This window comes from Aquarana catesbeiana, linkage group LG11, assembly GCF_042186555.1.
Source record: "Aquarana catesbeiana isolate 2022-GZ linkage group LG11, ASM4218655v1, whole genome shotgun sequence".
NCBI classification, from domain to species: domain Eukaryota; kingdom Metazoa; phylum Chordata; class Amphibia; order Anura; family Ranidae; genus Aquarana; species Aquarana catesbeiana.
The window spans coordinates 261647733-261791911 of NC_133334.1; the positions used below are offsets into that span (position 1 = coordinate 261647733).

Below are 144179 nucleotides of genomic sequence, written 5' to 3' on the forward strand. Positions count from 1 at the left end.
CGCAAAAACGTCTCTGGCAGCGAAAGGATTAATACCGCTTTAACTAATGTTATGAAAAACAATCTGTCCATTTTGTTCAACAGTTGTTTAGGACTTTCTACATACCTCCCAACTTTTTGAGATGGGAATGAGGGACACCTATCAGCAAAAGTATGCAGGCATTGGACTTACCCCATGGCCACACCCCCTTAAAGGGCTAAGACAAAAACATAGAAACAAAGAAAAAGGGTGCTTCAATCAGCCCAGGGTGCTCTTTTCTCTTGACAAATAACTTACCTGCATGTTGCAGCCCTTACATAGTGGTATGTTGAGGATCTTTTTGATGCGGCATTATAGTACTAGGGACAGCTGAAAAAGAACGATTAAAATTTAATATAAAAGCAGTTTAGAAAAGTATTTAGCAGAGGAGAGAAAAAAAAAATATTTTTTTTTTAAATATATACATATAGGTATACATATATATGTATATTCTCATTCCTCCCTGGTACCTTGGCTGGGCTCCATAGCATAGGGTCAAAAAGGATAAAGGAGCTGGAGAGGACACCACATAGATGTTTCCCCTAAGGCAACTGCTCCTCTACTGACAGTAAGCTCTCCTATATACCAGAGAGCGGTCTGGGAGTCCCAAGATGGCCGCCGTCGGCTTCACGGCTCTACTGCGCATGCGCCGTGACGTCACGCCGAGGCCCCGCCCCCCCCCCCCGGGAAGCAGAGCCGAACGGCGCGCGCGAAGCGCTGCACACTCAGAGGAGAAATACACAGGCACATGAGGTATGCTGTGGAGGTAAGCAAAAAACCTCATAGCGTTTGTAAAAGTTACAAGCATTTAAGCATTTAGGGCTCTAGTATGCCAAGCAAGGGAATATATAGGAGAAAAACTGGCTCCTGTTAACCCACCAAATCCCAAAAAGATCCACAGAAAAACGGGCTCCCATACTTATCTGGCGCCTTTAGCAGCCCAAGCAATGGGACTCCATACTGCAGGAGAGCATGAACCTGCAATGGTCACACCATAAAGGGGTGAGGTAGGGCTGAGCGCTTGATCCTGTAGGAACGAGGACAGAGAAAAGAATGACGGTGGGGAGGAACAATTTTTTTATTTATAGAGTTAAAGTGGTCCTGTGGGTTGGTCGGGGGCGGAGCAACCAACCATTGGTATGCTGCCATGGAGGCGCCAGGAAAGCTAATTTTATATACATCTATATAGATCAGACCAAAATGAGGGACAAATGAGGAGGAATAAGGGACATTCCTCCAAATCAGGGACAGTCCCTCCAAATCAGGGACAGTTGGGAGCTATGCTTTCTATAAATGCTGTAAAATTCTAATCTCACTTCCTGGTAGTCATAGGAATTCCGGGGTGTCCTGTGCCCCGTGCACAGAGTGACTTAGTATGATATATTATCTGATGAGAGGTCCACTTGAAGAAGAACTGGTGTGTTGCCACCCTAGGATGGTACACTCTTACTTGAGTTGTCTCTGTTGTCAGATACCACAGAATGTATTGTCCATTGAATCTCTGGCATGAGACATGGAAAGACAGAGCTGTGGATTAGCACCAGAAGGGGTGGGGCTTAGCCCTGACTTGGGGAGAAGTCAAAGCCATGTGTGTAGCCTGGCCAACAGCAACAAGGAGCTACACAGACACTCAGGGATTGTCACTGAAACAAGTGATGCATACTAGCTCATTATGCCTTTGTCTTACAGGTTTCGTCATTTTTTTTTTCTTCGGGTTTACAACCTCTTTAATTCCTCTGACAATCAGCTCCATCTAGTGTCCAAAATGCGATCTAGCTTTCTGAAATACCTCAGTGAGAAAATATACAGCATTTTGGCCACTAGATGTAGCTGACAATCATAGGAGTTCATCTCTTACAGAAATTACGCCCAAAATTATGCAGCCTGCATGAATATATGTGACCTTCGTCCAATCAATGTTTTATAAACAGCCCTCCTAGTATTACATTTTTACTATTAAGACTTAAAGTGATTGTAAATTCTGTTTTTTTTTTCAATAAAAATAACAAACATGTGGCCCGGCCCTGCACCCTCTCTCTCCTGATTGGCTGACTGACTTTGATTGACAGCAGCAGGAGCCAATGGCGCTGTTCCTGTGTCTCAGCCAATCAGGAGGGAGAGTCTTGGGTGGCTGAGACGCTCGTAGACATCGCTGGACAGAGATGGGGCTCTGGTAAGTGTTAGGGGGTGCTGGGGCAGCAGCTGCACACAGAAGGCTTTTCCTAATGCATAAATAAAATGCATTAAGATAAAAAACATTCTGACTTTACTACTCCTTTAAGGTGATGTTTTTTTTAAAAGAACAAACATGTCATACTTACCGGCTGTCAGGGCTGGGCTCAGCCCTTCCTTCTCTGAGCTGGCTGCTCAGCTGTCGGCTAATTGCCAGTTCCTATCTCTCCACAGTGACTCACCTGTTGATGATATCCTGCTCGTCAGTCCTGCCTACTTAAGTCGTCCAATCCAGATGATCTCTGCCTTCGCCTTGGTCACACCCCAAGAAACGCTCTCCTGTGTTCCTGTTAAAAACTTGCTTGGCTGACATTCCTTCTGGCTCCTGCTTGCTGTTCTACTACACTCATCTCTGGCTCCCTGACGTTTTGGCTTGTCTGACTATCCGTTCCGGTTCCTGAACACTGGCTATGTTTTGACTACGTTTACTCTGTTTACCTTTTTATTATTATTATTAAACAAGTGAGATTTAACTGCACTTCTGTCTCAGTCTGATTCATGGTTTCTGACACCGGCTCTGTGCAATGGTTTTGCGCATAGAAGCCCCAATCCTCCTCTTCTCGGGTCCCCCCTGCCGGTGCTCCTGCCCCCCCCCCTTGCCGAGTGCCTCCAGAGCAAGCTGTTTGCTCCGGGGGACACTCATGTGTGCTCATTCCTGAGCTGCCTCGATGAGATGGACAAGGTGGGTATTAAATCACACCTGTGATTGGAGTTGGGCCAACCAATTTCCCAGTCCCCACTTTGTGTTTGCTACCTGGGGATGCTTATGCCTTTTTCCTCTCTTTTTTATACCCCTATGACATGGTTTCTCCATAGATATGCTTGGATTTGGATTCCATTGTCTCCTGAAGTGAACATTGCTTGATGAAACACATTGGGATATAGTCTAGCATTCATGTATTTTTTCTTCTGCATAATGTTGTCTCTATGTGGGAATATACACCAAAATTGATATGTCTTTTCAATTTTAAGATATATGTATCAAAATAAGAGATAATACATAAAGGCAGCGCTAAAAAAACACACAATACCGTTTTTTCAAGTGTGCAATAATAAAAGTAGTGCAAATCAACATAAAAAGTCCAAATAAGCTGCACTCATGTCCTGTATACCAGCACCGTAGTCAATATGGAAAGTTCAAACTGTGTTTAATTTCCCCGCTGGGATGGGAAGCTGTCACCGACGCCTCCACAAGTGAAAGAACGGCAGGGAGTAAATCCCTCTCTGAATCTTACCAGAAAACACTGGATTAAAAGCGTGAACACCAGATCTTTGATTGGACAATCTCTCCCCAGATCTCGTTGCAGCCGGGAGGGCAGATCAGACGCTAGTAAGCTCATTCAAAAACAAAACAAAAGAACTTCATAGCGTAATCCCGTTTTTAAACTGTTTATTATGTTCAAACTCCCCCCTTTTAGGAATTGCACTTACAATCAATAAAATTCATACAAGTGTGTCATTAATCATGTCAGTATACCAGTGGGGAGCCTGCGAGTGTCTCCTACCGCACTCTGCTCTGCTTTCTAGCGATGCCGGTGTCCGAATGGCGTGCTGACTTCAATGTTGGTCTTCGTATGGCCCCACCCTGATGCGTTTTGTCATCCCGACATCTTAGATGAAGTTACAACTGTATATTGAGCTTTATCCACACAGTCAGCTCTTAAATCATTGCCAATATTTTTGATGTGTTGTCATCCAACCCAACCACGATGAATATGTTCCCAATATTTAATGAACTCTTGTAATGATCAACACAGTGTTTTTATATCATATTTGTTTATGAGGCCCTTGATCAATAAATTTTGCTCTCAACACTACTGTTTTGTATCATGTAATAATGCCTATTATGTCCATATATGTATTATTGATATGTTTATGTTATTACTTAAAGTGACACTAAAGGTTCGATTTTGATTTTTTAAAAATAAAAAACTTGTCATACTTACCTCCACTGTGCAGCTTGTTTTGCACAGAGTGGCCCCGAATGGCGTTTTCTGGGGTCCCCCGGTGGCTCTCCTAGGTCCTCCCTGTCTCAGATAACCCCCCATGATAAGCGCTCTCCCAGGGGGTTACCTTGTGGGCGCGCTCCCGAGTCCTGCATTAGGCATCCATAGCCAACTAGTGCAGGACTCGGCCCCACCCCCCCGGAGCCTGCATCATTGGATTTGATTGACAGTAGCGCAAGCCAATGGCTGCGCTGCTTTCAATCTATCCAATGAAGAGCCGAGAAGCCTGGGCAACGATCGAGCGCGGGATCGAGCGCAGGACTTTCGAGGGCTCAGGTAAGTAAACGGGGGGCTGGGGGGCCGGTAATCATCAGATGTTTTTTCACCTTATTACATAGGATGCATTAAGGTGAAAAAGCATTAACCTTTACAACCCCTTTAATACTGACTGGATACTGTGCACCTCATTTAAAGTCCCAACTCCTTTTTAATAAAACGCCCGCATATACAGCTGTGGCCAAAAGTTTTGAGAATGACACAAATAATAATTTTCACAAAGTCTGCTGCTTCCGTGTTTTTAGATCTTTTTGTCAGATGTTAATATGGTATACTGAAGTATAATTACAAGCATTTTTATAAGTGTCAAAGGCTATTATTGACAATTACATTACATGTATTATTATATTTATGCAGAGTCAATATTTGCAGGGTTAACCCTTCTTTTTTAAGACCTCTACAATTCTCCCTGGCATGCTGTCAATCAACTTCTGGGACACATCCTGACTGTTGGCCGCCCATTCTTGCATAATCAATGCTTGGGAGTTTGTCAGAATTTGTGGGGTGTTTTTCTGAGGATTGACCACAAGTAGTCAATGGGATTAAGGTCTGGGGAATTTCCTGGCCATGGACCCAAAATTTCGACGTTTTTCTCCCCAAGACACTTATGCCGCGTACACACGAGCGGACTTGCGAACGGGCTAAACTCTGTCGGTATTTCTGATGGACAGATTTAGAACATGTTCTATATCTGAGTCCATCAGAAATGCCGACAGAAAAAGTCTGATGGGGCATACACACGGTCAGAATGTCCGACCAAAAGCTCCCATTGGACTTTTTCTGTTGGAAAGTCCGGCCGTGTGTACGTGACATTAGTTATCACTTTTGCCTTATGGCAAGGTGCTCCACCATGCTGGAAAAGGCATTGTTCCTCACCAAACTGTTCATGGATGGTTGGGAGAAGTTGCTCTCGGAGGATGTTTTTGTATCATTCTTTATTCATGGTGGTGTTCTTAGGAAAAACTGTGAATGAGCCCCCCACTCCCTTGGCTGAGAAGCCACCCCATACATGAATGTCTCAGGATGCTTTATTTTTGGCATGACACAGGGCTGATGGTAGTGGTAGCGCTCACCTTTTCTTCAATTGAAAAGGAGATTCATCAGAGAAAATGACTTTACCCCAGTCCTCAGCATTGCAATCCCTGTACCTTTTGCAGAATATCAGTCTGTCCCTGATGTGTTCCTGGAGAGAAGTGGATTCTTTGCTGCCCTTCTTGACACCAGACCATCCTCCAAAAGTCTTCTCCTCCCTGTGTGTGCTGATGTCCTCACACCTGCCTGCCACCATTCCTAAACAAGCTCTGCAGTGGTGGTGCCACCGATCCCGCAGCTGAACCAACTGTAGGAGACGGTCCTGGTACTTTCTGGACTTTCTGGGGCGCCCTGCAGCCTTCTTCACAAATGCAGTGGAAATGTTTTTTTTTTTTTTTATGGGATTAAGTTCAATTCAATGGGACTTTGTAATTAATTGCAATTCATCTGATCCCTCTTCATAACAGCAGACTTTGTGAAAATTAATATTTGTGTCATTCTCAAAACTTTTGGCCACGGCTGTACTCATCTATGGGTAAACAGTTTACTGTGCTGAGAGCGCGATCAGGAGCTCTCAGTCATGTGACCACTGCTGACTCCCAGCATTTCAATCCACCTAAAGGGCCGGGAGACTGAGGCCGAAAGGGGTTAAAGTGTTACTAAACCCACAATAGTAAAATCAGTCTGTATATGCAGTAAAGCATGCTTGTTATACTTACCGTGGAACCTAAGGAGTTAGTCCTCCGCATTGTGTAAAAAGGCTGTTTGATCCTGTCTTCTCTGATCCCCCCCTTCTTCCACTGTCCTCAGTCCATCTTCTGATAAGACAGAGTCTTTGGCATCACTCTGCACATGCTCAGTTTGGTGTGTATTGCTAGAGGGTTTTTTTTTTTCTTAGGAGGGTGCTTGTGATCAAGACAGGGCCAATCAGCACTGTCCAGACAGAGGGTCAGGGGTCCTGCAGCCTCATAGGACAGTCAGAGTAGAATGAAAGCTCCTCTTACAAGCTTTAACCAGACACTGATAGAAGTCACAAGACTGCTATATACCGCTGATGAGAAAAGGTATTTAGCAGTTTATATTTACTAAAATGATTGCATTTCCATGTGCTGTGTACTGTGAGAGACCAGATATAGTGAATGCAGGGTCCGGGGTTTAGTAACACTTTAAGGATAATCCCATCCAGCAATAAACACAGAGGATCTAATCCTTCCGCACTCCATCCAAAGTTCAATAAGAACAGCTTTAGATAAACAGTAACAGCTAATATTACCTTACTTTGGCCCTTTTAAAGTGGAAATTCAGTCATTTTTACAACTTTCCATCTATTAAATCTTCTGCCCTTGTTGTTTTAACTTTGGATAGTAAAACTTTTTTTTCTGCCAGTAAATATCTTATACAGCCCACTTCATGTTTCTTGTCTGATAAAAAGCCTAGGCTTATGACATCATGCACAGCTCTCTCACTCACTCTTGTGAGAGTTTGCCAGGAAGGGGGGGTTATACATAAGAGGGCCAATGAGAGCTGCAGAGCTGGAGGTGTGCTTCTGTGTTTCTGTGTAGATCCAAGAAGTGAACAGGCAGCAGCTTCAGCTGCCCACAGTTAAAATGGCTGCAGCCAGACTCAGTGGAGGGAGATTTCTGCAGCATATTTGGCAAGTACAGAATCACAGTATATCTAAAATAATATGCAAAGTGGTCGGAGGGAAGCTTCAGAATGGCAAAGATGTTTTTATTTCAAATTATGTGAGCAGACTGCAGTTCCTCTTTAAGGCCAGGACAGGTTCTCTTGAAACAAAGTAACACGCAGAGAGAGCTGAAGATTTCACAGTCTCATAGAAGTCTAAAACAATCTTTAATAAAGAGCAGAGTTTTTTAAACAAGCCATGACACCATATATTTGGGTTTGCAATACATAAAAATATTAACAGTATTTTACTAGAGGGCTTCCACACGATTCTGTAATTAAGTGACCCTGTCTCTAACTCAAAAAACTAAAAACTAAAACCAACAACCCAATACCACCCTGTGAAATATTATGGGTAATTCTCACTTTTGGGGGGGATCTGAATCTTTTCTCTCCTGAAGAGCTCTGGGCGCCGCTACTCACCGACACCTCCTGGCTTGTCAGATAGAGCGCCCCCTGGATGCTGTGGTTCCTTCCACCAATCACTAGGGGTCAGTGGGAGAAACCACAGCATCCAGCGGGTGACTTGCTTTTCGACCCACCTGAAAGTGCTGGATAGTGGCAACCAGTACCGGGGCGAGAATGTGGAGCGGCACCACCTCCTACACGGCTAACGCATTATGATGTACTTAGGATGTATAGCTCCTTTCTCCAGCTGCCCACGATTGGCATGGGGTCTTCATGCCAACCGATTGCTTGGTTATGGCGGCTGAGGCAGAAATTGGGCGTGTTGGAGCCAACCATAACACCTGCTGGTTGCCAGCCACTGATCTGGAGCATGCATGGGGAGCACAGCTCTCCACCAACACCCCTCCCCCATCCCCATGTGACGGTGCTTTTCCTGTAGTGGCCGCCCCTCCTGCCCACCCCTTGTCCTGGCCCTGATAACAACATCCAGACTTCTTCAAGAGAAGATTGAGCCCTGGTTCACACTGATGCGATGCGGGTAACACACAAGATTTGCTGCATCACACTGCATAGCAATTGCACAGCATCCATGCGATCTGCTGCTGGTGTCAATGTTAGAGTAATGACACACCGAAACAGATTGCAAAACGCAGTGCGATTGCCAGAATTGTGAACACCCATGCAACACGATTTAGGTGCACAAAAAAAAGGGACCTGCATTGGTGCATATGTGATGCCATTTGAGCCATACAAATTGTATGGCTCAAATCGCACCGCACAGATATGGCATGTGATGTGCGCAGGAATGTGGTGCGATTCCTGTGCAAATCAAGTGCAATGTCCTGCAAGCACTAGTGTGAACTCAGGCTGAACATACCACCTGCCAGAAAAGCGAGTATAAATCTTCTGTTAAGTTAAAAACTGTTTTTTTTGCTAGAAAATTACTTAGAACCCCCAAACATTATATATTTTTTTTCTAACACCCTATAGAATAAAGTGGCGGTCGTTGCAATACTTTCTGTCGCACCATATTTGCGCAGCGGTCTTACAAGCGCACTTTTTTTGGAGAAAAATACACTTTTTTGCATTAAAAAATAAAATAACAGTTAAGTTGTCCCGATTTTTTTTTTTCATATTGTGAAAGATAATGTTACGCTGAGTAAATTGATACCCAACATGTCACGCTTCAAAATTACGCCCGCTCGTGGAATGGTAACAAACTTTTACCCTTAAAAATCTCCGTAGGCGACGTTTAAAAAATTCTACAGGTTGCATGTTTTGAGTTACAGAGGAGGTCTAGGGCTTGAATTATCGCTCTCGCTCTAACGATCGCGGTGATACCTCACATGTGTGGTTTGAAGACCATTTGCATATGCGGGCACTACTCACGTATGCGTTCGCTTCTGCATGCGAGCTCGGCTGGACGGGGGGGTGCGTTAAAAAAAAAAAAAAATCTTATTTATTTTACTTTTTATTTTTACACTGTTCTTTTTTTTAAAAAAATGTGTCACTTTTATTCCTATTACAAGGAATGTAAACATCCCTTGTAATAGAAAAAAAAGCATGACAGGACCTCTTAAATATGAGATCTGGGGTCAAAAAGACCTCAGATCTCATATTTACACTAAAATGCAATAAAAAAATAAAATAAAAAAATGCTGTCATTTGAAAAAAAAATAAATAAATAAATGTCCCTTTAGGAGCTATGGGCGGAGGTGACGTTTTGACGTTGCTTCCGCCCTGCAATGATATGAAGATGGGTGGGGGCCATCTTCCCCTCACTCATCTCCATACCTAACAGGGAGAAGGATCCGATCACCACCGCCGCTGCCGGCGGCTCCGGTTAGGGGTGGAGGGCACCAGAGAGCGGCGGGAGGGGGGGCCCCTCTCCGGCCGCCGCTAAAAGTGATCTTGCGGCGAATCCGCCACTGAGACCACTTTTGTCTGAAACTGGACCGTTCACTGAAGAAGAGGATACCGGGATTATGGTAGCTAGCTGGTGCCATAACAACGATATCCTCTTCAAAGTGCCGACATATATCATCGTGAGCCGGTCCGGAAGTGGTTAAATTATATCAATAGCCAATAACAAAAAATGTTATATATTGCAGGGTGTCAGTCCTTAACCACTAAGCTACCGCCCACCGTCATGTGACGGCGGGACGAGGCAGCTCTTGTTCTGGGCGGATGTCATAAGACGTGATCGCCCTCCCGAGCCACTAGGGGGCGCGCGCGTGCCCGCTGCGTCGCTCAGGACCCGGTGCGCGTGCCCGGCGGCCGCGATGTCCGCCGGGCACCCGCGATTGCCGGGTAACAGAGCAGGACCGTGGATCTGTGTATATAAACACAGATCCACTTCCTATCAGAGAGGAGAGGAGACCGATGGTGCGTCCCTTGTACATAGGGACACCGATCGGTCACCTTCCCCAGTCAGTCCCCTCCCCCCACAGTTAGAATCACCTCCCTACGACACACATTAACCCCTCGATCGCCCCCTAGTGTTAACCCCTTCCCTGCCAGTCACATTTACACAGTAATCAGTGCATTTTTATAGCACGGATCGCTGTATAAATGTGAATGGTCCCAAAAATGTGTCAAAAGTGTCCGATATGTCCGTCGCAATATCGCAGTCACAATAAAAATCGCAGATCGCCACCATTACTAGTAAAAAATAAATAAATAAATAAAAATGCTATAAATCTATCCCCTATTTTGTAGACGCTATAACTTTTGCGCAAACCAATCAATATACGCTTATTGCAATTTTTTTTTACCAAAAATATGAAGGAAGAATACATATCGGCCTAAACTGAGGAAAAATTTGTTTAAGAAAAAAAAAATTGGATATTTATTATAGCAAAAAGTAAAAAATATTGTGTTTTTTCAAAATTGTCCCTATTCTTTTGTTTATAGCGCAATAAATAAAAACCACAGATGTGATCAAATACCACCAAAAGAAAGCTCTATTTGTGGGAAAAAAATGATAAAAATTTCATTAGGGTACAGTGTTGTATGACCGCGCAATTGTCATTCAAAGTGCGACAGTGCTAAAAACTGAAAAATGGCCTGGGCAGGAAGGGGGTGAAAGTGCCCGGTATTGATGGCCGCATTGCCGACCGCCCAAAGTATATATACATTATATATATATATATCATTACTTTGACGTTTAATACCAACTAGCTGCCATAATCCTAGTATAATTTTTTTTCTGTGGGCGATTCGGCATCTGCTAAAAGTGATCCCGGTGGCGAATTCACCATAGAATCACTTTTAGAGGCAGCGGGAGGTGCCTCCCTCTCACCGATCTCCGGTCGTTTCCACGTTTACTGGAAACGATCCGATCCATTTGCTAGTTGGCAGAAAGTCGAGTGAGGGCAAGATGCCCCCCCCACTCAGCTCTATGCCCTTGGAGGACCAGAGTGACCTACGATGTCACTTCCATTTTTTTTTTATTTTTTATGTCAGCGTCAAAAAAGTTTTTTTTTATTCTTTTGCTTTTAAAGGTAAATAAGAGATCTGAGGTCTTTTTGACCCCAGATCTCACAATAAAAAGGACCTGTTATGCTTATTTCTATTACAAGGGATGCTTAAAATTCCTTGTAATAGGAATAAAAGTGAAAAAAAATTGAATAAATAAAAGGGACAGTGTAAAAATGAAAAATAAAAAGTAAAATAAATAAGAAAAAAAAAGTAAAGCGCCCCATCCCTCCCTGCTTTCGTGCAGAAGCGAACAGATACGAAAGTCGCGCCCCCGCATGTAAATGATGTTCAAACCACACATGTAAAGTAGAGCTGCACGATTAATCATTAACAATCATTATTTTTTCCCCCTTGCGGTCTTGACAAAGCATTTTCCCGTTTCTTTCTATGCAGATAATTCTCTGCTGAAGCTGACAGCTGTCAAAAAAAAACAGGCAGTCTGCCAAGTATCACAGCATTCCTCAGCAGCGAAACTATCTATAAACATTGTAACGTTTTGTCCTTCAGATCAAAGGAATGAACTTCGGTGTGTAAATGAGGGAAGTTTAATCACTTAAAGACTAAACCTTTTTCTGACATTTGTTGGTTTCAAGTTATAAATAATTATTTTTTGCCAGAAGATGACTTAGAACCCCCAAGCATTTTATATATATATATATATATTTTTTTTTTTTTTTTTTTAGCAGAGACCATAGAGAATAAAATGGTGGTTGCTGCAATATTTTATGTCACACTGTATTTGTGCAGCGGTATTTCAAATGTGATTTTTTTGGGGGAAAAAAATACACTTTAATGAAAAAGAAAAAAAATAAACAGTAAAGTTAGTCACTTTTTTGTATAATTTGAAAGATGATGTTACGCTGCGAGAATCGTGATCTTTATTCTAAGCTAAAAAATCATGATTCTCATTTTGGGCAGAATCATGCAGCTCTACTGTGAAGTCTAGCAATAATTCTAGTGCTAGACCTCCTCTGTAACGCTAAACAGGTAACCTGTAGAAATTTTTAAAGTGTTGCCTATGGAGATTTTTAAGTACCGTAGTTTGTTGCCGTTCCACGAGCGTGCGCAAGTTTAAAGTTAGGTATCCATTTATTCGGCGTAACATCATCTTTCACATTATACAAAAAAAATTGGGCTAACTTTAGTGGGTTGTTTTTTTAATTCATTAAAGTGTATTTTTTCCAAAAAAATTGCATTTGAAAGACGGCCGCGCAAATACTGTGTGACATAAAATATTTCAAGGACCGCCATTTTATTCTCTAGGGTCTCTGCTAAAAAAAATATATTTAATGTTTGGGGGTTCTAAGTAAAAATAAAAATGGAATCTTGTGAACAAAAAGTTCCAGAAGACCGCTGCGCAAATACTGCGTGACATAAAATATTGCAACGATCGCCATTTTATTCTATAGTGCAGTGAGGGAGAACCTTGGCACCCCAGATGTTTTGGAACTACATTTCCCATGATGCTCAGGCACTCGGCAGTGTAGTTGAACATCATGGGAAATGTAGCATCAAAACATCTGGGGTGCCAAGGTTCGCCATCGCTGCTATAGGGTCTCTGCTAAATTATTTATATATATATATATATATATATATATATATATATATATATATATATATATATATATATAATGTTTAGGGGTTCAAAGTATTTTTCTAACAAAAATCTAAACTTGTAAACAAAAAGTTCTGGAAAAGGCCTGGTCGGCAAGTGGTTAAGTCCAAGTACATTTTCTGCAAGTAAAGAAAAATACCAGTTGATCCTGCCAGAAATCCAGTGTCCTTGTCACTTTCTGTGCACTGAACTGAAATCTCAGACAATTTTATCAGCCTTCCCAGTGACCTTCTGTGAACAACAAATCAACCCCCTTCCTATGTAATGGAGGTGAGAAGAGGTTTGTAGTCCAACTCTAGGATGACAACGCTAATTCTCCACAGATACAGTACACTGAATGAGCATTGTCACCCTATTACAGAAAGTATGTAACTGGCAGGATCACCCAGTGAAAAAAAAGGAAAAAAAAAAACTAAAAAAGAAAACTAATGCTGCCATCACATCTATGGATTGGTAATCTGCAATATATGGCATATATGTTTATTCTTTAAATTATGCTTTAACTTTTTAAAGCTGAACTCTGGGCACAAAAACTATTTAAATATATCTTCCCCAATACAAACAAAGGGTATAAATAGACTTTGCATGCACCAAATGCCCAGATATTACCTTGTAAAAGTGGCAGAGACATCGTCACTGTGCTGTACATAGCCTGTGCAGAGAGTGGAGCTGTGGGAGGGTCACAGTAGCTCCGCCCACTACAGGCTGCCTGCAAATAACTACAGGAGGGGGCGGAGACAAGACCAGTCCCTCTGCACAAGGACAGAGAGCAGCAGTGAGCGGTCTGTTTTTACAGGAAGTCTCACACTGGATTACTGCACAGATCTGGTAGAAATACACAAAGCACACCGAGATTCAAGAAGAATACGCATGATGAATGGATTTAGACAATATTTGCTTATCTCAGAGTTCAGCTTTAAGTCTGCGACAGAGTCACTCTAATGCCCCATATAGTTTTAAATCAAGAAAATTACTCTGATGATACATTAAAACAATTGTAACATACAAAGAAGTCACCGTTCTGAAACAAAGTATCTTGCTCTATGGAATCTGCAGTTTGCTACCACGCAAGACTCCAAACAGACACATTTTTTAACAGGTTCCTGGCAGGATGGGAATATAGGAGCTTACACTACACACCATGGAGCTAAAGCAAGCAGATGCATATTAGGCATACTGAGACTTCACTGGCTGCATGCTTGATCCATGTCAATGACTCATCAAGTAAGGATGGAAGGGTAAGGATGACATGGCCTTCAAAAAACAAAAAAGCTCTCCCCTATTTATGTTGAGACATTGAAGCTGGCCATACATGTTGGGATCTGGTTGTTTAAAACTGTCAGAGCCCAATGTGATCTTCTCTTCACCAATCAAGTGCTTTAAGCTGAATCCCAGGTATGTATAGTCTTACACAGTTACTGTGTTCCAACTTGGACCTATGTACTGTAACTATGTATATGACACACATGTGGGATCCCTGTGGAAGCTGGAAATCAATGTATTAGGTACAACTACTACACCGCTACCAGGGGCGCACGGGTGCCACTGCCCCCCATCCATGCATCCAGCCCCTTTCAGGACCCCGGCGCAGAGATTCCAATGCGGAGGGGCTGTTTTTTTGAAGCACTAATAAGCTTCCATATAGGGTGGGTTCGGGTCGCAGATAGTGCACTCCGAGCCCACCCAGGTGTGTTGCAACAGCGAATGAACATTCGCTGTTGTAACACTGATCCTCCTCCCAGCCAATCATGAAGCAGGTTTTGACACCGGTCACCTGATTGGCTGAAAGGACAGGCGATCCTATTGGATGCCTAGGATGAGGAGGGGAGGAGCTGGAAGCCGCCATGGAGGAAAGGATATGGAGTCGCTGCACTACGCTGCCTGCCACCCGCCGCCGCCGCCAATGGGGTAAGTGCCGGACCGACCGGAAAACAGTGGGGAGGTGGGTGCCGCTCGGTTGTTTGCCACCCCCCCAAAAAAAACACCAGCTGCAACTGACCGCTACTACAGTGATCTCGGTTCCACATCCTGTGCTGAGCAGCTGCTCTGCTGCATTGGGAACACAGGAGGTCGGCCATTTAGAGGATGCTTTGCATTTTCTTAATGAATGCAAAGCATTCTCTGATTGGATGAGGTGGGGATGGTGATGTCACCACCCTGTTTCTCCACCTTATCCAATCAGAGAACACTTTGCATTCATTAGGAAAAGCATGCAACACATTCTCTAAACGGCACCTGTGCCGAGTGTCCAACCTCCTGTGTTCACAATGCAACCGGGCAGCAGCTTGGCATGGGATCCAGAAGCTAGTGAAGATCAGTGTAGTAGCAGTGTAGTAGCGGTGTCTATACAGTGATTTTCAGCTTCTAGAGGGATCCCACAGGCATGGTGCTCCTTTTTTGGGGGGGCAGCAAACAAACCCCCCCCACCAGGTCCGCATTTACCCCATCCAGGTCGCAGCTTCCCCAGCTTCTCCTCCCGGCTAATCTGGTCTTAAGATCCGCCTCCTGTACTGATTGGCTGGGAAGAGAAGCCGGAAGAAAATTTTGAATATTGATTCGCTAATGTCACAAATGGGTGGGTTGGGGGTGCAGTGCTCTGCACCCTGAGCTTAACCTTTCTGAAGCCAATTAGCGCCTCAGGCTCTAATCAGGCTCTAATCAAAAACCGAATAGAAATCTATGAGTCCAGCTCCCCGCATGGAGATTAGGGGCGGGGCATGGAGATTAGGGGGGCGCCGGCCATGCGCCTCCTATGGACCCACCGCTGCTGCCCACAGGTATTGTTACATTGCTCCAAGCTACAGCAATATAACTAAGTAATAATATCCATACCTGCAATTCTTGTTTAATTGCTGTGTCGGAGGGGAATCTCACTATTTCTGCCCGCTGTCATCTTTTATCTAATATTCTCTCATTTATTAGTGGGACTATATTATATTATATCTAAAGACAAATGCATTATCTTTAGATGGAAGGACCTACGTCCCATTTGGGAGATCTTATACACACAATAGGACATATTAGTAAATCTCTTCAAAACAAAAGCAAAAAAAGTTTGGGGTTTAGACACACCCTAAGCACAGACTGGCACAGAGCATGGTCAATATTATCCGATACCCTGTGGGAAGGAAGACAGTTGGCTGATACCTGTCTCTACTTCAATTACCCCAGAGCAGCCAGCCGGAAGCAAACTGTCCTCAATAGATATCCAGACAGACACCTCCAAGGTTCTTCTATGCAGAAAATTACTCCATCTACTTTATGTGTACACTTCTGCCCCATCCTGGCAATTTTGGCTTCTAGGCACTGCAGGGTTCAGGGTACTGTAGGGTTCTAGGTTCTGTAGGATCCTGGGCACTGTAGGGTCTTAGATACTGTAGGATTCAAAGTACTCTGTGAGCCTAGGTGCTGTAGAGTCCTAGGCACTGTAGGGACCTAGGTACAGTAATGTAAGATCCTAGGTACTGTAGGGGGCCTAGATACTGTAGGCTTCTGGGTACTGTAGTGTCTTAAGTACTGTAAAGTCCTAGGGTCTGTGTATTGTAGAGTCCTACGTACTGTAGGGTCCTAGGTACTGTAGAATACTGGGTATTACAGGGTCTGAGGTATGTTGTAATATGTTCGCCGATTTATGTGGGATATTATATTATTATATATATGTACACATACAGTACAATGTTGACCTAGCAGAAACTCCCTCCCAGGGTACTAGTATATCAAAGGGGACTTGTTGATGTTAATATGCAAGAATACAGATTAGGAATGTAGGCATTCCAGGACTCAAAAGGGTGTTCAGGTGGTATCTGTTAATCTAATTACACATATCTAAGGGGACTTGTTGATGTTGATATGCGGGAGTGCAGATTGGGGCGGTTTATGACTGCCGCTGTTCACGGCTAGGGGTCATTGTCGGTCTGAAAGACTCAAGCATATCAAAGGCCTAAATGGAAACGGCCAATCAAATTGCTCAGCCATTCAGTGTCTAGTGAATATAACATGGCGTTCAGTCTATAGTGTAGTCCTGTCTGTGTGTGACTATGAAGGCGCAGACCTAGAAAAAATGGGACTCTGAGTTATATACTCTGTTGGATTTTTGTCATCTGTGGACTTTGGACCTTGTTCTGTGTTGGAAGTCAATAAAGTGCATCTCTCTGGAAGAATTGGGTTGCTGCGGAAGAGTACTTACATCATCCTTATAATAACTACTAATTAATTATCTACCCACGATACTACTATACATTATGTCACTAAAAGGTACTGTAGGGTTATAGGCACTGTAGAGTCAAAGGAACTCTAGGGTCTCAGCTACTGTAGGGTCCTGGGTAATGTAGGGTCCTGGGTACTGTAGGGTCCTAGGTTCTGTAGGTTTCCAGGTACTCTAGGGTCCTGGGTATTGTAGAACTAGGTACTGTAGGGTCCTAGGTATTTTAGAGTCCTAGGCACTGTAGGGTCCTAGGTACTGTAGGGTTATAGGTACTGTAGAGTCATAGGATCTGTATTGTCTCAGCTACTGTAGGTTCCTGGGTACTGTAGGGTCCTAGGTACTGTAGGGACCTGGGTAATGTAGGGTCCTAGGTACTGTAGGGTCCTGGATATTACAGGGTCCTAGGCACTGTAGGGTCCTGAGTATTGCATGGTCCTAGGTACTGTAGGTTTATAGGTACTGTAGAGTCATAGGAACTGTAGGATCTCAGCTACTGTAGGGAACTAGGTAATGTAGGGCCCTAGGTACTGTATGGTCCTGGATATTGTATATTCCTATGTACTGTAGGGTCCTGGGTATTGTAGAGTTCTAGGTACTGTATGGTCCTGTGTATTGTAGGGTCCTAGGTACTGTAGGTTCCTGAGTATTACATGGTCCTAGGTACTGTTGGATTATAAGTCCTCTAGAGTCAAAGGAACTGTAGGGTCTCAGCTAGTGTAGGGTCCTGGGTAATGTAGGGTCCTAGGGATTGTAGAGCCCTAGGTTCAGTTGGGTCCTAGATACTGTAGGGTTTTGCTTACTGTAGGGTTCTAGGTAATGCAGAGTGCTGGGTACTGTAGCTTGCTCAGGACAGGGTATAAGGCCAGTTTAGGAATTTTTTAATTTTCACAGGCTTGCTTTAAATTTCCGATTTTTCTTGATTTTTACTATTGAATTGTGAATTAGTTCCACATCTTTAAGGATTTTACCATCAACCCTTCCTAAACCTAAGCTATAATTGTTACTCCTTTATGCACGACTGATGTCTCTTTGTTCTTTGGAAAGTACCTGGAATAAAAACACATTGTCCTTTGCTTTGGTGTAAATGCAGAAAGTAAATGTTTACTGATGACAAAAGGTAAAAAAATGTCCCTAGGGGTGTTTATGAAGTGGCAGTCAGGTGACTCCACTACTGCCTTTCTAAATAAATGTAATGTTTCCACTTAGAAATAGATGAGCAGCCACCCGCTTTCATTGAAACTACTTGGCAGTAGTAAATTTGGCTGCTGATATAAGCAAGCTGCACCACTGATTCTAAGGCAGAAGTAAGCTTTGTCAGTGGAGGTGAACATTTTGCCATAGTCTACAAATATGCACAACCTCATACCTCCTTCTGTTTTGTCCTCCAGCAATATCAGGTCCAGGGGCCTGTCATTAATGCATCCCCCACCACTGCCATCTACTCTGTCAATTCATTCAGGTCCCACGACGATCATCTTCAGCCACTGATGATGTAACTTTTGCGCATGTGCACAGGTGTTACATCATCCCTGGCACCTGGCCCATTCCTAGCACTATAACGTGCATACGCTGTACAGTGTACACACATACATACCAAAAAAATTGCTAAGAGGAAGGAGATTTTTGACAGAAAAGACGTTCATGTCCCTTCTGCCAAAAATTTCTACCTCGGAGCAGTTTATGAACACAGAGGGAGAATGTCAGTTTTTTTACAAGTTGGTCTAATTCATTTTACAGAGAAGAGGAAAATGCACTTTATGGCCAACAGTTTGTAGTCACCTGACCATCACACCTTTACTATATGGCCAAAGGTATGTGGAACTCCCTTCAAATTATGGTGTTCAGATGCCTCCATTGCAGGGTACTCTTAATACTATAGCATACAAAGACATTGTAGACCGTTGTGCTCTTCCAAACAGTTTGGAAAATACCCTCTTCTGTTCCAGCATGACTGTGCTCCTGTGTTCAAAACCAGCTCCATAAAGACGCGGTGTGACCAGTTTATAGTGTGGGGGAACTCAAGTGTCATGACCTCCACCATACTGAACACCTATGGGATGAATGGGAACATTGATTGTGAGCCAGGCCTTCTCATCTGACATCAGTACCTGACCTCACAAAATGGGCACAAATTTCCATAGACACCCTCCAAAATCTTGTGAAAAGCCTTACCAGAAGAGTGGAGGATGATAATGCTGAGAAGTGGGATGGGGAAACTCCACAATAATGCCCATGGTTTTGGAATGAGATGTCCAACAAGCTCATATAAGTGTGACGGTGAGGTGTCCACAAATTCGGGCCATGCAGTGTATCAATGTAGCAATAATCCTCTAATATAATGAAGCCAGCTAAGCAGTAACATCCATTGCAGATGCCTGATGAAGGAGCATGCATGCTTCCCCCGAACGCGAGCTTTGCCACGCCCCCTGTCGTTCACGGCTGACGCACCTACTGCTTGCTGAGCTGATCCTCCCCAGCCTTCAAGTCTCGGATACCACTGGAGCGGCCGGGACTGCAGATCATCCCCACCCAGCTGGATGCAAGGGATTAATATATACACATACCTGTTAAATCTACTCAAATGTGAGGTGAACTGTATTTAATTAAACATGCTGGTTTAACCCTATGCTACATCCGATTGGCGCTGCTCTCTTTTCCTTGACTTCCACTGCATACAGAGTCATCTTCTTCTCTAATAGCTGGCTGCCAAACTGATACCAGTCAGAACCTTTTCCAAAGATCTGGCTCTAGTAGCACATGGATCCATTGCTCCACATGACCATTGTTGAACTATTGGACTTTTAACCCCATTTTAACCAAATATCCTGGTCTTGCATCACCAGCTGTGGACCCAGCCTTCCATATACACCCTATCCTTACATGTTCATCAATGTCAGCTTTGGGCAAGTATCACAGAGATTTTCTTAGAGACAAGCCAATAACTTCCCCACCTTCTGTCCTAGTGGAGCTATCTGCCCATCTAACCATACCAAAGGACTAAAAATAATACAATAATAATGTAAACAAAGAAAACAGAAAGTAAAGAAATCCTAAATAAAATGAGAAAAAAAAACCAGAAGAAAATTAAGGCAAACCTTCCAAAATCCAGTAAATTATAGGCAATGCCAGATGTGTGATTTCCAAGTGGAGTGGCAACTTTTAAAATAAAACAGTTGCAAATTACGGTGTTCAGTGCAATCAATGCCGCCATCACAGAGTCAGATAAGCATGCCGGTGGATTTTGCGCCACATTACATGCTATGCTTTCTTAGGCCGGGGTAAACTCCATGGTCCTATTAAACAGCCGGCCATAACCTTTGTTGGCAGAATCTTGTAGGAAAAGCAAAACTGGCACAGGACTCTAAATTCCGGGTAGGAAATGAGGACAATAAATCCAGAAGACTAACTGGTTGTAGGGACTGCAAGAACATGACAAGTAGATGGTGTGAAGATGAAGAAAGGAAAGCCACAATCTTTCAATCCTTACATTTATATTAACATTCGCTGCCACAGAAAGGTTCCTTTTCTTAAACAGCAGCCTTTCTCAACCAGGGTTTCACCAGAATTTGTTACAGGTTCCATGAGCAATGATCTCCTGCCTGATGGTGCTTGACCACCAATGTAAAAGGACTCTACATTTTTTGCTGTTTGCATTTCTTTACTAATGCCGCATACACACGGTCGGACTTTTCGACCGGACTTGTCTGACGGACGCCGACGGACCAAATCCGGCTGACAATCCAATCGTGTGTGGGCTTCACCGGACCTTCAGCGGACTTTTCCAGTCGCAAATCTGACAGACTTTAGATTTGGAACATGCTTCAAACTCCACCAGACCCAGAAATCCGCTCGTCTGTATGCTAGACCGACGGACAAAAACCGACGCTAGGGCAGCTATTGGCTACTGGCTATCAACTTCCTTATTTTAGTCCGGTGTACGTCATCACGCACGAATCCGTCAGACTTTGATGTGATCGTGTGTAGGCATGTCCGGTCATTATAAAGTCTGTTGAAAGTCCGCCAAAAGTCAGTCGAAAGTCTGTCGAAAGTCTGTCGGACGGGCTGTCGGACTTTTGTAGCTGAAAAGTCCGACCGTGTGTATGCGGCATAAGCGTACAAAGTACTGCGCTACAAATTATTTTACAAACATCAAAATATGAAAAGTGAAAAAAGTGTATAGTCCCTATAAATGTAAATGAATAGTCCTTAATAAAGAGGCATAATGTGATATTCTTCTTGCCACAAATTGCGGGTGAAACACATCAAACTCCCTTCACCATAGAGGTTGACCACCGACATACGGATAAGATGTGTGCTTACCATATAGCCAGGACCCCCTAATTAAAGGCAGGTCTGGCAAGCTTTGGGGAATTCCCCTTTAAATCGACATTCTCGTGTGCAGCCTTGAAGCAGGGGTGGGTAGAGCCTTAAGATAACCTCCACTGGACAGCCAGAACTCCCATAAAGGTAAATGCAAGTAAAAAATGCCAAATAGTGTAAAACCTTTTAAAACCGCAAATGTATTCAATAATAAGAAATACACTCACATAGATACATTGAGGTTGTGCATATCTCCAAACAACATCCAGCAGGAAAACAATGGCGTCTTTCGTCACTTTCAGTGAGACGGGATGACGTGAACATGCCGCTCCTCCCTTCCTGTTTCGTCACAACAGGACTTCTTCTGGGGCACCTATACCTACCCCTGCTTCAAGGCTGCACACCAGAATGTGAATTTAAAATGGGAATTCCCCCAAAGCTTGCCTTAATTAGGGATTCCTGGCTATACGGTAAGCGCACATCTTGTACATATGCCGGTGGTCGGCCTCTATGGCGAAGGGAGTTTGATGTGTTTCACCTGCGATTTGTGGCAAGAAGAATATTATATTATGCCTAAGGACTATTCATTCGCACTTGGGACTATACACTTTTTTCACTTTTCATATTTTGAGGTTTGTAAAATGATTTGTAGCGCAGCACTTTGTATACTTACATATTTTTTGTTACCAATATCTCACTTATGTGTTTGCAGCTTAGACACTATATTAGTTGACACTATGCGCAGTATTTTTCCCTTTTTTTCCCCCCTTCTTTTTGCATTTCTTTACCGACCAATTTCATTATTAATTTCATTTCTTGATTACTGTAAATAATTTTATTTTATATGGAAGGAGAGTGTTAAAAATATGATCTGCTATGACTGCCAAATAGGCTAAATATTCCATATTCCTTTTTTTTTTGTTTACAATTTTTATGTACAATTTACTGACCATGACATTTACCAGGGGTTCCCTAAAAATAATTTTTAAAATCCCTCCATGGTAACAAAGACTGAGAAAGGCTGGGTAAAAGGGTAATCCAATTTACTTACGTAACTACTGCATTTTTTTAGCTTGAACAGCGATGTACCCTGATGAAGAGAGTGCAAGACTCCCAAAACGTTTTGGGTTCCGGTGCTTCATTTAGGTGTGGAGACAAAAGGAACAAGAGAAGCGCCTCTAAGTGTAGACTGTTACATAACCTAAGGTTATGAAAAAACTGCACAGGATTAAACACCTCAAAGGTACAATCATAGATCAAAATGGCTAAGAGATAGTTGAAGGTTTAGGAGAACAGTAATATAAAAAATTAAATCTGTCCATACACCAGGGCTAGCTTTTCTGAGGAGCAGAAGCTGACTCTGAAGATGTGGAGACAAAAGGAACAAGAGAAGCGCCTCTGAGTGTAGACTTACATGGTTAAATAAATTCACAGGTAGAACAACTCACATGATATAAGAAACTATAAGACTTAGCGATTACGAAATCCTCATTGAAAGTTGCCACTGCACAGTTGATGGAGTTGGCGGAAAGTCAATGCTCACCTGCTGGGGTGCACAAACTTGAGAAAGAAGAGCACTTGCTGGTCCAGGTAGGCTCAGAAACTCATCGAATCTTCTCCCCAGTCGACGGTTCCACGGAGCGTTCCAGCCCTCGACTCCAGTGACAGGCGGTCCCGGACAGCTTCCTTGTCCACGCCAGTGGCTGGGCATTGGCTTTCCTCCAACTCTATCCACCGTGCAGTGGTGACTTTCAATGGGGGTTTCATAATCGATGAGCCTTTAAAGTAGAACTATAGGCAAAACGATTTTTTTTTTTTCATTTTGGATAGAGTAAGAGAGTGTTATAACCCCTGTCAGATTTTTTTTCGCCACCTGTGTCCGGTTGCAGAGATTTCCCTTCACTTCCTGTCCCATAGCCAAACAGGAAGTGAGAGGAAATCCATGCAGATTAGGAGAATTATTTGGGGACCCCCAGGTCATCAGAACTAGGGTCCCCTTCGGAAGATATCCCCACTATTATTTTTCTGGGGACAGCCCAAAATGTGGGTTTTTCTTTTACTTTCAATGATAATGGTAAACAGGACAAGCAGAGAGGGCAAATCTCCTTAATAGGGGCACAGACAGCAATAAAAAATGTCAGATGTTCTAATCCCTCTCCACTCTTTCCAAAACTAACAAGAAAAGTTTTGCCTTTAGTTATACTTTAAAGGGTAAGTTCACCTTTATAGAAAATTTGTAAGGTGAACTTACACTACATAGGTGGCATTCTAAATGGCCGGCGCCATCACATGGACCGCCTAGCCCGTCCTGTCAGGGCTGGAGAAGAGGAGAGAAAGCCGTGGGGATTTCAAATCCCTGGACCGGTTAAACAGCGACCTGATGTGTCACAGTGGATGATCGTGGGACTCCAGGTCAGCGGGACCGGGGGGGGATGGGGAGGGGGTCCAGTGTAAGTTCACCTTCTACTTGTGAATTTATCATTCAGGCCAATTCTGACAATTCACTCCTACATTGCTAGAAAATTACTTAGAAGTTACAACCACCAAACATTATATATATATATTTTTTAGCAGAGGCCCAATAGAATAAAATGGTGGGTGTTGCAATTTTTTATGTCACACGGTATTTGCACAGCGGTTTTACAAATGCAATTTTTATTAAAAAAAAAAAAAAACCCTTTCACGAATTGAAAAAAACAAAACACCATTTTATTTCTACAATGTGAAAGATGATGTTACACCGAGTAAATAGATACCTAACATGTCACGCTTTAAAATTGCATCTGCCCGTGGAATGGCGGCAAACTACGTTGCTTAAAATTCTCCATAGGTGACGCTTTAAACACCCTTACAGGTTACCAGTTTAGAGTTGCACAGGCGGTCTGGTCCTAGAATTATTGCTCTCACTCTGACGTTTGCCATAATACCTCACGTGTGTGGTGCGATCACCGTTTACATGCGTGCGGAAGTAACGTATGTGTTCGCATTTGCGTGTAAGCATGTTTTTTTTTTTGGGGGGGGGGATTAACTATATTGCTCTCACAAGGGATGAATAACATCCCTTGTGACAGCATGGGCCATAGCAGGTCCTCTTTATGGAGAGATCTGGGGTCTATTAGACCCCAAATCTCTCCTCTAACCTCCCATGCAGCTGATCAGACACAGATCGGTCTGATCGGCTGCTTTCCTGGCCACTGGTGGCCAGGTAAACAAAGAGGCAGAACCAGAAGTGACAAACTACTCGTTGCTCACATTTTCCGGGTTACAGAAACAGGGGAACAATGTCAGTTCCTCTCTCTCTGTTCAGGGCAGCAATCGTCACCGGGCGCATCGCTCCTGGGCACAGCGATGGGATGGTAGAGCCCAGGAACGGCAGTGGCCACTGCGGGAGGGGGGTGTGACCCCCTTCTGCCACCTGCAGAAGTGATCAAGTAATTAATCACTTCTGCCTTACAGCGAAACGCCGGCTGAAAAGATACATACCGGGATGATGCCTGTAGGTTCAGGTAGCATCCCGGTATAACCACTGAAACCCGAGGACGTCCTACGGGCAGCAAGTGGTTAAAGAGTAACTCCACTTTTGTTGAAAAAAAAAACCCATTCCCCTCTGGGTGATATATGTACATTGCAAGGATTTTAACAAACTTTGTTGCAGATTGCTACCTTTTGTTGTTCTGAAGAAATCCCTGTGTGTTTGTCTGTGTCCATGTGGTAAGTAAATCTAATGAGGGTGGTTTCATAATTATCAACTGCGGGGCTCTAATGAGGACAATTGCTGGGCCTGCATCCCTTTAGATGTGATTTCCTATTGGGAGTATCCAACAAAAATGAAATTTTTATTGCAGGGGATGCCTGAAATCTAATTTGTATCTTAGTGTAGACTTGTGGGAAAATCAGTGAGCCAATCCCACAAGCAGGAAATTACATATCTGGGGGGGGGGGGGGTGTTCTGAACACATTCTTTGTACAGAACACCTCCAGGTAGCCATATTGCATTTTATAGAAAATTACAGAACTGCAGATTGAAAATGAAAGGCAATTTTTAATAACATTCAATTACAATATGACTTGCAATTGTATACGCTATATTATTATTTTTTTTATTTGCTGTTTTTTTCCTCCCACAAAACTGGAGTTACCCTTTAACTGTGTAACCATCTACACTTCGAGGCACTTCTCTTGTTCCTTTTATCTCCATAACTTCAGAGTCAGCTTTCTGCACCTGAGGAAAGCTAGCCCTGGTGTATGGACTGACTGTAACACTTATATTACGGTTCTCCTGAACCTTGGACTATCTCTTAGCCATTTTGACCTATTGATTGTACCTTTGAGGTGTTTAATCCTGTGTGCCTATTGTCTTGTTTTTTTCGTAACCTTAGGCCACACAAGTCTTCAGCATTATTAATGGTCATTTGGAGACTGTGGGAGCTCCACTGTTCATAAGGTTGAGCACACGTGGTCCTTCTTTCTTTATCTTCACAATACTTATTTCTTTTTATGTGACAGGGCCATAGATCTCTCAGAATGATTGAAGCCAAACAACGCAGTGAAAGTTCCTATCTTATATTGCCCTGTATTAGTTCCTAATCTACAGATAATTGCCCTAGTAAGGGGTAAAAAGAGCCTCGGCACTGAGGAATCAGTGACATCACCGGCGCCAAAAAGAAAAAAAAAAAACAAGGAGGCAACGGCCAACTTCTCCAGTGGACAAAATGACAAAATGACTGTCTACATGACTGCCACACACATGGAATGGTCAGTCTTTGTAATGGGTTCATCGTCCTCGCTAGCCTCCCCTCACCATCCTCTATCGGAGTGCCTTTTCATCTTGCTTTTTTTATTCCTGTCGTCGCCTCTGTTTTTCATCACGCAAACGCAAGCAGAGACGCCGGCCACGGTCTTGGGAAGGTCGGGCCCTTTCACCCATTTTTTCCTGTCCTTGTCGTAGACCTGAACCATTCTGGAGAATGTGGTGTTCTCCCAGCTGTAGCCACCCAGGATGTAAATTTTGCCATCCAGGACCGCCACTCCGGATTCGCTGTTAGGCTGAAGAAGGGGAGCGATGCGCACCCACTGGTCACACTGGGGACTGTAGCACTCCACGCTGTGGATGTCAAAGCGCTCCATGGAGTTCTGGTTGTCATCGCTTCCCCCTATGGCATATATGCATTCGTCCAGAGTGCACATGCTGTGCCAGCCCCGGGCGGTGATCATGGGTCTCCGCTCCTCCCAGACGTCTGCCCGGGGATCATAACACAGCAGGTTCTTCCTGTAGGGGCCAATCTGGTAGTCGTGTCCTCCGGATATGTAGATGAAGTCTTTGTGGACGGTGCCTGCATGGCCGTACGTGAATCTGAAATATGAAAGAGACATGGCAACATTGTAACAAACTCCATATATTAGACCTTTTCCTGTTTATTGCCCATGGCAGAACCTACTGCCACTCCCTGTTTATTGCCCATAGTCAGACATCTGCTTGCCCACAGTTCCCGCCAGTTGACAGCCGGTATTTGACCCTCCCCTTCCTGACCACGACCAGCAGTTGGAGGTAGACAGAAGTCATCAGCAGAAGGACCCAAAAGGTCTTATTAGGACACCAGTGGGAAGGATGTTACTTTTGAACTTCTAGATCTGTAAAATGAGGAAGGGTAAGAAACTCTCTCAGACGATAAAAACTTGACAGAACTGTTAACTCTTCCCAAGTCTCTTCAAAACTCAAAGAATATGTTACCCAACATTTCCTATTCCTGATATGTGCCTGTTGTACCATGTAGTTGTCTTAAAAAGTATCCTGTTCTCTCTCTATTGCTTTCTCTGTATGAAATTCCTGGAGTGTCTTAAACACTCACAAACAGTATGGCTATTCTTTGGATCTTTTGAGGAGCCTCAGCCCCTGTGTCCGCCCCCCAGACCTTTTCTGACACATTTGGTTTTCTGCCATACTGTTTGTAAGTGTTGTAAAAAGTGTTTGTAAAAAGGATATTTCTGTATGTATAATAAAGTGACATGGATCTTTTTATATTTAGCAGCATATGATACTTTGTAATGTCGTTCTGAGGAAGCTACACAAACGCGTTGACCAGCAGATAAAATACACATACCTCCATCTTTTGAAATTGGAGCATATATATAGTAGTAGGAGGTGTATGTATAGTGGTCCCAGTTGGAATCCATGTATCATATTGCAGTAATATTGTTTTTAATGAACTATTTACGCATGTGCGTGATTTATATATATCTGTATAATAAAGATTAGATATTTTTTTTATGAATTGGACTCTGTCTCGTGTGGGTGCCAGTAAAGTACATTAGCAGCAGGGTAGTTAGCCTTGTAAAGGGAGGAAACGCTGGGGGTCGACTGGATTCCTAAATATGAGAGGGACGTCGGCTGCCACTGAAATGGGTATTGAGACTGAATACTCTGTAGTATCGGGATTGGTAGATTGATGTTCATTGCTTCTGATTTGTCATGGTTAACTATGAAGCCAGAAACTCTCCCAAAGCGGTCCAGAAGGGAAAGCAAGTTTGGCAGAGTAGTGTGGGGTGAAGTGATGAACAACAAATCATCAGCGAATAGAGCACACTTATGGCTCCTCCCCCCACTCTCTATCCCCAAAATGTCTGGGTTCTGCCGTATCGCTATTGCGAGAGTTTCGATGGTTATGACGCACAATATAGGAGATAGTGGGCATCCCTGTCGAGTGCCCGACGAGATGGGTATCGGATCCGATTTGTGTCCCCTAAGAACTATCTGAGCTGTGGGTGAGCTATATAATGAGTGCAGCGAGGCCAAGAACTTGGGACTGAATTTCCACCTCGACAGCACCCGGAAAAGGAAAGACCAGGAGAGGGAGTCAAAGGCTCTACGGATGTCAAGGGACAGCAGCATCCCAGACATTCGCTCCGCCATCCAAAGAGGAATGTAGTATGGAAATAAGGTTAATTGCTCTGCGTACCTGGTCGGCAGCCTGTCTGTGCGGCAGAAAACTTACCTGGTCAGAGTGTATATAGCTAGCTAAAATGACAACAGCCCATTCCCCAGAATTTTTGTAAATAGTTTCAAATCAGTATTAATTAAGGAAGTTGGGCGGTAGTTAGCCACGTCGTGGTCTTTGTGGGGCTTAGGAATTAGGGTAATGAATGCTCTATTAGAGTCCATGTCTATTGGGTCGCCCTTTTGGATGGCTTTAAAGAATAACGCTAAGGACGGGGCCATGGGTAGCGGTTTTTAATGGTAATCTTGTTTAACTCCCTGTAATCTACACAGGGTCTAAGAGTAAGGTCCTTCTTTTCAACAAAGAAGATTCGTGCTCCTGCAGGGGAAGAGGATGGATGGATAAATCCTTTTTCCAGATTTTCATCTATGTAAAGACGTAAAGCCTTCGGTTCTTTTTCAGATAATGGAAAAATCTGACCAAATGGAATTTCTGCCCCTGGAAGCAGTTCTATAGGGCAATCATAGGTTCGATGGGGTGGCAACACATCGGCTTTCTTCCTATTGAACGTGTCCAGGAAGTCATGATAGCTGGTAGCTACATACTGACTGCTGTCTGAAACTGGCTGCACAGTCAGGCAACTGGGAGCGTCCATGGGTTCAGAACAAAACAGTGTTGCTGGCAGTAAACTGAAGAGAACATGATCTCCCATTTAGACCAGTCAACCTTGGGATTATGGGCCCGCAACCAGGGAATACCCAGTATCACCGGAAACATGGGGAATTAGAGGACATCAAAACACAAGAACTCTTGATGTCCAGAGTCAGTAATTGTTAGAATTGGTTCAGTCTCTTGAGTGATTGGCCCAGACTCGGGAATGGTGCCATCTGCCAGGTGAATGGTAAGACTCAGTCTCTTAGGTCTCAGTGGAATCTGTAATTTCTTGGCTAATGTGAGATCCAGAAAACTGCAGGCACCTGATTTAGCTATGGCTCGGAACTTGACTTTCCCTTCCGCCACCTGCAACAAGATAGGCAGAATGATATGAGCAGGAGAGGATCCAGCGACAGAGGCATATGTGACACGAGAGGACAGGAACTTACTGGGTCTCACAAGGCAGTTTCAAAGAAAATGTCCAGTACCCGCCACAGTACAGTCAAAGGTTGGCTTGCTGGCGTTGCATCCTTTCTTCAGGGGTCAGAGTAGACCGCATCAGGCCTATCTGCATGGGTTCTCCCTTAGAAGATGCTGTAGTGGAGATGGGTGTAGCCATGGTTACTGGAGGTGCTCTGGGCATTACCCAAGTGGGTCTATGAGATTGAGTCAGTTTAGACCGCCTCTCCCGTAATCAGCGGTCAAGCTGTATGGCCAGCTGTATAAGACGTTCAAGGGTGGCAGGAGTTTCCACACGGGCGAGTTAATCTTTGAGTGCCTCGGATAAACCAAGCCGGAACTGGTACTTGAGTGCAGCTTCATTCCAGCCAGTATCTGCTGACCATTTGCGGAACTCGACCGTATACTCTCCATGGGCCAGCGCCCTTGTTGAAGTGTGTGCAGGGCTGCCTCAGCCATAGCCATTTGCTGGGGGTCATCATAAAGCTGTGATATGGCTTCAAAGAAGGCTGTGACTGAGTCAAGGCCCGCGTTCTTTTGCTCCATAAAATGATGGGCCCAAGATTGTGTTTCATCTGTAAGCAAGGAGATAATGAAACCGACTAACGATTTCAAGGGAGAAAGTCCGTGGTTGCAGAGCCATGTATAACTGACATGCGTTTTTGAAAGCTCTGAATTTTTTTCGGTCCCCGGAGAAACGTTCTGGTATGGGAACCCTTGGTTCGGGTGGAGGCATCACTACTGTGGGTGTGACAGTGGTGCATTCAGAGACAGCGGAAGCTGGAGCAGAGGCCTCATGTACTGGGTTCTCGTCAGCAGGAGAGTACGTAGAGGGTATGCTCAGCAGACGACCTTCCAGCTGAAAATAACCTTCTTTTAGGTTATTTACGGCTTGTGTGAGGGCTGCGACTTGTTGGCACAACAACGGCGCCTCGTTCTAAGGTAAGTATTTTATAATGAGCTAGTACACTAGCTCATTATGTCTTTTCCCTTACAGGTGTAGAAAAAAATAAAGTCAGCGGGTTTACTACCACTTTAAGTGCAAATGTCAGTGTAGCACCCTGGAGTTTAGGCAGGGTTGTTCCAAAATGTACTTGCCAGGAATAGTCATCTTGGGTAATTGTTAGAGATCAATTGATTTCTCCCTAAGTCTGGCTTTGTTGCACTTTTCTCTTCTACCACTAGGTGGCCGGGTACCTGGTGGTACTAGGTATAGGGTAGAAGGGCATGCAAGGTCAGATTATGGGTATGTGGGGTGTCTCAGCCAATGGGCAGGGGTTTTCTTGGATCCCTTGGCCTGCTGGGAGAGCCTATATATTCAGGGGGAGTCAGGTGATCTATGTTCTGTGCCACCTGGATGGCTGTCTGGGTGGACGTGTGTTGTATTGCCTGGGCTGCTAGGCCGGAGTTTGGGCCTATCCTGGGCACATCTGACTGTTTGGCTGTCTGAGATCCTATCCAGAAGCAAGAGAGCAGCGCAGGATTGAGATTGTGGCTTGCAGTCCAACCAGAAGTGATGGTTCTGCCGGCCAGAGAACCTGTCGTGGTCGAAGGTAGTGGGGAAGCTGTCACCCCTAAGGGAAAAACCACCTTGTTACTGGGGACCACAGTGAGTAGCTGAAGCAAGTACTGGAGCAGTATTCTCACCAACCAGGGATGGTGGAGAATTGGGAAACTTCAGCCAGCGGAGGTGACGCTTGCAGAGCAGCCTTGTGTGTCAAGCCAGGGACCGAGTAGGCCAGTGGGGTGAAGCTTGAGAAGTATCTGGAGTGCCAAGCTAAGGACCCCGCAGAGAAGCAGGGGTGACACTTGAGGAAGATACCACGTGAAGATTGGAGGAGCTCGAGGGATTCAGTGGCAGTGAATCATCTAGACTAGTGAGAGAGACTGGGAGCTCAGTGGGCTAAAGAGCTACAAGAAGTAATTGTAGTGGAAGTGAAAGAACTGTTACACTGTTAGGAACTGTTAAATACTGTTGCCATAGGAGACAGCATTCCTACACATGCAGATGTGGCATCTTGCTGGATGCCTTTCCCTGCATGGCTGTCCCCCTATTGAAGTCTCGGAGTCTGCCAATTAATCTTGTAACCAGGGTGTCCTGGCCCTAACCCACTTTCAGAAAGTTCTGTTAAGAGAAATAAAATCTCTTTTGCATTGAAGAAGTGTCTGGCGCCCAAAGACTTTAACTACCTTGCACCCACTATGCCTCACAAGCCACCATATTCAGAAGGATGTCAGCTATATCTGGCCCTGGAGGTTCTTATTAGATCGAAGGAGGCCTGGGACCTTGCTACATCAGTATTTAGGCTACAAACAAGTACAATATGCAATTAGCAATGTGATTTAAGGTAGATATTAACGCAAAAAACATATTTCTTATCTTATTTTATTTTCGATATAGTGAGTAAGTAGCTCAGGGACAGAACTCAGGAGAGCAAGAAATTAGAATGGGTGGCGCACACACATAAAATTGACTCTCACAGTGACACTGACAGCAGTTTGCAGCAGCACAGGTCACAGACATGTTCCCCCCGGAGTCACAGTGACAGTCTCTCTCCACACCAGGTGGTCCCTTCAGTCCACTCCAGTCCAAACAGCACTGACAGTCCCGCTCCCGGCTTGTCTTGCTCCCGTCCCGTAGACCCGCACACAAGGCTCCGGCCGCTCGGCTCAGCTCACTTGCACCATAACATCACATGACACATTCAGGCACCGCCGGTGCCACCTGAACGCACTGCAGCAGACACTTGGATGGTCTTGGCCAGCTCTGGAACTGTGCAGTTCCAAGCCGAGAGTCACAGCCATATTTTTTACTGCCAACTTTCTCCTGTCACTGGCATTTACTGGCAGGAGAAAAGTGCCCGGTTTTTACTGGCTGGCAGTAAAAATGCTGACGTTTGGCAACGCTGGTGCTGATTACTGAATGCACTGGGTTTAATGTTGGTACTTAGATTGCACCATAATAGCAGTGTAACAGGGAAAAGGCTCCATCCCCATGATGCCCCTTGGGCCTGATTAGGTATCACAAGTCCAGGGCTCTAGGCTTGTGATAGCATCTTGCTTCCTGGTTCCCTACCCTGCCTTGCCTCGCTGTTCCTGCCCTCCTTGCCTGGTTATTGAATTGTCCTGTCACTGAACCCTGCCTGGAATACGGACTACTCTTACAGACTGCTGTCTGCCTCTGATCTCAAACTGTTCCTGGATTCTGCTCTTCTGCTGCCTGCTCTGACTTCGGGCTGTTTTTGGATTACGCTGTGCCATTGCCTGCCTCTGACCTCAGACTGTTCCTGGATTATGCTTCTCTGTTTACCCTAAGGCAGTGGTCTCTAAACTGCGACCCTTTGCTTGCCTTTATCTGGCCCTCGGGCCCCATTACTCCCATTGGTACCAGCAATGGGGCACTATCCCTCCCAGTGACACCAACCATGGGGAACTATTCCTCCCAAAGACACCAACGGTGGGGCACTATACCTCCAATACCAATGACAGGGCACTATTCCCACTCCTACTGACCAGAGGTGCTATGTCTTTTCTCACTGTGCAGAAAGTCAGAAGCATTGTTTACTCCCACTGACGCTGGGCATTTAATACTTTTGGGGCACCACAGTCCGGCCCCCATAAATGCCTGAAGGACAAAAATCTGGCCCTTTGTTTAGAAAGTTTGGAGACCTCTGCCCTAAGGGAATGGGGGCTGCTAAAGGGGTTCAAACTTACAATCAAAAGCTGACCTTAGCAGTTGGGCAAGCGTTACAGGCCAGATATGGTCTTTGTATATTAGAAAGCAGGCAGAGATAGTCCACCAGGACTACACCTATACAAACTGATTCAGTGCACCCCAACCCCACTACCATTTTATAATCATTGACTAGGCCCTTTGCAAGCATCAACTGTGGTTCACCTGGGGAGCTCCGACACGTAGGTCCAGGCATCCATTCGAGGGCAGTAGATTTCCACCGAAGACATGGCCCCGTTTTCATTCCTCCCACCCACCGCGACCAGCTTATCACTCATCGAGGCCAGGTAGAAGTCCACTCGAGGTTGGTTCATGGCAGCCACCTAACAGCATGAGACCAATAAAATGTGTTACTTTAGATCAGCGTAAGCAATTGATTCATCTGCAAATTCTTGATTTTTTTTTTACATTAGTCAAATGGTTTGGATGTCTTTACCATCGTGGGGGGTCTGCAAGGAACATTTTTCCTTTTTTTTTTTTTTTTTTTTTTTAATTCTCCGCATTTATTTGTTGTGTGTACACATTCCATGGATTTCAGCTGACTCATGGCTGACATTGGAGACTCAGACCTCCCCAGATTTATTTGCTCAGGATGAGTCACTTTCAGTGCCATGACCCGGGCTGTGACATATATTGCAGATAGACACTATGCTGAAAAGAAAACTCCAAACTAAACTCCTAAACTCGCCTGACGCTAATACCAAGACAATGCTTTAAAGCTAATAGATTTATACGTTAATGCACACAGTCTTCTGACAACACCCCCCCCCCCCACAGCTCCTTTTATACGGGAGACCTATAGACTCTGTGTCACTGCCCCGCCCCCACCTGCTTTTTTGGCCTTTCTCCTCACCACTGTGAGCTCTTCCTGTAAGCCCCTCTCCCCCACCCGCCATCAGCTTACAGAGCAGCCAGTCCCACTGCAAGCCTGATTTGCACTTGAATTAAAAGGATTTTATGACCATCAGTAGACTACAGAAGTAATCTAAAGCTGTTAAAGGCCAACTCCATCCAAAATGTTTTCCTTTACTTTTGTTTGAAGGTGGAGAGGGAAGGAGTTTTTATTGTAGTCTGTTTTCCTATTGCTGATAATCACTGCTGTACAGCAGAAATATCCAAACTTTCTGGAACTATGTGTGTCCCCGTTGGAGAGCTTTCTTGTGACCTTCTGTCCTGAGAGTCCCAGCACACAGGAACATCTACTCTACCTGCAGCAACTACATCAACTATAAGTTCATTGTTGGCACCTAGGAGGTCCATCAGACTGATGGAGGAGGAGGTCAGCTCTCATACACAGAAATGAAAGGCAGGGAGAGAGGGGGAGAGACTCTGAGCACACAGCAGGGTGATGGAGGCACAGCCAAAGCTCAGTTGGCTGTAATTCTCCTGTGGATCACAGGAGTGCAGTTCGTTCTGCATTTCTGTGACCCGTTTTTTAGCAGACAGGGGGCTGAAGTCCGCTGTCTGCTGAGGTTACAGAGCCAGTCCAGGCTCGGGCACGATCATGACAATGGAGTCGGGATCCGCCCACATACCTGGACCGGCACATGGCTCAGGCTCTCAGCAAGCCACTAAGAGCCTAAGCCAGTTCTTTAATATGTTAATTTCCTATGATCATCAGCTCCATCTAGTGGCAATAATATACATAATTTACTAGATTACTTAAAACAGAAGTCCAGCCTGAGCTCGTTTGGCTGTACTTCTCCCATGGATCACAGGAGTGCAATTCATTTTGCACTCATGTGACCCGTTTTCAGCAGAGAGCGAACTGAAGTCCGCTCTCTGCTGATGTCACCAATGTCAGTCCAGGCACTGCGTCATCCATGTAGTCTGGACTGACACCCACGAACCGCTGAGAGCCTGAGACGGCCACTTCACCCCTCTGCACAGCTCAACGCTCCAATGAGCGAGGAGGGAGAAGAGCTGAGAGCTATGACTGACAGTCTACAGCTCTCTGCTCACGAAGCCCTGAAAACCCAGTGATCCTCGGTGTTTGATCGCTCGGTTCTCAGTGCAGAGGCGCCGGGCGACATAAATGGGGAAAAAGTATGGTAGGTAAGTATGAATGGGGAAAAAAAAATCCTTTACTTCTCTTTTAAGTCAGGAAAGTATCACATTATGGCTATCAAATGGAGCTGATGGCCATAGAAAATCAATATACTAACTAAATACAGTCATAATTAGTTATGTCTGGGTGAATGCTTGTGACTGTTGTGCAATGATTTTTTTTTTAAAAGAGACTCTTAAGTATACTGTGCTTGTGTTGAAATTATAATTTCCTAATAGTTTTTCTCTGAGAAAAAAAAAATTTGCTAGGGACCAGTCTGCTGCCTTCCTAAAACCTGTGATGGAGATATTGGATATCATATTATGGAATTCAATATCTCCATCACAAACCTTGCTGCCCAAAACATGGCCTATCTTGCCAGAAAACCCCCTATCTTTGGTCACCACCAACAAAATCATCTCACCTGGATCCATTGACCACAGCGAGGATCAAATCTGTAGAGAATGTTGGAGGCTGCGTCACCGCCATCATCGATTGAGAAGCTCCCACCAGCGACATAGATGAAGTCACCCAGGGCCGTGACACAATGGTGGCTCCTTCTTGCCGGCAGTCGAGTCTCTGAGAGCCACTGTTCCTTCTGAAGGTCAAGGCTGTAAACATCATCGCTGAGCTCGAGGCAGTGTTCAGAGACTTCCCCACCTATGAAGAGCAGCCTTTCTGTTCCACTACGAAGAGAGCTGCGGATGTTCTGGAGGAGCGGCTGGGCAGCCACATTGGAATGGTAATAGATGGCTTCATCCACCAGGCCCTCGCAGCTGGCGTTTTTTGGCAGGAGCGATGACATGGCAGGTTTCACCCGTTGCACAAGGTCACTCTTGGAGATGAGTGAGAATCGGATGTTCTGCAGGATCTGATAGGCTTGGCCCTCTCGATCGGGGTTGTGGGTCAGCCACTGAAGAGCGGACTGTAGAAGTTCATGTTCGCTGACGTGCTGAACCCGGTTGCTTGCAAGGTACTGGCACAGCTTCTGGACACTGACGTTCTGCAAGTAGTCATTGGTGAAAGCCATACTGCTGTAATTGTTCAAGATGAAAGAGTCGATGTAAGACCCAAGCCGATCCAGACTGTAAATGGAGGCCATCTCCTGTAGATAGAGGTAATTGTCCTCGCTGACCTCGCTCTCCAGATATTCGCAGCAGAAATCCACCACTTTCCAGACTTGAAGGAGATGGGCCGTCTCAAGAATGTAGTCAATGTTGCCGCCATCTAAAGTCAAGTCGCTGCTGTACAGGAAGTCGACGACAGCTTTGAGGCCAATGTAGGAGGCCCCGACCAGCTCCACCTCGGTCTGGTGGGCTTCCTTCATGCCAATGATGAACATGGAGTTGAAGTAGTCGCTACATGCGGACAGAACATTTCTGTGGGCTGGGACTCTTTGGTCGTCGGCCACCAGGATGACATCACAGAACAGTCCCTTTTGCCTTTGCTCATCCAGGCTGTGAAGGATTTTGCTGGAGTTGTCAGGCCACTGATACAACTGGAGGAAGAAAAGTCACCATTAGATTGTAAGCACCTTGATGGGTAGGGACTGATGTGAATGTATAATATACTGTATATGTGAAGCGCTGTGTAAATTGACAGCGCTATATAATTACCTATAATAAACAATTAAATAAATCAGTATTATAATATAACAAAAATGGAAACTGAAGTGCCACGTTGCTGTTAAAAGGTCAGGATATGACTTTATTTCAATAAAAGTCAGGGGGACAATCCAAGAAATAGCCAACGCATTTTGGAGGTCCAAAAATGACCCTTCATCAGGGATAGAAGAAAATTAAGGACATCTCTATATCCATACAATATCCATATCATCATGCTATAGGGTTCGTAGGGGGTTCTTTACGGTAAGAGCAGTAAGAATACAGATTTCTTTCCACAAGCTGTGGTTTCAGCAGGGAGCATAGATAATTTCAAAAACCTATTAGATAGGCACCTAAACAACCACAGCATACAGAGATATACAATGTAATAGTGACATAAAAGCTCACACAAACAGGTTGGACTTGATGACCTTGTGTTTTTTTTCAACTTTACCAACTATGTAACTATGTGTAACTGAAAATTGTCTGTACTGGCAACCACTTTTCCCCTTTCATCTTCTACCCTGCACTGGCACATTGAATGGGATATTGTTGCTGGGGCTGATCTGCATGGTTTTCCTTCCTCAACAACACAATATTATTAAAAGAAACCCTTCCTTTTTCATTACATGGGGAAACACAGAGGGGCGCCAGACTAAGTGCAGTATTATTAGAAATCAAATTGATTAAAAACAAGTCAAATGGCAACTCACATCTTAGCTGATAAAAAAGTGCATGTAGGCAGAGGCGGCTGGTGCTCAAAATTTTTTGGGGGGCACAAACAAACTGAAAAATTCAACTGTTAGTAATGCAGGACTGTAAATAGCAATTTATCAGGTGATTATGTATCATTACTGCTAGAATAAACTGTGTCCATCAAATGCAGCCTCACTGTGCCCATCAAATGCAGCCTCACTGTGCCCACCAATTGCAGCGTCACTGTGCCCTTCACAGTAGGACAATCACATCCACATTTCAAGTAAAATAAAATAAAACCACTATAATGTGTCCTCATCAGCATTCCCCTTTACATCAGGTGTCCCCATCAGAGGCCCCCTATTCATCAGGTGTCCTCATCAGAGTCCCCATATACATCAGGCGTACCCCCTTTTCATCAGGTATCCCCATTATCAGAGTCCTCGTTTACATCAGGCATCCTCATCAGAGTCCCCGTTCATCAGAGTCCCCCTTAAAATCAGGTATCCCCATCATAAGAGTCCTCCTTTACATCAGGCATCCCCATCAGAGTCCTGCTTTACATCAGGTATCCCCATCAGAGCCCTCCTTTACATCAGGCGTCCCCATCATCAGAGTCCTCCTTTACATCAGGCGTCCCCATCATCAGAGTCCTCCTTTACATCAGGCATCCCCATCATCAGAGTCCTCCTTTACATCAGGCGTCCCCATCATCAGAGTCCTCCTTTACATCAGGCATCCCCATCATCAGAGTCCTCCTTTACATCAGGCATCCCCATCATCAGAGCCCTCCTTTACATCAGGCGTCCCCATCATCAGAGCCCTCCTTTACATCAGGCATCCCCATCATCAGAGTCCTCCTTTACATCAGGCATCCCCATCATCAGAGCCCTCCTTTACATCAGGCATCCCCATCATCAGAGCCCTCCTTTACATCAGGCGTCCCCATCAGGGCATTCATTCATTTCATTGGCCAGAATATTAATTTATTCTGGCCATTGAAATTAACGCTCTTAAATGTTTTACGCACCTAGTATTGACACATGATTACACGTGTTTAGCAATGGCAGGCATTTTTTAGTAGTAAAACGCTCCTATTAGAACGTGCTGGCTCTTGTTTTTTTTTTTTCTGCCTTCAAATGACACAATATTAACCCCCAGAACTGGTGTCAATGGAAGCAATAATAACCCCCAGCACTGGTGTCAATGGATGCAATAATAACCCCCAGTACTGGTGTCGGTGGATGCAGTAATAACCTCCAGCACTGGTTTTCGGTGGATGCAGTAAAAAACCCCAGTACTGGTGTCAGTGGATGCAATAATAACCCCCAGCACTGGTGTCGGTGGAGGCAGTAATAACCCCCAGTACTGGTGTCAGTGGACACAGTAATAGCCCCAGGCACTGGTGTCAGTGGAAGCAGTAATAACCCCCTGAACTGGTTTTCGGTGGATGCAGTAATAACCCCCAGCACTGGTTTTGGTGGAAGCAGTAATAACCCCCAGCACTGGTGTCAGTGGACACAGCAATAACCCCCAGCACTGGTGTTGGTGGACGCAATAATAACACCTAGCACTGGTGTCGGTGGATGCAGTAATAACCCCCGACACTAGTTTCAGTGGACGCAGTAATAACCCCCAACACTGGTGTTGGTGGACGCAGTAATAACTCCCAGCACTGGTGTTGGTGGATGCAGTAATAACTCCCAACACTGGTTTCGGTGGACGCAGTAATAACCCCCAGCACTGGTGTCGATTGACGCAATAATAACACCCAGCATTGGTGACAGTAGATACAATAATAACCTGAAAAATGTAAGGGCTCGTTCACACGTGAGCGAGGGGAGTGGTAAAACCCTGCGGTCAAGCTGCATTCTTACTTCCCTCAACCTCTCCCTCCTTTTGCTGCAGAGGGAGTGACTGGGGGAATACACATGCTGCAGCCACTGCAAGAAATATATCCCCCTTGTTAGCACAGTCTGGCCACACCGAGCATTTTGCCCATCCACGCTGAGCCTTATTACTGAAGGGTGTGTGTTGGTATGGGCTGGTGTCCAATGATGTACATAGGTAGGTGCTTGCAGTGTAGCATGGCGCCCCCTTGTTGCAGGTCTACATTGGGCCCAACTTCTAATCTTGCAGACAGGCCCACTCTATTCTGAAAACCCCCCTGATATACACACACATAAATATGAATCCTGACTCTGGTCAGTCCAGCACTGCCACACACCAATCAGATTTTTACCACTTTCTTTATGGATAAGACAAGTTGACTTTAAGGACTCCAATATCACACAAACCGCTTATACCGTACCTTTGATGATTCACTGATCTTGTGAGGCCGCGATAACCGGCTTTGCCTGGATCCTTCCATGGTCGGTTCTATGACACCCTTTACCAAAAAGAGACAAAACCATATAAAAAAATATTTACAGAAGCTCTTTTCATCTACAGTGCCTTAAAAAAGTATTCATACCCCTTGAAATTTTCCACATATTGTCATATAACAACCAAAAACGTAAATGTATTTTATTGGGATTTTATATGATAGACCAACACAAAGTGGCACATAATTGTGAAGTGGAAGGAAAATGATAAATGGTTTTCAAATTATTTTACAAATAAATATGTGAAAAGTGTGTTGTACATTTGTATTCAGCCCCCCGGAGTCAATACTTTGTAGAACCCCCTTTTTCTGCAATTACAGCTGCAAGTCTTTTTGGGGATGTCTCTACCAGCTTTGCACATCTAGAGAGGGACATTTTTGCCCGTTCTTCTTTGCAAAATATCTCAAGCTCTGTCAGATTGGATGGAGAGCGTCTGTGAACAGCAATTTTCAAGGCTTGCCACAGATTCTCAATTGCATTTTGGTCTGGACTTTGACTGGACCATTCTAACACATGAATATGATTTGATCTAAACCATTCTATTGTAGCTCTGGCTGTATGTTTCAGGTCGTTGTCCTGCTGGAAGGTGAACCTCCGCCCCAGTCTCAAGTCTTTTGCAGACTCTAAACAGGTTTTCTAAGATTGTCCTGTATTTGGTTGCATCCATCTTCCCATCAACTCTGACCAGCTTCCCTGTCCCTGCTGAAGAAAAGCATCCCCACACAATGATGCTGCCACCACCATGTTTCACAGTGGGGATGGTGTGTTCAGGGTGATGTGCAGTGTTAGTTTTCCACCACACATAGCGTTTTGCTTTTAGGCCAAAAAGTTCAATTTTGCTCTCATCTGACCAGAACACCTTCTTCCACATGTTTGCTGTGTCCCCTACATGGCCTGTCATCAGTAGCGGCCGGTGGAATTTTTTTTTTTGGGGGGGGGCGGCAAACAGTATGCCACCCCCCCCCCTGAAGTCACACTGAAATGCGGCTTTGAAATCGTGCGGGTTCAGATGAAGTCGCACGATTTCAAAGCCGCGTTCAGTGTGAACGGGGGCTAAATGCATTGAGATGCTGCCACGTGATTGGCTGATTAGCAATTTGTGTTAACAAGCAGGTATACCTAATAAAGTGGTCGGTGAGTGGATATCATGCTATCATGCTATCATACCTCCCAACATTTTGAAATGAGAATGAGGGACACCTACTAGCAAACGTATGTAGGCACAGGACACGCCCCCTGCCACACCCCCTTAAAGGCGAATTAACAAAAAAAAAGGTTAATTAAATTCACAAATGCTTTTTTTTACCACTACCATTCCTTTTTTATTGGCTTATAAAGTTTACAAATGCAGCAATTTAGAATTTGGATGAATGATTTACATACCTCCCAACTTTTTGAGATGGGAATGAGGGACACCTATCACCAAAACTATGCAGGCATAGGACACACCCCTGGCCACTCCTCCTTAAAGGAGAATTGTACAAAAAAACAAGATTGGTTAACCGCTTCCCGACGATATACGTCGGCAGAATGGCACGGGTGGGCAAAAGGGCGTACAGGTACTTCCCCTTTAAGAAGTGGTGCTGCCCTCCACGTTCTCTGTGACTGCGGGTCCCGCGGACTCGATGTCTGCCGGGTGCCCGCAATCGTGTCACAGAGAGGTAGAACGGGAGATGCCTTTGCACACAAGGCATTTCTCTGTTCTGCTTTGTGACATGACAGAGATCACTGCTTGCTGTCATCGGGAGCGGTGATCGCTGTCATGTGAGTGGTAGCCCATCCCCCCACAGTTAGAATCACTCCCTAGGACACACTTAACCCCTTCATCGCCCCCTAGTGGTTAACCTCTTCCCTGCTAGTGTCATTTACACAGTAATCAGTGCATTTTTATAGCACTGATCACTGTATAAATGACAATGGTGCCAAAATAGTGTCAAAAGTGTCCGATGTGTCCGCCATAGTGTCGCAGTCACGATAAAAATCGCAGATAGCCGCCATTATTAATAAGAAAAAGTAATAATAATAACGCCATAAAACTATCCCCTATTTTGTAGACGCTATAAATCTTGCGCAAACCAATCAATATACACTTATTGCAATTTTTTTTTACCAAAAATATGTAGAAGAATACATACCGGCCTAAACTGAGGAAAGGAAAATATTTTTTTTTATAGATTTTGGGGGGATATTTAATATAGCAAAAAGTAAAAAATATTGCTTTTTTTTTTCAAAATTGTTGCACTTTTTTGTTTATAGCACAAAAAATAAAAACCGCAGAGGTGATCAAATACCACCAAAAGAAAGCTCTATTTGTGGGGAAGAAAGGACCTCAATTTTGTTTGGGTACAAAGTCCCACGACCGCGCGACTGTCAGTTAAAGTGACGCAGTGCCGAATCGCAAAAAGTGCTCTGCTCAGGAAGGGGGCAAATCCTTCTGGGGTTAAAGTGGGTAAACCCACAATATTCCTTTATATTGGCTTTTGGAATTTACAAATGCAACAATTTAGAAATCAGATGAAAGGTTTAGTGCTGTAAAACACTTTTTGATAGATAAAAATTGCCTATTATATACAACTATATAGATCAGACCAAAATGAGGCACAAATGAGGGAAAAGAGACAGAGGGACATTGCTCCAAAGCAGGGACAGTCCTTCAAAATCAGGGACAGTTAGGAGCTATGTGCTATATTGTGCCAAAAAAAAAAAAAAAAAAAAAAAAAAAAGGTTGCGCAATAGCATTAGTTGCAATTCCTCATCCGGCCATGAGATGTCGCCATTGACACAATATATACATTCTATTTATGTACAGTTCAGCCTTTCCTGCAGCCATTGCAGCTAATAGCCTTATCCATAAGCGACCCTGAGAAGGAGGATTGACCCCAAATAACACCCTAAACCCTCTCTGATTCCTCTCCAGCCAGATCTCTTCCTGTGGACATGCCAGGCTGTCACACTCTATTGACACTTGCTACACTGAAGAAGCACCAGCAACACAGTAACATTCTAATGATCACAATGTATCCAATGCCCAGACACAGAGACCACCCAGCAGGATGGCATCTCCCTACCTGCAAACAAGGGGGAAGGGGGCTGATCTGGCCTTGCCAGGCTCTCCAGTCTAGAAGATGATGATGATGATGGCTGATTGCTGCTCCAGCTCTTTCTGGCAATGCATTGTCAGGATGCAGCTGCAAGCTCTGGTCCTCATGTTTAATAAGCTGGGGGTGCTTGTGATGAGGGGTGGGGGGGAAATGGGGGGTCTTGCTCCCCTCATTCACTCCTTTGTGCTCATGTCACAGATTCCCAGTAATGCTTTGCAGCTCTCTCCATTGCACAGGAAGCAGATGGAACCACTGCAAGAGGGAGCTCCAAGCCAGCTGCTGCCCTCTCACAGGCTGTCATTAGCCATGCAGGCTCCTCCCACTTTTTGCAGAAGAAGCAAAAGGGAAAAAAAAAAAAAAAAATGACCTGCCCCATCTGCACTCCCAGACTGGCAGTGGAGGGGTTAAATCCCTGTAGGGCTGCAAGCTTCATTCATAGCAGAAGTGAGAAGGAGTGAGGCAGCAGCAGCTCAGTCCTCCTTAAGCACCCCTGGCACCTACCTGCCCTGAGCTGGTTAAAGGATTTAAAGCCAGGACTTTTCTGCAAAGCTGCTGTTTTCTGCCTCCTGTTCAGCCTTTTCCTGCAGCTTAACCGGTCATCACATCATGGCAACCAAGATTGACAAGGAATCCTGCCGAGAAGCTTACAATCTAGTCAGGGACGACACCAATGGCATCAGCTGGTGAGTGGTCCTGAGGTCTGGGGGGGGTCTGGGGGCACCCATTGCTTGAGTTTAGACTTTACACAGTTCCTAAATTTAGGAGTTTACTGCTGCACTGCAGTCTAGTCTGTGTCTTGGCCCAAGAGCTTGCAATATGTTAGCATGATACAGTATACATGGCCTAAAGTATAGTCATTAACTGGTAGAGAATGTGGAACTATAAGTCCCAGCATGCGCGGTCAGTCTCAGTTCAGGAGGTTATGATAATATAGAATGAGAAAGATAAGCTTCTCCTTCTATTTTTTAATTTATAGAACTCTGACATATGTACACACTGCTGGACATAGTATGATACTACTACATCAGTCTCTGCATCAGAGGAGCTTACACTCTAATGCCCCCACTGCTATTATTATTATTATACATATATATATCTCTGACACATACCACAGTGCAGTACAGATACACACCAGTCTCTGCACCAGAGGAGCTCACACTCTAATGCCCCTACCGCTATTATTATTATACATTTATATATCTCTGACATATGATGCAGTGCTGGACATATTATCATTTAACTACTTACATCGGTCTCTGCACCAGAGGAGCTAACACTCTAATGCCCCTGCCACTACTACTGTTATTATACATTTATATATCTCTGACATATACCATAGTGCTGTACAGAGGCACATCAGTCTCTGCACCAGAGGAGCTTACTCTCCAATTTCCTACTTACATCAGTCTCTGCACCAGAGGCGCTCACACTCTAATGCCCCCACAACTACTACTATGGTATTATTATACATTTATATATCTCTGACATATAGCATCGTGCTGTACAGAGACACATCAGTCTCTGCACCAGAGGAGCTCACACTCTAATGTCCCCACTACTATTATTTTATACATTGATATATCTCTGACATTTTCCGCAGTACTGTACAGATTTTTATAGCTCTGACATATACTGCAGTGCTGTAGACAAAACACTGAGCCAGTCACCTTAGTCTCTGCACCAGAGGAGCTTACATTCTAGTTTCTTACTAAGGTCACACACTATTATTGAACCACTTTCACACTGGGGCAGCGGATCTGTTGGTGGTAAAGTTCTAGCGGCGCTTTTCCATTGTTTTAGCAGTGCTTTTTGGCCGCTAGCGGGGGGTGCTTTAAACCCCCCCTAGCGGGCAAAGAAAGGGTTAAAAGCGCCCATGTTGCGGTGCTTTCGAAGTGCTTTTCATGCGCTTTGGAAGCGCTGCCCATTCATTTCAATGGGCAGGGGCGGTGTAGTAGCGGTGTATGCAGCGCTCCCACAGCGCCCCAAAGATGCTGCTTGCAGGACTTTTTTTTTGCAGTCCCGCAAGCGCACCGCCCCAGTTTGAAAGCACTCGGGCTTTCACACTGGGGAGGCATGAGAGGTGCTTTTCATGCTCTTTACAGGCGCTATTTGTAGCGCTAAAATGCCTGAAAAGTGCCTCAGTGTGAAAGGGGTCTAATTATACATTTATATAGCTCTGACATATTCCATAGTGCTGTACAGAGGACACAGAACTATTCACATTAGTCTCTATTCCAGAGGAGCTTACACTCTAATGTCCCACCACAGACACACTATTATTATTATTATACATATATATAGCTCTGACATATACTGCAGTGCTGTTCAGAGAACACTGAACCAGTTACATCAGTCTCTGCACCAGAGGAGCTTACACTCTAATGTCACACATTAGTATTATTAATAGGATTTATATAGCTCTGACATATTCCATAGGTCTGTACAGAGAACCCCAAGCCATTCACATCAGTCTCTGCATCTGCACTTTATAATTTCCTACCACACTATATACATAATTTCCTACCACACTATAATGTTATATATTTATATAGCCCTGACATATACTGTATAGAGAAGTGCTGTACAGAGAACACTGAGCCAGGCACATCAGACTGCACCAGATGAGCTTACACTCTAATGTCCCCCCCCCCACAGTCACACATTATTATTATTATACATTTATAGAGCTCTGCCATATACCGCAGTGCTGTACAGAGAACACTGAGCCAGTTATATCAGTCTCTGCACCAGAGGAGCTTACACTCTAATGTCCCCACCACAGTCACCCACTTTTATTAATATACATTTATATAGCTCTGACATATACCGCAGTGCTGCACAGAGAACACATCAGTCTCTCAAAGAGTCACATAAGTCTCTGCACCAGAGGAGCTTACACTCTAATGTCTCCCTGCAGTCACACACTATTATTATTATATATTTATATAGCTCTGACATATTCCATAGTGCTCTACAGAGAACACGGAACTATTCACATGAGCCTTTCTGAATTCTTTAGGCAGACAAAAATAAAGAGCATTTAGTGACTTTTTATAGTCATTATCAGTTAAAATTTGATGACTTTTCTCTTTTTTTAGGGTAACATTTAAATATGACGGCCCCACGATAGTTCCCGGAGATCAGGGCTCAGACTATGAAGACTTTGTAACTGCTTGCACAGGTAGGTGAAGCTGCCATAGCCGGTGATTGTATATAAGGGGGAGATGTGTAATGCATGGAATGGCTGTAGCTGTGCGTTGGTTGGGTGGGGTGGGGGGGCAGGGAGGGGCAGGCGGGGGGGGGGGGGGGGGCAGGTTTGGAGCAGGACCTGAGGCTATGGTTTTGGAATGTGCAGCATGATATGTATTGACTTGCCTAGCCCTGCCCTAATGGAGAACTGGGCAGCCGCTGACCTAGATATATCACTGCAATGACTATATCCTCTGAACATGATCCAGGTCATATGCAACCGAGAATCCAATTTGGCACAATTCAGTATAAAACATCACTTAATAGAACAACCGCAGACAATAAAATAAGTAAATGATCTGATAAAACTCTACAGGAAGTGTCTGGGGTCAAAAGTCCAATTAATGTACCTTTTAATCTGTTTGATAAGCTTCCTGGAAGCCAGATTCAGCAGACCTTTCACACTGCTTTTGGATGGTTCGGCAGCATTTCAGTGACCCTTTCCTACTATGCGCGGTCCTAGCCCATTATAACCTTTATGACCTGTGCAGATTTCCACTTTAATGGAGACGCCGCCTCTTGACGCTGTTCTTTCTGAGAGGGCGGAGCAGGAACCAGGGAACACATGGGCTGAAATCCTCAGGCCCAGGGCTGTTCAGACAATGAGCAAACCGGTGACCTCAGGGCAGGGCTGGGACAAGGGGTGGGCAGGAGGGGTGGCTTCCCTGGGCACTGTAGCATCATGTGAGGTGGGGGGGCACCATGAGGGGGTGGGGGGGGGGATTTGTGTTGGGTGGGGGAATTTGGGGGCAGCTGGGGGTAAGAATTGTTCTAGGAGGGGAACTTGGGGGGTGGTAGGAGAGGTAATTTGGGGGGATTTGTGTTGGGAGGGAGAAGAGGATTCGTTCTAGGAGAAGTGATATGTTAGAGGAGAACTGTGCTGGGAGGGGAATTTTTTTTGGGGGGGGGGGGTTTGTGCTAGTAGAAATAATTGGAGGGTATTTGTGCTAGGAGGGGAAATGGGGGGGGGGGGGGGTTGGAGTAGGGGAGTGAGGATGTGTACCTGGAAGGGATACTTGAGGGGTAGCGGATTTGTGCTAGGAGGAGTGGGGTTTTTTTGGGGGGGGGGGAGATGCAGCTGCTGTTTGGCTGACAATTTTTTGCATAGCTCCTTTGATTTTCCAATAGAGCGATTTCAGGAGGGAGGTTTTTCTTAGTTTCTGTTATAAAATTTTGTAAATAAGTAATTTTTCTCTTACACTGATATGCGCTGATGAGGTTGTATTGATGGGCACTGATAAGCAGTACTGATCGGCACTCATTAGAAGCACTGATAAGCACTGATTAGAAGCACCAATGGGCACTGATTAGAAGCACTGATAGGCACTGATTGGAAGCACTGATGGGCACTGATTAGAAGCACTGATGGGCACTGATTAGAAGCACTGATGGGCACTGATTAGAAGCACCGATGGGCACTGATTAGAAGCACTGATGGGCACTGATTGGAAGCACTGATGGGCACTGATTAGAAGCACTGATGGGCACTGATTAGAAGCACTGATGAGCACTGATTAGAAGCACCGATGGGCACTGATTAGAAGCACTGATGGGCAATGATTAGCAGCACTGATGGGCACTGATTAGAAGCACTGATGAGCACTGATTAGAAGCACCGATGGGCACTGATTAGAAGCACTGATGGGCAATGATTAGCAGCACTGATGGGCAATGATTAGAAGCACCAATGGGCACTGATTAGAAGCACTGATAGGCACTGATTGGAAGCACTGATGGGCACTGATTAGAAGCACTGATGGGCACTGATTAGAAGCACTGATGAGCACTGATTAGAAGCACCGATGGGCACTGATTAGAAGCACTGATGGGCAATGATTAGCAGCACTGATGGGCACTGATTAGAAGCATTGATAAGCACTGATTAGAAGCACTGGTGGGCACTGATTAAAAGCACCGATGGGCACTGATTAGAAGCATTGATGGGCACTGATTAGAAGCACTGGTGGGCACTGATTAGAAGCACCAATGGGCACTGATTAGAAGCACCGATGGGCACTGATTAGAAGCACTGATGGGCAATGATTAGCAGCACTGATGGGCACTGATTAGAAGCACTGATGGGCACTGATTAGAAGCACTGATGGGCACTGATTAGAAGCACAGATGGGCACTGATTAGAAGCACCGATGGGCACTGATTAGAAGCACTGATGGGCACTGATTAGAAGCACAGATGGGCACTGATTAGAAGCACCGATGGGCACTGATTAGAAGCACTGATGGGCACTGATTAGAAGCACTGATGGGCACTGATTAGAAGCACAGATGGGCACTGATTAGAAGCACTGATGGGCACTGATTAGCAGCACTGATGGGCACTGATTAGCAGCACTGATGGGCACTGATTAGAAGCACTGATGGGCACTTATTAGAAGCACCGATGGGCACTAATTAGAAGCACTGGTGGGCACTGATTAGAAGCACTGATGGGCACTGATTAGAAGCACTGATGGGCACTGATTAGCAGCACTGATGGGCACTGATTAGCAGCACTGATGGGCATCGATTAGCAGCACTGATGGGCATCGATTAGAAGCACTGATGGGCACTGATTAGAAGCACTGGTGGGCACTGATTAGAAGCACTGGTGGGCACTGATCAGAAGCACTGATGGGCACTGGTTAGCAGCACTGGTGGGCACTGATTAGAAGCACTGGTGGGCACTGATCAGAAGCACTGATGGGCACTGGTTAGCAGCACTGGTGGGCACTGTTGGGGCTGCACTGATCATCAAGACACTGATGATCAGTGCCCTGATGATCAGTGACGATGTCCCCTGTGTGGATTGCCGCTTACCGGCTCTCCTCCTCTCCTCACGTGCTGTCACTGTGATTGGTCTAAGCTGGTCACATGGTAAAGAGCCACTGTGATAGGCTCTTTTCCCATATCTATGATCAGCTGTGTCCCAAGGACACAGCGATCACAGATCCATGCGGATGCGTGCTGCAGGGGGCGCGCGAGAAGTGTGATCATCAATGGACGTCAATAGACGCCCTTCCAGAAATGTGCAACGCTGCTGTAGCTGTCATTCGGCTATAGAGCCAATTTTAAGAGGTTAAAATGACTTCTAAAATTACATTAACATTAGATTTTAGTGCTCAGTGGTTGGGACAATCTTAATGTGTGATTGCAATGTGTGTAAAGTGTGTAGAAGACTCAGCATGACAACTCAGGAGCACAATTGGGAGACAGGGAGAGAGCGTTGTCACCCTATAGCAGGAAGTGCCTGAACAAGAACCTTCATGGTAGGATCACCGGGGATTATTCTAGAAAAAGCTGCAGATTTAGGAATATTTTAAATGACTTCTAAAATTAAATTAACGTGAGATTATAGTGATCACTTGAAGTGGCCATGCCCATGGAATGCGTGTTGAAATTATTATTATTATACAGGATTTATATAGTGCCAACAGTTTGCGCAGCGCTTTACAACATGAGGGCAGACAGTACAATTACAATACAAATCAATACAGGAGGGGTCAGAGATCCCTGCTCATTAGAGCTGACCACTTCCTTCGGAAACCTGTGTGACATGGTGACAACACAAGAGCACAATTGGGAGACACGGATAGAGGGTTGTCACACTGTAACAGTTAGTGCCTGAACATGAACCTTCATAGCAGGATCACTATCTCTACCTGGCGCTTACTGGTATACCAATTAGAAGATTTTTTTTTTCCAGGTAAGCTAAGCTCAGGGAGGCAATAAATCACAAGGAAAGAGAGAAAGGATTATTTTATCAGAAGAATGATAGATCGGTATTATAGTGACAGAGCCAACAATAGGTTCCTGGGCTGGTCAGGCCTGGGAACTCGGATCAGACAAAAGCAGTGAAAGGTGAACGAAGTGCGAGCTTTAGGTGGGGCCACTTCTCGCCATTGTGGTCTCTCCTCACACAGCGGGGGAAGAACGATTGAATGGTTATACATTTCATATACAACTCACCTTTCCTGACAGTATTGTTCATTATTTTGTAGATATTATATAAACTCTTCCATATAGAGAGTGAAGTGTCTGGCCTCAGGTGATACACAGAGATTAAACAATTCCCCCTACATAAGTTGTACCTGTTTATCTGCAGTCTTCTCTTCTCTACATCTGTTCAAAATCCATGAATTTGTAAAGCTTGTCTGAGAGTTTAGAAAAGAAGGGGGTGCAGAGCTGAAGTTACACTCAGCAGAGCTCAGTGAAAAGAGCTCTGAGAGCTGATTGGAGGAAAGGGCCAACCCCCCTCCCGCCTCCCTCTTTACACAGCACACTGGAACAGAGCTAAGGCTGTGTCTATGCACCAGAGGAGCTTACACTCTAATGCCCCCCGCCCCCACACAGTCACACAAATTAATATTATACATGTATATAGCTCTGACATATACCATAGTGGTGTACAGATAATGCTGGGCCAGTCACATCAGTCTTTGTACTAGAGGAGCTTACACTCTAATGCACACTTTCTCTTGTGACATCCGTGTGGTTTAGATTGGTTGACTTGCAAATATTCACAAATGATGTGATGGCCGCTAGGGGCGCCCTACCACAGGAAGTATTGGGAGTGACACGCTTCTGTCCCAACAAACTTCCCACGTGTTAATAAATACAAAATCCAGCATAATGAGATGTTTGCCCTTTGACCTATCACCCCGCACTTTGCTTAATATTCATAGATTAGTCCGACATTCACAACCATGCAGTGGCGGCTGGTGCTAAACTTTTTTTTTTGGGGGGGGCAAACAAACCCCCCAGGCCCCCCCCCCACTCGCACTCAGCCCCTCCACAGTGATGGTCCCCCACACACAGCCCCTCCATAGTGGGCCCCCCCACTCACCCCGCCGCGGTGATGGCCCCCCCAGACTACCCCCTCCATGGTGACGGTCGTCGTCCCTCGCACTCAGCCCCTCAACGCCCCGCACTCACCCCTCCACAGGGATGCCCCCCCCACTCACCCCTCCACGGTGATGGTCCCCCCCCAGCACTCCACCCTTCACGGTGATGGTCCCCCACTCACCCCTCCACGGTGACGGTCCCCCCCCCCCCCCAGCACTCACCCCTCCACGGTAATGGTTCCCTTGCACTCACCCCTCCACGGTGACGGTCCCCCCCCCCCAGCACTCACCCCTCCACGGTGACGCTCTCCCTGCACTCCTTCCACCATGATGATGGTCCTCCACGGTCCCTCCCAGCATTCACCCCACCCCTCCACAGTGACGCCCTCCTGTACTCAGGCCCTCCACGGTGACGGTCTCCACGCATCTCACCCCTCCACGGCTTCCTCGGCTTCTCCTTCAGGCCAACCCGATCTGCCTCCTGTCCTGATTGGCCAGGAGGAGAAGCCGGAAGACAATGGCGAATAATAACTCGCTAGTGTCACAAGTGGGTTGGTTCGGGGCGCAGTGCTCTACGCCCCAAGCCCAACCTTTTTCAAGCCAATTAGAGCCTGGATATTATTTATAAAAATATTAATGATTAAATATTATTTTTAAAAGCATTGATTAATAGATATTATGTAAAAGACATTAGTAAATAGATATTTTAAAAATATATATATATATATAAATATTATGTATAAAAACATTGATGAATAAATATGTATTTATAAAAACATTAATAAATAGATATTATTTATAAAAAGATTATTAATTAGATATTATTTATTAAAGCATTAATAAATAGATATTATCTTTAAAAACATTGATTAATCGATATTATGTATAAAACATTGGTAAATAGATATTATTAAAAAATATATAAATTCGTTTATTTATAAAAACATTGATGAATAAATATGTATTCATTAAAACATTAATAAGTAGATATTATTTATAATAACATTGATAAATAGGTATTATTTATAAAAACATTGATAATTAGCAATTATTTGTAAAAGTGTTAATAAATGGATATTATTTATGAAAAGATTTATAAATAGATATTGTTTATAAAAACATTAATAATTAGATATTATTTATAAAAGCGTTAATAAATAGATATTATTGATAAAAACATTGACAAATAGTAATTATTTTTAAAAACATTGATTACCATTTTTTTTTTTACATAATATCGATTAATCAATGTTTTTAAAAATAATATTTATATATTTGTTTTAATAATATCTATTTACCATTTTTTTTTTACATAATATCGATTAAATAGATATTATGAAAACAAATATATAAATATTATTTATAAAAACATTAATAAATAGATATTATTTATAAAAACATTTATAAATAGATATTATTTGTAAAAGTGTTAATAAATGGATATTATTTATGAAAACATTTATAAATAGATATTGTTTATAAAAACATTAATAATTAGATATTATTTATAAAAGCATTAATAAATAGATATTATTGATAAGAACATTGACAAATAGATATTATTTTTAAAAACATTGATTAGCATTTTTTTTACATAATATCGATTCATCAATGTTTTTAAAAATAATATTTTATATATTTGTTTTCATAATATCTATTTACCGTTTTTACATAATATCGATTAAATAGATATTATGAAAACAAATATATAAATATTATTTATAAAAACACTGATGAATAAATATGTATTTATGACAAAACATTAATAAATAGATATTATCTATAAAAACATTTATAAATCGATATTATTTATAAAAAAGATTAATAATTAGATATTATTTATAAAAGCATTAATAAATAGATATTATTTTAAGAAATATTGATTAATCGATATTATGTATAAAACATTAGTGAATAGATATTATTTAAAATATATATATAAATATTATTTATAAAAACATTGATGAATAAATATGTATTTATTAAAACATTAATAAGTAGATATATCATTTACAAAAATATTGATAAATAGGTATTTATAATATGATTAATAATTAAATATTGTTTATAAAAACATTGGTAAATAGATATTATTTAAAAAAATTAAAAAATATATATTTATATAAAAACATTGATGAATAAATAATTATAAAAACATTAATAAATAGATTTTACTTATAAAGAGATTGATAGATATTATGTATAAAACATGAACAGTAATGATTGGATTTTGTTTCAGAACATGAAAGTAAAAATTACAAATTGTTCTTTAAGTGGAATAAGAATGTGGTCCTGTTCCAGCGATCTGATTGGTCCATTAATGTGTGCACTGGGGTATGCAGAGCTTGTCTGATAATTAACTGAACCGTCCCTCAACCAGTGTGCTACATTAATCTCTTCCAAGTACGCACAATTCTCCTCTGCGTCTCCCATCATTCTAATGTGCCAGAAACCCAACAACACCAATCAAATGTGCAGCTGGATTCTTTTTTTCATTGCGCAGTTTAGTGAAAGTGGACCTGTCATCACATATACAGCGCAGCATGCTCAGTAATGTGTCAGTGTTACCTTTGCAGTAATTATTACCTCTCACAGAGATCACAGTACTGTCCCTGACAAGAAGGACTGCACCATCTTTGTTCAGGCATCATCCAGAGTCACCATCTACTTCCTGGACTGAGATGCCGGTGTTTCGTCAGATTCGGCGACCCGTCAGATTTTGTAACGGAAGTGATGTTCTGTCGCCGCCATCTTGCTACACCCCGCACTCGTCCACAGTAAGGATACAGTGAGAAGGCGGCAAGCGGACATCTTTTTACACCCACCGGAGTTTTACATTTCCATACCTCCCAACTTTTTGAGATGGAAATGAGGGACACCTATTAGCAAAACTATGCAGGCATAGGACACACCCCTTGCCACGCCCCTTAAAGGAGAATTGTACAAAAACACAAGATTGGTTAAACCCACAAAATTCTTTTTTTTACCACTACTATTCCTTTATATTGGCTTTTGGAATTTACAAATGCAGCAATTCAGAAATCAGATGAAATGTTTAGTGCTGGAAAACACTTTTTGATAGATAAAAAGTGCATTTTATATACATCTATATAGATCAGACCAAAATGAGGGACAAATGAGGAGGAAAGAGGGACAGAGGGACATTGCTCCAAATCAGGGACAGTTGGGAGGTATGCATTTCACACTTATTTTTACCAGTAAACTGAGCTTATATAGTGAAATTCAGTATTTAAAAAAAACGATTGACTGTTTTTTAAAGCTGAATTTTAAAAGCAGCGTTGTGTTCTGTCAGATTAGCAAACCTGTGAGATCAGCAGGTTTTCCACTGCTTTTAAAATTCAACATCTAAACAGTCCATCTGATTTTTAAATACTGAATGTCACTATATCAGCTCAGTGTAGTGGTAAAGATAAGTGTGAAATGCAAAACTCCGGTGGGTGTAAAAAGATGTCCGCTTGCCGCCTTCTCACTGTATCCTTACTGTGGACGAGTGCGGGGTGTACCAAGATGGCCGTGACGTAACGTCACTTCCATTACAAAATCTGACAGGTCGCCTAATCTCATAGCTCCCAACTGTCCCTGATTTCGAGGGACTGTCCCTGATTTGGAGCAATGTCCCTCCGTCCCTCTTTCCTCCTCATTTGTCCGTCATTTTGGTTTGATCTATATAGTTGTATAGAAAATGCACTTTTTATCTTTCAAAAAGTGTTTCCTAGTGCTAAACCTTTCATCCAAATTCTAAATTGCTGCATTTGTAAATGTTAAAAGCCAATATAAAGGAATAGTAGTGGTGAAAAAAAGGCCATTGTGGATTTAATTAACTTTTTTTGGTTAATTCTCCTTTAAGGGGGTGTGGCAGGAGGCGTGTCCTATGCCTACATACATTTCCTAGTAGGTGTCCCTCGTTCCCATCTCAAAATGTTGGGAGGTATGTAATCTGACGAAACACAGGCTCAAGAGATGACACAATACATGTAAATCTTGGCATCTATGCACTTCTTGAGTGACACAGATCAGCCCCTGCTGCAGCCTCTCACCTTGTGACTTGCTACAAAGTTACAATGTACAGTCTGATCATTAGAGGAGGGGAGACTGAGGAAATGCTTCCTCCTGCCTGCAGCAGACTGATGACATCATCTCAGCCTAGGCAAAGTTACTAGACTGGAGCTCAAGGACGCCTTTTTAATGAGAAAAGGTGGAGCTTGTCTATTAAATAATACTGTTGCTGTATATTTTATCATGTCAGGAATTTATTCCTACAATCTTGTAAAGTTACTGATCTAGGTCCACTAGATGCGGGGCTGTTCAGAAGGAAGAATGATTGAAGGCACAGAGGGATTCAGTGAATGGGGGACCCCCGCACAGTAAATAACAATGTACGGCACGCTGCTGGATGATATTGATTCTCCGTTTTGAGTTGTAGTACAGAAGTTGGCGATGTGCAGAGTATGAATACGATGTATCCTGTGAGTGAGCAGAAAGAGGAAATGTCATGATGAGGAAATAGTGATATCCGACCCGAGGACTACACAGGATGGTCCCTTGTGCAAGAGCCCCAGATTATCATCACTAAGGGCTGATGTGACTGGCTCAGTGTTCTCTGTACAGCGCTGCGGTATATGTCAGAGATGTATAATAATAATTACAATACTTCTATTAATTTTAAAAAGTTATAAATGTATAATAATATTAGTGTGTGACTGTGGAAGGGACATTAGAGTGTAAGCTCCTCTGGTGCAGAGACTGATGTGACTGGCTCAGTGTTCTCTGTACAGCGCTGCGGTATATGTCAGAGCTATATAAATGTATAATAATTACAGTGTGTGACTATGGGTGGACATTAGAGCAGTGGGGGCTGGTGCTCCATCTTTTTTTGGGGGGGGGGCGCCCCCGCCCAACCTTTTTGAAGCCAATTAGAGCCTCCGGCTCCAATCATATGCTTTAAAAAAAAAACAAAAAAAACTTGTAAAACTCTGTGCGTCCCGTGCCCTACATGGAGATTGGGGAAAGGGCGGCGCCCCTGCGCCCCCTATGGATCGGCCGCCGCTGCATTAGAATGTAAGCTTCTCTGGTGCAGAGACTGATGTGATTGGCTTAGTGTTCTCTGTACAGCACCGTAGTATATGTCAGAGCTATATAAAAATGTATAATAATAGTGTGTGACTGTTAGAGCTATAAATAATAATTACAAAACTTTATATTAATTTAAAAAGATATAAATGTATAATAAGAATGGTGTGTGACTGTGGTAGGACATTAGAGTGTAAGCTCCTCTGGTGCTGCAGAGACTGATGTGACTGGTTCAGTGTTCGCTGTACAGCACTGCGGTATATGTCAGAGCTATATAAAAATGTATAATAATAATAGTGTGTGACTGTGAGGGGGACATTAGAGTGCACATTTTTGTTTTCTAAAAATCTTGCAATCATACAGCTTGTTATTAAAACATATTTACATATATACAAAAATAAATAAAAAACAAACAGGCTTACATCAACAGATAACAAAAAAAGCAAATGGCTTTTTGCCAAAAAGCATAAATAGAACTTTATACAAAGAAACATTAATTGTATTACTGGACATTAGAGTGTAAGCTCCTCTGGTGCAGAGACTGATGTGACTGGCTCAGTGTTCTCTGTACAGCACTGCAGTATATGTCACAGCTATATAAATGTATAATAATAGTGTGTGTGACTGTGGGTGGACATTAGGGCATACCTCCCAACTTTATGAGATGGGAATGAGGGACACCTATTAGCAAAAGTTTGTAGGCATAGGACACACCCCTTTCCACGCCCCTTAAAGGAGAATTGTACAAAAAAAAATTATTGGTTAAACCCACAAGTGCTTTTTTTACCACTACTATTCCTTTATATTGGTTTTGGACAGTGGCGTCTCCAGCTTTCATATTTAGGGGGGGCACATGGGGGGACAGGGACAAAAGTAGGGGGGCAACTATAAAATGCAAATATATATATATATATATATATATATATATATATATATATATCTCCTGGGGCCCTTTACTACGACCCCACAATGGCCCTTTCACATGTTCTGCAGTGAGTTCCCTTCCTACTGTATTGGGGCCCCCCAGGGTGGCAGAAAACAAGAGATATATGTCACCAGCATACCAAGAAAATATAAGGGTCCAAAGCAGTGGGAGAACTATCAGGGTTGCAAAGGTTGTCTTGCCTCCGGGCCCTGGTGTTCTGCCACTGTGGGGTTCCCCAGCCTCCTCTTGCTGTCCCGCCCCTGCTATTGACAGCGCTGGTCTGAGAAATCAGTCTGTTTTTTCAGTAACTGAGAGTCCTGGTGGAGTCCTTCCTGCAACTCGCTCTTCTCCCTGCCAATGAGGATGCAGGAGAAGGAGCAGATCGGGCAGCCGTGGTTGTGTGAGCACTCGCATTATGCAGTGTCAGTGAGCAGAGGGAGGGGGGAGGAATCACCCGCAGGAGCTGACTGGGGACTCTCTCCCTCTTAGACATTGATTTTTTTTTGGGGGGGGGCACATGGTGGGGCACAGCATAATGTTGGAGGGGTCAGGGCCACCTCTGCCCCCCCCCCCCCCTAGGGACGCCATTGCTTTTGGAATTCACAAATGCAGCAGTCTAGAAATCAGATGAAAGGTTTAGCACTGGAAAACACTTTTTGATAGGTAAAAAGTGCGTTTTATATAAATCTATATAGATCAGACCAAAATGAGGGACAAATGAGGAGGAAAGAGGGACAGAGGGACTTTGTTCCAGATCAGGGACAGTCCCTCGAAATCAGGGACAGTTGGGAGCTATGTTAGAGTGTATGCTCCTCTGGTGCAGAGACTGATGTGACTGACTCAGTGTTCTTTGTACAATATTTTTGGAATATGTCACAGCTATATAAATGTATAATAATAATAACAACAGTGTATGATTGTGGGGAGACATTAGAGTGTAAGCTCCTGTGGTGCAGGGAATGATGTGACTGGCTCAGTGTTCTCTGTACAGCACCGTAGTATATGTCAGAGCTATATAAATGTATAATAATAATAGTGTGTGACTATGGGGGGGACATTAGAGTGTAAGCTCCTGTGGTGCAGGGAATGATGTGACTGTCTTGGTGTTCTCTGTACAGTCATTTATGATTTGCACTCTCTTGTCGCACTGCAAAGTCAGGAAGGTAACTTCACTGCATCCTGATTCAGCTTCTTGTCTCTGCTTGCTGGACAGGACGGCGAGTCAGAAATGCGATGAACCCGATTCATAGTCTGATAAGCGAGTTGAAGGTGTGACACCGGAAGCTGTAAAGCTCAATTTTGGTGTCACAGTTTGAAAATCATGAAACTGGCCAAACAGAATTCTACATAAAAACAGGCGGAAGATCTCACATCAGTTACTCTTTTTTTATTAATTTTATTTGCAGCCAGCCCCAGAAAAGGGTGCCATATGAAATGAAAGCATGAAATGTTATTTAGCGTGTCTGAGTGCGGAGAACACTCGTACACAACCCTCATAGACACAGGCTGTAATTACAGTGATTTCTCTGTGTCTCCTGATCCATAGGGTGTAATTATGGCACCCCAGGGGAGCAGAGTGGCAGGTGAACGCTGGCGGATAACAGCAGGAGGAAAGTGATTTTGTGCCGTGTTTGTGCACCGATGTCACCTGTTCGGCCCTGCCGGTGACACCCGCTCAGTCACCCCGTCCCCTCCCCCGCTCCCATATCCACTCTTTTCACTCCATTGACAGCGTCTCCGATGGGACAGAGAAAAGGACGAATGTCCATTGTCTTCGTCAGATCTTCGCATCGCCAGAATGGGAATCGAGTTTCACTTTGTGTGTTTGTTTTATTTTCTGCTTATTGTCGGGAATGAGATCTCCATTTAAAAGCAAACATTTCGAATGAGTTTATGTTATCCATGTCTGAGGTTTGCTTGCTCATTCAGGACGCGGGGAAGGGGGGGGGGGGGTAGTTTTATTTTTCAGTGCTGACTCACCAGAGTTTATGAAAACCAAACCAGGCATAGAGAAAAAATTTAAACTGACCTCCGGCCTTCCCTTCAGTCTTGCACAGTTGTACCGGCTCCTCTCCTGGACTAAAATGCCTTACTCCGATTCTCACCGCACACTGTGAGCTTCTCACAATGTGCATTAGAAGCTGCAGCATGTCAGATAGAACCCGCCTCATTTCTTGGCTGGAGGACATCCAGCATCATCTAGCCCAGGGGAAGGCAACCTTAAAGAGGTGGAGATCTACCCGAACAGCATGGGAGAAGTCAAAGATCACCAGGAACAGTGTCGCCTTCTTACACCCGATTAAATCACATGGCACGGCAATCATAGGTTTAAATCAGGTGGTGAGGAGGCAAAATATCGCCCTCCTCACCACCTGTCACCACCTCGGATCACTTTTCAGAGGAGCAGCAGTGCCTGCTGCACTTGTGAATGAGCCCTTAGTTGCATTTGAGGGCAGCACCCTTAAGTTGGAGGATGGTAAAACCCTGCGGTTGACCCATGGATTTACCACCCCCCCCCCAATCCCTACCCCCTTCAGCTGCTGAGGCAACTGCCAAATGTGTACACATGCCACAGCAGGAATTTGGTGGGTGCTACTGCCTGTCAATCATGACCCATTGAAGTAAATGGGGCCACTCTGCTTATTAGCTGAACGGCTGCACTCCGAAAAAAACCTTTTATTTGTGGCAAAACAGTGTAGAAGATCCAAAAACTCTTACATTGTGGTGATGAAAGGTACAGACAGGCTAACGCGTTTCACATCAATATGGATGCTTAATCATAAGCTATGATTAAGCATCTATAGTGATGTGAAACGCGTTAGCCTGTCTGTACCTTTCATCACCATGATGTAAGAGTTTTTGGATCTTCTACACTTTTTTGCCAAGAATAAAAGGTGTTGTTCGAAATGCGGCCTGCAGCTGCTTTCTTCAATTTTCTACACCATCGCAGAGCCTGCACCTGAAGTTGTGAGTGGGGAGGGCGATTATTAGAGACACCAACGCGCTTGGAGCGGCATCGCTGCCTCACTCTGTTTATTACATATGCAGAATCTGCTTCCTGTTCTGTGGACCTTCACAACGGTTGTGCTTTACTGCTCCTTCCCACAATGCAAGTCTGTGCATCCACCCACCCATTGAAAACAGTGCACCCCTGGTGTGGATGATTCCCTTTTATCTGTAGCTGCTTAGCGGGAAGCAGAGCAATTGTACTGAGCTCCCTCTAGTGGCTGATCTACAAACATCTTTATTTAATTCAATAAAAAAAATACGTCAAAGCAAGCTTGTAACGATTCAGAAAATGTAAACAAAAATAGAAAATAGAAACACAGTATCAAGTTCATCATTCAAACTTCATCATATGTGGTTAGTAAAGGTACATTGTAGGTTATGGCTCATCTGAGAATACATACAGAACCCTGAATAGAATGATATCAAACTGTTGTTACATTTTGCAGAAATCGTTCGCTTGTTCTGCAAATGTTTGCTGTTTAGAGAAGTATTTTGCTTGGAAAGATTACTAAGTGCTGATATCTGAAACACACTTCTTCATCTTCCAAAACGACATTGATTAACTCCTTCCAGTCGGTCGTACGCATATATGCGGCTTCTCAGCGGGTGATCCTTAACGCCCAAGAGGCCGCATATATGTGTACCTAAATATAAACAGAGCTGTGCCGAGAGCGTGCGCCCTGCGCGCTCCCCGCACAAGTACCAGCCGCAAACGGAAAGCTCCAGATCCATACTTCGATCGGGAGCTTTCTGATTATGTGAACGCTGTGACAGCCAATCACGGCAGTCAAATGATCAGAAACCCCACCCCGCATAGGAAACCCCTGAAAGGGCTGGGAGGCGCTGGCGCCAAGGGGTTAAGCAGAATTTTGTTGCAAATTGAAGAGATGACCGTAAACCCTATAAACAATTGCCAATTATAGTAATAAATGCATCTGAGCTGCAGACTGTCTGCAGCCTCTTTGCAGCCACTTCCTGTCTACATGCACTCCAGCATTGGCCGCGTGACATTTCTCAGGTGGTGACAATGGTGGACCGTATCTGTGCAATGTGTTGAAATGGCCAATTGTAGTCTCCATTGGAAACCTAAGTGACAGGGCGACAAAACATGAGCACAAATGGATGATGGAGACAGAGCGTTGTCACCCTATCATAGGAAGAACCTGAACAAAGGACCTTCATGGCAGGATCACCAGGGATAATTTTATTTTTTTTGTAAATTCTTTAAGAAGGACGAACATGCGGAAATACAGAAACATCCCCAAAGGTAAGTATACCAGGGATTATTTTATTGGAAGCTGAACATTTAAAAATCATATTAATATAAAATGTTAAAGGGTAACTCCACTTTCGTGGGGGGAAAAAAAATAGCAAATAAAAAAAAATAATATAGCGTAGACAATTGCGACACAAGTCATATTGTTATTGAATGTTATTAAAAATTACCTTTCCTTTTCAATCTGCAGCCGCTGTAATTTTCTGAAAATGCAATATGGCTACCTGGAATTGTTCTGTACACAGAATGTGTTCTGACCACCCCCCAGAAACATCATTTCCTGCTTGTGTGAATGGCTCATCAATTTTCCCAGAAGTCTGCCCAAGATACAAGTCAGATTTCAGGCATCCCCTGCAACAAAAATGTCATTTTTGGTGAGACACTCCCAGTAGGGACACGTCTAAAGGGATGCAGGCCCAGCAGATTTCCTCGTTAGAGCCCTGCAGGTGCCGCAGCTGATAGATAATAATGAAACCACTCCCTATAGAACCACTCAGCACTGAGGCTCAGAGGAACACACAGGGATTACTTTAGAAAAACAAAAGGTAGGAATCTGCAACAAAGGTTGTTATAATCCTTGTAATGTACAGAGATCACCTGGGGGGGGGGGATGTTTTTTTTCTCAACAAAAGTGGAGTTATTCTTTATAATGAGGTTTTAGTGATGGGGCTTAATGATGGGTACAGTTAAAAAAAAAAAAACACATTCCACTTCATCCTGCAGCCTCTAAATCCCCCAAAATGTGCAGAAAATTACATTTTTCTTTTTTTCGGGGTTAGGTTGAACAAACAGTTTTGGAGGGTGTCAGGTATGGGTCTTGCTTATAAGCTGTTCTCTCATGAAGGCAAGTAACTGAAAACACTTAGTGATTTTGCAGTTTTACACATTTAAACTAAATCACTCCAAAGACATGCTGGTAGGTTAATTGGATCCTGTCTAAATTGGCCTTAGTATAGGTATGAATGTGAGTTAGGGACCTTAGATTGTAAGCTCCTTGAGGGTATAGGGACTGATGTGAATGTATAATATATATATGTAAAGCGCTGCGTAAATTGACGGCGCTATATAAGTACCTGAAATAAATAAATAAATAAATAAATAAATAAATAAATTCTGCATTTCGTGTTTCAAAAATTGTATTATTTAAAAAAAATTAACATTATGTTCCAACAATATGTAAATAAGAATATATGGATCTGAAGCACAGCAATAAACCTTGGGAGCGGTTCATAAAAATTTTGCATAGCCAATGCAAATGCACTAGTAAAACACAGCATTATGGCCACTGGGGATGAGCCGAACACCCCCCCCGGTTCGGTTCGCGGTAGAACATGCGAACAGGCAAAAAGTTTGTGCGAACACCGCTAAAGTCCATGGGACTCGAACGTGAAAAATCAAAAGTGCTAATTTTAGAGGCTAATATGCAAGTTATTGTCATAAAAAGGGTTTGGGGACCCGGGTCCTGCCCCAGGGGACATGTATCAATGCAAAAAAAGTTTTAAAAACGGCCGTTTTTTTTGGGAGCAGTGATTTTAATGATGCTTAAAGTGAAACAATAAAAGTGAAATATTCCTTTAAATATCGTGCCTGGGGGGTGTCTATAGTATGCCTGTAAAGTGGTGCATTTTTTCCCATGTTTAGAAAAGTCCCTGCACAAAATTACATTTCTAAAGGAAAAAAAGTCATTTAAAACTGCTTGCGGCTGTAATGTAATGTCGGGTCCCGGCAATATACAGTAGAAGAAAATCATTGAGAAAAACTACATGGGTCCCCCCCCCCCAGCCCATTACCAGGCCCTTTGGGTCTGGTATGGATATTAAGAGGAACCCCGCACCCAAATTACATAAAAAAAAGGGCGTGGGGCCCCCAGGCGCTATATACTCTGAACAGTGGTGTACAGGCGGTCCCCGGGTTTTAAACAAGATAGAGACTGTAGGAACCCGAGCATAAAGCTCATCCCTAATGGCCACTAGATGAAGCTGAAGGGCATTGGAGATACAAATGTCTTTGTAACAAAACATACAATGTATTCCTTGCTTACATTTATTTGCTGATTCCCTCTAGCATTATCCAGAATTGTTATGTGTATCTCATGTTAGAAAACGATGCTCTTCAGCTCCATCTAGTGGCTATAATGCGTTATTTTACTGGTTATAACAAAAGAACATTAGATCAGAAGAGAAAACGGCTTAGTTAATTTTTGCCGAATTCAAACAAATGTACATTCAGATTCATGCGATTAAATAGACTCTTCGATTCTGTATCTGTCTTCAGTATTGAGCGCATATTCCAATAAGCAAAGTATAGTCATAGAAACATTATGATGTGGAGCATGGGATCTTTAAATTATAACCGCGGGCCACATCTGGCCAACTACAAGATTTTGATCAGCCCTCAGCTAGACTCAGTGACATATCTTTAATGTGCACAGATTCAGGGTTAAGGCCAGCAGAGGCTGCCTGTGCTCTGCCCATCAAAGCCCCTATGGAACAGGGGCACTGATGTAAAGGAGGACTCTGATGGGGACTCTGATGTAAGGGAGGATCTGATGTAAGAGGGACTCTGATAGGGACAGTTACATAACGGGGGCTATGATGGGGACTCTGATGTAAGGGGGATATGAAGGGAACCCTGATGTAATGAGGACTCTGATGGGATCTGTAATGTAAGGGGTACTCTGATGAAGATCCTGATGTAAGAAGGATGCTGATAGGAGCCATAATGTAAGGGGCAGCCTTGATGGAGACCCTGATGAAAAGGGGATGCTGATGGGGACCCTGATACAATGGGGATTCTGATGTAAGGGAGGACTCTGATGGGGACCCTTAAATAATGTGGGCCCTGTTGTAGGGGGCTCTGATGGGGACTCTGATGTAAGGGGGGATATGAAGGGAACCCTGATGTAAGGAGGACTCTGATGGGGATTCTAATGAAGACCCAGATTAAGGGCGGATGATGATAGGAGCCATAAAACAAGCGGCAACTCCGAGAGAGACCCTGATAAAAAGGCATGCTGATAGGGACTCTGATATAAGGGGGACTTTGATTGAGACAATGATGAAAGGGGGACTCAGATGGGGACCCTGGTGTAGGGGGGGTATCTGACGGTGACCCTGATTTAAGGGGGGGGAGGGGACTCTGAGGGAGACCCTGATGTAAGTGGGAGCTCTGATGGAGACCTTGATGAAAGGGGGTCTCTGATGGGGACCTTGATGTAAGAGAAGACTCTAATGGAGACCTTGATGAAAGGGGGTCTCTGATGGGGACCTTGATGTAAGAAAAGACTCTATTGGAGACTTTGATGAAAGGGGGTCTCTGATGGTGACCCTGATGTAAGAGAAGACTCTAATAAAGACCTTGATAAAAGGGGGACTGTGATCGGGACCTTGATGTAAGAGAAGACTCTATTGGAGACCTTGATAAAAGGGGGACTCTGATGGGGACCTTGATGTAAGAGAAGACTCTAATGGAGACCTTGATGAAAGGGGGACTCTGATGTGGATCCTAATGTAAGAGAAGACTCTATTGGAGACCTTGATATAAGGAGGACTCTGATGGGGACCTTGATGTAAGAGAAGACTCTAATGGAGACCTTGATATAAGGAGGACTCTGATGGGGACCTTGATGTAAGAGAAGACTCTAATGGAGACCTTGATGAAAGGGGGACTCTGATGGGGACCTTGATGTAAGAGAAGACTCTAATGGAGACCTTGATGAAAGGGGGACTCTGATGTGGATCCTAATGTAAGAGAAGACTCTATTGGAGACCTTGATATAAGGAGGACTCTGATGGGGACCTTGATGTAAGAGAAGACTCTAATGGAGACCTTGATGAAAGGGGGACTCTGATGGGGACCTTGATGTAAGAAAAGACTCTAATGGAGACCTTGATGAAGCACATCTAGTAGAAGGGTATAGATTAAGAATGGGTGTATAGTAAATATTATCGGAAACCCTCCATACTTAGCTAGGTATCTATTCAGACGTCTCCCTCCGTCAGGTGGACATGTGATTCTCTTACAATAAATTTAGCATTTTATTCGGAGTTCCAGTTTAATCCAGCAGCTGTTTTCCATTAAGAACCAGTTTACAGACTGGGAGACATCACCCGTTATCTCTTAAAATGCCTCGGAGTCCGCAGGGATGTCATCATCCACTGCAGGTTCCTGCCTGTCGGAGCGGCATGCGCGGACTTGCAGCCTCATTGCCGAGCCAAAGGTTTACATTCTTTCCATGGAAAAACTCACCAAGTTGAACATACGAGGGACAAATGTGATCTTCTGGAGCAGAATTCTGGAGCCCAAAATCTAGGTGCGCAAAATAGCGAAAATGTTCTTCCTTTTACAGGTGCATGGGTGACCTTGGTTGGATATAAAGCTTAAAGCCCAACTCTAGGCCAAACTTTTTGTTTTATTTTGCATGGAGTGTTGAAAGTTTTAAGGCTCTGCAATTCTGAACTTCTGGCAATTTTTTTTTTTTTTATGCTGCCCTCATATCCTGGTGGCAACCCCCCCCCCCCCCCCCCCCCCCGTGGCACTATTCCAACACCAGTGATGGGGCACCATTCCCCTTTTTGGGATGTGAGCAGGTGGAAGTGCTTACACACCTGTATTCATTCCAGCCTACTGACACCATCAATGGGGGACTATTCCTCCCAATAAAACCAATGATAGGGCACTGATGCTGGGGCATTTATTTTACTCTCATTGGCTACAGTCCGGCCCCTGTAAAGCCTGAAGGATAGTAAACTGGCCCCTGGCTTAGAAAGTTTGGAGAACCCCCGAGATAGATGATGCTGGACGTCCGCCAGCCAGGAAATGAGGCGGGATCTAATATCTGACTTGCTGCAGCTTCTAATGCACACTGTGAAAAGCTTAGAGTGTGCATTGAAATCAGAGTAATCCGTTTCAAGACAGGAAAGGAGCCCTTAGTACTGTGCAAGACTGAGGTCAGATTTAAAGTGTCTGTTACCTAAACATTTCATATTTCTGATATGTTCCTGCTGTACCATATACTTGTAAGAGAAAGTCTCCTATTCTCTTTGTATTGCATCCTTTGTGTAAAATCCCTGGTGTTCCTGCCAGTCCCTCCTGCTTTTCTATTAAAAATTGACCACACTAAGCAGGAGAGCACACTGTGGTCAGTTCTCTAGCTGTGCTGGGAACTCAGTGTGCTCTCCTCCAATGATCAGACTTGTCCTGACACCCCCCCCCCACACACACACACACACACACACACACACACACACACACACACACACACAGCCTTTCACTGGGAAGTTCAGTGTACTGCTGTTTCTCCTCACCCCAGCTGAGAACCGAGGGAATGCGATCACTTATAAAAAAGGGGAAAAAAGGAATTTATAATGTTTTTTTAATATATCTATACAAAAATGTTTAATTTCATTTCTATTTTAAACTGAGCCCGGGTTCACACCTATGCGAATTAGAGGTGCGTTTCCGCACCTCTAATTCGCATAGCAGGAGAATGTGACTGGCTCCCTATGGAGCCAGTTCACATATCTCTGGGGCGGCTGCGGTGCACACTGCACAAAAACGCTGTGCGTCTTTGGCTGCGTTTCAGGGCCGAATTCAGGCATAGAATCGGCCCTGATTCGTCCCTGAAACGGTGAACAGGGACGCACAGCGCTCCTGTGCGATCCGCAGCCCGTTGTGGTGTGAACCCGGGCTGAATGGGTTGTTTTACAAGGTGATAGTTTACGATCACCTTAAGATTTGTACTCAGAAATAACCCCCCCCCCCCAATATTTAGAGGGCACCCTGTGTTAATTTTCCTTACCTTTCCTTCCTGATCTGCACTGCAAACTCTCGAATATGACACTACTTTCAGCTATGAGACAACACATGCCACACCCCTTCAAAGATTTAGGGGCCAGTCGCCAAGCCTGAGTGCTGCCGCATGGAGGCAAGGGGCGTGTCTAGCAGCATGTAGGTACCTCTAGGGCGTGGCCGGTGCTTGCCTAGAATATTCACAGAGGCTGTATTAAGGATCCAGATAGAGGAACGGAGCTGTGAAGGTAAGTCCAAGAAAAGGAGGGTTCCTCTTATACCTTTTGGGGGGGTCGTTTGGGGATTATTTTTTTTTTTAATCTCAGTGGACAGATAGAAATACAGGACGATTGGAAACAATCATGCGTCTCGTTCTAATATATTAATTTTGCTGGGTTGCTGGCAGGTTGAATCACATCCCAGATTCTTATTGCTCTCCAGTGGATAAATCTCTCCACCAGAGTTCCGGCTCCATCCAGCTGCTGCCTCGGCCATAACAGAACTTTAAAGTAAACCCTAAAAACAAATTCATTTGCTCCCTCTTGGTTGTATAATATACAATTGAAAACTTTTCATTCTACCTGTTCCATAAGTACAAAAAATATCTGTTGATCCTTCATGAAATCCGGTGAGCTGAAAACTCTCATGTTATGGAGATTAGGAGAAAAGGGGGGGGGGGGGGGGTCCTGTAGCCCTGAAAGAAAATGTTTTTTTAGCATGGACTCCAGTTTCCTCCCACATTCCAAAGATATGCTGGCAGGTTGTTGGAATTGTCTCCTTTCTAAACTGGCCCTAGCATGTGTGTGAAATTTGGGACGTTAGATTGTAAGCCTTTGGGGCATGGATCGCAGCTTCCTCCCACACTTCAAAGATATGCTGATAGGTTAGGCAGGCCATAGACGGTGCAAATTTCTTTGGTTGCAGGAAAGAAATTTGCATGATTCCCCATCAACAAGGACAGTGCAGACAGGGGAAGTCCTCCTGCCGAGCCACTGTCTGCTCCCGGCGGGGGACAGGTGGGGGAAGACAGCGATTATCGCTAGCAGCCACTAGTAATAATCGCAAGTGAATGCGGCAGTCTGATTGTACCCAAGTTGATCGATCAACTTGGTGCATTGAGCCTTCCCACACACGGTTCGATTCAAACCATCTATGGCCGGTCTTAATTGGCCCTAATATGAATGTATGTGAGATAGGGACCTAGATTGTAACAGTGGCGGCTGGTGCTCCATTTTTGGGGCAGGGCAGCAAACAAACCACCCGCCAACTCCCACCCCAGTTCGGTCGGTCGGTCCACCATCAGTCTAACCCCCCCACCCCCGTCACTCGCTCATCCACCCACCAGCCCCGTGCTTACCCCATCTAGGTCTCGGGCAGCTTCAGCTCCTTCCTGCATCTCCTCCTCAGCGGCTTTCTCCTCAGCGGCCAATACGGTAGCTTCTCCTCTCGTGGCAATCGGGTCTTAAGACCTGCTTTCTGATTGGCCGGGAGGAGAAGCAGGAAGTCAAAAGCGAATATTAACTGGTTGCCACCCGCCCACCGTCAAATGACGGCGGGGCGGTGCGGCTCTCGTTCTGGGACGCCGTCATATGACAGCGTCCCAGAATGGCCTCTCTCGCGTGCCCGTGCTAGGACACGGCGCGACCCCGATCTCTGTAAAGAGCCGCGCCCGCGGCTCCTTAACCATGTGATCGGCTGTGTTCAATCACAGCTGGTCACATGTAAACAAGGAAGTGCCGGTAATCGGCGCTCCTCGCCTCGCACTGACAGAGTGTGTGGCCAGGAGAGCCAATCAGCGTCATCACCACGCAGGGGGACATGTAGGAATGTAATCAGGGCCCTGATTACATTATAGCAATACAGTGTCACCATACAGTGCCCACCAATGCCAGCAGACAGTGCCCACCAGTGGCAGCAATCAGTGCCCACAAGTGCCACCAATCAGTGCCCATTAGCGATGCCAGTCAGTGCTGGCATTCAGTGCCGCCTATCAGTGCTGCCCATCAATGCCCATCACTGCTGTCGATCAATGCCCATCAGTGCTGCCCATCAGTGCCCATCAGTACCGCCTATCCATGCCACCTATCCGTGCCGCCTATCAGTGCCCACCAGTGCCGCCTAACAGTGCCCACCAGTGACGCCTATCAGTGCCCACCAGTGATGCCTATTAGTGCCCAGTGCCACCTAACTGTGCCCATCAGTGCCGCCTATCAGTGCTTATCAGTGCCACATATCAGTGCCACCTATCAGTGCCCATAAGTGCAGCATATTAGTGCCTCCTCATCAGTGCCCATAAGTGAGGCCTCATCAGTGCCCATAAGTGCCACCTCATCAATGCCCACCAGTTCAGCCTATCGGTGCCCATCAGTGCCGCCTATCGGTGCTTATCAGTGCCACATATCAGTGCCACCTATCAGTGCCCATAAGTGCAGCATATTAGTGTCTTCTCATCAGTGCCCGTAAGTGCGGCCTCATCAGTGCCCATAAGTGCCACCTCATCAATGCCCACCAGTTCAGCCTATCGGTGCCTATCAGTGCTGCCTTATCAACGCACATCAGTGAAGGCGAAAAATTACTTGGTTACAAAATTTACTGACAGAAAAAAAGTAAAAAAAACATTATTTTTTCAAAATTTTTGGTCTTTTTTTTTGTAAAAAATATAAAACCCAGCAGTGATTAAATACCACCAAAAGAAAGCTCTATTTGTGTGAAGAAAATGATAAAAAATCAGTTTGATTACAGTGTATCCCGAACGTGCAATTGTCATTCAAAGTGTGACAGCGCTGAAAGCTGAAAAATGGCCTGGGCAGGAAGGGGTTGTAAGTGCCTGCTAGGCAAGTGGTTAATTGACTATTGTCACTCAACTGGGTGGGCTCAGAGCGTAATAGTCTGTGCCCCGTGCCCACCCTATTTTTAAGCCAATTAGAGCCTCAGGCTCTAATCATGTGCTTCAAAAAAAAAAAAAACCCCATTGAAAGCCATGCGTCCAGCGCCCTGCATGTAGATTAGGGGCCAGGTGCATGGATTAGGAGGGCACTGCCCCTAATGGAGCGGCCGCCACTGGATTGTAAGCCCCTTTAGGGCAGGGACTGTGTAAATTGCCATTGCTATATAAATGCCTGAAGTAAATCTTGATTGCGCGCTTAGATCACACATTGCAGCTAGATCCAGCAGGCCTTTTATAGTGCCTCCAGGCAAATTTTACGCACATCAGGTTGTGCAACCTCCAAGGTGTGGGAACAAGCACTGGCCTCATTTTCTACTGATGATTTGGGAAGTCTGGCAATCATACAGATTGACCCACCAAGGCCCTAAGCTTTACAAGATGGTTATAAGACCATAAAGGGGGGGGGGGGGGGGGCGGTTTTCGGCTTCAGCCTCCGGTTAAATGCAGATTGTTCCTGATTGAGTGCGGCGCACCTTGCGCAGAGCGGTGTGTGTGGGTGAGAAGGATTCTTTTATCAGGAATGTTTAGCTGCTTAGTACAGAAAACAGCTTGGGTGAGAGAGTTCACACTTTCTTTTATATGTTCACCAGGCAACCAGATCCCGCAAAGAATAATACGCCATAGAAAAAAAAAAGAAAAAAACGGGTTCTGCGCACTGACACCTTGTCTACCGATTCATCATTAACCCTTTCCCCCGCATCCCCTCCCCCCCCCCCTCTACAAGGCCAAAACCCTCTCTATTGTTTCCTGAGAGGCCTCCAAATTCCCCCGGGAAGTTCCAGTGTCACTCCGCTCCTCCGGGAGAATATTAATTCAATCCTGTTGCTGGCTGTTGTCTCATCGCGCAAATCTGAAGAAAGTCTCCTCGGGCAGGCAGGTCACATCTCCAGTCTGTTCCCATAGATCTCCCTTCAGAAGCCGCAGAACACTTGTCAGCGGAATTAAAGTGGTTGTAAACCTCAGACATGAAATCTGAACAAAGCACATCCCTCTATAGTGTGTGCTTGTCTCAATCCAGAGCACTAAGTGTCATTTCTGTCTGCTGCTTCATTCTTCTGCTATCAGCATGAATCACTTCTGATAAGTTTTCCTGGCACCAAGAGAAAAATGGTGACAGGGGAGGGACCTCCGGCTGATTGACAGCCTCAGCTCTGCTCCTGTTTGCTGTGTGAAGGGGGTGTGTCTCCTCCCTCCAATCAGCTCTCAGAACTCTCTCTCTCCTGACTGTGCTCGGCAGAGTGTAATTTCAGTTCTCCGCCCCCTTTTTTCTGAACTCTCAGAGAAGCTTATAAGTTCAGCACTTTGAACAGTGGCAGCTGGTGCTCAATTTTCTTTGGGGGGGTGCCCCCCCAGCCAGCCAGCTAACCAATAACCCACCCACCCCTGGCGCTTGCTCGATTGCCGTTCCCACCCCCCCTGTCATCGCTCGCCTGTCACCCGCCCTGCACTTACTCCATCCAGGTCGTGGCTTCGGTGGCGTCCCACCCCCCCCTGCGTCTTCTCCCAAGTCCCAGCGGTCGCTTCTCCTCCCGGCCAATCAGCACTTAGGACTCCCGGCCAATCGGGTCTCAGGACCTGCTTCCTGATTTGCCAGGAGGAGAAACAGGAAGGCATTAACGAATAATAATTTGCTAATGGCACACAACTGGGTGGGTTCTGCACCCTGAGCCCACCCTTTTGGAAGCCAATTAGAGCCTCAGGCTCTAATCACGTGCTTCTATTAAAAAAAAAAAACAAAAAAAAAAAAAAAACATTGGAATTCATGCGTCCGGTGCTCCTCCATGTAGATTAGGGGCCGGGCGCATGGATTAGGGGGGCGGCACCCCTGTGCCCTGCATGAGCGGCCACCACTGACTTTGAAGGGATGTAGAGAAGAGAAGACTGCAGAAAAACAGGTATAACTTATGTAGAAGCATTTGTTTCATCTCTGTGGATCACCTGACTGGGGATATGGAAGGGTTTACGACCGCTTTAACTGCTGTCTCTTTATCCTGAGAAGAATTTAAAAAGGCCGGTGCCAAAACCAAAAAAAGGTCCATTTAAGATTTTTGGGTTAAAAGCCAACCCGTTTCAGGGGTAACATTTTTAAGAGTGGGTAAAATGCGTTTCGGGGAGCCAAAACTATAAGCATGAACATAACAACATGTTTTGGGGGTAAAAATTATAAGGGGGAATATTCCAACGCCTTTTGGGGGAAAGAATGAAAATAAGCCAAGATTCCAATGCGTTGCGGGGTAAGAATTATAAGCTTTATAAGCCGGCACCAAACTGGCCAGTCATCCTACAGAAATCCTTATGTCAACAAATGAGATTTATGGATTTTCTCAGAAGCTTGGTGACTTCAGCTATTAAGTGTTTCCTAAGAGCTCCATTTGAAGAGGTCTCTTCGGTGTTGGTCCCCTTCCAGCTTTGTTCCCCGGACTGGACAAGTCCTAAAAGAGTGTATTAAACATACATAACAGGACTGCTCGTCTATTTTTATATCATTCTTAAACCACATGAGGTCGGAGCTTAACAAATGCGGGTTTGATTCTGCCTGAATGTGGGGAAGGTTTGGCTCTTTCACGTGGCTTGGCTCCGGTGGCCGGATCATGAGTTAAAGGCTTTCCAGTTACGGGAGGAGGTTGAAGGATTTACAGTTTTAAACATATTTCCAATAATAGGAGAGGCCAAGGCTTTGTAATGTCTGAGCCCTTATCTTATGCAAACGTTATTGATTTTTTTTTTTACCTTGGATGCTCATAGGGTGAGAGGCAGCAGAGACTGGACTATGTGAGTGTGATGATTTTTACATTGGCTGGTCAGATAGTGAGAGACAGGAAAAAGGGGCCGAACTGCGTTAGGGGCAACAGGCAGGAGGCCGAGCTCTGTGAGAAGCAGCACTGGGGAACTTATCTGTGTTATAGGCAGGAGCAAAGGACTGAGCTGTGTAGGAGTAATATAGGGGGCTGCAGCTGGTGGCTGAGAGAGAAGCAGCAACAGGGGGCTGAGCTAAATGAGAGGCACCAGTAGGAGGCTGAGATGAGTGAGAGGCAGCAGCAGCAAGCTAAGCAGTCAGCTGCTGGCTAATTGCCAGCTCCTATCTCTTAACCGTGACTCACCTGTTGATGATATCCCGCTCTTCAGTCCTGCCTACTTAAGCCGTCCAGTCCAGATGATCTCTGCCTTCGCCTTGGTCACATCTCTAGAGACGCTCTCCTGTGTTCCTGTTAAAGACATGCTTGGCTGACATTCCTTCTGGCTCCAGATCCTGCTTGCTGTTCTACTACGCTCATCTCTGGCGTTTTTAGCTTGTTTGACTATCCGTTCTGGTTCCTGAACTCTGGCTATGTTTTGACTACGTTTACTCTGTTTTCTTTTTTATTATTATTAAACAAGTGTAATTTAACTGCACTTCTGCCTCAGTCTGATTCATGGTTTCTAACAAGTAGAGGGCTGAGCTGAGTGAGAAGTAGCAGCAGGAGGCTGAACTGAATGAGATGCAGCAGCAAAAAGCTGAGAGAAGTAAGCAGCAGTAGAAGGCTGCCTTAGCAGGAGGCTGAGCTGAGTAAGAGGTATCAGTAGGAGGCTGAGCTGAGTAAGAGGTAGCAGTAGGAGGCAGAACTGAGTGAGAGGAAGCAGTAGGAGGCTGAGCTGAGTGAGAAGAAACAGTAGGAGGCTGAGCTGAGTGAGAGGTAGCAGTAGGAGGCTGAGCTGAGTGAGAAGAAACAGTAGGATGCTGAGCTGAGTAAGAGGTAGCAGAAGGAGGCTGAGCTGAGTGAGAGGTAGCAGTAGGAGGCTGAGCTGAGTAAGAGGTATCAGTAGGAGGCTGAGCTGAGTAAGAGGTAGCAGTAGGAGGCTGAGCTGAGTGAGAAGAAACAGTAGGATGCTGAGCTGAGTAAGAGGTAGCAGAAGGAGGCTGAGCTGAGTAAGAGGTAGCAGTAAGAGGCAGAACTGAGTGAGAGGAAGCAGTGGGAGGCTGAGCTGAGTGAGAAGAAACAGTAGGAGGCTGAGCTGAGTGAGAGGTAGCAGTAGGAGGCTGAGCTGAGTGAGAAGAAACAGTAGGAGGCTGAGCTGAGTGAGAGGTAGCAGTAGGAGGCTGAGCTGAGTGAGAAGAAACAGTAGGAGGCTGAGCTGAGTGAGAGGTAGCAGTAGGAGGCTGAGCTGAGTGAGAAGAAACAGTAGGAGACTGAGCAGAGTGAGAAGAAACAGTAGGAGGCTGAGCTGAGTGAGAGGTAGCAGTAGGAGGCTGAGCTGGGTGAGAGGTAGCAGTAGGAGGCTGAGCTGAGTAAGAGGTAGCAGTAGGAGGCTGAGCTGAGTGAGAAGAAACAGTAGGATGCTGAGCTGAGTGGGAGGTAGCAGAAGGAGGCTGAGCTGAGTAAGAGGTAGCAGTAGGAGGCAGAACTGAGTGAGAGGAAGCAGTGGGAGGCTGAGCTGAGTGAGAAGAAACAGTAGGAGGCTGAGCTGAGTGAGAGGTAGCAGTAGGATGCTGAGCTGAGTGAGAAGAAACAGTAGGAGGCTGAGCTGAGTGAGAGGTAGCAGTAGGAGGCTGAGCTGAGTGAGAAGAAACAGTAGGAGACTGAGCTGAGTGAGAAGAAACAGTAGGAGGCTGAGCTGAGTGAGAGGTAGCAGTAGGAGGCTGAGCTGGGTGAGAGGTAGCAGTAGGAGGCTGAGCTGAGTAAGAAGTAGCAGTAGGAGGCTGAGCTGAGTGAGAAGAAACAGTAGGATGCTGAGCTGAGTGGGAGGTAGCAGAAGGAGGCTGAGCTGAGTAAGAGGTAGCAGTAGGAGGCAGAACTGAGTGAGAGGTAGCAGTGGGAGGCTGAGCTGAGTGAGAAGAAACAGTAGGAGGCTGAGCTGAGTGAGAGGTAGCAGTAGGAGGCTGAGCTGAGTGAGAAGAAACAGTAGGAGGCTGAGCTGAGTGAGAGGTAGCAGTAGGAGGCTGAGCTGAGTGAGAGGTAGCAGTAGGAGGATGAGCTGAGTGAGAGGTAGCAGTAGGAGGATGAGCTGAGTGAGAGGTAGCAGTAGGAGGCTGAGCTGAGTGAGAGGTAGCAGTAGGAGGCTGAGCTGAGTAAGAGGTAGCAGTAGGAGGCTGAGCTGAGTGAGAAGAAACAGTAGGAGGCTGAGCTGAGTGAGAAGAAACAGTAGGAGGCTGAGCTGAGTGAGACGTAGCAGTAGGAGGCTGAGCTGAGTGAGAGGTAGCAGTAGGAGGCTGAGCTGAGTGAGAGGTAGCAGTAGGAGGCTGAGCTGAGTGAGAGGTAGCAGTAGGAGGCTGAGCTGAGTGAGAGGTAGCAGTAGGAGGCTGAGCTGAGTGAGAGGTAGCAGTAGGAGGCTGCGCTGAGTGAGAGGTAACAGCAGGATCCTGAGCTGAGTGAGAGGTAGCAGTAGGAGGCTGAGCTGAGTGTGAGGTAGCAGCAGGAGGCTGAGAGAAGTAAGAGGCAGCAGCAGGAGGCTGAGCTAAGTGAGAAGTAGCAGCAGGAGGCCAAGCAAAGTAGGAGGCAGCAGCAGGCTGATCTGCATGGGAGGCAGCAGCCCGGGGCTGAGTTGTGTAAGATGTGCTCACAGAACCAACAACACTGCTGTATAGGTAGGTAATTTCATTATTTTACCACCTCTGGAACAGCATCTTCCAGTCCTGAAAGTAGATACTGACTTTGGATGATGACTGAACTCAAATGGCTCCAGCCTTCTATACAGGCCAGGATCTAATAGCATTGTCAGAGGAAGTATGTACACTGCAATGGACTCTACCAGCATGTACCTATACATTTTTTTTTTCTAAAGCACCTCCAATAACCCAAGGGCTGTGAATTTCATTTTGGACCCAATTATCAATAACACAAATCTTTCAGCTCCAAATCGGAGCCCTAGCCCTTCCCGTCTTTGCCACCCGGCTAATGGTCATTGAGGTCACCCATCGCATTGACCAATGGCTGTGGCCCGCTTTTTGATCTCGCTAGCAGCTTTTCACCTTCCCATTAGCAGGTGCAATTTAATCCCGCTATTTATCAGAAATGTACTTCTACTGTAACAGAACACGGCACAGTGTGAGCGTGTGTGGGTAGGCACCTTCACCTTGTCTCTCTGTTTATTTTTAGTGTACCTCCAGAAACAGCGCCATTATTCTGCTGCTGAGAAACTTTTTTTTTAAAATTTTGGCCTTTTTGTAGTGATACATTTTGTTTTTCATTTAAAATACAACATTGAATAGAAATGTTACAAACTTGCAATTATTAGCCCTCATGCACACAGGCTGTTAAAAAAACGTTATGAAAACGCCAGTATTTTAGCAGTGACTTTTTTCAGCTTTTTTCAGCTTTTTTCAACGTTTTTGTAATAGCGTTTTTGAGCGTTTTTCCGCGTTAGCGTTTTTGAGCGTTTTTTTTTTTCAAATTTTTTTTTTTTTTTTTTTTTCAATGGATCAAAAACGCTAAAAAACGTTGATGAATGACGTTTTTGAGCGTTTTTGAGCGTTTTTGAGCGTTAGAGCGTTTTTACAGCTGAAAAACGTCTCTCAGAACCCACTGGTCCTGGGTTTTTTTTTACAGCTTAAAAACGCCTATGCCACTTGCAGCTCAAAAACGCCTAGGTGGGCATGAAGCCATAGACTAACATAGACAGGCCTTTTTAAGCTGCAAAAAAAGCTCAAAAAAGCAGCTGTAAAAACGTCCGTGTGCATGAGGACTTAACAGAAGGAAGCTTCATTATCCTCAGATTGGGCTCTTGAGGCGTCTACATGTTCCCCCCACTATCAATTTCTGGCTCGCAGCATTTAGGTGGAAAAGCAAGGTTTAGAGTCACAATAAAAAAATACCTTGAAATGTTTTATTATTATTTATTATACAGGTTTTATATAGTGCCAACCGTTTGCACATCACTTTACAATATTAAAGTGTCAGTAAACCCACAACAGTAAAATCAGCCTGTATATGCAGTAAAGCATGCTTGTTATACTTACCGTGGAACCTAAGGGGTTAATCCTGCACATTGTGTAAAAAGGCTGTTTGATCCTTTCTGCTCTGATCCTCCCCTTCTTCCACTGTCCCCAATCCATCTCCTGATAAGACAGAGCCTTTTGAGTCACTCTGCACATGCTCAGTTTGGTGTGTATTGCTAGAGAGTTTTTTTCTTTTTCTGTGCAGTAATCCAGTGTGAGACTTCCTGTATTAAAGACCGCTCACTGCTGCTCTCTCTCCTTCTGTAGGTCTTGTCTCCGTCTCCTCCTGTAGTTTTCTGCAGTCAGCCTGTACCCTACGTTGACACCTTTGCGCTTTTTTTGTGCGTTTTCCACTTTTTCACAAACGCACTACAGTCCATTTAACATGGTTTTCTATGGTACATGATCACATCTATGCTTTTTTTAGCCTTTTTTCCAGCCCCACCCCCCAACAAAATACTGTAGCTGCTGACTTTTAATATTAGGGCAATTACCTGTGCACGTATCCAGCAAGTTCCTCACCCGAGCCTATTCTTCAATCGGCTATCGGTTGCTGGCGCCACCATCTTGATTAAGGGAAACCAGCAGTGAAGCCTTGTGGCTTCTCAGCCGGTTTCCTACTACGCATGCGCTAAGTGTGCTTCACTTTGAATCCCCCGCAGTCTTCTGGGACTTGTGATGGGTCTCATAAGGCTACAGGGGAAGGAGGGGGGAGCCGAACCTCCATGCCATATTACAGGGGATCTCAACATAACATGTGGCCCTCTGAGCCCTCTGATGTGGCCCTTGACCTCAAACCAGGGCGGTGCATTGCCCATGGATGGTGGGTCAGCAAGCCCAGATCTTGATCAATGGGTTGTCAACCTGCCATCCCTGAGCATCACCTGCCACTTTCTTGTGGATTAGCTGCAATGAGCAATAGACATACTATTATATCTTGCGGGTTTGGTGCACTTTTAGAAAGTGCACCACACCTGCAAGATATATTAGAACTCTATGGCAAAGCGCAGCTAATCCGCAGTGCATCAGTGTGAAAGCCAGCCTTATATGGCACTCTGTATAGTAAGGGCTCATTTACATTTGCGGTTTGGGAGGCGGTAAACCATCATAGTTCATAGTGGCCTACAACTGGTTACCAAATCACTTAAAGCGGAGTTCCACCTGGGGAAAAAAAATTAAACTCAGCAGCTACAAATACTGTAGCTGCTGACTTTTAATATATGAACACTTACCTGCCAAGGGAGTACGCAATCTCGGCACCCGAAGCCGATCTTTGGATCGACTCACAGGTGCTGCCACCATTCCTGGTAAGGGAACCAGGAAGTGAAGACTTTCGGCTTCACTCCTGGTTCCCTACTGCGCATGCGTGAGTCATGCTGTGCTTTCTGAATGGTCTCTGATGTCTGCTGGGACCTGTGTGTCTCCCAGAAGACAGCGGGGGGGGGGGGGGGGAGGTGCCAGACATGGCATGGTTCGCTGCAGAAAGTGCGGCGATCTATGCCCATGAGTGGAAGCAAATACCTGGATTTGACAGGTATCTGCTCTCCCCCCTGAAAGGTGCCAAATGTGACACCGGGGGGGGGGGGGGGGGGGATCCGATAAGCGGAAATTCCATTTCTGGGTGGCTAAGTGGCCCCCGTTCTTCAAAAGGTTGGGCACCCTTGCCATATGACTTTCTGACACTATCTAGCTTTCTCACCACTAGGGGCAGTGTTGAGTCTTAATTACATTTTAAATGTTGCAAGCTGGACATGCAGTTTGTGAGTGTTTAAAAAAGAAATGTATGGCAAGTTATGGCTTTTTGTTTAAAATAACCTGTATTTACATGTTCCCTGAACATTCCTAAACCCATTAGACACAGCCCTTGTCAGCAAATCTTATGCCCTTGAAATGTGCACTGTGGATGTAACTGGCTGGGATCATTGGGTACAGGGTGTTCCTAATGGTAATCCAGATGTCTTCCTGTCCCTGGCTGACCCTTGTCTTGTTTGTGCTTGAACCCCCTACAACGGATTGTCCAAAACACGATTCCTCGCAGTGATAACCTGAATATTTCCTGTATACAAATTCCTCTGCACTCTGGCACAGAACTCCTTTATTATTTTTTTTTTGCTGCAGTTGCTTTTCTTGCTGAGCTGACAGTGTCCCGGAGACGCTTCCCAACCAAAGTTGCATGACAAGTCCTTCCCAATGTTTTCCAATGATAACCATTATTATATGTACGACTTTAGGCCTCATGCACACTGAAGCTGATAAACGGACGTTTTTGGGAGTTTGGGCGTTTTTTTTTTAGCAGCCCTTAAACTCCCCTCTGTGTTATCCTATGTGTCCATACATGCACACATGGACGTTTTTTAAATTTTATCAGCAGGAGAGTTTATGGGCTGTTGTCTGAATGCCCTAAAATCGCATTCAAGAGCAGTTCTTCTGACCACAAAAAACGCTGAATGCTGAAAAAATGCACATAAACGCTCATAAACGTCCTTTTATCCTTCTACTGACACCATCCACTGCTCCTTTTTTTCCCACAAATGGAGCTTTCTTTTGGTGGTATTTGATCACCTCTGCGGTTTTTATTTTTTGCGCTATAAACAAAAAAAGAGCGACAATTTAAAAAAAAAAAAATATTTTAATTATTATTATTATTATTATTATTTTTTTTTACTAGTAATGGTGGTGATCAGCGATTTTTTGCGGGACTGCCACATTGCGGCAGACAAATCAAGCACTTTTGACGCTTTTTTGGGACCATTGACCTTTATACAGCGATCAGTGCTATCAAAATCACTAAATGACACTGGCAGGGAAGGGGTACAAGTGGTCATCAAGGGGTTAAAGGTGTTCCCTGGGAGGTGTTTCTAACTGTATGGTGGCTGGGCTGACTGGAGGAGGAGAGAGATCGCTGTTCCTAATCACTAGGAACAGGACGATCTCACTCTACTCCCCTGACAGAACGGGGATCTGTTTGTTTACACTGGCAGATCCCTGTTCTGCCTCTCTCTGGAGCGATCACTGGTTGGCTCCCCCGCTAGAGAACGGGCATGCGCGCCTCCGCCCACAGATTGCCGCATATGCGCCCGATGTACAATGACGGCGATTCGGGCAGCCGAGCCAACCTGCCGCAGTGAAACTGCGGCGGCTGGTCGGCAAGAGGTTAAACCTGCCTGGAGTTCAACTTTAATAAACACATAACAGAATCAAAGGGTGTGTTAGATTTACCAAGCACACTGATTGAATTATCAAGAGGGAATTGGGAAATCTACAATAGGCTTTTTAAAGAGAACCTGTCATCTTTCATCAGATAATAGACATATCTCCGTGACAGAATGCCCTGCTTGGTTGCCAGACAACCAGTTGGCGTACAAGTGTCCCACACAACCCCAGGAAGGAGTGCCATGTGGAATTCCCCTTTAATAAGAAAGATATCAGGACCTTTTCCTCCTGACACTAAGCTGCTTTCCTGGCCTTGGATTCTTGGCAGGAGATTGTAAAGATTTAATACAACATGTGTCGGTTGTGTAATTCCGAGCCCTGGGGTCTGTACGGCTGCAGAGGGGAGGAGGTCTGCGTTGGCCGACGATTGCTTTTTTTTTTTCTGAAACATTTCTGCTTCGCTGCCAGAAGTGCAATGTTAAAAAATATCACTGAACATTCTCTGCCAGGGGCGACACTTCCATCATGGCTGCACTCACGCCAGATCAGTGCCGGATCTGGACATGGCCCTTGTACCAAAAGGATGGAAATATATTGTATAAGATCTGGTGTTAGTTCAAAGACTGATTTAGATGCAAACCCAATCACTAAAATAATATATAGTCTTTTGGATGTTAATGTCATTTTCAGTCTTTTTAAATCTGCCTTTTAATAATTCCTGGTGATCCGTATTCAGCCACTTCCGCATAGGGTGACAACACTCTGTCCTTGTCTCCCAATTTCTCTTCTGTGTTGTCACATTGGCTCATAGGTGTGTGCAGCTTATTGCATTAGGGTGTGCACCCCAAAGCTCAAACACACATGCCCAGTAAAGCAGAAGATGGTGTCAGTAGAGCAGAGGACGGTGTCAGTAGAGCAGAGGACGGCGTCAGTAGAGCAGAGGACGGCGTCAGTAGAGCAGAGGACGGTGTCAGTAGAGCAGAGGACGGTGTCAGTAGGGCAGAGGACGGTGTCAGTAGAGCAGAGGACGGTGTCAGTAGAGCAGAGGACGGCGTCAGTAGAGCAGAGGACGGCGTCAGTAGAGCAGAGGACGGCGTCAGTAGAGCAGAGGACGGTGTCAGTAGAGCAGAGGACGGTGTCAGTAGGGCAGAGGACGGTGTCAGTAGAGCAGAGGACGGTGTCAGTAGTGCAGAGGACGGCGTCAGTAGGGCAGAGGACGGTGTCAGTAGAGCAGAGGACGGTGTCAGTAGAGCAGAGGACGGTGTCAGTAGAGCAGAGGACGGTGTCAGTAGGGCAGAGGACGGTGTCAGTAGTGCAGAGGACGGCGTCAGTAGGGCAGAGGACGGCGTCAGTAGAGCAGAGGACGGTGTCAGTAGAGCAGAGGACGGTGTCAGTAGGGCAGAGGACGGTGTCAGTAGGGCAGAGGACGGTGTCAGTAGTGCAGAGGACGGCGTCAGTAGGGCAGAGGACGGCGTCAGTAGAGCAGAGGACGGTGTCAGTAGTGCAGAGGACGGCGTCAGTAGGGCAGAGGACGGTGTCAGTAGAGCAGAGGATGGTGTCAGTAGAGCAGAGGACGGTGTCAGTAGAGCAGAGGACGGTGTCAATAGAGCAGAGGACGGTGTCAGTAGAGCAGTGGACGGCGTCAGTAGGGCAGAGGACGGCGTCAGTAGGGCAGAGGACGGCGTCAGTATGGCAGTGGACAGTGTCAGTAGAGCAGAGGATGGTGTCAGTAGGGCAGAGGACGGTGTCAGTAGAGCAGTGGATGGTGTCAGTAAGGATAAGATTGGTGTCAGTAGTTTCCTTTTATTAATTAATTAAAAAAAAAAAATCCTGCATCGCACAGGGGGACTAGGGTGTGCCCAGGCATAGCCAGCACACCCTGTACGCACGCCTATGCACTGGCTTCAGATGGAGACTACAAGTGGCTATTTGAATAGAGATTGCATTGCCATCATCAGGAAACCCGCCCTGAGAAATGCCATGATGCCAGTGCTGGGACAAGGTCATCCAGTACTCAGTGCAAAGATTCCAAACTGCGCCCCCCCCCTCCCCCCGCTCATGATATGCAAGCTTAGGGGATCCTACACCCTGCAGTCACTTGCTTGTCAAAACCACTACCACTGTCACTACTCCTGTCAGCCTTGCAACAGAAGGAAGGTACCCGTAGTAAACCATTGTGCCCAGGGCAGCCGGCCCTCCCGCCCACCCCTTGTCCTGGCCCTGGCTGGGACGCATGTAGACAGGAAGTCTCTGCAAAGAGAAATGCGATGTTATTAAGAACAGCCTTCCATTTCAGTCTGAAGCCAATGTCACTGTTTAATACGTTATGTAGTTACATAGTAAAAAAAGATACATGTCTAGCAAGTTTAACCAACAGAAAAAAATAAATAGACAACCTCCATTATCAAATCTCTATGCCAACAGCTGCGATAAAATACCTGTGGATCCTGCCAGAAATCTTTAGAGTAGGTAACTTCCTTCCTGGTAACTGCATAGTCTGCAGTCTTAAAGTGATATTAAAAGCAAAAAAACAACAAAAAAACAAATATGCCATATATACCTGTTATGTGAAGTGGTTTTGCACAGAGCAGCCCCGATCCTCCTCTTCTCGGGTCCCCCGCCAGCGCTCCTGGCCCTTTACTGCTGCCAAGGACCCAATAGCAAGCAGCCTGCTATGGGGGGCACACAAGCTCCCTGTGGGGGGCTATGGGGGGCACCGCTGCTCTGTGTGTCCATTCAAACACGGAGCATGGCTCGGTCCCGCCCCCACTCTCTCCTTATTGCCTCATTGACTGTGATTACTGTCTCAGCCAATGAGGAGGAATAGACCCGGGAGAGCTGCCGCTCTCGTGTACATTGCTGGATCGAGATGGGGTTCAGGTAAGTATAAGGGCGGGCTGGGGGGGGGGGGGGGGGTGCTCCACACAGGTTTTTTTACCTTTGAGCATAGAATGCACGAAGGTAAAAAGACCTTTAATTAGTCAGCATTGTATCAACTATATCTGTGGGCTGCAGAACATCTCCCCTGTGTTATGGAGAAGAAGAGAGGGGGTAGTTCTGTAGTCCTACCCTAGCTTGACAAAACTGCTCTGTCATATTCAATGCACTGAGCAGGGATGAGCTTGGGCATGTTCAGATACTAGTCCAACTCACCTGAGCTATCCAGCCAGGAAGCTGCCACTGTGCACCACCAATTAAACAGCTGAGGCATTCCTTGCCCCGCAGCTGCATGCAGGGCCGGGACAGGGGGTGAGCAGGAGGGGAAGCTGCCCTGGGCACTGTGGTATCATGTGAGGTTGGGGGGAGGGGACCACAAGGAGATGGGGGGGGATTTGTGCTGAGAAAGGAAAATTTGGGGGATGGGGGGGGGGAGGAATTGTTCTAGGAGGGCAAATTTGGTGTGGTGGGCTCATAGTTGTGATTTGTGTTTGGACGAGGGATGGGGAAAAGGATTTGTGTTAAAAGGGGGGATTTTGGGGTTTTTTACTAAAAAAATAAAATAGTAGGAGAAATATTTTTTGGGGGGGGATATGAATTTGTTCTAGTAGGTATGATTGGGGGGGTATTTGTGCTAGGATGGGGATTGGGGGACAGGTATTTATGCTGAAAGGGGGAGATTTGGAGTGGGGGGAAGAGGATTTGTGCTAGGAGGGGAAATTTGCAGGGTGGGATATTTGTGCTAAGATCAAGGATTGGGGAGGGGAATTTGTGCTGGAATGGGGGGATTTGGAGGGGGGGGAGGATTTTTGCTAGGAGGGGAAATTTGTAGGGTGGGGGATTTGTGCTAAGATCGAGGATTGGGGAGGGGAATTTGTGCTGGAATGGGGGGGGGGGATTTTGAGTGGGGGGAAAGAGGATTCGTGCTAGGAGGGGAAATTTTAGGGGGGGGGGATTTGTACTAAGATCAAGGATTGGGGGAGGGGAATTTGTGCTCGAATGGAGGGATTTGGAGTGGGGGGGGATTTGTGCTAGGAGGGGAAATTTGTAGGGTGGGGGATTTGTGCTAAGATCAAGGATTGGGGAGGGGAATTTGTGCTGGAATGGGGGGGGGGGGATTTTGAGTGGGGGGGAAGAGGATTCGTGCTAGGAGGGGAAATTTTAGGGGGGGGGGATTTGTACTAAGATCAAGGATTGGGGGAGGGGAATTTGTGCTCGAATGGAGGGATTTGGAGTGGGGGGGGATTTGTGCTAGGAGGGGAAATTTGTAGGGTGGGGGATTTGTGCTAAGATCGAGGGAATTTGTGCTGGAATGGGGGGATTTGGAGTGGAGGGAAGAGGATTTTTGCTAGGAGGGGAAATTTGTAGGGTGGGGGATTTGTGCTAAGATCAACGATTGGGGGAGGGGAATTTGTGCTGGGAGGGGGATTTGGAGTGTGGAAAGAGGATTTGTGCTAGGAGGGGACATTTTAGGGGGGATTTTTACTAAGATCAAGGCTTGGGGATGGGGAATTTGTGCTTGAATGGGGGGAATTGGAGTGGGGGGGGGGGATTTGTGCTAGGAGAGTGGGGGATTTGAGCTAAGATCAAGAATTGGGGGAGGGGAATTTGTGCGGTGGAGGATTTGTGCTAAGATCAATGATTGGGGGAGGGGAATTTGTGCTGGAATGGGGGGGATTTGGAGTGGAGGGAAGAGGATTTGTGCTAGGAGGGGAAATTTGTAGGGTGGGGGATTTGTGCAAAGATCAAGGATTGGGGGAGGGGAATTTTGCTGGAATGGGGGGGATTTGGAGTGGGAAGAAGAGGATTTGTGCTAGGAGGGGAAATTTAAGGGTTAGCAGATTTGTGCTATTAGGGGGAGATTTATTTGGGGGGGGGCAAAGATTTGTGCTGGGAGGGGGGATTTCATTGAAGGGGGGATTTGTACTGGGAGGAGGGGGAATTTTCAATTTTCTTATTAGGGGGTGAGCATGCAGATTAATGCTGGATTTCTTTTTTTTTGGGGGGGGGGGGGATCGATTTGGCATGTTCGCCCTGGACTCTAGATGACCTTGTCTGGGCGATGGCTGCATGCATACACACCCCTTGTATAAGTGTGACTAAGTATCGGGGATTGGATCGCTTATGATTGGTGGTGCATAGTGACAGCTTCCTGGCTGGATAGCTCGGGTGAGTTCAGACTGGGATCCAAACACCCCTCAGTTTGTCCCTAGCAGTGAATGAGCGTTGTCACCCTAGGACAGGAAGTGTGTTATTGGCAGGATTACAGGGTAAACCCCCCCCCCCCAAAAAAAAAGAAAGAAAATGAATGCAGCCATGACATCAAAAGATTGCTAAGCAGAAATCGGAATATTGTTCTTGGGTTTGGCGTCTTCAGGGGTGCTGAGGATCAAATATCTCGGTATTTTTATGCTGGGACTGATTCTAATCCACTGATTATGGCAGGCTCGCTCTCCCACACAGCTCTCTGCTCAAGGATGTAATTGTAACTTCCTGTCTCAATATCTACAGAACACAAACGGGTACAAATCTGTAACATTTTGGCTGTAAGCACTCTTCTGTGCAATATCTGAACTCTAAACATGACAGATTATTTTCTCAGCAAGAGGAACTTAATTTGTGTCTGATGGACGTCCACTATAAAGTCGTTATTGGAACCGCTAAATGCTACAAATGAACAAACATGTTTCTTTTTACTTGGAGGAAATTTTGTATTTTTCTAAACTTTTGAACAAAATGACTTCTTAGGGGTTTGTAACTTCTTCAAACATTCATAATCCACTGGTACAAAATATCATCTATAGAAGAGAAGGAAGACCTGATTGAAAAACTACCATGGACTTGTATATACTCCTCTGTATCTAATTCATATTATGTATAAAAATAAACAGAGATAGGATATAAAGTAGCCCTTTTATATTATAATATACACATGATAACTAGTATATCTAGTACAGGGGTCTCCAAATGTGCACTGATTGAGGAATAAGCTCAGAAGATGTCTATGGTCTTCACTTCTGATGTAAGGGGAGGACTCTAATGGAGACCATGGTATGAGGGGGATGTAGAGCAGGATGGGAACTGTCATGTAAGGGAAGACTCTGATGGGGTCTCTGATGTAAGGTAGGACTCTAATGGGGACTCTGATGTAAAGTAGAACTCTAATGGGGACTCTGATGTAAGGGAGGACTCTGATGGGGACTCTGATGTAAGGTAGGACTCTAATGGGGACTCTGATGTAAAGTAGAACTCTAATGGGGACTCTGATGTAAGGGAGGACTCTGATGGGGACTCGTGTAAGGTAGGACTCTAATGGGGACTCTGATGTAAAGTAGAACTCTAATGGGGACTCTGATGTAAGAGAGGACTCTAAAAGGGGACTTTGCTGTAAGGGAGGATTCTGGTGCAGACCCTGATGTAGGGAGGACTCTAAAGGGAACCGTGTTGTAAGAGAGGACTCTGATGGGGGTCTATGATGTAAGGAGGGCTCTGATAAGGACTCTGATGGGCACCTTGGTGTAAGGCAGGACTCTGATGGGAACACTGATGTAAGGGAGGACTCTGATGGGGTCTCTGATATAAGGGAGGACTCTGATGGGGTCTCTGATGTAAGGAGGACTCTGATGGGAACTTTGATGTAAGGGATGACTCTGATGGGGACTGTGATGTAAGGGAGGACTCTGATGGGGACTCTGATGTAAGGGGGACTCTAAAAAAAGGACTCTGATGTAAGGGCTCTGATGGGGTCTATTATGTAAAGGAGGACTCTGATGGGGGCCCTAAAGTAAGGCAGGACTCTGATGGGATCTCTGATGTTAGGGGGATGCTGATGGGGACACTGATGTGATGTAAGGGAGGACTCTGATGGGGACTCTGATGTAAGGGGGACTCTAAAAAAGGACTCTGATGTAAGAGCACCGATGGGGTCTATTATGTTAAGGAGGACTCTGATGGGGACCTTGATGTAAGGCAGGACTCTGATGGGGTCTCTGATGTTAGGGGGATGCCGATGAGGACTCTGATGTGATGTAAGGGAGGACTCTGATGGGAACTCTGATGTAAGGGAGGACAAGAGCCAATTAACCTATCAGCATGTCTTTGGAGTGTGGGAGGAAACCGGAGTACCCGGAGGAAACCCACGCAGGCACAGGGAGAACATGCAAACTCCAGGCAGGTAGTGTCGTGTTCGGGATTCGAACCAGCGACCCTGAAAGTGCTACTCACTACACCACTGTGCCGCCCAATCTCTGATGGGGTCTATGATGTAAGGGAGGACTCTTATGGGATCTGTGATGTAAGGAGGACTCTGATAGGGACCCTGTTGTAAGGGAGGACTCTGATGGAGATCCTGATGTAAGGGGGACTCTGATGGGGATTTTTTTTTCAGGCCTCTATAATTTGTAAAATATAGAATGTGTTGAATAAAGGAGATTGTAGTGAAAAGTTTGGAGACCCCCTGATCTGGTATATCTATACAGAGGAGTGTATACAGTTCACTGTATTCTTTTAAACCATTTGTCCTCCTTGTTTTCTCTATATTGACCTAAACTTCCTCGTAATCCAGGAACTCCTTGGTATGGGCTCAGCGGGCACAGAGTCCACCTCCCACCCATTTGTAAATGTCAGTACAGAGGTTGGAAAATGTCAGTTGGGTCACTGCGTTCCGCCACCTAACAGGAACTCATCGCTTGAAATGTTCCGATGCATCTTGTGACTGCACAATGGATGTTCGGTGATTGTAGGTACGGTCTGTCCACCGGTCACAGTGACCCCATGAAACAGGGGCACCATCATCTCCCTAACATATACTGTATACCAGTGTATGTTTGTTGTACCTGCTTCATATAAAGCGTATTATGTGTTTATATATTTATTTATTCTTATTTGTTATAGAAAATATAGCAATATTTTTTGTTAGGATTTATAGGTTTTTTTTTTTTTAAGACGATCTCAGACCGACCTCTTTCTGTTCGATTGCAGATGATGTCAGACTGTTCGCTTACGTTCGATTCACCACTGGAGATGCCATGAGCAAGAGGGTCAAGTTTGCCTTAATCACGTGGATCGGAGAGAATGTTGGTGGCCTACAGAGAGCCAAAATCGGCACAGACAAGTCGCTGGTAAAAGACATTGTGCAGGTCAGTTCTGGACAGTGAATGGTCAATCAAAGCTTATAGTTATCATTACCATAATGGAGCTCACATACACCTCTATGCACATGTTCAAGAATCGAATCGCTCCAGTCAGAAACCCAACTATGAGCAAGAAGCTCATACTTACAAATATTTCGGTCTCAAACCGCAGGACACCCACAGTCCTCCACCCAGTGACTGGACTGTCCGGCCAGAACCCAATCCCTCCATCGGAGTGGAATTCCCCAACCCCCCCCCCTCCAAATATGCAGAGATCGCTCATTTATTGTCACTGATCACTGTATTGAAAGTCTTATTTAGTTACTGCTCAAATGAGGGGGACACTGTGATCCCGGGACATGGCCCTGGACACAACGTCATCAGGACTGAGGATTAAGATGCAGGACTGTCCCCACAAATCAATGACAGTTGGCATCCATGGCAGTTTCCAGGGGGTATATTGTCAATGTAAAAAGTCAGAGGGCATAATGTCAACACTGTGTGAGTCACTGACAGTCTGTCACACAGTGTCACAGCCTGGGAAACACTATTAAACATAACCTGTGCCCCCTCATATCGGATGTCCCTATTTTAGTCCCCCTATACATCATGACTAATCAGAGTGCCCCCTTACATCAGGTGTCCCTAATCAGATGTCCCCCTACATCAGGTGTCCCCAGAGTGCCCCCTTACATCAGGTGTCCCCATCAGATTGCCCCCTTACATCAGGTGTTCCAATCAGAGTGCCCCCTTACATCAGGTGTCCCCATCAGAGTGCCCCCTTACATCAGGTGTCCCCATCAGAGTGCCCCCTTACATCAGGTGTCCCCATCAGAGTGTCCCCATCAGAGTGCCCCCTTACATCAGTTGTCTCCCATCAGAGTGCCCCCTTACATCAGTTGTCTCCCATCAGAGTGCCCCCCTTACATCAGTTGTCTCCCATCAGAGTGCCCCCTTACATCAGTTGTCTCCCATCAGAGTGCCCCCTTACATCAGTTGTCTCCCATCAGAGTGCCCCCTTACATCAGTTGTCTCCCATCAGAGTGCCCCCTTACATTAGTTGTCCCCATCAGACTGCCCCCTTACATCAGGTGTCCCCATCAGAGTGCCCCCTTACATCAGTTGTCTCCCATCAGACTGCCCCCTTACATTAGTTGTCCCCATCAGACATCAGATTGCCCCCTTACATTAGTTGTCCCCATCAGACTGCCCCCTTACAGCAGGTGTCCCCATCAGAGTGCCCCCTTACATTAGTTGTCCCCATCAGATTGCCCCCTTACATTAGTTGTCCCCATCAGATTGCCCCCTTACATTAGGTGTTCCCATCAGAGTGCCCCCTTACAGCAGTTGTCCCCATCAGAGTGCCCCCTTACATCAGCTGTCCCCATCAGACTGCCCCCTTACATCAGGTGTTCCCATCAGAGTGCCCCCTTACATCAGGTGTCCCCATCAGAGTGCATCCTTATATCAGGTGTCCCCATCAGAGTGCCCCCTTACAGCAGTTGTCCCCATCAGAGTGCCCCCTTACATCAGGTGTCCCCATCAGAGTGCCCCCTTACAGCAGTTGTCCCCATCAGAATGCCCCCTTACATCAAGTGTCCCCATCAGAGTGCCCCCTTACAGCAGTTGTCCCCATCAGAGTGCCCCCTTACAGCAGTTGTCCCCATCAGAGTGCCCCCTTACATCAGCTGTCGCCATCAGACTGCCCCCTTACATCAGGTGTCCCCATCAGAGTGCCCCTTTACATCAGGTGTCCCCATCAGAGTGCCCCTTTACATCAGGTGTCCCCATCAGAGTGCCCCCTTACATCAGTGTCCCTAATAGAGTCCTCCCTTACATCAATTGTCCCCATCAGAGTGTCCCCCTTGGATATGATCAGTTATCCCCATCAGGGTGTCCCTTTCAGAATCCCCCCTTACATGGATTGTCCCATAAGAGTGCCTCCTTACATCAACTGTCTGCATCACACTGCCTCGTGGATCATGCTTCCTCCTGCCCTCTATAAAGTTAGAGTATAGCAGTCTGATCACTGGGAGAGGGAAGACTGAGGAAATGCCTCCACCTGTCTGCAGCAGACTAATGACTTCATCTCAGCCTAGCCACTTGCTGACCAGGCCTTTTCTGGAACGTTTTGTTTACAAGTTTAAGTATTTTTTGCTAGAAAATTACTTGGAACCTCCAAACATTCTATCTATCTATCTATCTATCTATCTATCTATCTATCTATCTATCTATCTATCTATCTATCTATCTATCTATCTATCTATCTATATAGAGAGATCATGGCGACACCTCACATGTGTGGTTTAAACACCGTTTTCATATGCGGGCGTGACTTACGTATGCGTTCGCTTCTGCGCGTGATCACGGAGGGATGGGGTGTTTTACATTTAATTTTTATTTTTACACTGTCCCTTTATATTATTTTATTTTTTTAATCCCTTTTATTCTTATTACAAGGAGTGTAAACATGGCTTGTATTAGAAATAAGCATAACAGGTCCTCTTTATTGAGAGATCTGGGGTCAAAAAGACCCCAGATCTCTCATTTACCTTTAAAAGCAAAAAAAATGTATTTTTGGACACTTTGACTTAAAAAAAAACCCAAAAAATGAAAAAATGTCTTTAAGCCCGAGAACCAGAAGTGGCGTCGGAGGTCGCTCCGGTCCTCCAAGGGCATAGTGCTGAGTAGGGGCCATCTTGCCCTCACTTTCTGCCTATCTAGCAAATGTATCGGATCGTTTCCGGGTTTACAGGCGGCTCCGGCAAACGCGGAAATGACCGGAAAGCAGTGGGAGGCGGGGTGGGGGCTAAAAGTGATCTTGTGGCGAATCCGCTGCCGGGATCACTTTTAGCAGATGCTGAATCGTCCACAGAAGAAAATACCGGGGATATGACAGCTAGCTGCTGCCATAACCCGGTATTAAATGTCAAAGTATTGATGTATATATACTGTGGGCGATCAGCAAGTGGTTAAGCAAAGTCGCTGGACTGGAGCTCAAGGATGGCTTTTTAATGATAAAAGGTGGAGCTTTTCTGAACAATGATCTGATTACTGTATATTGTGACATGTCAGGCATGTATTTATGCAGACAACAATGTATCGGAACCCAATGCACACTGTGCACTTATCCTAGCTATACAACCATTACTGAGACCAATACATTGTTTCATTGTTTTTTTCCTCTAAGCCCTGATGAAGGGGGTGGAGTTACAGCCCACAAAACGTGTCAGATTTGTAAACAGTTTGCCATTAAAATAAACTTGTATCTGGGTTGGAATATCACAGTGGTGGCACCGCAATCCTAGATTCACACAACAATGTATCAGAGCCATTGGAAAGCCCCCAGCAGCCAGGTCCGCATTCCGCAGCTGGCATTCCTTTTTTGTGACGAGTGTCCGGCGCGCTCTCCTTTCGGCCCGCAGGTCAGAGTGAGTGGGACAAGAGGGCCGGATTCATAATTAAACCTCTCTGGCATGGCCGGACCTCAATAGCAGCCAGTGTTCCGACGTGAACAAACAGGCGCTTGTACTGTGTCCGCGGAATGCATTGTTGTGTCGGTTGTGTCAGGCTTAACGCCGATCTCACAGGACAAGCTGCCCCGCTTTTAAGTCTTGCCATTTAAAGGGGGACTCCGGTCTGAACGAAGAAGCAGGATACTATTTTTAGCATGAAGGTATTCCAGAATCAATGACTGTGGGGTTGATTTACTAGAAATGGAGAGTACAAAATCGCAGCTCTGCACGGTAGCCAATCAACTTCTAACTTCAGCTTGTTCAATTAAGCTGTGACAAAAAAAACTGGAAGCTGATTGGTTTCTATGGAGAGCTGCACCAGATTTTACACTCTCCAGTTTAAGTAAATCAACCCCTATATCTTCTGCTAATTTACTAAAGCACAGCGTGCAATGGTACAAAGCATTGAAAAGTTATTTACAAATGAAATAAATAGATTTTTTTTTTTTTAATTTTGCGCTTTTTCAATGTAAAATGTGTAAATATATGTTAATATGTGTAAAAATATTCACTAACAAAGCAAACAAAAAAAAGTTTTAATTGTTTATTGTTTATAAAATAGATGTGAGCCAAAAAAAAAAAAAGCAGGAAAATAATTAAATGGAGGAGAATAGGGAGTTGATTAAGGCTGATTAGAGTAAATTAGGGGTTTATAAGGGGTTAAACAGAGGAACATTTGTTCATCCCTTTGATCTGCAGATGAAGAAACAGAAAGATACAAAAAGAAACAATGTTTCTTTTTATTTTAGTGTTTCAGGGGCTGAGCAATGTTGTTAATAAACATCGGTGGCTGCTTTTTTTTTGACAGCTCAAATTACCGGACTTCTTTAACACAGGGGAGACCCACTGACAGCTCAAAGAACCGAGCCTGAAAGTATCGGTTTCAGGTATCGGTGCATTTGCACGAGTACCGATACTTGTGCAAATACTCGTTATCGGCACCGATACCGATACTAGTATCGGTGCAACCCTAGTTTTGGTAAATCTAAAGGAACGTTGTACAAGAAAAATGTATAACCCCTTCCCGCCAAGCGTACGCAGATGTGCAGCCTCAGTTTCGGGGGTTATACCAGGATGATGCCCGCAGCTGCAGGCATCATCCCGGTACCGTTTTGTAGAGCGGGCGATCGGCTTTCCAGGGATAACAACCGATGCGGCTAAAAGCCGCTCAGCTGTTATCTCAGAGGAGCGGAAGGGGACGTCTCCCTCTCCCGCCGCCTCCCGCCGCTCTGAATGGGACTCCCGTCCCACCGGGAGACCCGATCGCCGATCCGCCACTTCTGGCGGCTAGGGACAGACTGGCACAAAGCTGGAAATGGCTTCGTTTCAGTCTCCTGATTGTAAACACGGAAGCGACGTCACGACGTCACTTCCTGTTTACTCGGCTGCCAATGGCGCAGGTTTTAAAAAAATATACAGTATTCAGAATCGCCAAAAACGGCGATCTGAATACTTTGAAGTGCAAAGGAGGGATCGGGGGTCTTTTAGACCCCCGATCCCTCTATAAAGAGTACCTGTCACCACCTATTACCGTCACAAGGGATGTTTACATTCCTTGTGACAGCAATAAAAGTGGTCAAAACTTTTTTTTTTTTTTAAACACAATTTAATCATATAAAAATAAATAAAATAAATAAGAATTTTTTTTTTTTTTAAAGCGCCCCCGTCCCCGCGAGCTCACGCAGCAAAGAAAATGCATACGGAAGTTGCGCCCGCATATGTAAACGGTGTTCAAATCACACATGTGAAGTATCGCCGCGATCGCCAGAGCGAGAGCAATAATTCTAGCACTAGACCTCCTCTGTAACTCTAACCTGGTAACCGTAAAAAAAAAAAAAATTAAAGGGTCGCCTATGGAGATTTTTAGGTACTGTAGTTTGTCGCCATTCCACGAGTGCCTGCAATTATAAAGCGTGACATGTTTGGTATCTAGTTACTCGGTGTAACATCATCTTTCACATTATACAAAAAAATTGGGCTAACTTTACTGTTTCGTTTTTTTTAAATTCATGAAAGTGTCATTTCCCAAAAAGTTGCGTTTTAAAAAACCGCTGCACAAATACCGTGTGATATAAAATATTGCAACAATCGCCATTTTATTCTCTAGATTCTCTGCTAAAATATATATATATATATATATATATATATATATATATATATATATATATAATGTTTGGGGGCTCTAATTTTCTAGCAAAAAATACGGATTTTAACTTGTAAACATCAAATGTCAAAAAAAAAATGTCAGAGCAAGTGACAGAATTGTGTGAGATTACACATTAGGAAATATTATGTTGGTGAAAAACATATTTACAAAACTGAAATGTAAAACATTCTGATTATTTTTTTTTTTTTTTGTTATCTTAGTGTTTTGCCAAAGAGCTGCACATCACCGAACGCAAAGACCTGGAAGAAGAATACATCAAAAATGAGCTAAAGAAGGCCGGAGGAGCCAACTACGACGCCCAGGCAGAATAATCTCACCGCGCTGCTTTTTACTAGAAGACCAAGAAGTCGCCCGCAACAAAGACAACCGGAAAAACCGTCAGAAGCTGTGATAAAAGAAACTGGTTATTTCATTGCATATTCCTCTTCCCCCCCTCCCCCGCCCCGTCTGGACTCTTATATCTCGGTCACAACATCTCAGTTGACGTTATCTTGGCGGTCGCCGCTGGTTTATCAGCAGACGCGCGTCTGAGCCTACGGCCTTGCGATCGACAGCTTCGCCGCGGGTTCTGCGACTCCAAGACAAAACACAACGAACTCCTGAAAAGATTATTTTGAATTTTCTCATGACTCTCCGGGGATTCGGCATTTCCGCAGACTGATCGCCGCTTGTTCTTTTTTGTTTTCTGGAATGTTTAAAATCTTGTTTTAAAAAGTTGCAAAATTCTCCATGATGGATTGATCGTTGTTTTGGGAACTTTTAGTAGCTAAATGGAGCTAAACCGGGACCTAAGATCCCCATACACACTATTAGATTTTCTGCAGATTTTTGTCTTCAGATTTACCAAAACCATGTAGTGGAAGGGCCGGCCTGATTGCAGACAAAGTGAAACTCTTAAGGTTTGACCTCATATTATATATCTGAAGACAAAAATCTGCAGAAAATCTGATAGTGTGTATGGGGTCTTTAGGCATACAATACACATTGCAATCTAAGCATCCAATCAAATTTAGATCTACAAAAACTATGCAATATGAGGACCTACCTGAACTATCTAATCAATAGACATGTGCACTGACAAAAAGTGTTCATTTTCGTTTCATTAGTTTATTTGCTTTTTTTGGAAATTCGGAAATCCGAAAATTCAGATTTTCGAATTTTCGAATTTCTGAATTTTCAAATTTCTGAATTTTCAAATTTCCGAATTTTCAAATTTCCGAATTTTCAAATTTCTGAATTTTCAAATTTCTGAATTTTCAAATTTCCGAATTTTCAAATTTCTGAATTTTCAAATTTCTAAATTTCTGAATTTTCAAATTTCCAAATTTCTGAATTCCCGAATTTTCAAATTTTCAAATTTCCAAATTTCCAAATTTTCAGATTTCCAAATTTCTGAATTTTGATAAATAACTATTACATTATAGGTATTGGAATTTCCTTTCAAACTTGGCTGTTTGTGAAAGTAATACATACAAATTTATCTGAAGTTACGAATTATCCGAAATAACGAATGCCGCATCTAAACAAATGGAATGGAACAAATTAATAATAAATAATAATAAGCCCTCATGCACACAGGCTGTTAAAATAACGTTATGAAAACGCCAGTATCTTTGCAGTGATTTTTTTTTAACTTTTTTCATCTTTTTTCAGCGTTTTTGCAATAGCGTTTTTTAGCGTTTTTTGGCGTTTTTGAGCGTTTTTCCGCGTTAGCATTTTTTAGTGTTTTTTTTTTTTTCAAATTTTTTTTTTTTTTTTTTTCAATGGATCAAAAACGTTAAAAAAAGTTGGTGAATGACGTTTTTGAGCGTTTTTCAGCGTTTTTCAGCATTAGAGCGTTTTTACAGCTGAAAAACGTCTCTCAGAACCCACTGGTCCTGGGTTTTTTTTACAGCTTAAAAACGCCTATGCCACTTGCAGCACAAAAACGCCTAGGTGGGCATGAAGCCATAGACTAACATAGACAGGCCTTTTTAAGCTGCAAAAAAAGCTCAAAAAAGCAGCTGTAAAAACGTCCGTGTGCATGAGGACTACAAAAGGTTTTATTATTAATATTGTTGTTTATTATTATTATTAGATCGTAACGTTCCATACGTTTAGATACGACATTCGTTATTTCAGATAATTCATTCAAATACGTTCACTAACAGCCAAATTTGAAAGGAAATTCCAATACCTATAATTTAATATTTATTATTAGTTATTATTTCAGATTTTCGAATTTTCAGATTTTCATTCTTTTGAATATTTAGATTTTCATCCGAATTTCCAAATTTACGATGTTTACTAATCAATTTTATATCCAATCAGGCAGGCCCTTACACTACATAGTTGGTAGACTAAAAAGGAGGTTGTACAATCAGATTGTATGGTGTATGATGAGCCCAGAAGAGCTTACTGTACAGACGTCCTACGGGGCTGCAGCACCTGCTTCCTACGCTGGAAATGGGTGGGTACCTGTCAGGCTGCCATCCAGCAATACATCTAACGCCACAGGTACCCACCTCCTGTCAGAGCACAAAATAAATGGAATCATGCCAATCGGGCACCAGTGCAGAGCCCCAAGCGATATATTAAAGTGGGACCCATCATCAGATATATTTTTCATGCTAAGTAATGTGTCAGTGTAATACTTCCAGGTGTTCATTCCCTCTCACAGACATTCCATAGACGTGCGCACAGAGTGTGCCAGGTGTGCCTGTGCACACCCTAATCATCCTGGTGGTACAGATGCCCCCTGCTCCCCCCCCCCACAGAGCTGCTGGCTTCCCTCCTCTCCTCTCCCCCGAGCTGCTGGGGGGATGTTTCAGAATGGAGAGCGGGGGGGGGGGGGGAGTAAATATGTTGTTTACAGCCCCCTTCCTTTTCTGAATGAACACAGTGAGGGATCTATAGCAATCACTCACTGTGTTCATTCATTACTATGCTGAATGAACAGGAAGCCGCTCAGCACAGAGCACTTCCCAGCTTACCTTTGGGGTGCACATCCTACTGCAGTGATGGTGAACCTTGGCACCCCCAGATGTTTTGGAACTACATTTCCCATGATGCTCATGCACTCTGAGGTGTAGTTGAGCATCATAGGAAATGTAGTTCCAAAACATTTGGGGTGCCAAGGTTCTCCATCACTGCCATAATATAATAGGTAAATAGGCTGTGCACCACTATGCAGACATCACAGCCTTCATCTGCTTTTCTCTCCAGAATGACAGCGCCATATTTTGTTCAGGCATCATCCAGGGTGACCGAGTTGCCAGCTCAGAAGTGACACAATCTCGTAAATCCCCTGGCTGTGTTCACAAATGTCTGACACAGTTCAGCCCCTTGATGCAGCCTCTCACCTTGTGACTTGCTTCAAAGTTACAATGTTGCAGTCTGACCACTGGGAGGGGAGACTGAGGAAATGCTTCCTCCTGCCTGCAGCAGACTGATGACATCAATGCAGCCTAGGGAAAAAAAAACACTGGACTAGAGCTCAAGGACGGCTTTTAATAATAATAATAAAAAAAAAAAAAAATGAAAAATGATCGTGTTGCTGTGACATTGATCGTGCAGACTTGAGAAGTTAATGACGGGTCCACTTTAAACTCTATAATGTACAAACTTGGCACTTTTTATCCACTAAATGCCCACTAAAAGTGGACCGACCCTTTAAGTCAGGGATCTCCAAACTGCGGCCCTTCAGCTGTTGAAGAACTACACGTCCCATGAGGCTTTGCTAAACTCTGACATTCACCGACATGACTAGGCATGATGGGAATTGTAGTTCCTGAACAACTGGAGGGCCATAGTTTGGAGACACTTGCTTTAAGTAGAATCCATGGGGCACAATTTGAAGTGGCCCCATTACCATTTTACAAAATCCATAAAATTTATTTTCATGTTGCCGCCCCGCCCCCGCCTCTCTTAGAATTGACTGGTACATGTCATTTGACTTTTATTTTGCACATTTATAGAAGATTTGCATGTTGGTTTTTTTCTTGACTTACTTTGTCTCTTCGGCCTGAGAGTCTGAGTCCAGAGGACAGCTTGATTTAGCCGTGTCGCCTGCCACACTGTCCTCCAGCTCCTGAGTTTGCATAACTGCATCATATAACAGGACTCTACTATGGCGGCACGTCTACGCATGCGCAGAGGCACAAGGGAGGAAACAGCACAAATAAATAGCATTCATTAAAAAAAAAAAAATCCGAATGTAAGAGAGGGAGGGGGGCGGGGCAACATGAAACCGTCTTTACGGTGGGGGTTCGCTTTATGGAGATCTCAGATCTTTGCATAAGTCGGGACTGGTCCTCTTTAGAAGGAAGTGTCACCAGCACACCAGGATCTCCAAAATTGGGTCCAACATTTTAATCACATAGTATCAAAAAAATAGATATAAGCGACATTTCAGAGCCACGCAGAACCTCTTCACCAGGCATGTGACCCGATGGAGGGGTCCTGCGTGGCTCCGAAACGTCGCTTCTATTTATTTTTTGATACTAGGTGATTAAAATGTTGGACCCAGTTTTGGAGATCCTGGTGTGCTGGTGACACTTCCTTCTGATGATTGCAGTCGGTTCCGGCCGTTGGTCATTTCAGCACCCAATCTAAGATACAGCCGTCTGTGCAGGAAGGTGTGCGTTGGGAGTATTGCATTGGTGGTCCTCTTTTATGGGACGGGGACCAAGGAAAACAATTTACAACATATAATCTGATCCTCATCTTAAATCACTATCCTGCTTCTCCCCTGGAGCTCTTTAATATTTCTCAGTAATCTTCTAGACAGGGGGGCCTCATTAGTATTCTGAACACGAAGCCTCACTCGATCGTTCCATAGTAACAAGACCCTCCAGGCAGACACTTGACTGACCCCGCTGCTCTTGTCCCAAAATTGTCCCCTTTTGTTTACATGGAAGAGTCCCAAAAATGTGTTTTTTTTTTTTTACTTCTGAACATTCCAATACAACCAAATTGCCAAATTGTCCTAATTCTGCACATAGCTAGATCATTGTACCTACCTGTTCTACAAACCTGCTCCTGATTGGTACAACGCAAGGTCCAAATGATGCAGCATATTGATGGGTTTTCAGCTCCTGATTTTGGCTCCTCTGAGTGTGTGGCTTTAAAAGAGGTCCTACAAAACTCTTTCCATTTGTGCATGAAGGGCAAAGCCCAGTGCAAGAGAAGCAGGGGCTGTGTGGGGTCCAAACCCTTCACTGAAATCAGCCGGGTTTATACAGATTGGCTTTTGAAGCAATACCCCCTCCATGGTCACTTACAGTACTGGGTATCAAATGAAGCATCTCTTCTAACAACCGCTCCTTTCAAGCTCAGCTGATTTAGATTGGCCACAGACCCTCAATGGTAGTCAAGGAGCTGAGGTCTGTAAATTGGAGCTGCAGCTCCACAGCTCCTCAATGGTAGTTAAAGAGGAGTTCCACCTGAGGTCCATTAAAAAAAAAAATTAAAAGTCAGCAGCTACAAATACTGCAGCTGCTGACTTTTAATTGGACACTTACCTGTCCCAGGGTCCAGCGATGCGGGGGGATCGAAGCCCCGCTCGTCTCCCCCTCCGTTCAGCGGCGCCGGCATCGCAACTGTGGGCGCGGGGCTGTGGCTTCACAGCCTGGCACCCACTGCGCATGTGCGAGCGGCGCCGCGCGCCGTGACTGGCCGCTCAGTCACCTGGGACCTGTAATGGGTCACAGATGATTGACAGGAGGGAGGGAGCAGAGCCGAGTCCTTCCTGTGCCGAGACGGAAGTGATGTCACCAGCCCAGGCACTGGAAGAGGCAGACTACGAGGGACCCCCTAGCAACAGCCATTTAGAGGTAAGTAAAAAAAAAAATATCCAAATTTTTTTTGTATTTTTTTTTTAGGATTTTTCATGTCGTTTTTTTTTTTTGGGTGGAACCCCACTTTAAAGTGGAAGTAAAGTTGATGTGTAATCAAAAGGCTGACAGGCAGGATACTTCTGCCATAAATGCATACTTCTGCCTGTCAGCTGTCATGTTCACTGAGCCGTGCGTGCGCAGCTCAGTGAACATTTGCGGCCCCGATCGGCCCCCAATCCGTGCCGCGGTGATGTGACTCCCGTGTGCATGCACCAGAGTGGCGTTATCACGGCCTGGCCTATCAAGTGGCTGAAGGCACGGGACCCGGAAGACCGGGCGAAGATGGAAGCGCCGGGGGCCCACAGGATCGGTGCCAGCGCTGCACTGGAGGACACCATATAACAGGTATGTCTGCCATAATATGCTAGCATGCTGTGCATACTAGTATATTATGGCATAACCCACCTTGGGGGGCCTTAAAAAAAAAAAAAAAAAAAAAAAAATATATATATATATATATATATATATATATATATACACACATATATATATATATATATATATATATATATATATATATATATATATATATATATATATATATATATATATGTATATATATATATATATATATAGCGGACTTTACTTTTGCTTTAATGAGCTGAGATCTGTAAACTGGAGCTGCAGGTCCACAGCTACTCCATGGTAGGTAAGGAGCTGAGGTCTATAAATCGAAGCCACAGCCCCTCAATGGTAGTTAACGAGCCGAGATTTGTAAATTGGAGCTGCAGCTCCACAGCTTTTCCATGGTAGTTAAGGAGCTGAGGTCTGTAATTTGGAGTTGCAGCTCCTCAATGGTAGTTAACAAGCTGAGATCTGTAAACTGGAACTGCAGCTCCACAGTTCCTCAAAAGGCTGCTATAAATGCATCCTTCTGCCTGTCAGCTGTCATGTTCACTGAGCCGCGCATGCGCAGCTCAGCGAACATTATCGGCCCCCAATCTGTGCCGCGGTGGTGTGACTCCTGTGTGCATGCACCGGAGTGGCGTCATCGCGGCCTGGTCTATTAAGTGGCTGAAGAACAAGGACCCGGAAGACCGGGCGAAGATGGAAGCGCCGGGGGCCCACAGGATCGTTGCCAGCGCTGCACTGGAGGACACCATATGACAGGTAAGTCTGCCATAATATACTAGCATGCTGTGCATACTAGTACATTATGGCATAACCCACTTGGGGTGGCCTTAAAGAAAAAAAAATTATAGCGGACTTTACTTTTGCTTTAATGAGTAGACATGTGCGCCATCAATAAATTTGTTTTGTTCCGTTTCATATTAGAATTAATTCATATTTCCTAATTCGTGTCCGAAACTCAATTTAAATTCGTACGAAATACAAATTTTCGTTAGGTTCGTTAAATTTTTGTAACAATTACGAATGTTCGTTATGATGAATTTATCATTATGAGGGGCTCCACCCATCCCTGTGCTGTGCTCATTATGAGGGGCTCCACCCATCCCTGTGCTGTGCTCATTATGAGGGGCTCCCACCATCCCTGTACTGTGCTGACTTCCTGGGTTTTTAACTTTTAGGTTCGTTAACTTTTCGTAGCAATTTACGAATGTTCGTTAGGAATTTGGATCCGAAATTCGTAAGCGAAATTTCGTATTTCGTACAAAATTCTGAAGCATAGCAATTCGTATTTCGAATCCTTACGAATTTACAGAAATTTGTACGAATTTTCGTTTCGTACGAAACTAATCGCACATCTCTATTAATGAGCTGAGATCTGTAAACTGGAGCTGCAGCTCTACAGCTCCCCAATGGTAGTTAACGAGCTGAGATCTGGAAATTGGCTTGTGTGGGTAAGAGGAGAGAGAATAATTCTATACACCAAACATATCATATATAGTTCTTTGAATGTTACATGACCTGAATATAATGTTTGCAAAAGGTTAAAGGTCACTTTATGAAAGGTGATATTTTATTTTTTTGTTTTTGTTTTGTAATTAAATCTGAATGTCCGAGAAGAACGGAACTGGATTGAATCTTGTTTACATCCTAAGTGACTCCATTTCTGTTTTGTACTGTGAGAATGCGGATTGACTCTGCATTGAAAATGCTCCATTGTTTTTGGGGTCATCTACTAAAGCGCAAAGGAATCAGATTTCTGTCTCGGTTGTGTCATTTGTGCTTTTTTTCTCAGTTTCTTTTGTTGTTTTATAAATATAATGGCAGGCTACAAGTACATCTGTAATGTGATCCTGGCAATCAGGAAAATCAGGTAAGGTTTGGGTAAAGTCAGAGAATCCACTTTGGGCACATAAAATATGGTGAATATTTAGTGTCAGAGACAGCAGATGTGCAACAAAATATAGGCAAAGACTATCGGCATGATACAAGAGGTTTTCAGAGATTATAGACATAATAAAAGAGATGGTCAGAGACTGCAGACATGATACAAGAGGTTTTCAGAGATTATAGACATAATAAAAGAAATGGTCAGAGACTGCAGACATGATACAAGAGATGGTCAGAGACTGCAGACATGATACAGGAGATGGTCAGAGACTGCAGACATGATACAGGAGATGGTCAGAGACTGCAGACATGATACAGGAGATGGTAAGAGACTGCAGACATGATACAAGAGATAGTCAGAGACTGCAGACATGATACAGGAGATGGTCAGAGACTGCAGACATGATACAGGAGATGGTCAGAGACTGCAGACATGATACAGGAGATGGTAAGAGACTGCAGACATGATACAGGAGATGGTCAGAGACTGCAGACATATTACAGCAGATAGTCAGAGACTGCAGACATGATACAGGAGATGGTCAGAGACTGCAGACATGATACAGGAGATGGTCAGAGACAGCAGACATATTACAGGAGATGGTCAAAGACTGAAGACATGATACAGGAGATGGTCAGAGACTGCAGACATGATACAGGAGATGGTCAGAGACTGCAGCCATGATACAGGAGATGGTCACGAAATGATACAGGAGATGGTCAGAGACTGCAGACATGATACAGGAGATGTTCAGAGACTGCAGACATGATACAGGAGATGGTCAGAGACTGCAGACATGATACAGGAGATAGTCAGAGACTGCAGACATATTACAGCAGATAGTCAGAGACTGCAGACATGATACAGGAGATGGTCAGAGACTGCAGACATGATAAAGGAGATGGTCAGAGACAGCAGACATATTACAGGAGATGGTCAGAGACTGCAGACATGATACAGGAGATGGTCAGAGACTGCAGACATGATACAGGAGATGGTCAGAGACTGCAGACATGATACAGGAGATGGTCAGAGACTGCAGACATGATACTGGAGATGGTCAGAGACTGCAGACATATTACAGGTTAATGGTCAGAGACTGCAGACATGATACTGGAGATGGTCAGAGACTGCAGACGTATTACAGGTTAATGGTCAGAGACTGCATCATACTACAGGGAGTCCATTTCCCCATCCCTGAGGAGCCTACATTGGCTAACCATAAAGAATCGGATCACATTCAAGACCCCCTGCCTCACCCACAAATGCATACAAGGAAATGCTCCTCAATACCTTCGAGAGAAAATAAAACACTACACACCCAATCGCAATCTTCGATCATCTAACCAAAACCTCCTCCTCATTCCCAAATACCGCTACAAAGCAAAGGGAGAACGAAGATTCGCAGTCCAAGGACCTCGGCTATGGAGCGCTCTTCCGACTTACATCCGCATGGAAGAAAACCATCAGGCCTTCAGGAAAAAACTCAAGACCTTCCTCTTCTAAGAAGCTGACAACACAAAACGCATTTAGCGCCTTGAGGTGATTCAGTTCGCATTTGCAGCACTTTACAAATCATTCATTCATTCACAGGAGATGGTCAGAGACTGCAGACATACTACAGAAGATGGTCAGAGACTGCAGACATACTACAGGAGATGTTCAGAGACTACAGACATTATACAAGAGATAGTCAAAGACCCCAGATATACTAAAAGCGATGGTCAGAGACTGCATATATAATACAGGAAAGGGTCAGAGACTACAGACATACTACAGGAGATGGTCAGAGACTGCAGATATACCACAAGAGAGGGTCGGAGACTGCATCAAACAAGAGGAGAAGGTCAGAGACTGTAGACATACTACAGGAGATGGTCAGAGACTGTAGATATGCTAAAGAAGTTGTTGACTGGGAATATGCTTCAGGAGACAGTCATAGACTGGAGACTAATGGCCAGTTCACACCACATGCAGTCCAGTGCATTTTTTTTCTGCATCAAAAACACATGGAAAGTAGGTTATATGGTTTTCAATGGCATAGTTCACACCAGTGCTTGCAGTTCCAGTGCGTTCCAGAAAAAAAAGTAGAACACGCTGCATTTTTCCTGCACTGGACTGGACTGGAACGCTGTAAAACGCTTCAAAAGTGCACTGGAACGCACCAAAAACGCACTGGAACACACGTCCTTATTTAGGGTGGGAAAAAAGAAGAGGAAAAAAAAGCAGTGGACTGCATCAAAAACGCATCAAAATCGCACTGCCATGCATAATAAACGCGCATTCAGAAAAGCATCTGGAATGCATCTGGACTGCATTTCTATGGTGTAAACTGGTCCTAATAGAAATCATTGCTATTAAAGGGCAATAAAGAACCACTGATGTGCCTGCAGGCCTCCAAGGGCCACACAAAAAGAGACTGCAAACTACTACAGGAGATGGTCACACAATTCCTCCCAGTGACACCAGCAATGAGGCACAGTTCCTCTCAATGAGACCAACAATGGGGCACAACTCCCCCCAATGACACCAACGATCAGTGGCAGCTGGTGGTATATTTATTTGGGTGGAGGGCAAAAAAATGTATCCATAGCCAATTCCCCTCCCCCCCCCCCGGTCGGTCGGGTCACCCACAAGTACCAGCCCCCCGGTTGGTCACCAGCCCTGCACTTACCCCATCTATTGGGCAGCGCTTCCTGCGGGCAACTGGCGGTGGCTTCCCTTACGTCTCCAACGCATCACAGCAGCTTCAATCTCCTCCCTCCTCCTCCTAGGCGCCAATAGGAGTGCTTCTCCTTTCGTCCAATCAGGGGACGGGTCCCATGACCCACTTCCTGATTGGCCGGGAGAAGAATCAAGAAGGCAATAGCGAATATTCATTCGCCTATTGTCACACAACTGGATAGGCTCGGGTGCAGTGCTCTGCGCCCCGAGCCCACCCTTTTTGAAGCCAATTAGAGCCTCTTGTTCTAATCACGTGCTTCAAATAAAAAACCCCATTGGAATCCATGCGATTGAAGCATGTAGGTTAGAGGGCCAGACGCATAGATAGGGGGGGCGGCATTACGGTCTACCACTACCAACGATGAAGCACAGTTTCTCCCAATGACACCAACAATGGGGCCCAATGACATCAATGATGGGGCACTATTCCTTTCATTGACGCCAAAGATGGTGTCAATTCCTGACATGCACAGAAATGAGCTGCCTTTTAGCAAACGTGTGGTGGTGCCTTTATTTACTAATAGCACCCCGCGCATCTGCTAATGCACACGTTTTTCAAGCACCCCAAAACACATTGGTGCTGCAGTATCATGTGGTTCGGGGCAGAACAATTTTGCAAAAGGGTCAGGGACTTCTTTTGCGCGCTTTGCACACGCAGGTCAGCCCAATTGAATAGGCTTCCCTAAATTTGACGTGTGAAAACATGTGTGTGCCGAGTAGCACCTGCATAGTGTGAACAGAGATTTATTACATTGTGGCTTCACTTAGTAGAAAAGTGACAGTTATGGCAATTGTGTATCATTTTGGAGTAAAAATCGGATGAAGACCGATAGGGTGAGAAATATATGGAGCGCTGTACAGCGGCCGGCAGTGTGTGTGCTCAGTGGATGTTAAGTACACATGGCTCAGCCCAGTTGGTAAACAAGCAGCACTGTAGCTGTTATCTGATGATAAGACATGAAACATTCCGCTACATTGTATCTGTGTTGGGCTGCACCATTGTTTGCTCAGAAAGAAGAACTGACGCCCAGCATTGTTCTATGGTGGAGCTATAACCTGCAGCAGGGTTTACATGAATCCAAGTGAAGCTCTGATGAGAAGACCTAAAAATGTGAAATTTCTCCTGTGATCTCCTCCCTCTGCTCCATATAGTGGAAGGCAGAGGACTCTGCAGTGATTTCATGGAGGTGGCACTGCATTTTCAACAGGCGGTATCTCATCAGGGGCCCATAGGCGCCCCCCCCCCCCCCCCAATCCACGCAGCCGACCCCCTAATCTCCATGCAGGGCGCCGGCCACATAGATTTCTATGGGTTTTTTTTTTTTTTTAGAAGCATCTGTTCAGAGCCTGAGGCTCTAATTGGCTTAAAAAATGGGTGGGCTCGGGGCGCAGAGCTCTGCACCCTGAGCCCACCCTGTTGTGTGACTAATGTTTTCCTGTTTCTCCTCCTGGCTAATCGGGAAGTGGGTCTTGAGACTCCATTGCCTGGGAGTCCTAAGATCTCATTAGCCGGGAGCCCGAAGACCCGATTCATACCTCCCAACATATTGAGATGGGAATGAGGGACATCTACTAGCAAAAGTATGTAGGCATAGGACACGCCCCCCTGCCACACCCCCTTAAAGAAGAATTAACCAAAAAAAAAGGATAATTAATTCCACAAGGGTATTTTTTTACCACTACTATTCCTTTATATTGGCTTTTAAAATTTACAAATGCAGCAATTTAGAATTTGGATGAAAGGTTTAGCACTGGGAAACACTTTTTGAAAGATAAAAAGTGCATTTTATATACAACTACCCTGTTTCCCCGAAAATAAGACCTAGCGTGATTGTCGGTGATGGCTGCGAAATAAGCCCTACCCCCCAAATAAGCCCTACCCTGTTTCCCCGAAAATAAGCCCTACCCTGAAAATAAGATCTACAAGGACTTTAACTAGGGCTTATTTGGGGGGTATGGCTTATATTGCAGCCATCACTGACAATCACGCTAGGTCTTATTTTCGGGGAAACAGGGTATATAGATCAGACCAAAATGAGGGGGAAAGAGGGACAGAGGGACATTGCTCCAAATCAGGGACAGTCCCTCGAAATCAGGGACAGTTGGGAGCTATGCCGATTGGCTGGGAGGAGAAGTGGCAGCCAGGACACGGAGGAGACAGAGGGGGGAAGCCACCGCTGCCACAGCTGTGACCTGCACAGGGTAAATGCGGGGCTGACAGGGGCCTGGCCGGCAAGCCATCAAATGGGGGGATGGGTGGCAGTGGCAGCCCATCCATTAGGGGCGCATGGGCACCACCCCCCCATCCACACGTCTGGCCCCCTGATCTACATACAGAGCTCCGTACTATGGATTCCAATTTGGGTGTTTTCTTGAGGCTCTAATAGGCTTAAAAAAAGGGTGGGTTTGGGGCGCAGAGCACTGTGTCCTGATCCCACCCAGTTGTGTGACAATAGTGAATGAATATTCGCTATTTTCACACTAAATCTCCTCCCTGCCAATCAGGAAGCGGGTCGTGAGACCCGTTTCCAGATTGGCCAAAACGCCAGGTGATCCTTTCGGACGCCGAGTGCCTAGGAGGAGGAGAGAGAAGACGCACAGCGAAAGCCACCGTGCTGGAGATGAGGACACCGGAGCCGCTGCCCGCAGCCTGCCACCTAGATGGGGTAAGTGCTGGACCGACAGGCAGACAGCAGGTGGGTGTGGCTAGTGCCACCACTGCCCAAGAGGGGGGGTGGTTGTATTCCGACCCCCCCCCCCAAAAAAAACACCAGCCACTACTAGTGGGCGGTGTTGTCAGTGGTGTGCGGTGGCGGGCTTAAATGACAAGGGGGGGTCTGTGGTCAGGTCTGTCTGCTGCCCCCCCGACCGATGGAGCACCAGCCCCCACTGATCTGGAGGATCACACAGAAATCTTCCAGTGGGGACAGCTGTTCCTGGTAACATCGGAACATGAGGGATCTTCATGTTCATAGTACAAAGAGTTCTGTATTTTTTGTGTGTGATTGGCCACAGCCAATCAGCTGACTTCAGCCAAAATCATTGGCTGCAATCAGCTGCCAAACTTGTGGTCTGTCCAATCACAGCACGGGTTTGGCAGGGGGGCGGGGACCTGGAAGAAAGCCGCAACATCGTACGTCGCCCAGCCTGGAGCTGCTGCCCGCTCGCAGTACAACTACTATGGGCAGGCGGCAAGCAGTTAAAAGAATTTTAAAAAATAACAAAAGAAAAGAAAAATAAGTAAAAGAAGTTTGTATTGGGGTTATAGAGTAATTGTGTGCAGGAATACTAAACATTGGGGGTTATTTACTAAAGGCAAATCCACTTTGCACTGCAAGTGCACTTGGAAGTAAAGTCGCTGTAGATCCGAGGGGGAAATGCAAGGAAAATTAAAAACAGCATTTTAGCTTGCACATGATTGGATGATAAAATCAGCAGAGCTTCCCCTCATTTTAGATCTACCTCTTAGATTTAGAGCGACTGCACTTCCAAGTGTACTTTCAGTGCAAAGTGGAGTTGCCTTTCATAAATAACCCCCATTATCTCATCATATAAAATATTTTTTTTTACTGGCTACTACACCATCTCTTTTAGCACTTGCTTGCTACAAGAGTGGAAGGGCTTAGAATTTACAATGAGGGCCTGAGATTTGAGATGCTGGAAAAAAAAAGAAAGGGAGCTAATGAGGACAGAGCGATTAGCTGGAAGTTTAAGGTTAAAAGTTAATTCTCTGCACTGCTGCTCTTCTCTGACAACTCTTGTTGTCCACAGCTCCGTTCCATAGGAATGTACTGACTATGTGGACAGCTCCCCTGCTACTTGTTCTTGATTTAGAAATACTTTATGCCAGTGGCCAGCTGGTGGTATATTTTTCTTTTTGGGGGGGGGGGTGGCAAACATTGCACCCACAGACCCCCCCCCCCCTGCACTTACCCCATTTAGGTCACGGGCAGGTGGTGGGTGGAGGCTTTCCCTGCCGTGCGTCTCTTCCCTCCACCTCCTAGGCGGCCAATAGGATCGCTCTTCCTCTCGGCCAATTGGGTGACGGGTCTCAGGACCCACCTAATTGGCCGGGAGGAGAATTAGGAAGACAGTCCATCTTTTTGAAGCCTATTAGAGCCTATGGCTCCCCCCTCCCATGTTTACCGCAGACACTAATAGAAGTCACAAGACTGCTATATACTGCTGATGAGAAAAGGTATTTAGCAGTTTATATTCATTGATATAATTGCATTTCCATGTTCTGTGTACTGTGGGAGACCAGATATAATGAATGCAGGGTCCTGGGTTTAGTTACATTTTAGGGAAAATTTCTCCAGATCACAAAATATAATATAATATAACCCTGATAAGGGATTTAAACCTTCCCCTTTCTGTCCAAAACTATAAAAAAGTTCTATACAAGCATTTTCATTTTATCAAAGATTTGCAACTAATTAATGTTAAACCTATTGGGCTCGATCCTTCTCCCTCATCCATATCTATAGTCATAGTCATAGTATATAGTCAGTTTGCTGGAAATGAAGATGTTATCCTAATGAGCTCATTCTGTATGATGTCATTTTGATGATGTCATCGCAGTACCACAGATCCTGATAAGCCCCAGGAGAAGCAGGGCAGAATGTCAGCCACTTAATTAACTAGTGTATAGAAGTAAAAAGAATAAAACTGTATAACTGTTTTATTAGACCAACGAATATAATAATATAATTGCTACTATATTACAGTGCTGTATAGAATGTTCAGTTTGGTCTGAACCTTTAGTATCAGCGCTAGTGCCTGAACAATGTCACCTAGAGCAGATAGAGCGAACATGCCAAACTGTGCCCCCCCCCCCAAGATTTACAAGCATTATTTGTCAGCAAAACTCCCCCCCCCCCCAAAAAAAATGTGAGCGTTAATCTGCATGATTGCCTCCTGAGCATAAATTCCGCCTCATCCCGGTTCAAATCTCTGCCCCCCCCATTCCCCAAATCACCCCAGCACTAATGCCTGCTCCCCCTAAAAAAAATCACCCCTCCTAGAACAAATCCTCCACCTCTCAAATTTCCCTTCTGAGTACACATTCTCTCCCCCCTCCTTCAAATCCCCCCTACTAGCACAAATATCCCCCCAAACCCCCCTCCTAGCTCAAACACCCCCTATCACCCCTACTAGCACAAATATCCCCCAACCCCCAAACCTCCCTCCTAGCTCAAACACCCCCTATCATCCCTACTAGCACAAATCTCCGCCAAACCTCCCTCCTATCTAAAACACCCCCTAATCTCCCCCAACCCCCAAACCCCCCTCCTAGCTCAAACACCCCCTATCATCCCTACTAGCACAAATCTCCCCCAACTCCAAAACCCCCCTCCTAGCTCAAACACCCCCTATCATCCCTACTAGCACAAATATCCCCCAACCCCCAAACCCCCCTCCTAGCTAAAACACCCCCTATCATCCCTACTAGCACAAATCTCACCCAACCCCCAAACCCCCCTCATAGCTAAAACACCCCCTATCATCCCTACTAGCACAAATATCCCCCAAACCCCAAACCTCCCTCCTAGCTAAAACACCCCCTATCATCCCTACTAGCTCAAATCTCCCTCCCCCCAAAAATAAAAAAAATCTCCTCTTAGCACAACCCCCCCCCCCCCCACCAAATCACCTCTTCTAGCACAACCCCCCCCCCCCCCCAATTAGACCCTCCTAACACAAATCCTCTTCCCCCATCCCCTCCCAACACATATCCCCCTGAATCACTCCTAGCACACACATCCAAATTTCCCATCCTCGAACAATTCTTACCCTCCCCCCTGCTGCCCCTCCAAATTCCTCCCCCCAACACAAATTGCTTCCCCCCATGCCTCTAATGATACCACGGTGCCCAGGGGCGGCCGTCCCTCCTGCCCACCCCTTTTCCCGGCCCTGGTCAGCACCATAATCCGTTCTCATTGTCAGGCGTCTGATCTCACCCTGCGGTTGGGGGATGAGCTATCCATTCCAATTTAGAGGTCTCTTTTCAGATCACCGATACAGGAGAGGCTTCAGAATAATAACAGCGAGTAATTAACCTACTTAATTCACCATCTCGTTTCACCGAGCTTCATCAAACACCTCAGCGCCTGTCCTGATTATTAATCCTCATTAAAAATCTGCATATATAGTTGTATATTGGTGGTGGCTCTGACAACTGTCCTTAGCTGACAAAGACGGGATCCTTGTGTGTGGGACTACAAGGATGACATTTGACTGGATGCTGGGACTTATAGTTCTACTCTAGAAGATCAACAACTTCCCAAAAAAACTGCAGGTGTCATATACTTCAGATTACCCGTCCCTTAATGTGGTGGCTGCATTGGGGGGTTTTTTTCCTCAGTTTGTTTCTTTTTCCCTTATTATCACCTGGTCATCTTGCCAGAAAAACACTTCCTGTACTAGGGTGACAACTTGCTACCCTATATTACCAAAAGTATTGGGACGCCTGCCTTTACACGCACATGAACTTTACTTACACCTCAGTCTTAGTCCGTAGGGTTCAATATTGAGTTGGCCCGCCCTTTGCAGCTATAACAGCTTTAAATCTCCTGGGAAGGCTGTCCACAAGGTTTAGGAGTGTGTCTATGGGAATGTTTGACTATTCTTCAAGAAGCGCATTTGTGAGATCAGGCACTGATGTTGGACGAGAAGGCCTGGCTCGCTGTCTCTGCTCTAATATATCACAAAGGTGTTCTATCGGGTTGAGGACAGGACTCTGTGCAGGTCAGTCAAGTTCCTCCACCCCAAACTCGCTCATCCATGTCTTTATGGACCTTGCTTTGTGCACTGGTCAAAATCATTTGGTGGAGGGGGGATTATGGTGTGGGGTTGTTTTTCAGGGGTTGGACTTGGCCCCTTAGTTCCAGTGAAGGGAACTCTTAAGGTGTCAGCATACCAAGACATTTCAGACAATTTTATGCTCCCAACTTTGTGGGAACACTTTGGGGATGGCCCCTTCCTGTTCCAACATGACTGCGCACCAGTGTACAAAGCAAGGTCCATAAAGACATGGATGAGCGAGTTTGGGGTGGAGGAACTTGACTGGCCTGCACAGAGTCCTGACCTCAACCCGATAGAACACCATTGGGATGAATTAGAGCGAAGACAGCAAGCCAGACCTTTTCGTCCAACATCAGTGCCTTCTGGAAGAATGGTCAAACATTCCCATAGACACACTCCTAAACCTTGTGGACAGCCTTCCCAGAAGAGTTGAAGCCATTATAGCTGCAAAGGGTGGGCCAACTCAGTAATGAACCCTACGGACTAATGCTGGCCATACACTATACGAAAAATCGTTCATATAGACACTTCGTTCGGCAAGTTAATGGGCACAAATCGATAATCGTTTGTGACGTTTTTGTGGAAAAAAAAAACGAATGGCAAGTTTGGAAATTTCTGCCGAACGTACAATAAATTGCAAGGTTAATGTGTTTCCTGTCCGAACTGTTTGCACTAGGTATGTAAAAAAACTAACAAAAAAATGATTTATTTATGTCCACTGAACGATTTATCGGTCATTACATGATGGCACGATCGTTTGTGGTCACAGTCGAACGTTCGGTTTTCGAAAATGGGTTCGGCCGATTTTTTTGTATAGTGTATGGCCAGCATAAGACTGAGATGCCATTAAAGTTCAGGTGCGTGGAAAGGCACGCGTCCCAATACTTTTGGTAATATAATGTATAACCAAGCCTAATGTGACTGCGCACCAGTGGACAAAGCAAGGTCCATAAAGACATGGATGAGCGAATTTGGGGTAGAGGAACTTGCCTGGCCTGCACAGAATCCTGACCTTAGAGCTTACAATCTAATGCCGAGTACACACGACCGGTTTTGCCATCGTAATAAACTCCGACGGTTTCTCCGACCGAACTCCGACGTAATTCCATTCAAGCGGTCTTGCCTACACACGGTCAACCCAAAGTCCGACCAAAGTCTGACCGTCCAGAACGCGGTGATGTACAACACTTACAACGGGACTAGAAAACGGAACTTCAATAGCCAGTAGCCAATAGCTTCCGTCTCGTATTTGCTTCAGAGCATGCGTCGTTTTTGGTCCGTCGGACCAGCATACAGACGAGCGGTTTTCCCGATAGGAATTGGGTCTGTATGAAATATCTAGAACCAGAACAATTTCTAGGTCCATCAGAATTTTCGAAAAAAAAAGGTCTGATGAGGCACACACACGATCGGAATAGATGATGAAAAGCTTCCGCCTGACTTTTTCTGTCGGACATTCTGCTCGTGTGTACGGGCAGGGCCGTTTTTAAGGCAGGGCAAAAGGGGCAGCTGCCCTGGGCCCTGTCATTGTTGTGGGGCCCAAAGCATCTGCCTCATACTTCCCAACTATCCTGGTTTAAATTCCCTCGTCCCTTGAGGTTTTAGTCCCGTGCCGTGTCCCAATATCTCAGTGTGAAGTGCTGCTACTAATGCTGCCCAGCTCTGCCCTTTTGTTGTGTACAGATCACTCACCTGCAGACCCTGTGTTTACATGTAAATCACCGGCATTAATATGTAAATAGCGGCAGCATTCATATGTAAATAGGGACGGCATTCATATGTAAATAGCGGCGGGCAGTGGCATTGATATGTATATCATGCCCCACTGAGGTGATATCCACAGTAATCTCTAGCAGCCAATCAACAAGCAGAAATCATGTGCTGTAACCTCTAGCAACTAATCAGTGAGCCGTAATGTGTGCTGTAACCTCTAGCAACTAATCAGTGAGCCATAATGTGTGCTGTAACCTCTAGCAACCAGTTAGTGAGCGGTAATGATACACTGTAACCTCTAGCAACCAATCGCAATAGCTGCCTGATTGATTCAGTAAACTGGGGGAGGGCCCAAGAAAAGTTTTGCCCAGGGTCCAATCAATATTAAAGACGGCCCTGTGTACGGAGCTTAATAGATACTTTAAATATCTGCCAAAGTTCAACTTTAAGGAAATGAAGAAGAAATCACATCCCAGCAGGTTTAACAAGGATTCCTTTATTGTGTGGTATGAGGAAACGTTTGCTATTTTTATCTCAGGGAAGTTACATGGGTTGACGGTAAGTGTTGGACTATCCTGTATGTACATCCGGGCAGATAGTAAGAATACAGAAAAGGGAGGTCCAAAAACATCCCAAAACCAGGAGAAAAAGAAAAAAAAAACAACAGTTCAGCTGATTTTAGGCACATGGTCATTTTATACTCCAGTGATTACAGCTTTTCTTACAGTTACCAAACAGCCAAAGCACAACTCCAGGCATTATGTAATAATATCATACAACTCACTCATTTCACCCCCGAGGTGGACCTTTCAGTAAGGAATCTGAATCAATTCCTGAGAACGTGCAGCAACAGTATCATTTTTCAGAAACTGCACCTTTACCTTTGTAGGAAAAATCGCACCAGCCCTGCGTACAACTACTGATTCCTGCACTCTGCTCTACCTACTTCTTGATTTTAAATAGAGCTGCGCTAAACCACAAACATAAATTGTGAGGGCCTAAATAAAATAAATAATTAAAATAGTCCAAATAGTGAGGGTAAATATCCCAATATACAGTGCATCCGGAAAGTATTCACAGCGCTTCACTTTTTCCACATTTTGTTATGTTTCAGCCTTATTCCAAAATGGATTAAAATCATTATTTTTCTCAAAATTCCAAAAACAATCCCCCATAATAACAACGCAAAAGACATTTGAAATCTTTGCAGATTTATAAAAAAATAAAAAACAAAAAAATCCCATGTACATAAGTATTCTTACAGCCTTTGACATGACACTCAAAATTGAGGTCAGGTGCATCCTCTTTCCACTGATCATCCTTGAGATGTTTCTACAAATTGATTGGAGTCCACCTGTGGTAAACTCACACCTGCCTATATAAGGTCCCACAGTAAACAGTGCATGTCAGAGCACAAACCAAGCCATGAAGTCCAAGGAATTGTCTGTAGACCTCCGAGACAGGATTGTATGGAGGCACAGATCTGGGGAAGGGTACAGAAAATTTTCTGCAGCATTGAAGGTCCCAATGAGCACAGTGGCCTCCATCATCTGTACATGGAAAAAGTTTGGAACCACCAGGTAGGGTTGCCACCTCATCCCTTTAAACCCGAACACATATCAATTACACAGGTTCTGTGGCTGATTAAGGTGGTAATTAAACTCACTTAGTGTCTTACCTGCATTCAATTAGCCACAGAACCCGTGTAATTCATATGTGTTCGGGTTTAAAGGGATGAGGTGGCAACTCTACCACCAGGACTCTTCCTAGAGTGGGCCGCCCGGCCAAACTGAGCGATCGGGGGAGAAGGGCCATAACCAGGGAGGTGACCAAGAACCCGATGGTCACTCTGACAGAGCTCCAGCATTTCTCTGTAGAGAGAGGAGAACCTTCCAGAAGAACAACCATCTCTGCAGCACTCCACCAATCAGTCCTGTATGGTAGATTGGCCAGACGGAAGCCACTCCTCAGTAAAAGGCACATGAGAGCCTGCCTGGGGTTTGCCATAGGGCACCCGAAGGACTCTCAGACCATGAGAAACAAAATTCTCTCATCTGATAAAACAAAGATTGAACTCTTTGGCCTGAATGGCAAGCGTCATGTCTGGAGGAAACCAGGCACCATTCTTTACCAGTGAAGCATGGTGGTGGCAGCATCATGCTGTGGGGATGTTTTTCAGTGGCAGGAACTGGGAGACTAGTCAGGATCGAGGGAAAGATGAATGCAGCAATGTACAGAGACATCCTTGATGAAAACCTACTCCAGAGCGCTCTGAACCTCAGACTCTGCTGAAGGTTCATCTTCCAAGCAGAACAACGATCCTAAGCACACAGCCAAGATAACAAAAAAGTAGCTACGGGACAACTTTGTGAATGTCCTTGAGTGGCCCAGCCAGAGCCCGGACTTGAACCCGATTGATCATCTCTGGAGAGATCTAAAAATGGCTGTTCACCGACGCTCCCCATCCAATATGACGGAGCTTGGGAGGACCTGCAAAGAAGAATGGGAGAAACTGCCCAAAAATAGGTGTGCCAAGCTTGTAGCATCATACTCAAAAAGACTTGAGGCTGTAATTGGTGCCAAAGGTGCCTCAACAAAGTATTGAGCAAAGGCTGTGAATACCTATGTACAATTTTTTTTGTTTTTTATTTTTAATAAATTTGCAAGGTGATGACGTACGACCGGACTAAAATAAGGAAGTTGATAGCCAGTAGCCAATAGCTGCCCTAGCGTCGTTTTTTGTCCGTCGGACTAGCAAACAGACGAGCGGATTTTTGGACCGGACTCGAGTCCGTCGGAAAAATTTGAAGCATGTTCCAAATCTAAAGTCCGTCAGATTTTCGATCGAAAAAGTCCGCTGCAGGTCCGATGAAGCCCACACACAGTCCGGTCGAAAAGTCTGCCCGTGTGTACGCGGCCTTACACCAACAGTGCAAGCAGTGATGAGGTATACGAGAAGTCCAAATTAAGATGAAAAGTGTCCTTCCAGTGATACTAACACCATTCAACACCGCAAATGAAGCGTATCCTCCACCATAAAGAACGAACGCTTACCAGCTTGCATTGACCTCCTATCACGGGAGGTCTTTACTGCTTATGGCTAATACCCAGCCAGGGCCTTTATCCGTACTGCACGGAGCAAAATTAGAGCGGAGACAGCAAGCCAGGCCTTCTTATTCAACATCATTGCCTGATCTCACAAATGCGCTCAGGGCCGTCTTTAATATTGATTGGACCCTGGGCAAAACTTTTCTTGGGGGGGCCCCCCTCCATGCAGTTTCGCTCTTCGCCTGCTCTGAGACATACAATAAATAGCAGCTAGACTCAAAATCAGTTTACTGAATCAGATCAGGCAGCTATTGCGATTGGTTGCCGGAGGTTACAGTATATCATTACTGCTCACTGACTGGTTGCTAGAGGTTACAGCACACATTACGGCTCACTGATTAGTTGCTAGAGGTCACAACGCATTATTTCTGCTTGTTGATTGGTTGCTAGAGATTACGGTGGATATGACCTCAGGGGGGCATGATATACATATTAATGCCGCCGGCTGCCGCTATTCACATATGAATGCCGCCGCTATTTACGTATAAATGCCGGTAATTTACATGTAAACACAGGGTCTGCAGGTGAGTCATCTGTACACAACAATAGGGCAGAGCTGGACAGCATTAATAGCAGCACTTCACACTGAGATATTGGGACACAGCACAGGACTAAAACCTCAAGGGACGAGGGAATTTAACCCGGGATAGTTGGCAAGTATGAGGCAGCTGCTTAGGGCCCCACAACAATGACAGGGTCCAGGGCAGCTGCCCCTTTTGCCCTGCCTTAAAAACAGCCCTGAATGCGCTTCTGGAAGAATGGTCAAACATTCCCACACTGCTAAACCTTGTGGACGGCCTTCCCAGAAGAGTTGAAGCTGTTATAGCTGCAAAGGGTGGGCCAACTCAATATTGAACCCTACGGACTAAGACTGGGATGCCATTAAAGATCATGTGCGTGTAAATGTTTGAACCCCCGAGCCTAATGTTTGGGGGTTCTAAGTAATTTTCTAGCAAAAAATATTGATTCCATAAAAAAACTTAATATATGTAAACAAAAGGTGTCAGAAAACACCCGGCCAGGGTGGGAGGGGAGGCTTTTTTTTTTTTTCCTTATTATTTTTTTATGTTATTAACATGAGGTTCTCATGGTCAAAGAAAAAGAGAAGTCATATTTTGCTATGGAACTGATCACAATGGATAGTTTGAGGGAATTAATACACGCTAAAGATACTGCAGAATGACAAGGTAATGGGGTTGTGATATAGATAGATGGTATTGTCAAAGTGATGTTATAGTGGGGTGATATATGCTTTTGATAATTGTATCATGATTCTATGAAAATAAAGAATTTATAAAAAAGAAAACACCCGGCCTGGAAGTGGTATAACTAAATTTGAGTGATCTCTGTCATATTTTTGTGTATCACATTTGACGATCCTTTAAACCATAAAATACGGAATAACGTTCCAGCTCACCGACATACACACATCCATCAGGCCAAATGACGTCCTAAACAACTCAATGAGAGTCATGAAAATATTTCTATGATTCACGAGATGTAATCAGAACCGTCTCCCGTCTACGACCTTTATCAGGCCTTTAAATAACGCTGATCAATTCCACACGGGTCAGCGCACAATACAAGCCCGGCGACATTTGCATTTTAAAGGGAATTCAATTTTTACAGCGGTAATATCTGGGGGGGGGGGGGTTGGGGGCGCCCAGCGCAATCGGCAGCTATTGATCCACAACAAATCTATATTGCATTAACTCATGCGTCAAAGGTACGGACGAGCCATTTCAGCGTTCGATAGGTTAATCCACAACTTCGCGCCCATCAATAAAACGCAAATAAAATAAAATAAAATATTGCGCCGTCATAAAATTAGGTAACTGACATTTAATTTGTAGTGTGCGTCAAGCCGCGTCGTTAATTTCATTTTTTTTTTTTTTATGTGCGAAGCAAATTGCTGCAGCTTTGAGATGAAAGCTGCGGGAGAGAAAACGAAAGAAAGGAGATGATATATTTCCGACGTTAAATAGAACGGGTCATTTAAAACAACGCACAATACGACCGCGCCCGCTAATCTTCCGATCGGCGGAAAGCAGAAGTGTCTGTTTCTACACCGTAAGACATCAAAGATGCTTTAAATATGTGAGGGAAGTTAGAGGAGGAAGGAAGCGGATTTTGAGAAACGCAGAAGTTTGCTTTTCAGAATTTGGAGTTCAGATATTAATCATGTGTTGTGTTGGCAGGCACCGCTTTGCCTGCTGGTGAGAAGAGGTCATGGGGTCACCACCGTTGGCAGAGGCTTTTCGTGGCAGATCCACGTCTATGTGTTTGTTGGCTATGAGCAGTAATGGCTCATTCACACCTACCATGCTGAGCTGCGTTCAACACCTCTTCTGTCAACTGCCCAGCCCATGGGCACCTTACTTATGCCAGATAATAATTCATCTGCTGTGTGCTAGTATACAACACTTCCAGGTATTTATTACCTGGCAGCTGGTGCTCAATATTTGGGGTGGGCGGCAAAATTTGGGGAATCGCAGGTGGTGCGGGCTCCTGGAAGCTGGCCCTGGCACCCTCACTTGCACTAGCATTAGCCACCCCCCCCCCCCCGCCATCCATGTTCAGCCGACACCCCCACCATACCTCCCAACTGTCCCTGATTTCAAGGGACTGTCCCTGATTTGGAGCAATGTCCCTCTGTCCCTCATTCCTCCTCATTTGTCCCTCATTTTGGTCTGATCTATATAGATGTATATAAAATGCACTTTTTATCTATCAAAAAGTGTTTCCCAGTGCTAACTCTTTCATCCAATTTCTAAATTGCTGCATACCTCCCAACATTTTGAGATGGAAATGAGGGACACTTACTAGCAAACGTATGTAGGCATAGGACACGCCCCCTGCCACACCCCCTTAAAGGAGAATTAACCAAAAGAAAAGGTTAATTAAATCCACAAGGACTTTTTTTTTACCACTACTATTCCTTTATATTGGCTTTTAACATTTTTCAAATGCAGCAATTTAGAATTTGGATGAAAGGTTTAGCACTGGGGAAACACTTTTTGAAAGATAAAAAGTGCATTTTATATACAACTATATAGATCAGATCAAAATGAGGGACATATGAGGAGGAATGAGGGACAGAGGGACATTGCTCCAAATCAGGGACAGTCCCTCAAAATCAGGGACAGTTGGGAGCTATGCGGCATTTGTAAACTTCAAAAGCCAATATAAAGGAATAGTAGTGGAAAAATAAAGCACTTGTGGGTTTAACTAATAATTTTTCTTTAAGGGGGCGTGACAGCCAGGGGGTGTGTCCTATGCCTACATACATTTTCTAATAGGTGTCCCTCGTTCCCATTTCAAAAAGTTGGGAGGTATGCCAACCCCTCCCCCCCGGACAGGAATCGGAGGGGGTGCAGGCCCTACCCCCACCATCCATGTCCAGACACCAAACGGGAGACAGACTGGAATCTGAGGTGGTGCGGGCTCCTGGAAGCCGCCCCTGGCCCCCTCGCTCACCCTAGCCCCCCCCTGCGAGGATGGGTCGGATGCCATCCATGTCCTTACCTTAGGAGGTGGTGCTGGTGATCAGGGGTAAGGCTCCTGGAAGCTGCCCCTCCATCTGCTACAGCTTACCATGACAACGGGCCATTGCTTCTCCTCCCGGCCGAAAAGGAAGTAGGTCCTGAGACTCCTTGGCCAATCGGGTCTCAGGCTATTCCAAAAGGATCGTCTGACGTTTTGGCCAATCGGGAAACAAGTCTCACGACCCGCTTCCTTCGCTATTGTCACACAACTGGGAGAGATTGGGGGTGCAGTGCTCTGCGCTCTGAGCCCACCCTTTTTTGAAGCCTATTAGAGCCTCTAATCACGTGCTTCAAAAAAACACCCACTGGAATCCATAGTCCGACATCCTGTATGTAGATCAGAGGGCCGGCCACATGGATAGGAAGTGGTGGCGCCTGTGCACCAATGGACGGGCCACCACTGCCACCCACCCCCCTTGTTCGCCCACCAGGCCCCCGTCAGCCCCGCACTTACCCTTGCAGGTCACGGCTACGGCGGCGGCTTCCCCCCTCCGTCTCTTCCGTATCATGGCCGTCGATTCTCCTCCCGTCCAATCGGGTCTTCGGGCTCCCGGCTAATGGGGCCTTAGGACCCGCTTCCTGATTGGCTGGGAGGAGAATCAGGAAGACAATAGCGAATATTAATTCGCTATCGTCACACAACTGGGTGGGCTCAGGGCGCAGTGCTCTGCGCCCCGAGCCCACCCTTATTTAAAGCCAATTAGAGACTCAGGCTCTAATCGTGTTTTAAAAAAAAAAAAAAAAAACCCATTGAAATTCATGCGTCCGGCGCCCTGCATGTAGATTAGGGGCCGGGCGCATGGATTAGGGTGATGCAGTGCCCCTGCGCCCCATATGGAGCGGCCGCCACTGTTCTCACAGGTAATAGTCCTCTCCCTGACAATGCCGTCATCTGCTTTTTCTCTCCAGAAGAACGGCATCTTCTTTGTTCAGGCATCGTCCACAATCATCACTTACTTCCTGGACTGAGATGCTGGATCACAGTCATGTACACTGATCAGCCATAACATTTTGACCACCCACCTAATATTGAGCATGGCCCCCTTTTGCTAAAACAGCCCCGACCCATTGAGGCACGAACACCAAAGTAACATCCACATGAATGGGAGGACCCAAGGTTTCCCAGGAGAACATTGCCCAAAGTATCATACTGCCTCTGCCAACTTGCCTTCTTATACCGCATCCTTGTGCCACCTCTTCCCCAGGTAAGTGACACTCCCAGCCATCCACATGATGTAAAAGAAAACATGATTCATCAGACCAGGCTACCTTCTTCTATTGCTTCGTAGTCCAGTTCTGATGTTCATGTGACCATTGTGGAAGCTTTTGGCTGTGGACATGGGTCACCATGGGCTTCACAGCTCCATACACAACAAACTGCGATGCCCTTTTTTTTTCTGCTTTCACCACATCAACTTCATGGAAAACATGTTCACTTGATGCCTTATATATCCCACCAAAGTTCAAATGCCACTGTAACAGGATATTCCCTTTACCTGTCAGCAGTGGCGTCGCTAAGGGGTGGCTATTGGGGCTATAGCCCCGAATCTGGGATCCATAGCCCCGAGTCTCTTGCCGCAGGGTCCCTGCCCAACCAGCGGCCATGCGGCTGCGGTGGGCGAGCAGGCTGCATGAGATAGATGAATGAGAAGAGAGAAGCGAGCGGGCGGACGAGGAGAGATGACATCATCTCTCTCCGCCCGTCACACATCAGCACTCTTCTGTTCTCATAGTGCGGGCCTCTTCAATGTCGGAGGTGCATCAGAGAGCAGCAAGATGACATCATCTCTCACTTCCTGCCCCGCATCTCCGCTCTCCTGCCCTCACTAAATGGACCAGTGCTGCCAGCCTGCCACCAATGTAGTGACAATACACATTTGGTGGCACTGGCTGGCATGGCAAGTGATAATCCACATCGGTTGGCAAGTGACAACCCACATCTGGTGGCAGGTGACGTGGCAAGTGACAATCCACATCAGGTGGCAGGTGACATGGCAAGTGACAATCTACAAATGGTGGAAGGCGACGTGGCAACTGACAATCCACATCAGGTGGCAGGTGACGTGACAAGTGACAATCTGCAAATGGTGGCAGGTGACGTGGCAATCTTCAAATAGTGGCAGGTGATGTGGCAATTTGTAAATGGTGACAGGTGACGTGGCAAGTCACAACCCACATCTGGTGGCAGGTGACGTGGCAAGCGACAATCCACATCTGGTGCCAGGTGACATGACAAGTGAGAATCCACATTTAGTGGCAGGTGACGTGGCAAGTAACAAGCTGCATCTGGTGGCAGGAGATGTGGCAAGGGCTCCCACTGATTCTGCATTATGGTGAATTGAACCACTTCATTATATATTAGAATGCAACAATAGAAACAATGCGCTTCAATCACCCTGACACCATATCAACCATGGTGCCATGATGATTTGAGCGCCAACACAAGCCATTGCCCGCGAACAATTGCTTACCACTGGCGTGCCCCCCGGGCCTGCAAAAAAGGTTGGTGACCGCTGCTATGGGCTCTAGCCCCAGATCTTTTGCAGACCTAGCAACGCCCCTGCTTGTCAGTGGTCATAATGTTATGGCTGGTTGGTGTATATTCCAATGCCTGGTTGTGTTCACAAGTGTCTGACACAGATCAGTCCCTGCTGCAGCCTTTCATCTTGCAACTTGCTACAAAGTTACAATGTTGCGGTCTGATCATGGGAGGAGCAAGGAGTTCAAGGTTCGCCAGAAACAAGATAGAAAATATGTGTTTCTAAGGGTTCAGGCAGGGAGCTGTCCAGAAGGTGGTTCAGCAAAGAAGAGCTACCGCCAGATGCAGCCAGGGCCGGATTTCCCAATTAGGCAATGTAGCCATGTGCCTACAGGCGCCCCTCCTAGAGGGGCACCCGTCTGTATGAGGTTTTTTTTTTTAACTCTTTTGCTGCTAGGCTTGTAGTTCGTACAGACCTGACAGCGGGGGGGTTCCATACACAATCTGGTGGTTGCAGCCACCTGGATTGTGTTTAAAAGTGATAGGCAAACTCCAGCCTGTCAGGTGTAAGCATTTCACCACCCCCCGGTATCAGTGTACCCGACCCCCCCACCCCCCACCGTGCATGCCCGCCCCTGCAATGTATTCTGGGGTTCCAGGACCGACATTGGTGGGTGCCAGCGGGTGGAGAACAGCAGACCCATGTCCCTATTTCACGGGCACACGCAGATTCGACATGTTGGGTATCTATTTGCTTGGTGCAACCTCTTCTTTTATATTTTACAAGAAATGTAGGTCGTTCATTGTGTTTGCCCTAAAATTCACTTTAGTGTGTTTTTTACTTTTGCCTTTTTTACCTTTGCGGTAATTTATTGTGAAAAAGAAAGGTCTTACTGTGTTGTTTTTTCAGGGGGTGAGCTTCAGAATTCTCTGCCTAAAGGCTCCTGAGATGTAAAGCCGGCCCTGGCCTACAGCAGAGATTTTGGGTTCAGATCCAGGTCCTAACAGTAGCAGTCTGATCCCTGGGGGGGGGGGGGGGGGGGACAGGAGACTGAGAAAAGGCTTCTTCCTGCCTGCAGCAGACTGATAACATCATCTTAGCCTGAGCAACATCAAGGAAGGCTTTTTATTGGTAAAAGGTGAATCTTCTCTCAGAAATAATACTGTTGCTGTGTATTATGTCAGGAGTTTATTCATGGAAACTTGCAAAGTAGTTGAACGGTCCACTTTAAGTAACAGAGTCCGTTATATCAATGTATGGATTGGCAGCCTGCAAACAGATGTCCGGGGATCATAATGAGATTGCGGGCGGACAAAGGGGGTCTTCAGTCACCGCTTTTACTGGCTCTGATGATTGTGGGTGACAGATGCGATATGGGGACCTGTAAGGGGAACAGCGATGCATGTTACACCCCGGGGTGGGTGATGTCACACAACATATGTTCAATGTAGTCATTAGTGAAGGGTGAACGCTCCCCAGACAATTCAAAGTACCAACCATACCAGGCTGACAATAACACGGTGCCACAGGGGTCCAAAGAGCGTACAGCCGTGTAGAGCATAATAACTCAGCTCATAGCCAGGTGGCATTTTGAGGGTCTTCTTGGTCCTTACTAGCCTGCTTATAGAAGCCAGGTTTTAAGACAATAAATGAACACATCAGATCCATATCAAGGTTTTTACAGTACATTAACCACTTCAGCCCCGGAAGGATTTACCCCCTTCCTGACCAGAGCACTTTTTGCGATTCGGCACTGCGTCGCTTTAACTGACAATTGCGCGGTCGTGCGACGCTGCACTCAAAAAAAAATTTACATCCTTTTTCCCCCACAAATAGAGCTTTCTTTTGGTGGTATTTTATCACCTCTGCGGTTCTTATTTTTTGCACTATAGACAAAAAAAAGAGCGACAATTTTGAAAAAAACACAATATTTTTTTACTTTTTGCTAAAATAAATACCGGTATCCCCCAAAAATATATAAAAAAATTTTTTTTGCTCTCAGTTTAGGCCAATAAATATTCTACATATTTTTGGTAAAAAAAAAAAATCGCAATAAACGTATATTGATTGGTTTGCGCAAAAGTTATAGTGTCTAAAAAATAGGGGATGGTTTTATGGCATTGTAACGACACCCAGAGTATGAAAGGGGTTAAAGTCGTTTAGGACATTCCATACCCGAACACCAAGGCAGCTACTGAACACTCCAATCAGCCCAACAAGAAACCCATAGGAATAATTCTCGCCCCAAGTACGCGACGAGGCTCTGTATTGAGGTTCAAACAGGAATGAATCTTTCTTTTGAGATCTCACACAAATATATACAGCAGGATGAAAACACAACTTCTCACCAGAAACCTAATTAACATGAGCTAATTATCTAATCCTTTAGACAGCCTAGGTGACTCAGAGACATGACCTTTAGGACAGACTTGTCACCGAGCTTCACACAGTAGATGATACATTAACACATAGCTCCCAACTGTCCCTGATTTCGAGGGACTATCCCTGATTTGGAGCAATGTCCGTCTTTCCCCCTCATTTGTCCCTCATTCTGGTCTGATAAACATAGTTGTATATAAAATGCACTTTTTATCTTTCATAAAGTATTTCCCAGCACTAAACCTTTCATCCAAATTTAAATTGCTGCATTTTTTTTAATTTTAAAAGCAAATATTAAGGAATAGGAGTGGTAAGAAAAAGTCCTTTTTTTTGGTGAATTCTCCTTTAAGGGGGTGTGTCAGGGGGGCGTGTCCTATGCCTACATACGTTTGCAAGTAGGTGTCCCTCATTCCCATCTTTGTTATCATAAGTTTAAACACAGGAGTCCTTCATACAATTTCAGGGTTAATTAGCCCAGACAACAATGGCTGAAAGAGAAGCCACACTAGACTCATTTACATTATAGAAGACAACAGACAGGTGGCTGGAGTTGATGACATTAGCAATGTGTCCCAACAGTATGAATTAGTCACTATTCGTAATATGGCAAATACAGGGTTCCCAGAGTCTATGTGTCTTGGGGGGATATGGACCTGAATCCAAAGTAGCACCACCTCAAGGGTCCCCAGGCATACAGCTCACAAAGAACACCGTTCCCCCAAATGCCAGGGCCCATGATCGGTCGGCAAGAGGCTAACATTCAGTCCCCTCCAAAAGCCTCTGTCCTGGCTAGGTCTGTCACAGGCATTTTTTTGTTATTAATTTTTTTTTTTATTAGTAATGGCGGTAATCTGCGATTTTTAGCATGACTGCGACATTATGGCGGACACATCGGACACTTTTGCTGCTATTTTGGGACCATTGTCATTTATACAGCGATCAATGCTATAAAAATGCACTGATTACTGTATAAATGACACTGGCAGGGAAGGGGTTAACCACTAGGGGGCGATGAAGGGGTTAAGTGTGTCCTAGGGAGTGATTCTAACTGTGGGGTGGGTGGGCTACCACTGACATGACAGCGATTACTACTCCCAATGATAGGGAGCAGTAGATCTCTGTCATGTCACAAGGCAGAACGAAGAAATGCCTTGTTTACAGAGGCATCTCCCCGTTCTTCCGCTCTGTGACAGGATCGCGGGCACCCGGCGGACATCGAGTCCATGGGACCCGCGATTACGGAGCATGCGGCGGGTCCACAATGCCACATCTTAAAGGGGACGTACCTGTACGCCCTTTTGCCCACCCGTGCCATTCTGCCGACGTTTATTGGCGTGCGGTGGTCGGGAAGGGGTTAACATACACTACATTACCAAAAGTATTGGGACGCCTGCCTTTACACGCACATGAACTTTAATGCCATCCCAGTCTTAGTCCATAGGGTTCAATATTGAGTTGGCCCACCCTTTGCAGCTATAACAGCTTCAACTCTTCTGGGAAGGCCGTCCACAAGGTTTAGGAGTGTGTCTATGGGAATGTTTGACCATTCTTCCAGAAGTGCATTTTAGAGGTCAGCCACTGATGTTGGACGAGAAGGCCTGGCTCACAGTCTCCGCTCTAATTCATCTGAAAGGTTAGGACTCTGTGCAGCCCAGTCAAGTCCCCCCACCCCAAATTCACTCATCCACACTATATTAAGTATTGGGCCGCCCCTCCAAATCATTTGGTGGAGGGGGGATTATGGTGTGGGGTTGTTTTTTAGGGGTTGGGCTTGGCCAATTAGTTCCAGTGAAGGGAACTCTAGGAGTGGGTTCACATATGAGCATGCAGTGGCTCACAGCAGAAGTCTGGTGCGTCCCCGTTCATCAATTCCTGGTCAGATTTCAGTCTGAATTTTGGGCTGAAGTTGGACCTGACACGGACCAAAAGATGCACAGGGCTCCTGTGCAAATCGTACCGGAGCCGCTGCAGAGATATGTGAACCGGCTCTATAAAGAGCTGGTCACAATCTCCTGCTGTGCGAATTGGATGAGCATCCAATTTGCACGAGTTTGAACCCAGCCTAAGACTGGGAATACCATTAAAGTTCATGTGTGTCTAAAGGCAGGCATTCCAATACTTTTGGTAATATAGTGTACCTCTTATCAATACTGTCTTAGTTGTCTTAACTTAAGCAAATATTCTCATATACAATATAAATATACAATCATCATGTATATTCTTCTTGAATCTCGGTGTGCTTTGTGATATTCTTCCAGATCTGTGCAGTAATCCAGTGTGAGACTTCCTGTAATAAAGACCGCTCACTGCCGCTCTCTCACCTTGTGCAGGGGGACTGGTCTTGTCTCCGCCCCCTCCTGCAGTTTCCGGCAGGCACCCTGTAGTGGGTGGAGCCTGCTGGTTCCCTCCCACAGCTCTGCTTTCTGCACAAGCTATGTACAGCACAGTGATGATATCACTGCTACTTTTACAAAGTAATATCTGTGTTTGCAGAGGCATTTGGTGCACACAACGTGGATTTATATCCTTTCTGGCTATTCGCTCTAAGGCTACTTTCACACTGAGGCGCTTTACAGGCGTTTTAGCACTAAAAGTGCTTGTAAAGCGCCTCTCCTGTCACTCCAGTGTGATAACCCGAGTGCTTTTACACTGGGGCGGTGCATTTGCGGGACGTTAAAAAAAGTCCTGCAAGCAGCATCTTTGGGGCGGTTTGGAGCGCTGTATACACCATTCCTCCACCGCCCTTGCCCATTGAAATGAACTGTTTACAGTCCTTCAGAATTTAGGGGGGCAGAACTGTGGACAGTGGGAGTAGAAAAGGTCCCGATGTCAGTGGGGGAAAAAAATAATGCCCCATCGTTCCTTTCAGTGGGACTAATTATTCCCCATCATTGGTGTCAGTGGGATGAATTGTGCCCCATCATCGGGGTCATTGTTGGTGTCATTGGGAGGAATTGTGGGAATTGTGCCCCACCGTTGGAGGATGAATAGTGCCCCATTGTTGGCATCATTGGGAGGAATTGTGTCCCTTCATTAGTGTCGGTTGGGGAATTATGCCCCATCGTTGGTATTAAACAATGGCCCAAGCAAGCAAAGGGCCGTATCTGGCCCCCGGGCCGCAGTTTGGAGGCCACTGCTCTAAACTGATAACCTTTTGTCTCCATTTCACATGACTGCGCAATTTTAAATCTTGACATGTTTGGTATCTATTTACTCGATGCAACATCATAGTTTATATTTTATAAAAAAATGGTATTATATTCTGTTTGTGTGCACCAAAATCCATTTAAGTCTATTTTTTCCTGAAAATTTGCATTTGATAAATGGCTTGCAACAGTCACCATTTTATTCTCCAGGACTTCTGCTTTCAGAAAATATGTGTTTGGGGGTTCTAAGTAATTTTCTACCCCCAAAAATGCAGATTTTAACATGTATGTCAAAATGTAAAAAATTTGCCCCCCGTAGGCAAGTGATAAAAAAGGCGTTGCCCCCCTTTGGGGCTATAACATCCTCTGCTCTTCCGGGAAGACTTTCCACAATATTTTGGAGGGTGTTTGTGGGAATTTGTTACTGTTTTTGAGGTCAGGTACTGACTGATGTTGGATGAAAAGACCCGGCTCACAATCGGCATTCCAATTCATCCCAAAGGTGTTCAATAGGGTTGAGATCAGGTCTATTACACACGAGCGGAAATTCCGCCGGCAAAAGTCCGATGAGAGCTTTTGGTCAGAAATCGCGACCGTGTGTACGCTCCATCGGACTTTTGCTGTCAGAATTCCAGCCAGCAAAAGATTGAGAGCAGGTCCTCTATTTTTCGGTCGGAAAAAGTTCCTATCCGAAAATGCATTCCTCTGTATGCAATTCGGACGCGCAAAAAATCGCGCATGCTCGGAAACATTGAACTTCATTTTCTCGGCTCGTCGTAGTGTTGTACGTCGCCGCGTTCTTGACGGTCGAAAGTTCAGAGAACTTTTGTGTGCCCCGTGTGTATGCAAGGCAAGCTTGAGCGGAATTCCGTCGGAAAAACCATCCAAGATTTTTCTGACGGAAATTAGTTGTCATAATAGTTGTCCTGTGGACAGATTCTCCCACCTGAGCTGTGGATCTTTGCAGCTCCTCCAGAGTTACCATGGACCTCTTGGCTGCTTCTCTGATGCCCGGCCGGTCAGTTTAGGTGGACGGCCATGTCTTGGTAGGTTTGCAGTTGTGCCATACTCTTTCCATTTTCGGATGATGGATTGAACAGAGCTCCGTGAGATGTTCAAAGCTTGGGATAGTTTTTTATAACCTAACCCTGCTTTATACTTCTCCACAACTTTATCTGTGACCTGTCTGGTGTGTTCCTTGGCCTTCATGATGCTGTTTCTTCACTAAGGTTCTCTAACAAACCTCAGAGGGCTTCACAGAACAGCTGTATTTATACTGAGATTCAATTACACACAGGTGGACTCTATTTACTAATTAGGTGACTTCTGAAGGCAATTGGTTCCACTAGATTTTAGTTAGGGGTATCAGAATAAAAGGGGGCTGAATACAAATGCTCCCCACACTTTTCACATATTTATTTGTAAAAAAATGTGATAAACCATTTATCATTTTCCTTCCACTTCACAATTATGAGCCACTTTGTGTTGGCCCATCACATAAAATCCCAATAAAATACATTTACGTTTTTGGTTGTAACATGACCAAATGTGGAACATTTCAAGGGGTATGAATACTTTTTCAAGGCACTGTACTTTTGGCCATATGGTGTACTTGGTGGTGACCCCATTGTACAATTTCCCTTTTAAATTAGAAACGTTGACATTGGTTTTATCCAAATCATTGAAAAGAAATGCTAGGCTTGGATTTTTTTTTTTTCCAAAAAAGTATCTGCAGGGCCAATGATACCACAGCCAGCAAAATCAATCTATCGATTGTCTGGTATCTGAGACGCTCGCTGACCTCCTGCGGAGGGTTGGGTTTGGCAGGGAGGGGCGCCGGACAGCTAATAATAAGAGTAGCAAAGGAGACAGAAATCGCACATTCAAAGGGGAACTGGGGGAGGGGGGGATTGTGTAATGTGTGTGACTCCACTTCCCCACACACCACAGCAAAATATACACCACAGGCAGAAAAAATACACCCTGAGAAATAAAATGAGATAAAGGCGCAGAGCTCAGCATGCCCTCATTTGTGCAATGCTTCTCTAAATTTAACACAGTGACTTTAATGGTTTCCTGACATGTCACAATATACAGTAACAGTTTCATTCTCCAGAAAAGCTCCACCTTTTATCATTAAAAAGCCATCCTTGAGCTCCAGTCAGTGGCATTTCCTAGGCTGAGATGATGTCATCGATCTGCTGCAGGCAGGGGGGAGCATTTCCTCAGTCTCCTGTCCTCCAGTGATCAGACTGCAACACCATACCTCCCAACTTTTTGAGATGGGAATGAGGGACACCTATCAGCAAAAGTATGCAGGCACAGGACACACCCCCTGCCACGCCCCCTTAAAGGAGAATTGTACAAAAAAAAAAAAAAAAAAAAACAAGATTGGTTAAACCCACAAGTGCTTTTTTTACCACTACTATTCCTTTATATTGGCTTTAGGAATTTACAAATGCAGCAATTTAGAGATCTGATGAAAGGTTTATTGCTGGAAAACACTTTTGGATAGATAAAAATTCTAAATTGCTGCATTTGTAAATGTTAAAAGCCAATATAAAGGAATAATAGTGGTAAAAAAAAGTCCTTGTGGATTTAATTAACCTTTTCTTTTGGTTAATTCTCCTTTAAGGGGGTGTGGCAGGGGGTGTGTCCTATGCCTACATACGTTTGCTAGTAGGTGTCCCTCATTCCCATCTCAATATGTTGGGAGGTGTGCAGCAATTTAGAAATTGGATGAAAAGGTATGTTGTTAGGAGGAGAGAGCAAAGTGATAGAAAAATTAGCTCATCGGTCTGCTGGTTCTTCCGTCCAATCACAGGCTGCGGGGAGGGACAAGACCTGTAAGTGCGCTTGAGAAAAAAAAAACAGGTCTCCTGGCATGCTATACAAGGCTGGGCTGTGTGGCAGATCTGTGTAAATCTCAGGACTGGATGAGCAGAAACACAAATACTTTGACAGGTAAGACAGCTCACCTGTACGTATGCATTTGTCTTCTGTTTATTTGTTTACCTGGAGTCCAGCTTCAAAAATCATTTTTTTTTGTTATAACAACTCGGGTCATACTCTATATAAAATAAGCACCCCCAGAATTTTATTTTCCTGCTGCCTCGATGCTTTTTTTCCAGAAACCTGCACAGAACTGGAAATCATGTTATAGCTATCCCCTGTAAGGCCCCATTCACACTAGCGCGTTTTTTGATGCATTTTGCATTTTGCAGAAATGCACGGGAATTTTTTAACATGGGTTCCTATGGAACATGTTCACATCAATGCTTTTTTGTATCTCCGTGTTTTTGGAAAGGGTCGGGGACTTTTTCTCATGCAAAATGCAGCGTTTTGCATGTAATGGTTTTCAATGGACAAGCATCAAAAACGCAAGTGCACCTTTTTTGCAGCGTTTTTTATGCGTTTTTGGTGCGTTTTTGCCGTTTTTTTTTTTTTTTTTTTTTATTTTTTTTTTTTTTGTAATTTTTTTGTAAGACTGTAAAAAAAAATGAAAAAAAAAAAAAAAAAAAAAAACGCAAAACGCAAATCGCGGCAAAAACGCGGCAAAAACGCCGCTAAAACGCGGCAAAAACGCGGCTCAAAAACGCGGCAAGCATGAAAAAAAAACCTCCAAAAACGCTCAAAAGCAACATGCATAGGTGTGAATCAGGCCTTAGGCTCGATTCACACTAGCGCGTTTTTTGATGCATTTTGCATTTTGCAGAAATGCACGGGAATTTTTTAACATGGGTTCCTATGGAACATGTTCACATCAATGCCTTTTTGTTTCTCTGCATTTTTGGAAAGGGTCGGGGACTTTTTTTCATGCAAAAAGCAGCGTTTTGCATGTAATGGATTTCAATGGACAAGCATCAAAAACGCAAGTGCACCGTTTTTGCAGCGTTTTTGCAGCGTTTTTGATGCGTTTTTGCGTTTTTTTTTATTTTTTTTTTAAATTTTTTTTTAAATTTTTTTTTCAGACTGTAAAAAAAAACTGTAAAAAAAAAAAAAAAAAAAACGCAAATCGCGGCAAAAACGCCGCAAAAACGCTGCTCAAAAACGTGGCAAGCATGAAAAAAAAACCTCCAAAAATGCTCAAAAGCAACATGCATAGGTGTGAATCGAGCCTAATAGTTGTGCCTATTGGCTCTGATGCAGCTTTTTTCCTTCTTACATACAGCACTGAGATTGGTCAGATGGTGACCACAAAGACGCTCCCATTCAGCAGTCAGCCTGACAATAGGACACGCTACTTTTTTTAATCAAAATTAAAGTTTATCGAGCATAAAAGTCAATACAGGATATTACATTGAAAATACAATGTACTACATAAAACATACCTCCCAACTTTTTGAGATGGGAATGAGGGACACCTATCAGCAAAAGTATGCAGGCATAGGACACACACCCTTGCCACGCCCCCTTAAAAGGAGAATTGTACAAAAAAAACAAGATTTCCTAAACCCACAAGTGCTTTTTTACCACTACTATTCCTTTATATCGGCTTTCGGAATTTACAAATGCAACAATTTAGAAATCAGATGAAATGTTTAGCGCTGGAAAACACTTTTTGATAGATAAAAAGTGAATTTTATATACAACTATATAGATCAGACCAAAATGAGGGAGAATGAGGGACAGAGAGACAAGTCCAAATCCAAGTCCAAATCAGGGACAATCCTTCGAAATCAGGGACAGTTGGGAGTTATGCATAAAGTAGTAGGATTTTTCCCCTTTTTCTCCCCCCACCCATCCTCCAAAGGAAAAGAAAAATTGTCTGACAAACCATATTAACAGTAATGCCGCGTACACACGATTGGAAATTCGGCCAGCAAAAGACCGATGGAGCATACACACGGTGGCATTTTCCGACCAAAAGTTCTCTCATCTGTCTTTTTGCTGGCTGAATTTCCGATCGTGTGTACGCGGCATGGGAGCAGGTTCTCAATTTTTCAGGCGCAAAAAGTTCCTATCCGAAAATGCGATCGTCTGTAGCAATTCCGAGAGCTTTTGGTCGGAAAATGCCACCATGTGTATGCTCCATCGGAATTTTGCTGGCCGAATTCCAGCCAGCAAAAGACTAATGCCGCGTACACGCGATCGGGATTTTGGTCGGAAAAAGATACGACGGCTTTTCCGATGGGATTCCGCTCAAGCTTGCCTTGCATACACACCGTCACACAAAAGTTCGCTTAACTTTCGACCGCCAAGAACGCGGTGACGTACGACACTACGACGAGCCCAGAAAATGAAGTTCAATGCTTCCGAGCATGCGTCGAATTGTTTCTGAGCACGCGTCAGAATTACTACAGACGATCGCATTTTCGGATAGGAACTTTTTCCGACTGAAAAACTGAGAACATGCTCTCAATCTTATTTGCTGGCGGGAATTCGGTCAGCAAAAGTCCGATGGAGCATACACACGGTGGCATTTTCCGACCAAAAGCTCTCATCTGTCTTTTTGCTGGCCGAATTTCCGATCGTGTGTACGCGGCATGGGAGCATGTTCTCAATTTTTCAGGCGCAAAAAGTTCCGAAAATGCGATCGTCTGTAGCAATTCCGACGCGCAAAAATTCCTAATGCTCGGAAACAATTCAACGCATGCTTGGAAGCATTGAACTTCATTTTCTCGACTCGTCGTAGTCTTGTACGTCACCGCGTTCTTGGCGGTCGAAAGTTAAGCGAACTTTTGTGTGACGGTGTGTATGCAAGGCAAGCTTGAGCGGAATCCCGTCGGAAAAGCCGTCATATCTTTTTCCGACCAAAATCCCGATCGTGTGTACGCGGCATTAGGGTATTTCTAAGCATTGTTATTTGCAATAGAAGCATGAGTCCACCAAATCCTTGCTAATATGAATGATGGGGGTGCTTACCAAACAGCCCTGCTAGCAGGGTTAGAGAAGCAGTTGGCATTAGTCAGGACATGCTACCTAACCACTTGCCGACCACAATACGCACATATACGTTTCGGTTTGCCGGTGTGGTTTACCGGGGTTATGGCTGAAGCTCTCAGCCATTATCCCGGTATCTTTTTTTTTTCCAGCTAGCGGCTGGCTTTCTCAGGAAAGCGATCCAAGTGGCTCATTAGCCACTGGATCGCTTTCCGAAGCAGCGGAAGGGGAGGTCGCCTCCCGCCACAGTTTTCTCTGGCGCGCCTGCGAAACGGTCCAACGGTGCATCTGGCTGGTCACAGAGCCAATAAGAGACTAGATCGTCTCTGATCGCCTCTATAGCCTTGGAGGATTGGAGTGATGTCATGACGTCACTTTCCGTCCAGAGCGGAAGTAAACACTTTATTTTATTTTTTGCTTTTAAAAAAAAAAAAAAAAGTTTTTTGATCTTTTACTTTTAAAGGTAAAGGAGAGATTTTGGGTCTTTTTGACCCCAGATCTCTCCAAAAAAAGAGGACTTGTCATCCATATTTTTATTACAAGGGATGTTTACATTCCATGTAATAGGAATAAAAGTGCTAAAAAAAAAAAAAAAAAATTAGAGGGATAGTGTAAAAGATAAAATAAATAAGAAGAAAAATAAAGTGCCCCCCCCCCCAAAAAAAATTAAAGGGACAGTGTAAAAAAAAATAAAAAATAAAATAAAGCACCCCCCCCCAAAAAATTAAAGGGACGGTGTAAAAAATAAAATAAATAAGAAAAAAAAATTAAGCGCCCCCATCTGTTCATGCTTTGCTTGCACACAGAACGCATACGTAAGTCGCGCACACATATGTAAATGGTGTTCGCACACCACACTTGTGAGGTATCGCTGCGAACGTTAGAGCGAGAGCAATAATTCTAGTGCAAGACCTCCTCTGTAACTCTAAACAGGTAACCTGTAAGCTTTTTTTATAGAGATTTTTAAGTACCATAGTTTTATCGTCCTTACACGAGTGTGCGCAATTTTAAAGTGTGACATGTTAGGTATCTATTTACTCGGCGTAATGTCATCTTTCATGTTTTGTTTTTTTTTTAATTAATTAAAGTGTATTTTTCCCAAAAAATTTCATTTGAAAAAATGCTGCACAAATACCGTATGACATAAAAAAAATTAACAAATCGCCATTTTATTCCCTAGGGTCTCTGCTAAAAAAATATATAATGTTTGGAGTTATAAGTAATTTTCTAGCAAAAAATACTGATTTAAACTTGTAATTAAAAAGTGCCAGAAAAGATCTGGTCTTTATTGGGTATAACAGGGAAAAGGAAAACCCCGTAGTCTCACAATTATGCCGTACTTTCCTGACGGAAGCAGTGACACATGTCACCTGAGGACAGCACTCGGGGATGTACTTTGCTCCCAGCTGGGGGGGCACCGTTCACACCCAGTCTCAGCGTTCCGTCTCTGCTTGGCACAGCAGCCTGAAATTCATCCGCTCTGATTGTTTGTGGGAGAGGAGGCTCCTGTGAGTGTAATCATACAATGTGCATCAAATTGCAACAACACGTATCTCAGGTGTTGAAGGTGTGGGATTAGCATGATAATCAGGCAAATAATGTTTTCAGAGGTTGGCAATGGTCAGCTTCCATTTTTTTTTTTTCATACCAGGTTCTCGAGCACAGGCCTCCAAACTTTCTATAAAAAAAAGGGCCTTCTGACTAGGGGGGCCAGACCATGGCCAGTAGAGGTAGATGCTTGGTGGTCAGTATGAAGAGGAACTGTGTCCCATCATTGGTGTCAGTGGGAGGAATAGTGACCCATCATTGGTATTAGAAGGAGGAATAGTGTCCCATCATTGGTGTCAGTGGGAGGAATAGTGACCCATCATTGGTATTAGAAGGAGGAATAGTGCCCCATCATTGGTGTCAGTGGGAGGAATAGTGACCCATCATTGGTATTAGAAGGAGGAATAGTGCCCCATCATTGGTGTCAGTGGGAGGAATAGTGACCCATCATTGGTATTAGAAGGAGGAATATTGTCCCATCATTGGTGTCAGTGGGAGGAATAGTGACCCATCATTGGTATTAGAAGGAGGAATAGTGCCCCATTATTGGTGTCAGTGGGAGGAAAAAGTGCCCCATACTTGGTGTCACTGGAAGGAAAAATGACCCATCATTGGTTCAGTAAGTAGGAGGAATAGTACCCCATCATTGGTTTCAGTAGGAGGTATAGTGCCCCATCATTGGTGTCAGTGGGAGGAATAGTGCCCCATAATTGGAGTCAGTGGAAGGAATAGTGACCCATCATTTGTTCCAGTGGGAGGAATAGTGACCCATCATTGGTATTAGAAGGAGGAATAGTGCCCCATCATTGGTGTCAGTGGGAGGAAAAAGTGCCCCATGATTGGTGTCACTGGAAGGAATAGTGACCCATCATTGGTATCAGTAGGAGGGATAGTGCCCCATCATTGGTGTCACTGGAAGGAATAGTGACCCATCATTGGTTCAGTAAGTAGGAGGAATAGTGCCCCATCATTGGTGTCAGTGGGAGGTATAGTGCCCCATAATTGGAGTCAGTGGAAGGAATAGTGACCCATCATTTGTTTCAGTGGGAGGAATAGTGCTCCATCATTGGTGTCAGTGGGGGAAATAGTTCCCCATCATTGGTGTCCATAGGAGGAATAGTGCCTCATCATTGGTGTTGATGAAAGGAATAGCATCCCATCACTGATACATAAAAAGAAAACTGAAGGCGCGTGGACCTAGTGCGTTATCCTCAAACAGAGATATTTATTTGAATACAAAGGGAGGTATTATAATCACAAACAAAGACTCCTTAAAAGCACATATTATTGGTCCTCCACACCAGTCCGTGAATCTGTCCATCACATGGGACTACCTCTGTGGAGGCGTAGACTGGCTAACACGTTTCAAGAAATCTCTCTTCCTCGTGTCCTATCACTGGTGTCAGTGGAAGAAATAGAGTTCCATCATTGGTGTCAGTGGGAGGAATAGTGTCCCATCATTGGTGTCAGTGGGAGGAATAGTGTCCCATCATTGGTGTCAGTGGGAGGAATAGAGCTCCATCATTGGTGTCAATGGGAGGAATAATGTCCCATCATTGGTGTCAGTGGGAGGAATAGTGCTCCATCATTGGTGTCAATGGGAGGAATAGAGCTCCATCATTGGTGTCAGAGGGAGGAATAGAGCTCCATCATTGGTGTCAGAGGGAGGAATAGAGCTCCATCATTGGTGTCAGTGGGAAGAATAGTGCTCCATCATTGGTGTCAGTGGGAGTAATAGAGTCCCAAGCTGGATTAATGTAATTATGCAATAAAATCCATACCTGGAGTTCAGCTTTGTGGTTACTATGCACAGCTGCACCAGGTTCTTTGCCCTTCAGGTTTAGTAACCCCCCCATTATATCAAGTATTCTTTAGATGTTTATAAGTAAAGTGATGAAAATGTCTCAAATGCATAATTGCAAATAAACAGTGAAGACTTAGTGCCGGTTCACACTAGACGCGGCACGACTTGCAGGTCGCCTCACCGAGGCGACCTGCACACGACTGCCGGGGCGACTTGCAAGACGACTTCTGTATAGAAGTCTATGCAAGTCGCCCCCAAAGTAGTACAGGAACCTTTCTTCTAAGTCGGAGCGACTTGCGTCGCTCCGATTAGAACGGTTCCATTGTACAGAACGGGAGGCGACTTGTCAGGCGGCTAGGTCGCCTGACAAGTCGCCCCCGTGTGAACCGGCCCAAACAATTCCTGCTGCCGCTCTCAGCGACTATGTGCTGCCACCATACCTGTTCACCATAATGACAGGTCCCTGGGGACTGCAGCTATTTGCAGTAGACATGTGCAATGTGTTTCGTAACAAATCGAAATTCTGCCGAATTTTGCATCTTTCTGACATTCGGATGCATCCGAATGTCCGAATAAAAAAATAACGAATACGAAAGAAATTATAGCGAATATAACGAATGAATTCGACATGATTCGGTAATTTGTTAAAGATCTAAAGAAACAAAAGGTCGACTCAAAGTAAATCTTACAGACCAATCAGCTGATTCATTTTGTGCTGGAGGTCGGATTACTGGCAAAGTGCATTCCTGAGAACTGGGTGAGAAGGGTGTTGTATTGTATTTGAGCAGAGGAGAAGAGATATAGTCATTGTGTGTGTTAATGGATTCAATAAACAAACGACTTTCCAAACTACGAATCATTATCACGAATCAATATACATACATAAATATCGAATTTATCAAATTAATATCAAATTTTAACTAATACAAAAGAAACTATGTTACACACTGCAGAGCTCAGTGAGGAGAGCTCTGAAAGCTGATTGGAAGGAAGGTACACCCCTCCCTTCACACAGGAACAGAGCCGAGGCTGTCAATCAGCTACATGGGGGCAGACACAAAAGAACAGAAGAGGTGGAGCCAAGATTACTGGCAGGGGACACCAGAAGAGAAGGATTGGGACCACTCTGTGCAATACTATTGCACAGAGCAGGTAAGTATGACAAATGTATTATTTTAATAATAAAAAAAAAAAATAGACTTTACAACCACTTTAAGGCCGTTGTGCAATTGCGTCTTTTATAAGCTACACCCACGAGGCAAAAATCGTGTAACCAATAAACCTAAGCGCTGCTATTTATACACTAAACTCAATAAATTATTTACGTGAACAGCTGCTCACATCTCATGGCACTCTCATATGTGCAGAAACAACTTAAATAAAAATATTAATTGGAGTAGTGTTATACATTAAATAACATTTCATTTGGTGTTACAGTAATCGTAAATGAAAAACACATATATCATACGCAGAAAAAAATATATTAAAGGATGAGGTGCTGGTGATGTTCAGTGAATCAAAAAAATACAAATACAAATATTCCAAATATAGCAAGCTTAAAAGTCCATATGTGATGAATCCCAAATCACATATAGACTTTTAACCACTTGCTTACTGGACACCTAACCCCTCCCCCCCCCTCCTGCCCAGACCAATTTTCAGCTTTCAGAGCTGTCACTCTTTGAATGACAATTGTGCGGTCATACAACACTGTACCCAAATGAAATTTTTATCATTTTTTTCCCACAAATAGAGATTTCTTTTGGTGGTATTTGATCACCTCTGCGGTTTTTATTTTTTGTTAAAAAAATTTTAAAAGATCGAATTAAAAAAAAAACAAAATACAAAACTGTTTTATATTTTGTAAATACATTTTGCAAACGGGTAATTTTTCTCCTTCATTGATGTACGCTGATGAGGCTACACTGATGGGCACTGATAGGCTGCATTAATGGGCACTGATAAGGCGACACTGATGGGCACTAATAGGCGGCACTGGTGGGCACTGATGAGGTGGCACTGGTGGGCACTGATGGGGGGCACTGATGGGTGGTACTGATGGGTGGCACTGAAGGGCATTGATAGGTGGCACTGAAGGGCACTATTAGGTGGCACTGATAGGTGGCACTGATAGCTGGCAGTGATGGGCACTGATGGGTGGCAGTGATGGGCACTGATGGGTGGCAATGATGGGCACTGATCGGCACTGGTAGACGACACTGATGGACAGCACTGCTAGGTGGCACTGATCAGGCACTGATTTGCACCACTGGTGGGCATTGATAGGTGGCACTGATGTACTGGTGGGCACTGATTGGTGGGCACTGTAGGCACTGATTGGTGGGCACTGTGGGCACATATGAGGCGGCTTCGCCTCTCCCTGCTCGGGACCGATGTCCCTTCAACTGAAGCTGGCGATCGGCTTTTTTTTTCTCCTCACGCTGTCAGCGTGAGAAGAAAAAAAAAACTATTATGATCCTCTGTTTTCATCACCTGATCAGCTGTCATTGACTGACTCACGTGGTAGGGAGTCGGGATTATTGACGCCCCTCCCGGCAAAGCAGATCCGCGCTGTAGCTGTCATTCGGCTATAGCGCGGATCTGAAGTAGTTAACCTTGCTATATTTTAAATATTTGTATTTGTATCTTTTTGATTCACTGAATATCACCAGCACCTCATCCTTTAATATATTTTTTTCCCCGCAGATCTTGGTAACTTGTTCACTTTTAAAGGGGCAGCTGACAGAGGTTTTACCAGTGGCAATTCCATCGCTGAGGTTCACTAATAAAGAGAGCTTCTTTCCCAGGGCTGTTAAGGCTATCAATGCAGGAATGAAATGAAAGCGGTTACATAGTTTTATTGTTTAGTTTTTTGTTTTTATATGAGGGCACTTTTTATACCTTTTTAATATGGGGACAATTTTATATATTTATATATATATATATATATATATATATATATATATATATATATATATATATATATATATATATATATATATATATCTTATCTAATAAAACTGTAGACAGAATCCCAACTGAAATCACAGAATTTTTTTTTTCCTTACAGGGAAAAGACAAGTGAAAAAATGGTAAAGAAAGAAAAATAGTGTTGCAGATGAAAATGGTATTTATGGTTTTGTTTTTTTGTTTTTTTGTTTTTTTGTTGTTGAGCCTCAAAGGTGGAATTCTTCTTCACAAATACCAAAAATGTTCACAACAATCAAACACTGTAGGCGGAGTGACACAAATCTGTCATTTCCAGATCGGCTGACAGGATGCAGCGACGCCCCCCCGCACCGCATATAGTTTGAGTGTAAATTCAGATGTTGTTTCTGACGGGTGTGACATAAGAACTCCAGTTTATGGGATACAAAATCTGGTCCCGCAATCCCCACATACATGGTGAGCTCCGCGCACAGTATAGGGAACTGACGGAGCTAAAGGGACACTCCGGGGTCGCTCAATCCCAAGAGCCTGTATTAGCAACTAAAAAAAAAATTAAAAAAATAATAAAATAAAAAAAGAACGTATAACGGCAACCCAAAAGTTTTATATCTGGACTTGTCCTGTACTAAATCCTTCGTAAATAAACCGCGCACTTCATATCTTTTTTTTTGTATTAAAACGTTTTATTTTTTTAACTTCCTGGCTCCAGGAAGTGGATGGGACGTCATTGTCACCTAGGAGAGAAGAACAATAAACCTAAAAAATAATAATAATTATATCCAATTGGAAAAGAGGAAGGGGGGAGGAGGAAGGCCAAGAGAAAGTTAGGGTTAGGGTTGCACAGATACCGAAAACCGATACCTTTTGTAGTGCGATTTGAGCCCATGCAAAATGAATGGGCTCAAATCGCAACTGCAAAGAATCGCATGTGATTTGAACAGGAATCCGGGGTTCACACAGGAGCAGTGGGGTAACCGGACAGGAATCGCACCGCATTCTTTTTCAAATTGCATGCGATCATTCATCATTTTGTATGGGCTCAAATCGCACCACAACGGTACTCAGTATCGGGGAGTACTTGACCGAAAGTATCAGTACTCGTACTTGCCGATAAAAAAACTGGTATCGGTGCAACCCTAGTTTAGGGCGAAGGTCTGCTTTAAAGTGTTACTAAACCCCGGACCCTGCATTCACTATATCTGGTCTCCCACAGTACACAGAACATGGAAATGCAATTAGTTTAGTAAATATAAACTGCTAAATACCTTTTCTCATCAGCAGTATATAGCAGTCTTGTGACTTCTATCAGTGTCTGGTCAAAGCTTGTAGGAGGAGTTTTCATTCTCCCCTGATTGTCCTTTGAGGCCGCAGGACCCCTGACCCTCTGTCTGGACAGTGCTGATTGGCCCTGTGCTGATCACATGCACCCTCTAGCAATACACACCAAACTGAGCATGTGCTGAGTGCCCCCAAGGCTCTTTACTATCAGGAGATGGATTGGGGACAGTGGAAGAAGGGGAGGATCAGAGAAGACAGCATCAAACAGCCTTTTTACACAATGCCCAGGATTAAGCCCTTAGGTTTCACAGTGAGTACAACAAGCATGCTTTACTGCATATACAGACTGATTTTACTGTTGTGGGTTTAGTTATTCCTTAAGTCCCTCTTTATATCAACTAAATATATCCTAGGTGCACCAAAAAAAGGGGTTCTTACAGTCCTATAGTTGGTTTCCTTTATAAAGCAGCCAGAGCCTGAGTAGAAAAGCCCATCCCCTGCCAACATGCTACAGAGCAGGACCCTTGCTCTCTGTCTGAAAGCAGTGGTCTCTCTGCAGAAGTCCAATGTACCCCCTGCTGAGTCAGCGCTACAGCCCTCTAATCTGCAGAGCTCATGCACCCTGCTGATTGGAAAGCTCTAGCTATGACTCTGCAAGTTGAATTATGATCTCTGCAGAGAGACTACTGCTTCCACATAAAGAGGAAGGATCCTTCTCTGCAGCATGCTGGCAGTGGTCAGGCTTTCTTGATCTACAGTATCTCACATAAGTGAGTACACCCCTCACATATTTGTAAATATTTTGATATATCTTTTCATGTGACAACACTAAAGAAATGACACTTTGCTACAATGTAAAGTAGTGAGTGTACAGCTTGTATAACAGTGTACATTTGCTGTCCCCTCAAAATAACTCAACACACAGCCATTAATGTCTAAACCGCTGGCAACAAAAGTGAGTACACCCCTAAGTGAAAATGTCCAAATTGGGCCCAAAGTGTCAATATTTTATGTGGCCACCATTATTTTCCAGCACTGCCTTAACCCTCTTTGGCATGGAGATCACCAGAGCTTCACAGGTTGCCACTGGAGTCCTCTTCCACTCCTCCATGATGACATCACAGAGCTGGTGGGTGTTAGAGATCTTGCGCTCCTTCACCTTCCGTTTGAGGATGTCCCACAGATACTCAATAGGGTTTAGGTCTGGAGACATGCTTGGCCAGTCCATCACCTCTACCCTCAGCTTCTTTAGCAAGGCAGTGATCATCTTGGAGGTGTGTTTGGGGTCGTTATCATGTTGGAATACTGCCCTGCGGCCCAGTCTCTGAAGGGAGGGGATCATGCTCTGCTTCTGTATGTCACGGTACATGTTGGCATTCATGGTTCCCTCAATGATCTGTAGTTCCCCAGTGCCGGCAGCACTCATGCAGCCCCAGACCATGACACTCCCACCACCATGCTTGACTGTAGACAAGACACACTTGTCTTCGTACTCCTCACCTGGTTGCCACCACACACGCTTAGCACCATCTGAACCAAATAAGTTTATCTTGGTCTCATCAGACCACAGCACATGGTTCCAGTAATCCATGTCCTTAGTCTGCAGGCTGACCCCCCACCCCTTCATCCTCTGGCAGCTGGCAGCACTCACATCTATTTACCAAAGACAACCTCTGGATATGACGCTGAGCACGTGCACTCAACTTCTTTGGTTCACCATGGCGAGGCCTGTTCTGAGTGGAACCTGTCCTGTTAAACCGCTGTATGGTCTTGGCCACCATGCTGCAGCTCAGTTTCAGGGTCTTTGCAATCTTCTTATAGCCTAGGACATCTTTATGTAGAGCAACAATTCTTTTTTTCAAATCCTCAGGAAGTTCTTTGCCATGTTGAACTTCCAGTGACCAGTAATGAGAGAAAAGAGAAACCTGCTCCCCATTCACACCTGAGACCTTGTAACACTAACAAGTCACATGACACCGGGGAAGGAAAATGGCTAATTGCGCCCAATTTGGACATTTTCATCTTTGACAGCGGTTTAGACATTAATGGCTGTGTGTTGAGTTATTTTGAGGGGACAGCAAATTTACACTGTTATACAAGCTGTACACTCACTACTTTACATTGTAGCAAAGTGTCATTTCTTCAGTGTTGTCACATGAAAAGATAGAATAAAATATTTACAAAAATGTGAGGGATGTACTTACTTTACTGAGATACTGTAAATCTCTTTTGATGAATGTGAAATGTATTTAGCTGATTTGAACTGACAGTTTCGTTGTAGATACTGTATATATATTGTACATTCTAATCCGATTACAATCTCATTGAAGATTCTACCAATATGCAGAAGAAGGAGCCGCCTGATAGAATAATAATTGAATGGACTGTTTAGGCCGGCCCACACATTGTATTCATAGCTGTCCCTGATTTGGAACAATGTCCCTCTGTCCCTCTTTCCTCCTCATTTGTCCCTCGTTTTAGTCTGATCTATATAGCTGTATATTAAGTAGTTGTATACTACTTATCTATTAAAAACTGTTTCCCAGTGCTGAACCTTTCCTCCAATTTCTAAATTCCAAAAGCCAATATAAAGGAATAGTAAGAGGTAAAAAGAGCACTTTTGGGTTTAACCAATCATTTTTGCATGTACAATTCTCTTTTAAGGGGGGTGTGGCAGGCAGGGCTGCTGATAAGGCAGTACAGCCAGCCCTCCTATACTGGGCCCGGGGCTCTATTAGTTCAAAAGAGGGGCCCCCGACACCTGCTGAGCCGTTGGGCCCGCTGTGCTATCTTATTGCAGACACCAATCCTCTTCTGCCTCCCCCCTGCAGCACTGCCAGCTTCTCCTCCTCTTTCCTGCACTGAAGGG

General features: G+C 44.8%; 2 protein-coding genes across 2 annotated transcripts; one reads left to right on the forward strand and one right to left on the reverse strand.

Annotated features, from left to right (window-relative positions):
* Positions 1-22160: 22160 nt before the first annotated feature.
* On the reverse strand, positions 22161-43211 carry KLHL36 (kelch like family member 36). Its single transcript, XM_073605762.1, has 5 exons — positions 42858-43211; positions 39717-39794; positions 35530-36603; positions 33224-33381; positions 22161-26630 (listed from the first exon to the last, which is right to left on the reverse strand). The coding sequence occupies exons 2-5, from the start codon at positions 39774-39776 to the stop codon at positions 26075-26077; spliced, it is 1848 nt and encodes a 615-aa protein (XP_073461863.1). The 5' UTR covers positions 39777-39794; positions 42858-43211; the 3' UTR covers positions 22161-26074.
* An 18-nt stretch (positions 43212-43229) lies between these two features.
* COTL1 (coactosin like F-actin binding protein 1) lies at positions 43230-94562 on the forward strand. The gene is made up of 4 exons (XM_073605763.1): positions 43230-43573; positions 45989-46071; positions 88001-88158; positions 94035-94562. Exons 1-4 carry the CDS (start codon positions 43497-43499, stop codon positions 94143-94145), a joined length of 429 nt encoding a protein of 142 aa, XP_073461864.1. The 5' UTR covers positions 43230-43496; the 3' UTR covers positions 94146-94562.
* Positions 94563-144179: the final 49617 nt, after the last annotated feature.

Bases quoted from the DNA above. Each gene is read 5' to 3' on its own strand.
- KLHL36 (XM_073605762.1), bottom strand. From the start codon at position 39,776: ATGGAAGGATCCAGGCAAAGCCGGTTATCGCGGCCTCACAAGATCAGT. The intron at 36,604-39,716 runs GTACGGTATAAG...TTCTTCCTCCAG, and splicing joins AGATCAGTGAATCATCAAAG to TTGTATCAGTGGCCTGACAA. The intron at 33,382-35,529 runs GTGAGATGATTT...TCATGCTGTTAG, and splicing joins GCTGTGGTCAATGGATCCAG to GTGGCTGCCATGAACCAACC.
- COTL1 (XM_073605763.1), top strand. From the start codon at position 43,497: ATGGCAACCAAGATTGACAAGGAATCCTGCCGAGAAGCTTACAATCTA. The intron at 43,574-45,988 runs GTGAGTGGTCCT...CTCTTTTTTTAG, and splicing joins GACACCAATGGCATCAGCTG to GGTAACATTTAAATATGACG. The intron at 88,159-94,034 runs GTCAGTTCTGGA...TTGTTATCTTAG, and splicing joins TGGTAAAAGACATTGTGCAG to TGTTTTGCCAAAGAGCTGCA.